Below are 144,179 nucleotides of genomic sequence, written 5' to 3' on the forward strand. Positions count from 1 at the left end.
AACAAAACTATTAACACACGTTCAGTACAACAAAAACATGTTACGTTAAAAACACAAAAGTCTTGACTAAAAACAGCTGTCCTAAAGACAATTACACTCATCTATGATATATACATCGATCAAGTGTTTAAACTCCACCAACAAGACTAGATCATCAAATTTTAAAATGTTCAGGAGACAATTCCAGGACCATGGAGCAAAGTAACTAAAGCTATTTCTACCATGACCTGTTCTAATTCTTGGTATTGTTAGAAGCAAATGAGAATGGGATCGTAATTGATATTTATTTACCGACCTGACTAAAAAAGAACAGCAATAAAATGGCATTTTACCCAATATGGCCTTGTAAATCAGTGTTTAAGCCTACGCAAGGTCAGTGACGACCAGCCAACAGCGCTGTAGAGATCACAATGATGTGTTAGACGTTTTCAGAGAGGTAGTAGTCAGTTGGAGATCATGGCAGGGAGCTACCTCAGCGGTGGTGCACAAAACTATTTTGTAATGGAAGAATCCATTAGAATCCATTAGACCGTTAGAGAAAGTCATAGGTGAATGGCTAAACTTGAAAAAAAAAATCACTAAAGTAACATTATTATTCAAATTATGTTATAATGTTCGTCGAAATGGGTAGACCAAGGCGAGGTGTGATTTGGGTTCCTCATATTTTATTTAAATGTGAATCAGCAACAAAACAATAAAGAGAAACAAACGAACAAACAAACATACAGCCTTGTAGGGCTCAAAAGCAACAATACAAAAAACAAGATCCCACATACCACAGGTAGGAAAAGGCTGCCTAAATATGATCCCCAATCAGAGACAACGATAGACAGCTGCCTCTGATTGGGAACCATACCAGGCCAACATAGAAATACAAAAACTAGACTACACATAGAAATAATAAACGAGAACACACCCCCAGTCACGCCCCGACCTACTCCACCATAGAAAATAAAAGCTTTCTATGGTCAGGACGTGACAGATGTATCAATAATCCATCCAATGCTAGTATTTCAATCTTCAAGATCCCTGTAAACACCCAGAGCAATATTATTGGTGTCTTTTTTTAGGCACTAACTCTGCCATGATTTGTTGGGCAAAGCCTATGGGCAAATGAATCCTATTTTTGTAGGGTTTTGGATAAACACCAAAAATGTGGTCCTTGTCTGGAGTCATTCATTTTCCCTATAGGAATGGCTGAACGAACCAAAGGTAACTCATTTCCTGTTTTTAGGATTACAAACTGGCGTGCTCTGTACTGAGGGATTAACATTGCCATCTTGTGGTATGAAAACAAACTTACACAGAGCCCCTCATGTAGTGGTGAATGTACACCCATTCACCACAAGAGGGAACTCTGCTAGATAGATAATAAAGGGCCACACCACACACACACACACACACACACACACACACACACGCAACCGATGTGTAATCGATGTGAAATGGCTAGAGAGGGATGGAAGGTATACTGTTACACACGCACCACACACACACCAAACTGCAGTGCAGACCTCTGCTTAATGGTCCACAGGCCCCACACATGTACCAAACACTATTCTTCCATGATCCCTTTTAAACATTTCACCATATAAATCCACCTTTAATTTTATCCGTCTTTGTGATTACTCTAATGAGCCAAATTCTAAGATTCCAAGACCCCTCTCCCCTCCCATGAAACCGTACGGGATCCTTTTTGTTAATTTTGTGTAGCAGCAGGAGATCCGTTGTGGAATAGCTCTGTCGCTCCACATTAGTGGCGTCTGCTGGGAGTTGTTTAGGAGGGTTGGACAAGGTGTCTGGGCCACCCTCCTGCGCCGTGCAGCGCGGAGTGGGCCCATCCACATCCACGGCAGCTGTAATTATTAAACAGGGGTGTGACAACAGCTGGAGAGCCAGATGTCAACAGAGAGAAACATTTGATTTCTATCAGACAGTTTAGTGTGTCACCTCTAAAGAATGGAGTAATTTAACACTACTCTAATATGGTGTTGCAGCCAGGGTTTCTGGAAATGATTTAAATGACTCAAAGCTTGTAGTCTGTATGAGTTCACTTTTTCTACTTCACAAACAACATAACACAAAAACACAAAAACAAAATGTCCACTATACAATACTTTATCTTCAAAATTCTGTCAAATGTCTCAGATTTTTATTTAACTTATAATAATAACATACAGTGCCTTCAGAAATGATTCACACCCCTTGACTTTTTCCACATTGTTGTGTTACAGTCTGCATTTAAAATGTATTAAATTGGGATTTTGTGTCACTGACCTACACACAATACCCTATAATGTCAAAGTGGAATTATGTTTTTTGACATTTTTACAAATTAATAAAAAAATGAAAAGCTGAAATGTCTTGAGTCAATAAGTATTCACCCCCTATCGTTCTGTCTAAATAAGTTCAGAAGGAAACATTTGCTTAACAGGTCACATAATTAGGGGCTCCCGAGTGGCGCAGCGGTCTAAGGCACTGCATCTCAGTACTAGAGGCATCACTGCAGACCCTGGTTTGATTCCAGGCTGTATCACAACAGGCCGTGATTGGGAATCTCATAAGGCGACTTACAATTGGCCAAGCAGCGTTAGGGTTTGGCCGGGGTAGGCCGTCATTGTAAATAAGAATGTGTTCTTAACTGACTTGCCTAGTTAAATAATAAGTTGCATGGACTCACTGTGTGCAATAATAGTGTTTAACATGATTTTTGAATGACTACCTCATCTCTGTACCCCAAACATACAATTGTCTCTAAGGTTCCTCAGTCGAGCAGTACATTTCAAACACAGATTCAACCACAAAGATGAGGCACCTGATAGATTAAAATAACAACAACAACAACAACAAAAACAGACATTGAATATCCCTTTGACCAAGGTGGAGCTATTAATTACACTTTGGATGGTGTATCAATACACCCAGTCACTACAATACACCCGGGGCGGCAGGGTAGCCTAGTGGTTAGAGCGTTGGACTAGTAAATGGAAAGTTGCAAGTTCAAATCCCTGAGCTGACAAGGTACAAATCTGTCGTTCTGCCCCTGAACAGGCAGTTAACCCACTGTTCCTAGGCTGTAATTGAAAATAAGAATTTGTTCTTAACTTACTTGCCTAGTTAAATAAAGGTAAAAAAAAAAAAAAAAAAAAAAAAAAAAAAGATACAGGCGTCCCTCAGTTGCTGGAGAGGAAGGAAACCGCTCAGGGATTTCACCATAAGGTCAATGGTGATAGGAGAAAACTGTAACATGTAACAGTAACATTGTAGTTACTCCACAATACTAACCTAAATGACAGAGTGAAAAGAAGGAATCCTGTATAGAATACAAATATTCCAAAACATGTATCCTGTTTGCAATAAGGCACTAAAGTAAAACTGAAAAATTGTGCAAATAAATTAACTTTATGTCCTGAATACAAAGCTTCTATGTTTGGGGCAAATCCAACATCACTGTACTTCTTATTTTCAAGCAGGGTGGTGGCTGCATCATGTCATCGGCAAGGGATGTTTTTTAGGATAAAAAGGATAAAAAGAAATGGAATAGAGCTAAGCACAGGCAAAATCCAGAGGAAAACCTGTCTGGAGACAAATTCACCTATCAGGACAAAAACCTAAAATACAAGGCCAAATATACACTGGAGTTGCTCACCAAGATGACATTGAATGTTCCTGAGTGGGTTAGTTACAGACGACGCTGGGCCGATTGTGCGCCCCCTCATGGGTCTCTCCGGAATAAGTCAAGGGGTATGAATACTTTCTGAAGGCACTGCATCTAAAGGGATGTAACTAGACAGCTCAGTCCTCCAGTTTGTTATAGAGGGTGAGTATGATGCTTTCCAATTCATGGCTACACATTTTTCTTGCCGAAATTAAGCCTAGATTACAAAACTTTCTCTGATATTGATCACCAATATTTACACTTTCCAACAGATATAATAGTGGAGATGGATGAATCCAAACTCCTAGACACAATGAAATGATAGTGCATAGGTTACATTATCCCAAAACGGTGTCAGTTTGTCACAGGACAACAGCATATGTAATAGGTTCCTTTGTACTTTTGCATCTCTAACAGAGATGCTACATTTCTGGGTGTGTTACATGTATTCTGGCAGGAGTGTAGTAAGACCTATGAATTATCTTAAATTGCAGTAGTTTATGTCTTAGGTTGTAGGAGCAGGTGTTAGCATTTTCACATATCTGTGACCAATGGTTCTCCTCAATTTCTTCCTTGAGATCGGTTTCCCATTTTGTCCTTACAGGTTCTGAAACATCAGGTAGAGTTTCAATCAACCGCTGATATAACTTGGCTGTCACGACTTCCGCCGAAGTTGGTCCCTCTCCTTGATCGGGCGGTGTTCGGCGGTAGACATCACCGACCTTCTAGCCATCACTGATCCAATTTTCATTTTCCATTGGTTTTGTCTGGTCTTCCATCACACCTGGTTCCAATCCCATCAATTACATGTTGTGTATTTAACCCTCTGTTTCCCCTCATGTCCTTGTCGGTGATTGTTTATTGTAAGTGTTTGTGTACGTCTATACTGGTGTGTGTCGGGTTATGTTACCCGTTGATTTGTATTATTCTGTTTTCCGGTGGGTTTTTGTTAATAAACTGAGCCGTTGGAAACACAGTTATTTCTCTCCTGCGTCTGACTTCTCTGCCACCAGTTAAACACCCTTACATGGGCAATCAACTTCTTTCGCGTAGCAGCATCTTTCAGTATTGTCTCTATGCTAGATGCATTAGGCTAATCCAGATTCTGCTGAAGCGATTTCATTGAATAAAATGAGTTGAAAGAACTTAAAGAAATCAGCCTTGGATAATTCAAATCTTTCTTGTAATTGATTGAATGACAGTAGAGATCCATTATAGTACACATGTTTAAAATTCATGTTGCTACTTCGGAACCAGGACTTTAAACATTGGAGGTCAAGTGGGATTATTCCAAACAGGGGTGCGTGATGATCCATCTCATGAATTGATTAACATTTTCCCAAATACAAATGGAATTGAGAATCATTGGATTGTCTCTTTTTTTCTTCAACGCCTTGGACCCAAAGTAGTGAATATAGTGTATTTTGGATCATAAGGTATTACTTTGGTGGCTTTGATACTTCTCCATGAGTTCATGAGTTCACTTCTTATATCTGGAAGGAATGAGTTGTGACATTCATTGCAGGCCATTGTCATTGAATGACCTAAATGAAATGATAGGGTGGCCATGACAATTTTGGGAGTGTCAGCAAGCTGTCAAGTACGGTGCTGTGAAATGGACTTCAGACTATGATCATGTCACAAACAGTATACCATAATATGAACATCAAGTGATGGGCAATGCTCTCCTTTGGTTTTCATCATTTTAATTTTGCCTGAGTTGAGAGGGATCAAGGTTTGGACACTGATCAAGTGTGTGTGGTCAAATCGTTTTGATGCCATCTCTGCTCTTAGAGAAAGAGTCCTGTTTCCTCTCAGCCCTGGGGCCGGTGAGCAGTCCGGCTCTGGCATTTCACCATCCCTCAGCAGTCAAGCCTAGTGTCTATCTATTCTACAGCCCTCTCTGCCTACTGTCCCTTTCTCCCACCATCACACACTATATTTAGGCAATTATGAATATGCAGCAGTTGTGAAAGTAATTCTGCCAGACATGCCACTGTCCAGCCAAATAATGTCTTCATTGGTAGTATAGAGGGTTTTACCCAACAACAACGTGGCCACTCCAGCTCCACTGTCTGTTTCATTCAAGGGTACGAGACAACAAGAGGAAGTGATTGAGTTCCTGGTTGACCTACTTACAGGAGATAACACCCTCCACATGCTAGTAAGCACACACACACACACACGCACACACATGCGCGCGCACATGCACACGCACATGTCTTAAATGTCCCCTCTGTTTATTGGAAAGGGTCTCACAAGATTTGACTTGTGAGATGTTGCAGCCTTCCATCTGCCCGTCCTTATCCAATCAACCGTTTGTGGAGAGGAAAAATCCCTCACTATCTTCATAATGTCCACACCATAGTACTGGTATCCATAGCAGCACGGACATCAACATAGCCATGGTTTACTGTTCTATTTTTCAAATTGCCCACATTGGCCAATTCAGATAAACTGTGAAATATCACTGCTTTGGATGACAATGGTCATCTTCCGTCTGTGTGACTCTCTGATGTCCATCGCCTGGCTACAGCTCAAATGACCTTTACCAGGGAAGCTCTCTGAAGAACACATCCTGCCTGACGCTTTGTACTGTGGGCGGCCTAGTTTATTTCTACGGAAGGAGCTGTGGAAATGTCAGATAACATGTGGCAAAGGGGGACCGGACCATTGGTTGTCTAAACGGTGTGAGGATTTGACTGGCACAAAAGCTCTTGGAAAACACTGAAATTGAACGTCCTTCATGTTTGGCGTAACAAAACACTCCAGGGCTTCAACATTTCCATAACCTAAGGGTTATGCTCACATGCATATAAACTGTTAGAGCCAAAACCCTTCACAATGCCCTCGTTGTCAGATGTGACTCTTAAGGTCATATAACAAAGCATGCTGCAGGCCTTCACATCAACTAGTAATGAAAATGCCTGAACATTGATTAGATACATGTTTGACTATAAATAAGCGACAGAATGTTAAAAATAGAATACAAATATTTTTCTGATATCCGTAATCCTGGCATGTTATTTCATAACTTTGACAAGACCAAGTGAACCAGAATACTATCTGAAACATATATGTAAATGTGTGACAAATGATTCAAAAACACAGCAGTATTTTATTAAAGAACAAATGACATGCATTGTATATATATATATATATATATATATATATATATATATATATATATATATATGAACCTCTCCTTTCAGCTATCAAAACAAAAAAGCTATTTAATATGGAGTGTGTTATCATATTGCATTTATTGGCAAACAAGCATACGTATTTCTAAATCTGGATCCGGAGCAAATGGGTTGTAGAGCTCAGGGTCCCTGTAGAGTATCAAGTAGTTGAGATTCACTTGTAGTTAATACGGGAGTTGCAGACAGTTTTATTGAGAGTTATTCAAAAATGAATAAATTATGAATACTTCTACTTTGGCACAACAAATCAATTAATTAGAGGGGACATGGCAAGTGAGCTTTTTTGAACTTGTTAGTACATTGTTTGGGAAGCTGAATTTACAATTAACAATTTGAAAATATCAGTATATTATTCTTGTTTTCTCGCTCAAATATTCAATGATAAAATGCCATTGTTTTGTCTTGATGTATTATATAGTAGTATAATAAGTTTAATGTTGAAAATGTAGAAATGATGGTTCATCAAAGAAAGTCAAGTACAATGTTCACAGAATCACATCATGAGAGAGCTAATTGACAAAAAAATGGGAACCATGAAATGCAACAGCACACTATAAAAAGTAAATAACAAAATACTAAAGAATAACTATAGTCCACACAACTTAAGGACAAGTATATCAAATGTCCAAATATCTTTGTTTGTCTGAAGGAATTTTCACATCTCTAGTTTTGCTATGGACATTACAGACCTTTTGGCACAACATTCAAAATGCTCATGAATTCTGAGGACTGATAGAAGTCAATTTAAGAAGTGAACAGCAAGGACACAGGTGACATTCTTGATACGGTGAAAGAAAGAATGCTGTCATTTACTGTAACATTTTGTAATGCAAATTCAAATGGCAAAAAAAAAAAGAAGAGAAACAGAAATCAACTCTGGGTTTCAAGAACAATATAGTTCCATTGCAGGAGAGTGCCTTGGAACAGTGGCTGAACAATGAACACTGAATCACAGGAAAACAATGGATCTTCTGAGCTATGTCATGGGGTAAAAAGCATCTCATGACCTGCGCATCACGGCTACTGTTCAGTCCTGGTGTTACCTGCATCAGCGGAGCTAGGAGTAACTGAACCATATTAACGTAACGACTTCCCTGTTTAACTACATTCTCATTCCATGTACTCAAAAACAAACTGTTACTACACAGATCCTTGACAGAGATTTTCTCCAGAAAGCGTTTCTTCTACAATGGCTTTTCAATTAGGCAGCATTGTTCAGTTGGTTTTCATTTTCCCCCAGTTAGGATTGCTGCACCAGTATTGGGACAGTTGGCAAAAGGTAAAGTGAGAAATCTAATATATAAGTATATGAGTGAATGTAGCTAGATGGGTTACGACCTCTAAAAAAAACAATAGATCAACAAATATAAGAGTTTTGGTTAACAGTAGCATTTGGCGACTAAAAAAACAGATGAATTTGAAGTGAGACAGCGAACGAGGAAATGACATTAGACAAGGACAAAATGACTTGATGTTTTCGCCACTTTGCCCATTATGTCTGCTCTTATTGGGCCCCATAGGCTCCAAAACAATCAGACACAGGAAGTGATTCCAAATGACTTTCAGATTGAGACGATGTGTTCTTTTGTTTAGTTTATTCTCACTGGAATGAATGACGTGATTCAAACTCGTCTGGGTTGTTGATGACAGGTGTTTATTTCCTTTTTTTCTCCTTTTACACATGACATAACTGTAACTTCACACGTTTACCTCTGATGAGACACTGATACTCAATGAGGTGGTTGTTAAAAAGGAAGGCTTTCCTCAGGCCCTCAGACAATCAACAGCACATACTATGTAGCTTTTTCCCAATATCCACACTAGCATACTTAGAATGAAGCATGTATTGGGTATGCATTCTAAGTGGTGCGTAGCCTGGCTGACACGCGACCCACGTGCTGTGACATCGAGAGCCTGGTGTTAGCAAGACTAAGTGGCACGCTAGTATGGATATCAGAACAGAGCCCTATGAGTGCTTGTGGGCCCACGGGTCTCCTGCGTTCTTATCAAAGGGGTCATGGGGCAGAAGTTTATAAATCAGGAAGACACACATCTACAATGTATATTCAATTGTCTACTCAATTTCCATTAAATCCTTTAGATTCGCCAATGAGCATTCTCGTACCAGCATGTTTTCCTTTTCTAATGCCTTCCACCCAGATTGAAGACCTGCTAGTCAGGGTGAAGGGTCCTCAGAGTTCACTAGGCTGACCTGCTTTCCCTAAAAGTCCTCTACGGAGAAACTAATAGAAAAACATTTAGTAAATCAAGTTCTAAATCTTCTTGGTTATTTCCCTGTGGGAGAGGGGAACGCGAACACAGTTCATCAAGCACACACTGTAAACAGGGGAGCAACATTAAAAGCCTACATGGCGTACCATCGAATAGGCCACCCACTGGGCACAGATGTTAATTCAACGTCGGTTCCACATTGGTTCAACGTCATTTCCTTGAAATGACGTGGAAACAACGTTGATTCAACCAGAATGTGCCCAGTGAGGAGGGACCGCAAAACAAAGAATGGCGAAGTGCTTCTTCCTTACAATGACAAAGTTCATGTTTTACAAAACAAATCATGTTCTTTCATATTTGTTTACTTTTTAGTCGCTGAGAGGTAGAATTAAGCATTTGAATTGAAGTATACAGGTTTGGTTGTCTAAATTTATTTTATACTTAATATCATCGATATGAGTAAACCCATCACAGGTAAGTAAGCAATCCAGCCCTCTGAATATCCTGTGAAATCTGTACAAACATTTGTATTAAGAATTTTTGTATCGTTTTGATTTTTGCTTTGAAATTCCTATTACTGTATGTATGCATCTCAAATGTCCCGTAGTACTGTAGCTGAGGAAAGGTTGCTATAGTTATGGTTTTCACAGCACCCCTGAAATCTACAGGACACTGTGTAGTATGCCGCTATGTTTAGGACTGTGATTGGCTCTGCCAGTTCATCGTTGGGTTGTGGTGATGGTGTGTGTGGAGGGTCAAATAATCAGTTGGAGGTATCCGAGTGAACACTTCCAGGTCCTTCTATGGGCGAGGTCACTGACGAGGGGGTCGGAGCATCCTGCCATCCACCATTTGTCTGTGGAGCAAAAATAAATCAATCACATTTCTAGAGATAAAATTGTGAGACAATTTGTTGTATGCCTCAGGACACATTTCCTCATAGATACAGGAATAATTTCACATACTGTGTATTATTTTAGCTATATCTGTAGCTAACATGAAACTCTTGAACTGACAAACATCCTTTTGCACTCTGCGGGATTATGCATCTTCCAAATATATTACAAGTACAATTACTCTATCAAGGCACTACAATATAAGACTCCATCTCCCATCTGTCTCAAAATGGCCTCATGTACAGACAATAAAGAGACATGTTATTGAAAACATATAGACAGCTCTTGCACACAACCTCCAAGAGGGTTGATGGGAGAATCAATTATATCAAATTATCACATCCGCTACTGGGATGAAAATATAATGGGTTTGTAAAATAGGAGGCAATTTCAATTCCCAGAAGATAGGTAGGCTAAAGAGCATTTGGGACATTAACGGCAATTTCCATGCCATCGGTGAAAGCTGTTGGAGATGGGCTTTGGCACCCTCTTATTTTCAAAACCTGTTATTTCACATAGAGCCAGTCTTTCATCACATTTGAACCGAGGGGAGAGAAAAGAAAACGTTTAAAATCTTCAGCTTTGGTGACACCCTCCGCCTATTTCACAGCCGTAATTACTGTTCAATGATAGAAGAGGAGAGGTCTGCCATGTGAACGCTGCTTCCTGCCTCAGCTCAGTCATTAGAAACCTCAGAATGAGTGGAAATTGTTTAGCTGCACAATGAAAAAGATCCATCCAGGATCGAAAGCTTCTACAGAAAAAATAATAACATGATTTCTACAATTTAAAAGAAGAAGTGTTTTAGAATGACATAATCTTTTCAGTGTTTGGATTTGGCATAGGCCTATTTATTAGGCCTATTTATTAGGCCTATTTATTAGGCCTATTTATTAGGCCTATTTATTAGGCCTATTTATTAGGCCTATTTATTAGGCCTATTTATTAGGCCTATTTATTCACTGCAAGTTGATGTTCGAATACTTTCAAAAATAATTGCATTCAGATTCGGCTCAGATTTTGAGGTATGGGGCAGAAGGTCCCAATATCTGCAGAGACAGATGTGTGTTTTAGACTGATGAGCTGCAAATGTGAATGCCCGTACTGTTTGGCCAAAGGCTGCCTCCCAGAAACCACCTTCTATGCATCCATTGACTAACATACCGCAACCGACCGTGCTCTTATCATCGGCCATTTTCATCAGCCCTCATTTAGCTTAGTTCTAACATAGTTTACTGAGGAAGCTAATGGAGGGGTTGAATGGAGAACGTCTTCCTTCCACCACTACATCATTTTTTGGCATCTTGTCTAGGATATTACAGGGCGCGCTGCTGTCGGCGTCATTGTGGTTGTTGGACGAATGATGCGACCAATGCGCTCAGACTGCTGGCCCAGACCCCCTCTCAGCCTGCTGTGACTGTCTTATTGATTCCTCTCTCTACAACACAGCCTGTCACTGTAGATCTTAACACTACACCCACCCCCTCCAGTGTTCCCAGCCCTGCCCTGCCCTGACAAAATACCCCTTTCAGAACATGCTGTTCTTAACATCAGCTTGTCGAGTTATTTTAGGGTGGTAAATAAATTGGACTGGAGCTTGTACTCCAGGGCAATTTTTTATTTTTTTATTTCGACCCCAAATGAGGTCTGTGCTTCTTTTCATTTGGTGCCATGTGAGCTGAGTGTTGGACAGGCAGGGGGACACCTGTGGCCTTGCTCCTGTCGGCTGCAGGTGCCTCGCTAACACTAATGTCACCAGACAGACGAGCTCTAAGAGCGTCCGTACGTCCAGCCGACCGGCTTCTCGCTCTGTCTGACTCCTGCCTTGTTGCCTGGCGCCCGGGGCATGACCGGCACAGGGGCCGTTGCCTGGACAACAGCCCAGCCACCAACAGGCCACTGCTAACTAAGTGGCATCCCACACCCGTTAGCTTTGAAATAATTGGGCAAAGGGACAAACTGAAACCTAATAAAGGTATTGCATCGGAAACAAAAGAAGAATAGCTACAGAAGTATAGTATAGAAATAGTTAGCTTCTTTTTCTTTCAAAGAGACCAAAGTAAGAATAGAAAGGCAATATTGTGATGAAATGACAGACGGTTGTTGTTGTTTTTTGGTGGTAGTGTTCTTACGTTGATGCCCTGTGGACTGTACATCTGGCTGGCGGCGAGACTGTCACTGTATCCTCCTGTCTGGCTGATAACATGGCGAAGAGTATCCACCTGGAACACACACACACAGAGAGAGAGAGAATTGTGTGGGTCAGACAGACAAAAGCTAGACATGACAAAGACCTTCATGCATAAGGTCAGAGAGCAAAAGGGTATCCTGGGAAAGGTTACAGCATCGGTTTAGAATGATCAGGTTCAACACAAAAGATATCACAATTGAACAAAGACAAATGACCACAAACACCATCACGAGGGATCTTCTATGAATATCTGGTTAAAATTCAAAGAGGAACAAAACTGCAACAAATTGACTATTTCCAATTGCTTCTACGACTCAAAATTCATCTTCACTCCTCAGCGTCTGGGAAGACATTTTGAAGTGCGCAGCCAAATTACCTTTTGACAAGGACATTGTTTTTCAATGAACTATCAACCCAGGAGACCTCTTATCCACCTTAGGGGGTTAATCCTACGCATATTTATGAAACACCTGAGCATTTGGAGAGTTGATTTAAAAAGAAAGGAGAGACGGATGGAGGGATAGGGCTGGGGGGCTAGAGGGGGTTGAATCAAATGAGAATGTCACCGCGGGTGGTAATCCTCCCACCCAACCTATTGTGAGTGAGACTCCCTCCCAATCCCAACACTCAGAAACTCTGTGCTGGCCATAGTTGTCCAACAGGGCAAGGTCAGAGGACTGTTGTGCACCAGTGGCTACGACAACTGTTGTCAGGAGTGTTGACGAGTCTTGTATTGTTTCCAAAACTGTCTGCAGTCGTCTATTCATTCATGAGCCTGACAATGGCCGCCATATTAGTGCTATGGCTAAAGGCCACGTATAACCTCTGTCTCACGGACTAGGTCAAGTGACTCTGCTCTGGGCTTTTGATGATTTCAATGGAACATTTCTAGGCCGGACAGTGCCTGAACAACTGAGCAGGGAAATTCAGTCTTATAATATAAGACCTTATATGGCTGTCCGCCGTGGTTGGTTGACTTTGCCTTCAACGGGCCACAAATTGGCCACTGTATGACTGCTAGCTGGGTTCCTATCTACATGACAACTAGTGTACCAATAATTCATGGGTTACGTACTAGTTTCTGCGAGGATCCTACCTGGGACTGAACGTTGGCCCCTACCCCAGCCCCCTGGTATGAGTCCCCATTCAGAGCCTGCACACTCATGAACAAGTCTCCGGAGTTTGACATGTTAAAAGAGCCAGCAGAACCTGGAAGGACAGACAGTGAAAGAGAGAACGAGAGAGAAGTGGGGAAGGACGGTGGAAAGAGAAGAGAGGAAAGAGGAGTTAACACGATCATGCAACCGAAAAAGTGCAGTCAGGTGGGTTAGTGGGAGAGGGTTGAAAGCCAAATGTGGTGTTGTGAACAGGGAACGACATCAGTGACCAATCACCATCTACACTGACTATATGTACCTATGGAAATGTACTGGCAAGGGATGTTCTAAGCATAATATACTGTACTAATACAACTATACCAACTACTACTTCTGTGGTAATTATGATGATAATCATATTATCAAGAATATTGAGGTTAAGGGTTAAAACCGGGGTGAAACAAATAGCAGAATAGATGTCTTGCAGTTTAAGTTCCTTGCTACCGGACCGGTTGGCTCATTAAGGAAGTGCTAATCGATCAGCAGGAAGTACTGAAATAATCCTATTTGTCCTTTAATGGAGCCAAACTCCCCAGATGTTAAAGGAGAACGCAGCCTAACTTGATTTCAAGGCAGAAAAAACACAAGACTAGACCATAGCCCAACACAGCTGAAGAGTCAACATGATGACAAAGGACTAGGCTGGGACACCACAGGATAGTTATTTCTCTAACCAAGACTCCAAGAGTTCAATATGTCTACTGTGTTCACCCGACAAACCCCAGAGAGAGAGGGACTAGGCCACAGGTTATTGGGCCAGTTTAGGAAGGGGGGGGGGGGGGGGGGGGGGGGTGCAGACAGTATTTTGTTATTCAAAAGGAACAGAGCCGAGACTGGATTCTTGAGTTGGGGCCCAGGGTTGGGTAAAGCCAGGTTTTCTAATCAGTGCTCTACACCTCTCTGCTCAACTGTGTCATATTTCTGAATTGAATTGTCCATACTACTGTAGTGTGGATACCTTTCAATGTAGCTTATACAGTATAATGCTTCAGCACTCTATATGATCTAGCATTGTTCAGTTGGGTATACCATGCAGCCAAACTAACATTAACAGTACTGACTTGGTACCATACTGGTCAAATCCGTTATGGCTGGTATTGATACTGACCTGCAGAGTTGGGGGTGGAGGGGGAGTTGGCCTGGCTGCCATGGGCTGATACATTGGTTGCACTGACAGCTGTCTTCGCGGCGTACATGTTGGCTTCCTCTTGGAACTTGCCAATGTTTTTCTTGTATCGGATCCTCTTGTTTCCAAACCAGTTCGATACCTGTAACATAAAGTACATATTATCATTATGTTTTACATGACAAGAAATTAAACTAAAGTTTATTACAACGATTGTTTGAGCAAGGTATTATGTAGAAAACACATCTTTCAAGAAACCAGATTGTCAAGAAACCAGATTCCCATTGAGAGTGACACGAGCTCTGGTCAAAAGCAGTGCACTATGTTGGGAATAGGGTGCCATTTTGGATGCAGTCTCTTCTAGCGGACTTCCTGTGACATAGCAGTGTGAATGCAATTGTCGAACAAAATGGCCATGCTAGCTAGATAGCTCATAGGTTTATGTGGGTCAAGAAAGAAGACTATGTGGCGGCATAGTGTACCTGTGACACTGTGATGGAGCACTTCTTGCCCAGCTCTTCCTTGGCCTCCTCACTGGGGTAGGGGTTGGACAGGTGGGAGTAGAAATACTCATTTAGGATCTCTGTTGCCTGCTTGTTGAAGTTCCTTCTCTTTCGTCTGCAGAGAGAGAGAGAGAGAGAAATATATAAAATATCACATTTACAGGTCATTTCCTTCATTACAGTATATTAGAGAGAGATAGCTGGACTACGTTGTCTCCATCATCGCACTCTACAAAAATCTGTTGTCTTTGGTGTAGAGCGACCCAGGATACACTCTGTTTTTTATTTATTTTTATCAGCAGACACACGCCGAGAGAGACACACACAGACACGTCACACACACACACACACACACAGACACGTCACACACACACACACACACACAGTCCCACACAGACCTGGCGTCGAGGAAGCGTGAGCGTAGGATCATGACGGCCTCGCAGGTGCTCTGTTTGAGCTGCATCTGAATGGAGCTGAACTTGCGGTGGATGATCCCCACCATGCGCTCGATCTCCTTGGGAGAGATGGGCCGCGTGCGACTCTGCTCCCTCAGCAGGTTCATCACATGGGTGGTGAACTCGTTACATGCCTAAAGACAGACACACTCATATGAGGCAGATAGCAATCGCACGCACTTGGACACAGTAGAGAAGTAAGACACTGCTAGCATTGTGCGTATTACCAGTATCATAAGTAGTAGTAGTAATACTATCGATGTACAGTAATGTGGCAGTAATGCATTGCGGTGCTGTGGCAGAAACAACAGCAGTGGATGGGGTAGACAAGCAGTGAGAATGTCTTTGTCTATTGAGGAGACCTTTTCTTCAATCGTGAGGAAGAAAGTGACAAGTGAAGACGTCTAAAATGACAGGAGGCTTTCATTCCTGTTCAAGTTCAGCAGGTTTGAACTGTCTTCCTGTCTCTCTCTCGCTCCACTTCCCTCTCTGTCTTTTCACTCAGTGTCTCTCTCATTCTCTTTCTCTGTCAGAATCAGTCACTGGGAAGTGTCTGCTGTGTTTGGGGACAGGGGAGTCTGTTGATTGTCAGCACCAGGGTCGTGTCAGTTGAAACGAGACTCAGTTCATAGCAAACAGCCGTTCCGCCCGTACACTCAGTTGCAGTAGTACACGTAGCGGTGACATGAGTATTCTCAGGTGCAAATGTAACACTGTGACAGGAAGTGATGACGGGCCTGCTTTGAGATGATGACAGGCGGTAATATATTTGACATCAATGGGAAGGACGGGATGCTCTCTTGGCATAGGACTTGTGTGTGACTGATAAAATGATTGCCAGCTGAAAAGGGATTTCTGAAAGCGTGGTTGTGTGCACTGACTTGTGTGCAGTCAGAGTGTAGTGAGATTGCAGTGGGGTCGTCTATTGGAAGGGAGAGAGGACAGTTACAAGGGTCCTCAATATGTAGTGAGATGGCAGAAATCAGAGCTTAGGCATAAAAGGTTTACCTATAGGAAGTGAGAGGGGTTGTGAGGGTCTTCTTAGAGCAGAGAGGGCTTATGGGAAAGGAAAGAGCGTTTACGAGGGGCGTGGTCTGTCCTCACCTGTTCATACTTCTCCAGCTCTGTGTGGTAGATCCCGCGGATCTGAGTCAGCTTGGCCCGGTAGTCTGAGTGTTCTGTTGAGTTGTCCTGGCCCACCCCTCCTCCCGCTGCTGCCGCCGCTGCTGCTGCTGCCGCAGACCCGCCCCCTTTCTCTGGTCCGGACACGCCCTCCGCCAGCAGCATGTTGTCCAATCGCATGAGCTGGGCATCTGGAGCATCGTCCTCCTGGGTGCCACGGATACTGAGCACTGTAGAGACAATAGTTAGTAAGAAACTTCTCTAGTGATGTAAAAACGGACACAACACTGATGCATTGCAAAGTCTGATGATCAGCACTGCGAAGGAAAGAGGCCCAGTTAATATGAATGAACAGTGTTTGGGTGAGAAGTGGAGTGAGTGTACCAGTCACCAACGGTGAGAATGCAGTCTACTACTGTATTTTCTTCTTACTATAGTCTTCAACCTGTTCTGTGTGAAATATGACCATATCTTTAATAGCCCATGACTGTGTCATAAAAACCTGGATGTTAGTGAGCCTGGCAGCACCCAAGATAATAAAACTATCATCTCATTGATTTTGAATATCATTTCATGTAAATAATTAACACAGACTTCCATGAGAGTTCATTTTCCTTTGCACTCCAGGAGAGCAGATTACGATATTTACTCAGTGGCTAAAACAATAACGTTGTGTCATAAAAAGATTAGAATCTTCCCGGTCAGCAAACTAATAATATCATCATTCATAACCTAACGGGTTAAAATGGTGTAATAAATTAAATGTCTAATATCAATATAGATCATCTCAGTGATAAGGGACAAAAACAATGTATCAACACTGGATTAAAATAAAAAGATAAGATGCTGCCTTAGTCTTATTTATGCATCACAGTCACATCTTGATAATTGTTTTTTAACTTAAAGATGCACTATGCAGAAATCGCTCCACCATTTTCTGGTGGCTAAAATGCTGTCCGTGTTCACACAGTTTGGGGTGTCCAGTCACAGTGATGGGTGTAGTGGCCCTAGTTTGAACCTTGGCCTCACCCCTCACACCCCCACAGACACTGAGCTCTCTGCTACCTCCCCCCTCCAGCCAGTACCACAGAGTGCAGAAGGATGTTTCATGGCACATACCCCCCAATGCACACAGATACACATTTATATACCCACCCCCACACCTACAAAAATGTTAACTTGTGACTGTTCACTTTATGTGACTGTGCTTCACTACGGTCCTGGACAAACAGGGCTGTTTCACTATGGTACTGGACCAACAGGGCTGTGTTTCACTATGGTACTGGACCAACAGGGCAGTGTTTCACTATGGTACTGGACCAACAGGGCTGTTTCACTATGATACTGGACCAACAGGGCAGTGTTTCACTATGGTACTGGACCATCAGGGCTGTGTTTCACTACAGTACTGGACACACAGGGCTGTGTTTCACTATGGTACTGGACACACAGGGCTGTGTTTCACTATGGTACTGGACACACAGGGCTGTGTTTCACTATGGTACTGGACACACAGGGCTGTGTTTCACTATGGTACTGGACCAGGATGTGTTTCACTATGGTACTGAACCAGGGCTGTGTTTCACTATGGTACTGGACCAGGCTGTGTTTCACTATGGTACTGGACCAGGGCTGTGTTTCACTATGGTACTGGACCAGGCTGTGTTTCACTATGGTACTGGACCAGGGCTGTGTTTCACTATGGTACTGGACCAACAGGGCTGATTCACTATGGTACTGGACCAACAGGGCTGTTTCACTATGGCACTGGACAAACAGCGCTGTGTTTCACTACGGTACTGGACCAGGCTGTGTTTCACTATAGTACTGGACCAACAGGGCTGTTTCACTATGGTACTGGACAAATAGGGCTGTGTTCCACTATGGTACTGGACCAACAGGGCTGTGTTTCACTATGGTACTGGACCAACAGGGCTGTGTTCCACTATGGTACTGGACCAACAGGTCTGTTTTACTATGGTACTGGAACAGGGCTGTGTTCCACTATGGTACTGGACCAAAAGGGCTGTGTTTCACTATGGTACTGGACCAGGGCTGTTTCACTATGGTACTGGACCAGGATGTGTTTCACAATGGTACTGGACCAACAGGGCTGTTTCACTATGGTACTGGACCAGGGCTGTTTCACTATGGTACTGGACCAGGATGTGTTTCACAATGGTACTGGACCAACAGGGCTGTTTCACTATGGTACTGGACCAGGATGTGTTTCACTATGGTACTGGACCAACAGGGCTGTGTTTCACTATGGTACTGGACCAGGGCTGTTTCACTATGGTACTGGACCAGGGCTGTGTTTCACTATGGTACTGGACCAACAGGGCTGTGTTTCACTATGGTACTGGACCAACAGGGCTGTTTCACTATGGTACTGGACCAGGATGTGTTTCACTATGGTACTGGACCAGGGCTGTGTTTCACTATGGTACTGGACCAGGGCTGTGTTTCACTATGGTACTGGACCAGGGCTGTGTTTCACTATGGTACTGGACCAGGGCTGTGTTTCACTATGGTACTGGACCAGGGCTGTGTTTCACTATGGTACTGGACCAACAGGGATGTGACCCACTATGGTACTGGACCAACAGGTCTGTTTCACTATGGTACTGGACCAGGGCTGTGTTCCACTATAGTACTGGACCAAAAGGGCTGTTTCACTATGGTACTGGACCAGGGCTGTTTCACTATGGTACTGGACCAACAGGGCTGTTTCACTATGGTACTGGACCAGGGCTGTTTCACTATGGTACTGGACAAACAGCGCTGTGTTTCACTACGGTACTGGACCAGGCTGTGTTTCACTATGGAACTGGACCAACAGGGCTGTGTTTCACTATGGTACTGGACCAGGGCTGTGTTTCAATATGGTACTGGACCAGGGCTATTTCACTATGGTACTGGACAGACAGGGTTGTGTTTCACTATGGTACTGGACCAACAGGGCTGTGTTTCACTATGGTACTGGACCAGGGCTGTGTTTCACTATGGTACTGGACCAGGGCTGTTTCACTATGGTACTGGACCAACAGGGCTGTTTCACTATGGTACTGGACCAACAGGGCTGTTTCACTATGGTACTGGACCAGGGCTGTTTCACTATGGTACTGGACCAGGGCTGTGTTTCACTATGGTACTGGACCAACAGGGCTGTGTTTCACTATGGTACTGGACCAACAGGGCTGTTTCACTATGGTACTGGACCAGGGCTGTGTTTCACTATGGTACTGGACCAACAGGGCTGTGTTTCACTATGGTACTGGACCAGGGCTGTGTTTCACTATGGTACTGGACCAACAGGGCTGTGTTTCACTATGGTACTGGACTAGGGCTGTGTTTCACTATGGTACTGGACCAGGGATGTGTTTCACTATGGTACTGGACCAACAGGGCTGTGTTTCACTATGGTACTGGACATGGGCTGTGTTTCACTATGGTACTGGACATGGGATGTGTTTCACTATGGTACTGGACTAGGGCTGTGTTTCACTATGGTACTGGACCAACAGGACTGTTTAACTATGGTACTGGACCAACAGGGCTGTTTCACTATGGCACTGGACAAACAGGGCTGTGTTTCACTATGGTACTGGACCAGGGCTGTTTCACTATGGCACTGGACAAACAGGGCTGTGTTTCACTATGGTACTGGACCAGGGCTGTTTCACTATGGTACTGGACCAGGGCTGTTTCACTATGGTACTGGACCAGGGCTGTGTTTCACTATGGTACTGGACCAACAGGGCTGTGTTTCACTATGGTACTGGACTAGGGCTGTGTGTCACTATGGTACTAGACCAGGGATGTGTTTCACTATGGTACTGGACCAACAGGGCTGTGTTTCACTATGGTACTGGACTAGGGCTGTGTTTCACTATGGTACTGGACCAGGGATGTGTTTCACTATGGTACTGAACCAGGGCTGTGTTTCACTATGGTACTGGACCAACAGGACTGTTTCACTATGGTACTGAACCAACAGGGCTGTGTTTCACTATGGTACTGGACCAACAGCGCTGTGTTTCACTATGGTACTGGACCAACAGGGCTGTGTTTCACTATGGTACTGGACATGGGCTGTTTCACTATGATATTGGACCAGGGCTGTGTTTCACTATGGTACTGGACCAACAGGGCTGTGTTTCACTATGGTACTGGACCAGGGATGTGTTTCACTATGGTACTGGACCAACAGGGCTGTGTTTCACTATGGTACTGGACTAGGGCTGTGTTTCACTATGGTACTGGACCAGGATGTGTTTCACTATGGTACTGGACCAACAGGGCTGTGTTTCACTATGGTACTGGACCAGGGATGTGTTTCACTATGGTACTGGACCAACAGGGCTGTGTTTCACTATGGTACTGGACTAGGGCTGTGTTTCACTATGGTACTGGACCAGGGATGTGTTTCACTATGGTACTGGACCAACAGGACTGTTTCACTATGGTACTGGACCAACAGGGCTGTTTCACTATGGTACTGGACCAGGGCTGTTTCACTATGGTACTGGACCAGGGATGTGTTTCACTATGGTACTGGACCAACAGGACTGTTTCACTATGGTACTGGACCAACAGGGCTGTGTTTCACTATGGTACTGGACCAACAGGGCTGTGTTTCACTATGGTACTGGACCAACAGGGCTGTTTCACTATGGTACTGGACCAGGGCTGTGTTTCACTATGGTACTGGATCAACAGGGCTGTGTTTCACTATGGTACTGGACCAACAGGGCTGTGTTTCACTATGGTACTGGACTAGGGCTGTGTTTCACTATGGTACTGGACCAGGGATGTGTTTCACTATGGTACTGGACCAACAGGACTGTTTCACTATGGTACTGGACCAACAGGGCTGTGTTTCACTATGGTACTGGACCAACAGGGCTGTGTTTCACTATGGTACTGGACCAGGCTGTGTTTCACTATGGTACTGGACCAACAGGGCTGTGTTTCACTATGGTACTGGACCAGGGCTGTTTCACTATGGTACTGGACCAGGCTGTGTTTCACTATGGTACTGGACCAGGCTGTGTTTCACTATGGTACTGGACCAGGCTGTGTTTCACTATGGTACTGGACCAGGCTGTGTTTCACTATGGTACTGGACCAGGCTGTGTTTCACTATGGTACTGGACCAGGGCTGTTTCACTATGGTACTGGACCAGGCTGTGTTTCACTATGGTACTGGACCAGGCTGTGTTTCACTATGGTACTGGACCAGGGCTGTTTCACTATGGTACTGGACCAGGCTGTGTTTCACTATGTACTGGACCAGGCTGTGTTTCACTATGGTACTGGACCAGGCTGTGTTTCACTATGGTACTGGACCAGGCTGTGTTTCACTATGGTACTGGACCAGGGCTGTTTCACTATGGTACTGGACCAGGCTGTGTTTCACTATGGTACTGGACCAGGCTGTGTTTCACTATGGTACTGGACCAGGCTGTGTTTCACTATGGTACTGGACCAGGGCTGTTTCACTATGGTACTGGACCAGGCTGTGTTTCACTATGGTACTGGACCAGGCTGTGTTTCACTATGGTACTGGACCAGGGCTGTGTTTCACTATGGTACTGGACCAGGGCTGTGTGTTGTGGACCACCCTGCTCTCCCTCTGTCTGCCACTAGAAGGCTCCCTAAGTAAAGGAGCAGAGCTTTCTGTCTCCTCACAGAGGTGGTGAAAACAACCAGGTGTAGCCTGTTCATTTCATCCACCATCTTTACCAACAAAGACAGGCAGCATACACTACACTATCAGGACAGAGTGTCCTGCATCGATTCATCTGTATACTAACCAACTATAAGGGCTAAATCATTCCCTGTAAACATGCAGTATTTACAATTGCTAAGAGTGACAATTTGACAGAATCTCGGTAAATGACAGTGGCTTGCTAAGAGAGAGATGTGCTGGAGTAGACTGTCTGTCTGGCACAGGTTTCAGTATGTTGCTATGCTCTGGTCTGTGGCTTTGTCCATGGGATGAGCTGCCTGCCTGCTGACCTCTCCAGTGAGAGAGACGTCAAGATGGATTCCTAGGCCGTCACGGAGAACCGGTCTCTCCCATGAACCCTCTCCCCTCCTCCTCCCCCTCCCCTCCCCCTCCCTCACCCCAATCAGCTCCACCATCCGAGCATGCAGACTCGGGAGGCAAATGTCAATGGCTATCAGACGACTGGAAAGGTCAGGGGTTCAGAAAGGAGAGTGAGTTTGTGTGTGTGTGTGTGTGTGTGTGTGTGTGTGTGTGTGTGTGTGTGTGTGTGTGTGTGTGTGTGTGTGTGTGTGTGTGTGTGCGTGCGTGTGTGTGTGCGCGTGCGTGTGTGTGTGTGTGTGTTGCGGGCGTTGACTTCTGTCAATATTTCTCCTGCCTGCATTCCTTCAAAACTTAAAAAGCCCTAAAGCTACACATCATTTCCACCTCAGTCAGTCAACTCCTAACTCATCTCTCATTCCTCAGCCGTAGAACCCTCCCAACAGACCAACTCTCAGACACTGTCTCTCCAGTCACAGTCACTATCTCTAACCTCCATGTCCCCTCTGAATTTAAAAGACTGAGACGAGATATAGAGAACAACAACATCGCCTTGCTATTCCTCACAGTCCAGTAGGACAACTTGACTAGAATACTGCGGGGTTCTTCTGACAACAACATGTAGGCTACTTCCGACTGGAGAGGAAACCTAATGGACTAAACTGATTTTTTAATTCCCCATATCTTCCAGTACAAGACTAAAAGCATGAAATGGATTAAATAAACATAATTAATAAAAAATAATCATACAATTCACTGTGCTGTGACATAATAACTCAAACCATAGCAATCAGCTTTATTTATTCCTGTTCAGTAAGGACAATGAAATCGATTAAAGGCCTTAATGCCAGTCCAGCATCAGTGAACTCTGTCACCCTAAAACTTTACATTATCATAATTATCTGGCAATAGGAGGCAGATTCATAATGCTACACCATAAATAAAATAAGAAAATGGCGCCGGAGAAGAAGGCTGATGTTTTACGTGTCACCAACCGATTGTGTTTTTGTTAGTTTATTTGCGTTGTTTGTAACTTATTTTCTACATAGTGTTGCTGCTACCGTCGCTTATGACCAAAAATAACTTCTGGACATCAGGACTGCGAATACTCACCAAGGACTGGCAGAATCCTTTTTTTCCTTTAACGAGTCCGACGAGCCCGACGTGAATGATAGACAGCTTTCTCGGGAACAGGCCCAGATCCCCGTGACTTGCATGAAGAGGAGGCAGAGAAAAGGGGGCCAGAGGGAGGGCTGCCTTCTAAGAATTTGAAGGCGATCGAATTAACCTCCACTTCCTTCCATTCTGCTAGCAAACGTGCAATCTTTGGAGAATAAAAAATATGACCTACGCGGAAGATTAAACTACCAATGGGACATTCCAAACTGTAATATCGTATGCTTCACGGAGTCGTGACGACGACACTATCAACATACAGCTTGCTGGTTATAAAAAATAACAGTGGCATCTGGTAAGACAAGGAGCGGCGGACTATGTATTTTTGTAAATAACAGCTGGAGCACGATATCTAACGAATTCACGAGCTATTGCTCGCCTGAGGTAGAGTATCTCATGATAAGCTGTAGACCACACTATCTACCTAGAGAGTTTTTTTTCGAAGCTGTTCGTAACCACCACAGACTGAGGCTGGCACTAAGACAGCATTGAATGAGCTGTATTCCGCCATAAGCAAACAAGAAAACGCTCACCCAGAGGCGGCGCTTCTAGTAGCCGGGGACTTTAATGCAGGGAAACTTAAATCCGTTTTACCAAATTTCTATCAGCATGTTAAATGTGCAACCAGAGGGGAAAAAACTCTGGACCACCTTTACTCCACACACAGAGACGCATACAAGGCTCTCCCTCACCCTCCATTTGGCAAGATGACCATAATTAAATCCTCCTGATTCCTGCTTACAAGCTAAAATTAAAGCAGGAAGCACCAGTGACTAGATCAATAATGGTCAGATGAACCATGGTCAGATGAAGCAGATGCTAAGCTACGGGACTGTTTTGCTAGCACAGACTGGAATATGTTCCGCGATTCCTCCGATGGCATTGACTTCATCAATAAGTGCATCGAAGACATCGTCCCCATAGTGACCGTACGTACATACCCCAACCAGAAGCCATGGATAACAGGCAACATCCGCACTGAGCTAAAGGCTAGAGCTGTCGGGTTCAAAGAGCGGGACTCTAACCCGGAAGCTTATAAGAAATTAGAGGTCGACCGATCATGATTTTTCAACGCAGATACTGACACCGATTGTTGGAAAACCAAAAAAAGCCAATACCAATTAATCGCCCGATTTTTATACATATATTTGTAATAATGACATTTACCGATTGTTGGAGAACCAAAAAAAGCCAATACCAATTAATCGCCCAATTTTTATACATATATTTGTAATAATGACATTTACAACAATACTGAATGAACAATGAACACTTTTATTTTAACTAAATATAATACATAAATCAAATCTATTTAGTCTAAAATAAATAATGAAACATGTTCAATTTGGTTTAAATAATGCAAAAACACAGTGTTGGAAAAGAAAGTAAAAGTGCAATATGTGCCATGTAAAAAAAGCTAACGTTTAAGTTCCTTACTTAGAACATGAGAACATATGAAAGCTGGTGGTTCAATATTCCCAGTTCTTCAATTTTCCCAGTTAAGAAGTTTTAGGTTGTAGTTATTATAGGAATTATGACGTGTCGACTATTTCTAACTATACCATTTCTATTTCATATACCTTTGACTAATGGATGTACTAATAGGCACTTTAGCATTGCCAGCCTAATCTCAGCAGTTGATAGGCTTGAAGTCATAAACAGAGCTGTGAAGCAAGCATTGCTAAGAGCTGCTGGCAAACACAGTAAAGTTTGAATGAATGCTTACGAGCCTGCTGCCGCCTACCATCGCTCAGTGAGACTGCTCTATCAAATCATAGACTTAATTATAATATAATAAACACAGAAATACAAGCCGTGGGTCATTAATATGGTCAAATCCGGAAACTATAATTTCAAAAACAAAACATTTATTCTTTCAGTGAAATACGGTATCGTTCCGTATTTTATCGAACGGGTGGCAACCCTAAGTCTAAATATTGCTGTTACATTGCACAACCTTCAATGTTATGTTATAATTATGTACAATTCTGCCAAATTAGTTCGCAATGAGCCAGACTGTTGCATATACCCTGATTCCGCGTGCAATGAACGCAAGAGAAGTAACACAATTTCCCTAGTTAAAATTGCCTACTAACATTCATTTATTTTAACTAAATACGCAGGTTTAAAAAAATATACTTCTGTGTATTGATTTCAAGAAAGGCATTGATGTTAATGGTTAGGTCCTTTTGTGCAACGATTGTGCTTTTTTCGCAAATGCGCTTTTGTTAAATCATCCCCTGTTTGGCGAAGTAGGCTGGGATTCAATGACAAATTAACAGGCACCTTATTGATTATATGCAAAGCAGGACAAGCTAGTTAACCTAGTAATATCATCAACCATATGTAGCTAACTAGTGATTATGTGAAGATTGATTGTTTCTTATAAGATAAGTTTAATGCTAGCTAGCAACTTACCTTGGCTCCTTACTGCACTCGCGTAACAGGTGGTCAGCCTGCCACGCATTTTCCTTGTGGAATGCAATGTAATAGGCCGTAATCGGCGTCCAAAAATACAGATTACCGATTGTTATGAAAACTTGAAATCAGCCCTAATTAATCGGCCATGCCGATTAAATCGGTCGACCTCTATAAGAAATCCTGTTATGCCCTCCAATGAACCATCAAACAGGCAAAGCATCAATACAGGACTAAGATCAAATCGTACTACAGCGGCACTGACGCTCGTCGGATGTGGCAGGGCTTGCAAACCATTACAGACTACAAATGGAAGCACAGCCGAGAGCTGCCCAGTGACACAAGCCTACCAGACGAGCAAAACTACTTCTATGCATGCTTCAAGGCAAATAACACTGAAACATGCATGAGAGCACCAGCTGTTCCGCAGCCGACCAGGACGTGAACTGCGATGCATGCGTTGACCAACTGGCAAGTGTCTTCACTGTCATGTTCAACCTCTCCCTGTCCGATTCTGTAATACAAACATGTTTCAAGCAGACCATCATAGTGCCTGTGCCCAAGAAAACTAAGGTAACCTGCCTAAATTACTACCGACCCGTAGCACTCACGTCTGTAGCCATGAAGTGCTTTGAAAGGCTGGTCATGGCTCACATCAACACCGTTATCCTAGAAACCCAAGCCCCACTCCAATTTGCATACCGCCCCAACAGATCCACAGATGATGCAATCTCTATTGCACTCCACACTGCCCTTTCCCATCTGGACTAAAGGAACACCTATGTGATAATGTCATTCATTGACTACAGCTCAGCGTTCAACACCATAATGCCCTCAAAGCCCTTTAATAAGCTAAGGTCCCTGGGACTAAACACCTCCCTCTACAACTTGATCCTGGACTTCCTGACGGGCCGCCCCTTATAGAGTGAGGGTAGACAACAACACATCCGCCAAGCTCACCCTCAACACAGGAGCCCCTCAGGGGTGCGTGTTCAGTCCCCTCCTGAACTCCTTGCTCACTCATGACTGCACAGACGGGCACGATTCCAACACCATCATTAAGTTTGCCGATGACACAACAGTGGTAGGCCTGATCACCGACAATGACGAGACAGACGGCCGTGTGGTGCCAGGACAACAACCTCTCCCTCAATGTGATCAAGACAACAGAGAAGATTGTGGACTACAGGAAAAAGAGGACCAAGCACACCCCCATTCTCATCGATGGGGCTGCAGTGGAGCAGGTTGAGAGCTTCAAGTTCCTTGGTGTCCACATCACCAACAAACTAGAATGGTCCAAACACACCAAGACAGTCATAAAGAGGGCAGGACAAAACCTATTCCCCTTCAGGAGACTGAAAAGATTTGGCATGGGTCCTCAGATCCTCAAAAGGTTCTACAGCTGCACTATCGAGAGCATCACTGCCTGGTATGGCAACTGCTCGGCCCAGTACATCACTGGGGCCAAGCTTCCTGCCATCCAGGACCTCTATACCAGGCGGTGTCAGAGGAAGACCCTAAAAATTGTCAAAGACTCCAGCCACCCTAGACATAGACTGTTCTCTCTGCTACCGCACGGCAAGCGGTACCGGAGCGCCAAGTCTAGGTCCAAGATGCTTCTAAACAGCTTCTACCCCCAAGCCATAAGACTCCTGAACATCTAATCAAATGGCTACCCAGACTATTTGCATTGCCCTTCTCTTACGCTGCTCTCTGTTATTATCTATGCATAGTCACTTTAATAACTCTACCTACATACTACCTCAATTACCTCAACTAACCGGTGCCCCCACACATCGACTCTGTACCGGTACCCCCTGTATATAGTCTTGCTATTGTTACTTTACTACTGCTATTTAACTACTTATTACTTTTTTTTCATATTATTATTAATATTTTTTAAACTGCATTGTTGGTTAGAGGCTCGTAAGCAAGCATTTCACTGTAAAGTCTACACCTGTTGTATTCGGCGCATGTAACTAAAACAATTTGATTTGATTTGAAATAAATGGCTGTTCCACAACATCAAATGAAAACCTTGGTATTGTTAGAATGGTGTTGTTTCCCATTGGTCCAACTCATTGATAGGTCTCTCAGGCCAGTATTCTCAGACCATCTGTGTGTGGAGGATGGTTGGTTTGCAGTGGGTCTTATTTCAGACTAACAGTGTGTTTCTATAAAAAGACTGCCATCATTTCATCTTGACCGTTACAGACAGGCTTTAATTGAACAGTGAGAGGACTCACAATCTCCCTCCCTCTGTACTCATGTTTAATTCAACCTGTTTAATATCTCTCTCTCTCTCTGAATTAAGACTATTGTTTTGTTTTCGTTCAAATGACAGCTCATAGTCCTAACTTTTCTGTCTTATTGGGTTGTAAGATGTTTGCAAAGCACAAGTCTGAACACAAACACAAACCTACCACGCAGCCACCCATACAAACACACAGAAAATACAAATCCTTAAAACAGCCCTCTCTGCATATTGGCAGACTACCTCTCTCTCAGCCCCCAGCCACGGCTCCCAGTGAGCGCTTTTAAATGAAAGCATGTTTAATTAATGATGTTGAAGTATTCTGTCACAATTAGGAAGATGTACGGCCAAACAAGGCAGCAGTGATTTCCCTGACAGCCATGATGAAGGTTTACCCTCCTCGCCTCTGACTGGCAGCTAGCAGCCAACGCTGGACCGGTTCCATTTCACGTCGATACAGTAACGCAATACACTCCTCTGCAGTTCTGTGTGTATGTGTGTGTGCGTATGTCTGTATGTGTGTGTGTATGTACTGTATGTCTGTGTGTGAGTGTGGGTGCGTGCGTGCACATATCCGTGTGTATGTGCTTCCTCTGCCTTGGTCTGGACGAAGTCACAGTGCCAGGCATATACGCAGGGTTTGTATTGATTCTGTGGGCACACGTCATCCAGGGTTTCAGCGATTCATAAATCAGCTGTGCTCCTGACACAGGATGCGCAGTGCTGTCTGTGTGGGCCTGTCTCTGTGTGTGTGTGTGTGTGTGTGTGTGTGTGTGTGTGTGTGTGTGTGTGTGTGTGTGTGTATGTGTGTGTGTATGTGTGTGTGTGTGTGTGTGTGTGTATGTGTGTGTGTGTGTGTGTGTCTGTATTTGGGCCACAGTCAGCTGGAGTGGTTGCGACAGCAACATGCTAATGGAACATCACTACCATTCATCCCTGCCACACGGCATTCTGGGACAGAAAAAAACAACAACCTGAAATCCTGAAGAAGCAGTTTGATGATTTACAATGGACATGATGAGTATCACAAACAACTAAAACAAATTATCAACAATATCCCTAGACCTTAAAGGGAAATTCACCTCTGTTTCACTGTATATGCCCATTAATATGGAATCATCGCTCAAGGCATTAAACTCATCCACTGCTCTGCATGTGTTGGTATCATGGTATGAGGAATCTGTCAGCATAGAAATAATAAATTATATTAATTTCTGAGTGGTTCATCTGATAGAAGCATAAAGCTACTGATGCTAAGCAGCGCAATATTTATTACATGTATGGGTATCTACTGGCATGGGTAGCACAGTGTCTATTAGAGTCAGTCTACAAGCATGTTATGTTCCTTATTTTAAATCATCAAGCAGTTTTGTCCTTAGAAATGTTTACTCCCCACTGTGTTCACGGGAAAGTCTCCTTGGCCCAAAATGTCCACTCCATCACCAGATAATGGGGACTAGAACAACTCCAGTACACAAGGGCAAAGCCATAAAGAACCTCTAAAACACTTGCTTTATGCTTTATCAGCCATCTCCAGAGTCATGTTTGAAAGCGGGCAGAACCCAGAGTGTTATAGCTGACAGAGGCCGGGCAGACGACAAGGACAATAAAAAAATAAGGGAACAAGAAAGAGAGAGAGAGGAGGAAGAAGGAAGGTTGGGAAAAAAAAGTGGAGAGGGATGGATTTATGGAGGGAGGGAGAGAGGAAAGTCGAAAAATAAAAATGGAATATGAAAGCGAGGAGGTGTCAATTAAAAAAATGAACCCCAGTGCATTTGGGAAGTGACAGCTGGTGGGAGACGAGCTGACAGGCGTCACATTAGGCGGATTTGGTGGCCGCTCCCTCTCCTTCCTCCCCTCCTCTCCCCCTCCTCCGCACTGGTGACTGATCGACCGACCGATGGTTCCTCATGCAGTTAGATGCAGTGAAAGAGGCCAGATGAGGCATGGCAGCGCAGAGCAAGGGGAGCAGGGCAAGACAAGGTCCACACAAGGCACCAACTTGGTGGGTGTTTTTCAGCTAAACCTTCCCCTAAATTTACTCCTAATAACGGTAATGATGGTGCCGATCATCTGAGGCTTAAGCAGGCCAGGCTGAGTCTTGAGGGGCCGGTCCCAATAACGAGGCAGCAGCAGCCAAATGCCTCCCTCCCGCCAGAGGAGGAAAGACCATTCAGACCCCCCCACCCCCCACACAGTTAAAGGCCTCTCCATTAAAATAATGTATTATTCAAAATAGGCAATACATTAGCCCCCAAGCAATCGTTTGTCCTTTCTTAAGGTGTCTTAAAATATATCGTCTTGATCTAATCAAACCCATGCTCGGGTTCATGCAGTTTTAATCGCCCCGGGGCGTCAATGGAAATCATGATGGCTGAATATCCTCTTCTTGATAAGTTGCGAGTGTTGTTGAGCAGGGAGCTGTATAGTCAGCTAACTATGAGAGAGTTAAAGGCCTCTATACGAAGTATTATAAAGTGCATTCGGAAAGTATTCAGACCCCTTCCCTTTTTCCACATTTTGTTATGTTACAGCCTTATTGTAAAATAGATTTTTTTTAAAAATCCCCATCAATCTACACACAATACCATATCATGACAAATTGAAAACAGGTTTTTAGACATTTTTGCAAATTTATAAAAAATTATAAACAGAAATACCTTATTTACATAAGTATTCAGACCCTTTGATATGAGACTTGAAATTGAGCTCAGGTGCATCCTGTTTCCATTGATCATGCTTGAGATGTTTCTACAACTTGATTGGAGTCCACCTGTGGTAAATTCAAATGATTGGACATGATTTGTAAAGGCACACACCTGTCTATATAAAGGTCCCACAGTTGATAGTGCATGTCAAATCAAAAACCAAGCCATGAGGTTGAAGGAATATTCCTTAGAGGTTCGAGAGAGGATTGTGTCGAGGCACAGATCTGGGGAAGGGTAGCAAAAACTTTATGCAGCACTGAAGGTCCCCAGGAACACAGGGGCCTCCATCATTGTTAAATGTAAGAAGTTTGGAACCACCAAGACTTTTCCTAGAGCTGGTCCCCTGGCCAAACTGAGCAATCGGGGGAGAGGGCCTTGGTCAGGGAGGTGACCAAGAACCCAATGGTCACTCTGACAGAGCTCCAGAGTTCCACTGTGGAAAAGGAAGAACCTTCCAGAAGGACGGTGAAGGTGGTAGTGCTTCACCGAAATTCTCGGGACCTCAGACTGGGAGCGAAGGCTCACCTTCTAACAGGACAACAACCCTAAGCACACATCAAAAAAACAATGCAGGAGTGGCTTCGGGACAAGTCTCTGAATGTCCTTGAGTGGCCCAACCAGAGACTGGACTTGAACCCGATCAAACATCTCTGGAGAGATGAAAACCTGCTCAAGAGCGCTCTGGACCTCAGACTGGGGGCAAAGGTTCACCTTCCAACAGGACAACAACCCTAACCACACAACCAAGACAATGCAGGAGTGGCTTCGGGACAAGTCTCTGAATGCCCTTGAGTGGCTCAGCCAGAGCCAGGACTTGAACCCGATCAAACATTTCTGGAAAGAACTGAAAATAGCTATGCAGTGACGCTCCCCATCCAACCTGACAGAGCTTGAGAGGATCTGCAGAGGAAAATGGAAGAAACTCCCCAAATAAAGGTGTGCCAAGCTTGTAGCGTCATACCCAAGAAGACTCAAGGCTGTAAATGCTGCCAAAGGTGCTTCAACTAAGTACTGAGTAAAGGGTCTGAATTCTAATGTAAATGTGATATTTCCGGGTTTTTTTAAATGTAAATTTGCTAACATTTCTAAAAACCTGTTTTTGCTTTGTCATTATGGGTTATTGTGTGTAGATTGATGAGGGAAATAAACAATTTAATCAATTTAGAATAAGGCAGTAACGTAACAAAATGTGGAAAAGTCAAGGGGTCTGAATACTTTCTGAATGCACTGTATACCCTAGGCAGGCTCACTTTTGGTGGGAACATCTTCTGATCACATACAGCACAACAAGTAATACAGTGTCTGGTAGATTGAATTCAGTTTTACCGGTCAGGAAACATAAGGCTTCATTCCCAGAACCAATGGGAAACCTAGCTGGGCTATTAGTAAAAACAAGTTAATAATGCTTAGTTTACTCATGGTCTCTCATCTCAGAGAGATGAAAACAGCTGTGCTCTTGAGTGTAGTGAGTCATGAAGCTGGTGAATTACTACAGTGATTGTTTACCTGTTATTTTTCTATGTTTTTGTGTTGACCTGTGTTGAAATGTCATATATTTGACCTGTTCTGTAACATGGTGTAGGGATGATTCATTTGGGGAAGACCATACATATTTAAATCACATTTAATTATCAACATCCCTCCCAACACTAGATCTCATCAATCAAATAACACTGACCCGAGGAGTCAATTTTATTTTAATGTTGTTAATTGTGTGTGTGTGTGTTCGTCTGTGTGACACTGATGTACCAAAGGGACCGGGTCATTGTGACTTAATCTCCATTCCTGAGGGTGGAATCAGTTGGGGGTACGTTCATTACCTTTCATTAAAAATGCTGCCTCCGGCGTTTACCATCTACCCATCCAGGCTCTAACTAATTATAACCAACACACTGACTGTCAGCATGGAAATGGGAAAATGTTTTGGGGTTCCCTCATTAGATAAAAAAAGATGGGTGGGTGTTCTAAACTAGTAACATAGTGGCAGGAGTGTTATCCTGGTGAGGTCACGAAAACCTCAAGGCCTTAAAAAAATATGCCCTGAATGGTTTCCCTAACTTTCGGCAAGGACTTGTTAGCCTGAAAGTCATGCAGCAAATGGCAGCAGCCACCAGAGACAGACGCAGTGCTCCAGGAGTTGGTGAAGAGATGGATAGTAGTTAGAACCGCATGGAGCTCAGAGGTGACTGTCCATGAGTAGCTGGAGTCCTGCCCTTTATTGTGCCCCGACTGTGGCTCTACACGGGGCCTCTCCGCAACACATTGATCCGGCATCCAACGAGAGGCCAACAACATGCTCCTTCTGGGGTCCCTGTGGTGTGTGTTCGTGTGTATGGCACGTTTCATAAGACTCCGCTCTTTGACTGGTGATGAGTTTATGCGAGGTAATTAACAGTAATTAATCCTTAATTACAGTAATTAGCCGAGTCGCAGTAAATTAAGCCACATCTGGAGGCAGGCAGGGAACTAGGCTGTACAAGCCAGGGCGGGCAGGTTTATTTTTGGCAAAGGGGAGACGCTGACTCCATCTGACAGCATTTGGTTAGGCCTACCTGGGACGTTCCACAGCTCCCTCTGTAGTTTAGGGGGTGTTTACACCCCTGTGTGGTAGATCCTGGGACAAGACAAGGATGAGTAGAGGGTTTGTTGGTGGGAAACAGATTCATTACAGAACAACATCAGCTGATCTCCGGGGGGGAAAATCTCCCTGCAGCTAGCAGGCAGAGGACATCCACCATATGGCCACTCGTAAACAACCACATTATTGCCACACTGTTCACACTCTGCCTTGCCATTAGAACACGTGAGACATGAATGTGACGTAAGGGGATGCGAGAACACAGATTTCCCACTAACCGTTGTTTCATTTTATTTCACAATGCATCTTGGTTGGTAACAAGTATTTAGCAGATCCACAGAAAGCAAAGAACAAGAGGAAAGGAAGCTTCAATGAATGCCTGAAGTTGTGATACCATGACTGTAAGTTCTCTGACTCCTGTTTAGATTCAGACTCCCTAAACCTACAGTGTATAGAGTGATAGAGTGTGATGACCATTAATATTGTAAATCTTGAGCACTATAGCTGCTCTGGGTGGAAAAATTGCCTCATTGCATTTATCAGGGAGTCTCCAATCCCATCAAGGCTGAAGTCAGTCGGGAGAAAAAGAAACGCAGCAGATTTCTGCCGAGTGTGCGATTTGTTTGCAGGCTGTCACTAGCTGCCTGAGATTCCCAGGAGGGTTACTGTTGTTGCGACTGAGTCCTGCTGTAAAAAAAACACTGCCTGTGCAGTAAAACAATGTGAGCCATCACACTGGATTACAGGAGGCTATGCTCCACACACTGAGACCGGCATTTAAACAAGGAGAAAAGAGGAAACCATATCATAATGTACAATACTCTCCTCCCTTCAGAGTGTTGTCTGTCTATCTTACACCTTAAAACTATTTTCAGTCCGTTTACATTACTTAAAGGAGAAATTTGACACAACCCAACGTGCACTACCCCCTGACCCTTCATTTATTTTTCTGCATTAGTCTACCACCATTAGCAGAATTAGCAATCTACCCAATCACAGTAATTAGCTGCATGGATCATCATCCACAGAGGGAAGAGAGAGAGGGAGAGGGTGAGAGGGGGCTCCTAAGGACTGGAGAGATCAGTGCTGTTGAAGCTGGAGATGGGGCGGTGGATACTGGATATGCCTGCAGGCCCCACATAGTGAGTGTCTCAGTCTATAGCAGACAGTGGCATGGGGCACAGGCCCCTCACACACCCCACACCCTTCCCAAAACTACCACCAACGTAGCGGACCCAGCTAGTCATTAATCGTAGCCACAGGCCTTTGGGGGGGTTGAATTGATGCAAGGATAGTGGGTCACAGGAGCCCCTGCTGTCAATCATCAGTGTGTGTGTGTGTGTGGGGGGGGGGGGGGGGGGGGGGGGGTGTCATAGGATTAGCCTCCAGCCATGGTGAGGGTATAGCCTAACGGGGGCAAAAAGTGTTCATGCAAAACAGAGATAGAAAATGCAGTGCTAGACATAATTTGCATGAGAGACAGATCAAGTCAACCGTCATTTTTGCACCAAAAGCAAATCATCCCTTTTGAGAAGAATAGTCAAAATATTTGTCTTTAACTGTCAGGGAAAGTTCAAGTCTCACACCGACAGTACAGCTAGCCCCGGAGAAATCAACAAACTGCAGTAACACCATACAGAGAAAGGCCTGTTACTTATGCACATTACACAACTAAGGAGGACCTGGCCCTGTAAAAACTCTGTTATCACGCAATAATATACACAGGTCAACACTAGCCTGGTCCCAAGTCTGTTTGTGTTGCCTTCCCAACTCGCTGTGACAATGACTACAATGACTACAGAAAGAGTACCGACTCCGGCCCTGCTTGCTATGTATTAGAATCTGAGTGAAGATGTCTTTAAGACAGTGGGATATAAGCAAGGTTGGGTAGGTTACAGTCTAAATGTAATATATTACAGTTATTAGTTACCTGTCTAAAATTGTAATCAGTAACGTAACTTTTGGATTACCCAAACTCAGTAACGTAATCTGATTACATTCAGTTACTTTGAGATTACTTTCCCCTTAAGCGGCATTAGAAGGCAAAAATGTATGTTACCAATTGGACATTTATTGCAGGATAAATCAATGTTCAAGTTTACATAGCTGGCCATATTGTCACACCCTGACCATAGAGAGACTTTTTATTCTCTATTTTGGTTAGGTCGGGGTGTGACTAGGGTGGGTGATCTAGTGCATTTATTTCTATGTTGGCCTGGTATGGTTCCATATCAGAGGCAGCTGTTTATCGTTGTCTCTGATTGGGGATCATATTTAGGCAGCCATTTCCCCACTGGGTTTTGTGGGATCTTGTTGATGCCTGTGAGCTCTACAGAACGTCACATTTTGTTGCTCTTTATTGTTTTTGTGAGTTTCAATTTATTAAACATGTGGAACGCTATGTACACTGCGCCTTGGTCCGAGTATGATTACCACGACAATCGTGACACATATATGGATGGTACATTTTACTCTATGGGTTGGTAATGTTGGCTTCTTCTAACCCTTCGCTTTCTACTACATATAATAATACGATTTAAATGATATATTTACATTAAAACCAAATTCTATAAGAAATACAGTCATTCCAATAAATGTTATACCCCTTGATCTTCAAGAATAGGACTTGGAAATATGGAAGTATAGATTAGCCAAATTGTTTTACATGAGCATAACCCCAAAACTAAGGACTTATTGGCCAGCCCTACTCGTTGTTTATTATTTTGTTGTCATGGAGGACTGATTGGGCTGATTGATTTGAGTTGAAAAATAAATGTCACGCTCATGGAATGGCATGCTTTGAGCACTACTGAAAAGTGCTATTTACATGTGGAAAATGAATTCAATATGCTGCATTTACTATAGGCCTATTGTTTACCTTTTAGTTGGTGACACTTTGATATCTTGATAATATGCAGATGTTTAAAGGGAAAATCCACAGATGAAACAATAACAACACGGTCGCCCCGCCTCTGTTTTGGTAAAAAGCTGAGGTATGGGCCTGGAGAAATGTAACCACTCTCAAATCAAATCAAAGTTTACTTGTCATGTACGCCGAATACAACAGGTGTAAACCTTACAGTGAAATGCTTACTTACAGGCTCTAACCAATGGTGGCAAAAAAAGGTATGTGTGTGTATGTGTAGCTAAGTAAAGAAATAAAACAACAGTAAAAATACATTTGAAAAAAGAGTAGCAAGGCCATATACAGACACCTGTTAGTCAGGCTTATTGAGGTAGTATGTACATGTAGGTATCGTTAAAGTGACTATGCATATATAATGAACAGAGAGTAGCAGAAGCTAAAAAGAGGGGTTGGCGGGTGGTGGGACACAATGCAGATAGCCCGGTTAGCCAATGTGTGGGAGCACTTGTTGGTCGGGCAAATTTAGGTAGCATGTACATGAATGTATAGTTAAAGTGACTAAGCATATAAGATAAACAGAGAGTAGCAGCAGCGTAAAAGATGGGTTGGGGGGGGCACACAATGCAAATAGTCCGGGTAGACATTTGATTACCTGTTCAGGAGTCTTATGACTTGGGGGTAAAAACTGTTGAGAAGCCTTTTTGTCCTAGACTTGGCACTCCGGTATCGCTTGCCATGCGGTAGTAGAGAGAACAGTCTATGACTGGCGTGGCTGGGGTCTTTGACAATTTTTAGGGCCTTCCTCTGACACCGCCTGGTGTAGAGGTCCTGGATGGCAGGCAGCTTTGCCCCAGTGATGTACTGGGCCGTACACACTACCCTCTGAAGTGCCTTGCGGTCGGAGGCCGAGCAATTGCCGTACTAGGCAGTGATGCAACTGGTCAGGATGCTCTCGATGTTGCAGCTGTAGAATCTTTTGAGGATCTCAGGACCCATGCCAAATCTTTTTCGTTTCCTGAGGGGGAATAGGCTTTGTCGTGCCCTCTTCACGACTGTCTTGGTGTGTTTGGACCAATCTAGTTTGTTGTTGATGTGGACACCAAGGAATTTGAAGCTCTCAACCTGCTCCACTACAGCCCCGTCGATGAGAATGGGGACGTGCTCGGTGCTCCTTTTCCTGTAGTCCACAATCATCTCCTTAGTCTTGGTTACGTTGAGGGATAGGTTGTTATTCTTGCACCACCCGGTCAGGTCTCTGACCTCCTCCCTATAGGCTGTCTCGTTGTTGTCGGTGATCAGGCCTACCACTGTTGTGTCGTCAGTAAACTTAATGATGGTGTTGGAGTCGTGCCTGGCCATGCAGTCGTGGGTGAACAGGGAGTACAGGAGGGGACTGAGCACACACCCCTTGGGAGCTCCAGTGTTGAGGATCAGCATGGCAGATGTGTTGCTACCTACCCTCACTACCTGGGGGCGGCATGTCAGGAAGTCCAGGATCCAGTTGCAGGGGGAGGTGTTTAGTCCCAGGATCCTTAGCTTGGTGATGAGCTTTGAGGATACTATGGTGTTGAACGCTGAGCTGTAGTCAATTCTCACATAGGTGTTCCTTTTGTCCAGGTGGTAAAGGGCAGTGTGGAGTGCAATAGAGATTGCATCATCTGTGGATCTCAGGTTAATAGACAGAGCTATGGATGCAAGGACTGACCCTCCATGTGTAACGATGTGCGCTGAGAGTCGGGAAGCAAGTTCAGGGAGTGAACACATTTAATAAAGGAATCCATAACAAGAAACAGGAACAACGCCCAGCCATGAAGCTGAAACAGAAATATTAGCGCCTGGGGAAAGAACCAAAGGGACTAACATACAGTATATAGGGAAGGTAATCAAGGAGGTGATGGAGTCCAGGTGAGTGTCATGAGGTGCGTGACGATGGTGACAGGTGTGCGGGATAATGAGCAGCCTGATGGCCTAGAGGCCGGAGAGGGAGCACACGTGACACCATGCTATCAAAATTAAAATGTCTACAGTGTTGGTTGCACAATCCATCACTGAACCACCAGTCAGTCGTACTGTGTCTTCAAAGTACAGTATCTTAAAATACTATTGTACAGAACTATTGTTAGTGCTTTTCTGCCTTGTACAATTAAAAAAACATGACTTATGTTCAAAATATCATAACAACAGATCAATTTCAATTCTCCCAGTGAAGAAAACACAATCTCAAATGAAGCTTCTCAAGACACATGGAAATCACTTTAAAATACATATACGCACACAAAACCTTGGCAACAGCAGAATTAAAAGCACGGCCCATTAAATCAAACTAAAACAATTACTATGGCAATATGGAAAAGGAACAAAAGCAGGAACACGTCAGTCAGAGAGATAGTAAGTGAAGAAAAACAGAAACATAACAGAAACATAACAAAAGACATAGTATACACTAATGGGGGAAAAACGATGTGCAAGGAAAGCTCCCAGTCAATAGCAGAAAGCAATAATGAGAGTTGTAATTGTAAACTGAACAGACGGACAGGAGAGCAGAAATACAACTGTAAGGCCACAATGACTGCCAAGTTCAGTTTAGAAAAGGAAGGGGAAAGGGTACCCTACACCTTTAAATGGTTTTTATCATGAAACAAAACATAATTGATGTCAGATAAAAACCTGGTTGCCTCTGCCAGGAGGCTGAAACTTGGCCGCAAGTGGATCTTCCAGCAAGACTATAACCCCAAGCACACATCGACGTTCACAAAGAAATGGTTCATTGACCACAAATCCACATTTTGCAATGGCCATCAGTCTCGGGACTTGAACCCCATTGAGACCCTGTGGTTGGAATTGAAGAGGGCAGTCTATAATCGCAGACGAAGAATGTCAAGGATCTGGAAAGATTATGTGTAAAGGAATGGTTCAAGATCCCTCCCAATGTGTTCTCCAATCTAATAAAACATTTTTGAAAAAAATTATCCATTATCCTCACAAGGCAAGGTGTTGAAAGGTAAACAAAACCTCTTTCTCTGAGCAATTATTAGTATAAAATAATATACATTTCTAAATGTTTGAGCATACAATATAGCTCAGCATTTTAATTATTTATTTTATAGTCTTTTTTTGTGTGTTTTTATCAAGGGTGCCAATCATTTTGGACCTGATGGACATCAGTGGAGGCTGCTGACGGGAGGACGGATTATAGTAATGGTCGGAATGGAGTGAATGGAATGGTAACATCTTTTTTGGAGGGGTTTTCATGTGTTTGATATCATTCCGTTCACTTCATTCCAGCCAACACACTCCATTTCAGCTATTACTATGAGCCGTCGTCCCCTCTGCAGCCTCCACTGCTGTCCATAAATATATGGAACATCGATTCATCTTTACAGACGGGGTGTAGAGGGTGAAGTAGCTGTGTCTATTTGGGTCAAGCCCATCTCCTCTTTGTGACAGAGTCGCCAATGTTCTTTTCTGTGAGAATTTGGGGTGCCTATGTGTGGTGCTAATGGAGAGGGATGAGGGGAGTTGGGGGGGGGGGGGTGTGCTCCTGCCAGATTAGGGCTTGGTCTGTGCCAAGGTTATAAACGGGCTGTTATCAGCCTTCCAAACAGAATAACCCTCTCTGTATCAGCACCCAAACATATGGGTGCACACAAAGACCCAGTCGCCCTGACAGACACCCCCATTTAATTACACACAAAGCAAGGCCAGTACCCCTCTCTCTCGTGCACACGCACGCGCACACGCAGACACACACAACGTGAGAGAAAGGTGGATATTTTTTAGGTAGGATATATTCTCTAATGCCTAAAATAAGTATTATACCACAACACCCTGTGTTCAGCACTCCCAATTCATGAAGGAGTTTATTAGATCTGAACAGCACACAGCCACATCAACCAACTTCACAGTCCGTTTCAGTCAGGTCTCAACTTCCTGGGACTGGGACACTCATCCCTTTCCCTCACTTGATATATATTTTAGAGTCTCGTTCAATAAAGTAGAAAATGTCACAGAGGTGCAATAACCGCAATCACATAAAATCGTGACGGCTTGGACAAGCTATGCACAAATGACAGTGTCCCCTTCCACTGGTGCAATAAAGTTTTATTTGGATAAATCTGCCATAAAAAAGGGGTTTTGAAGGTTGTCAATGGGGAATAATTGGTCTGGTTTATTGGTGTGATCATATTTCTCACCAGCTTTTTTCCCTGTCAACAGTATGACTAAGTCTTGAATAAGACGTGGAGGATCTGTAAAACAGCTGTTGTCTTTAACCCTTTAACCTCTATAACTGAGTGGATAGAAAATAAATATGAAGAGAAAAAAAACCCAGAGATGCTATGATATGACAATCAACTGCTTTAGTACTGCAGTTTTCCAAACTCCCGTAATCTTAGATATAGAGGACAATGTCACAATGTCTATCCACCTCATTGGCTGATGTTGCTATGGGCACAAAGCAAACAACGGAAGTGATGGAGTCAAGTGGTTTGCAAGTGATTTCAGTTTTTCTAATGGTTGTCAATTCCTTTTGGGTCTTCTTTTGCACTGTGCTCATCTCTCTGCCTGTCCTGTTTGCAAGGCATCAGCGCAACAATGTTATCATAACCAGCCAAAAGCGATCACACCAATGTACTTTCTCTCCTCAACTTTCCCCGACAGTTAAAGTGGCCTATGCTGTCGGCCTGTTTTACATTCAGCAATTAGCAAGAGCCTATATCTTTACCTTGCATTTCACAAGAAGAGGAAGGGCCTATTGTGGAGAGGCCTGCGTAGGCTATAGCCTATTGTGGAGAGGCGTAGGCTATAGCCTATTGTGGAGAGGCCTGCGTAGGCTATAGCCTATTGTGGAGAGGCGTAGGCTATAGCCTATTGTGGAGAGGCTTGCGTAGGCTATAGCCTATTGTGGAGAGGCTTGCGTAGGCTATAGCCTATTGTGGAGAGGCCTGCGTAGGCTATAGCCTATTGCGCACAGCTGGAAGAGCTGATGTGAAGCCAAAGTAATGATGTGATGTGAAGCCAAAGTCAGAAGGAAAATATAAGGTAGATATTAGGCCATTCATTAGCTAAATATTATGCAACCATTTGGATCAGTTTGGGCTTAAGGACAACAAAGTCAAGGTATTGGAGTGGCCATCACAAAGCCCTGACCTCAGTCCTATAGAAAATTTGTGGGCAGAATTGAAAAGGCGTGTGCGAGCAAGGAGGCCTACAAACCTGACTCAGTTACACCAGCTCTGTCGGGAGGAATGGGACAGAAACCAGAAACGTTTGATCCAAGTTAAACAATTTAAAGGCAATGCTACCAAATACTGTGTATGTAAACTTCGGACCCACTGGGAATGTGATGAAAGTAATAAAAGCTGAAATAAATAATGCTCTCTGCTATTATTCTGACATTCCACATTCTTCAAATAATGTGGTGATCTTAACTGACCTAAAACAGGGAATTTTTACTTTAAAAAAACAACTAAATGTCAGGAATTGTGAAAAACTGAGTTTAAATGTATTTGGCTGAGGTGTATGTAAACTTCCGACTTCAACTGTATTCTTGACAGTTTAGAAGGTCCAGAAAGGTACATTAGCAGGCCAGTCATATGGTTTATTTTGTCAGGATGTAGCCTATCAGTGTTAAAGATAGGCTTACTATAGGGAAGTACGGTCTTCTCCCTTCCCCGCTTGTTCTTAATGCTGTAGTAGGGATGGGCATTTTACCATTTTGGATTGTCCGAGTACTCGCTTGATTTTTTTTTTTTAGAGTACTCGAGCACTTTAATAAAAATGTACATTTAAAACACTTACAACGCCCGCACTGGGAAAAAAATATGTCCACATTTATTTATATGCCAACAGAATGCAACAATGGCTAATTTATCATAACCATTACAGATAACAAATCCTAATTGCTAAATTGCCCCATATACACTGAGTGTACAAGGCATTAGTAACACCTTCCTAATATTGAGTTGCACCCCTCTTTGGGCTCACAACAGCCTCAATTCGTCGGGGCATGGACTCTACAAGGTGTAGAAAGCGTTCCACAGGGATGCTGTCCCATGTTGACTCCAACTCTTCCCACAGATGTGTAAAGTTGGCTGGATGTCCTTAGGCTGGTGGACCATTCTTGATACACACAGAAAACTGTTGAGAATGAAAAACCCAGCAGCCTTGCAGTTTTTGACACACTCAAACCAATGCACTTCAAAGGCACTAAAATATTCTGTCCTGCCCATTCAACCTCTGAATGGCACACACACAATCCATATCTCAATTGTCTCAAGGCTTAAAAATCTTTCTTTAACCTGTCTCCTCCCCTTCATCTACACTGATTGAAGTGGATCTCACAGGTTACATCAATAAGGGATCATAGCTTTCACCTGGATTCACCTGGTCAGTCTATTTTGTTTGTATGTCATGAAGAGCAGGTGTTCCTAATGTTTTGTGCATTCAGTTAATAAAAAAGGAAGTGACATTTAAGATGAATTTATTGAAACCATAATATCAACTGGTTACATTATGTTGTGGAACACAATCTTCAAAGAGTAACCTCAGCAGTGGCGCTTGCTTGTCGAAGCCTATGGCTGTGCAATGGCATAGCCTCGTTTTTTAATTTAGCAGATAAGACGCTCTTTTTCCAGAGCCTTTATCGCAGTCAAGATACACCTATTTTATAATAAAAAACAACAACATTATGTTATATAACAGAATAAAACAGAACAGAAGATTTTGTCCAAAATAAAAAAAGTTGCCAGTGCGAAGTGACGAGCATCTTGTGCCTGGAACCGTTATTCTACAAGAGGGAACATTTGAAATGGGCCTCAATTTGGCGAGTTGAAATACATTTTTTAAGTGTTACAAACAAAATCGGTCTTCTTTTCAATATACAGACATTTGATTTACACTGAACAGAAATATATATGCAACATGTAAATGTTACGGTCCATGTTTCATGAGCTGAAATAAAAGATCCCAGAAATGTTCCATACGCAGAAAAACATTTTCTCTCTCAAATGTTGGGCACAAATTTGTTTACGTCCCTGGTAGTGAGCATTTCTCCTTTGAGAAAACAATCCATCCACCTGACAGGTGTGGCATATGAAGAAACTGATTAAACAGCATGATTATTACACAGGTGCACAGTGTGCTGGGGACAATAACAGGCCACTCTAAAATGTGCAGTTTTGTCACACAACACAAATTTCACGTGCCCATTCGGGCAGCCACAAAGCACATCCCACCAAATAGTTTTACAGTATTTGAAAAAAATGTGATCTCTGGTTCAAGATTGGGCTTTGGCGTCCGTTCGAGTAGTCGATTACTCATGCCCATTCCGATGCAGTAGCTTATTTTACATTCAGCGAGCAAGAGTGCATCTCTCCTCCAATAGGCTATTAATAATGAAAATACGTCTACAAGCTTTTATAGTCTGCCTTTTTCCTGGGACTCAATGTAAATTCAACAGCATCACGTTGCACCGTGTGTATTGCCAGTAATACGTCTATAGGGAACAGAGAATTATCCTCACTAATACCTGGTTAACATTTTTTGGGAGGAGCCAAATTAACTGTTGAATCCTACAAAAGAGAGTGCGGTGGAGTCAATAGGTATTTGTGTCTGCCTGTCTATGTGGGAGTCCTACACGCTTAGAAACACCGAACACCTAAAAGGGTTCTTCGGCTGTCCCCATAGGAGAACCCTTTGAAGAACCCTTTTGTGTACCATGAAGAACCTTTTATACCAAAAAGGGTTCTCCTATGGGGACAGCCGAAGAACCTTATTGGAACCCTTTTTTTCTAAGAGTGTACTGAAACAAAGTATGTGGGCTATCCATCCTTCTGAGGGAGCATACTACGATGAGCTACTCATCAGATCACTATCGCCTCCTTGGAGCGGCACTCTGCCAATTTGCTTCTGCTACGGTGGGCTAGCACCACAGAAACACACTGACATCGTTTGTCTCCCCCTCTCCCTGTTTCACCACACAAGCACTGTGTCTCCCACTCCCTGTCCCTCCACACAAACACTGTGTGTCTATCTCCCTGTCTCCCCACCCTGATGGGGGCCTATGGTGAGGTGAGGGGGGTAAATGGCGTCAAGGCACAGCACAGGGATGGTGACGGTGGCTAATGATCTCCCCTCTGTTCCAGTGGGCTGAGAGAAACCATTACCTCTCGCCACATTACCCTGCCATCCCTCACATCCCCCTCTCCCTCTACCTCTCTCTTTGTTATTTCTCTTCTCTACCTTGTCTCTGTTCCCTCCCTCCCTCCCTCCCTCCCTCCCTCCCTCCCTCCCTCCCTCTATTTCTCTTCTCTACCTCGTCTCTCTATGCTCTCTCTCTTCTCTACATCATCTCTCTTCCTTTCTCCATCTCTCTCTCGCTTTGCTTTCTCAGGAGCACCTTGCTGCTGCAGTCACGGCTGCCTGGCGGTGCCATTGCTCACCTCCTTACCTCCCCCTCCTCCTCATCCCCTCCACCTGCTCCTCCTCCCTCTGAACCCCCAGCTATATACATCACATTTAACACTTTGACAGTAACAGTCTATAATGTTTCTATTCTACAAAATCACTCTGCCAACTCTGGGATACCAGAGCAGAGACTGAGGAAAATAAATACCACTCTCAGCCGTTGGCAGTAAATTCTAAGGGAAAAGGAACAAAAAGATACTCTTATAGCCTCTTACAATGGCTCTGTCTGTCTCTGTCCTGGCCTTTAGCGCAAACGCAGGGTAATTCCAATCAATATATTTACCAACCTTCACTGACAACAACAACAGCATCCATCGCGAGGCTTGTGACAGGACACGTTTAAGTGTTACAATGTGTCACACACTGGAGGGCACTTACAGGTGAAGAAAGAAACAATTCACCACCTTCAATTATTCAATTCAAAACTAACATGAATAAAATACAAATAAATGTTGTAAATAAATGATGTGCCTTGATGCATGACCTCTGCACATGTCTTAACATGTCAGTAGCACCAGAGATGGAAAGGGACATGTGAACATTAAATATGTAGCATTAAAGTATGAAATGACCATAAATGCAATGAACGGCTAGGACAGGAGACAGAAACAACTGAAAACAGATTGTAAAGAAAGGGAGTGATGAAGAATGATCTACACCATGACATTCCACAAGTTAGAAAAGGAACACGATGTTGTACGACATTTAGTTTTTCCCCCTCCGTGATTTGTGTTCTGAGGCAAAATGGATTTTGGTGAAATACAATCTTTCCATTCGTTTTACGTTCCCGGAGTATTAGCTTAAATGTATCGTCAGCAGTATTGGCTTTGAGGGGGCATTCATTTCAATTCGCCGATTTAAGCACTTCAGTTTGTCGCCATCCTTCATCGCAGCCCGCCACGAAGTCAACAGACACAATGAGCCAATTTTTCAATCTAATAGCAGAGCTTACTTGCCATTAACAGAAAAAATTGCATGTGCCTTTGAATGAGCCACTCCAAATTTGACTTGTGTTTCAAAATGAATTTGAATAATTAATTACACGTTAAAACAGACATGAAACCAAGAAACGAGCTCGGGATGGGAGCAGGAAATATATTTGCCCCGGGGCCAGTTGATTTCTCTCATCCTAGCCGAGCAGCGCAGGGCAGAGCAGGCCCCAGACCAGCCAGGCTTAGTAGGTAAGGAGAGCCAGAGTGTTCAATCTCCAGTGAATCTAATGAAACCAAGTAAAAGATAATGTCACAATTCATCACGTCAAAACCAGAGTACTGAACTTCCTCTGAGTGACCCTGGAAGTGACAGAAATCCAGAACACTGGGTACATCTGCCTTTTCAAAATAGCAGGCAGTATTTCAACTATTTCAACTCCTACACCGGATTCGGGCCTGACTTGCATGGTAATTGGTTGACGAGTAAATCCCGAGTGAACTTTGGCAATTTCAAAAGGCGAAAAGGGGTTGCGCATTCATTTAAATGTTACATTTCATCATATTGCATCAGCCAGAATGACACCAGTAGTTTTACATCCATTCTAATACTTGATCATCCTTTTATCATATTAGTTTTGGGTGGATACAGTATTCACCAACACTGAAGTCCCCTTGTTTATTTTCTGCCTCATTTTACCGCATACGACTTTTGGCAAAGCTACCTCCTTCCGTGACGTGTCCTTGTCCCATTCCTTTGCAGGGAGGGAGGTTGTCTTTATTATTTAAGTCGCTACGGCCATTACATTAATAATTGAGTGTGTGAGAGGAGACCCTGAGCAGCCGCGAGCGGGCAGTAGGCTCTGCCAGGCTCCCTCTGCATTGGGCTTCCTGGTGAGGAGTGTATTAAAAATGTGTGTGTTTATGTCCCCAGGGCATCTGTCCTGGCTGCATAAAATTGAATTGGTTATATCTAATATATCATCCCCTAAGGGGGAGTAGAGAAAGGGAGAGGGAGAGGGAGGGGAGGAGGTGGGGGGGGGGGGGGGGGTTGAGATGGTTCCATCCTGCCATCAGGGGAATGAAAGCCTTGTCCGCCTGGGCTTGAGGATCCAGAGAGAGAGAGAGAGAGAGAGAGAGAGAGTGAGAGAGAGAGACAGAGAGGCAGAGAGAGACAGAGTGAGAGAGAGAGACAGAGAGGGAGAGAGACAGATAGAGAGAGAGAGAGGGAGAGAGACAGAGAGAGAGACAGAGAGAGAGAGAGAGACAGAGAAAGACACAGAGAGAGACAGAGAGAGAGATGGAGAGAAAGAGAGAGAGAGACAGAGAGGGAGAGAGACAGAGAGAGAGACAGAGAGAGAGACAGAGAGAGACAGAGACAGAGAGAGACAGAGATAGACAGAGAGAGAGATGGAGAGAGAGAGAGAGGGAGGGAGGGAGAGAGAGAGAGACAGAGAGAGAGAGAGAGAGAGAGAGAGACGCATGGGGCCTTGACATTAATGTCCCCGAATCAAATCGATGGATGTCCGAATTTTCAATGTGTATGGTCTTAAGGCTCAGAGAAGAAAACAAGCTCCAGAACCAGATTAAAGCCACTCGTTACAGCTCTCTCTCTTTGTTCAGTACCGGTATCTCTGACTGGGTGAAGTATTCTAAAGCATCACTGTATAAAATGAAGGGAAGGATTTTTCATGGAACAGATTACCTCCAACACCACCAGACAAAAAGCCTATGACAGCATTCATTTAAAACACTAAGAAGATGAATGTTTGGAACAATGTATGTGGATGTAGTAGATCATTCTAAATCCATGATCCCCCCTTTCATAGACTGAGCCACTGTTGAAAGACGCTCATACCGCTCTCCTCCTCTGTTGTCTATCCTCTGTGCTCCCACCATCCCCCACTCCTCCACCTACCTATGGCCCCAGCTAGCTCCCCAGCCTCAATTTATTCTGCGCCGCACCTTTAAGGGCCTGAGTCTCCAGACTCCAGACAGATGAGCTTTTTAACACTACCATTAAGGTCAGGGCCTAAATTATTGATCCCCTGCCTCTATCAGCATAGCGGTCACGTAGCCAGTATCACAATCTAACCCCCCCGGCCTCCCTCACCCCCGCCCGCACACCGCACCGCTGCCCGCACACCACACATCCACCCGCTCACACAATTAGAGAGGGATTCTCATTAAGGATGAGAGAGAGAGAGAGAGAGAGGGTTGAGAGAGAGTCCATCTCACAGACAGTGCGGCAGGGTTGACAGGGGCACTTTATACTCTCTCCCTTCCACCCGCTCCACCCCTCCCTTTCTCCACCCCCTCCAGACCTAAAATAACTCCCCCATCCCTCGGCAGGGCCAAAAAGGACAGGTCTTATCCACGCACAAAAAACATCTGATAAGGTGGCTGTAATTTAGTTTTTATAAAAGAATAATGCATGGAGAATAAAAGAGGAGAGGCTGAGCCACACAGGAGGAAGGAGGAGAGGAGAGGGGGAAGCATCATAAATAAAGATGTGGTGAGGTGGAGGGTGGGTGGGTGGGGTGGGGGCAGTTCCACCAGCAGCTCTCATAATGAATCCAGAGGTCCTGGATCAATAACGTCAGCACGCTGCTGACTACACATCAGAAATGCCAAAGGATCTCTCTTTCCCTTGTGTTTCTGCTCCTGCTTTGATTCTAGCCAGCACTAACATAGGACTTATTACTCCATGTCTATTCCACAACTCCTATTTGAAACAATAAACCCGCAGTTGGCTAATTTCTTCATCTAGCTATCTATGTCGTAAAATCTCTCGTAATGCAACCCTAAAAAGATATGAACATTGGCTATGAATATGAATAAGAGTTTTGCACAATTTCATGACAAATGAGTTTGTGTTTATGACAAGACTGATTTTATTCACAACAAAGAAAAGACAAAAGATCCCCACGCTTGGCCAGGTACACCAGGGCTGTAGGTTTATGTAAATGAGTCTACTGGAAAGGTATCAAGCAGCCGCAGCACTGGCATTGACTGGGTCTGTGAAAACGTGCCCTCTCTCCCCAATTGCTCATACAGAATCATGGCCTAATGGCAAGCCATTAACATAATTGCCAACACAACTAGTGTTCCGTGTCTGAGAGTCATTCCCTTTACTCTAGAAAAAAGGAACAGAGGAGATGAAATTAAGCCAATCAGGGACACCCCCAACAACACACACTACACACTAGACCCCCCCCCCCCCCCCCAAAGCTAGCATGTTGTTATGTGGAGACCCCCTGGGAAGGCCTTGGCGGCTCCAGGAGTGTGTGTGTGTGTGTGTGTGTACGTGTGTGTGTATGTGTGCAAGCGAGAGAGGGAGAGAGCGAGCAAAAGAGAGAGGTTCTTCCTTCATGTTTTGGTATAGCTTGGTTCAACAGTCAGACACTGGGCGAGACGTGCGCTTCACACCTAACATAACCTGCCAGGCGAAATGAAATTCCCATTCTATTTAATGAATCCCTAATTAAAATATATTACGCCACAGATTCCAGAAATCTCTGTTAATATGCAAATGCAGCCAATTCAAAAGGATATTTACATATCATTAATTAAGGCGGCGGATTCTCTTAGTCTAATGAGCTGTGGCCTGAGCCTGCCAAGGAAAACTAAACACAGTGCTCAGGAAGAGTGCGTAAGCGTCGGACGGTACGCTGGATCAGACACCTCTGTTGAGTCAGGAATGTCAACAGGAAATAACAACATCAGGAACATCAGGAACAGGAAATAACAACATCAGGTAGCCCATATACGGGACGGCAGGGTAGCCTAGTGGTTAGAGCGGTGGACTAGCAACCGGAAGGTGGCAAGTTCAAACCCCCGAGCTGACAAGGTACAAATCTGTTGTTCTGCCCCTGAACAGGCAGTTAACCCACTAGGCCGTCATTGAAAAAATAATAAAATATAATACTGTGATAAGTGTTGGTTAGGCTAGTCAAGGATGCTAGCTTTCTAGTTTCAGGAGATAATAGTGATACCATGACTATACTGTACCGTCGTGGCCAGAGGTTTTGAGAATGACACAAATATTAACTTTCAAAAAGTTTGCTGCCTCAGTTTGCATGATGGCAATTTGCATATCCTCCAGAATGTTATGAAAAGTGATCAGATGAATTGCAATTAATTGCCCTCTTTGCCATGCAAATGAACTGAAGCCCCAAAAAACATTTTCACTGCATTTCAGCCCTGCCACAAAAGGACCAGCTGACATCATGTCAGTGATTCTCTCGTTAACACAGGTGCGAGGAGTGTTGACGAGGACAAGATCACTCTGTCATGCTGATTGAGTTCGAATAACAGACTGGAAGCTTCAAAAGAAGGGTGGTGCTTGGAATCATTGTTCTTCCTCTGTCAACCATCTTTACCTGCAAGGAAACACATACCGTCATCATTGCTTTGCACAAAAAGGGCTTCACAGGCAAGGATATTGCTGCCAGTAAGATTGCACCTCAATCAACCATTTATCGGATCATCAAGAACTTCAAGGAGAGCGGTTCAATTGTTGTGAAGAAGGCTTCAGAGCACCCAAGAAAGTCCAGCAAGTGCCAGGACCGTCTCCTAAAGTTGATTCAGCTGCGGGATCAGGGCACCACCAGTACAGAGTTTGCTCAGGAATGGCAGCAGGCAGGTGTGAGTGCATCTGAACACACAGTGAGACGAAGACTTTTGGAGGATGGCCTGGTGTCACGAAGGGCAGCAAAGAATCCACTTCTCTCCAGGAAAAATATCAGAGACAGACTGATATTCTGCAAAAGGTACAGGGATTGGACTGGTGAGGACTGGGGTAAAGTCATTTTCTCTGATGAATCCCCTTTCCGATTGTTTGGGGCATCCGGAAAAAAGCTTGTCCGGAGAAGACAAGGTGAGCGCTACCATCAGTCTTGTGTCATGCCAACAGTAAAGCATCCTGAGACCATTCATGTGTGGGGTTGCTTCTCAGCCAAGGGAGTGGGCTCACTTACAATTTTGCCTAAGAACACAGCCATGAATAAAGAATGATACCAACACATCCTCCGAGAGCAACTTCTCCCAACCATCCAGAAACAGTTTGGTGACGAACAATGCCTTTTCCAGCATGATGGAGCACCTTGGCATAAGGCAAAAGTGATAACTAAGTGGCTCGGGGAAAAAAACATCGATATTTTGGGTCCATGGCCAGGAAACTACCCAGACCTTAATCCCATTGAGAACTTGTGGTCAATCCTCAAGAGGCGGGTGGACAAACAAAACCCCACAAATTCTGACAAACTCCAAGCATTGAATACGCAAGAATGGGCTGCCATCAGTCAGGATGTGGCCCAGAAGCTAATTAACAGCATGCCAGGGCGGATTGCAGAGGTCTTGAAAAAGAAGGGTTAACACTGCAAATATTGACTCTTTGCATCAACTTCATGTAATTGTCAATTAAAGCCTTTGACACTTATGAAATGCTTGTAATTATACTTCAGTATTCCATAGTAACATCTGACAAAAATATTTAAAGACACTGAAGCAGCAAACTTTGTGAAATTTAATATTTGTGTCATTCTCAAAACTTTTGGCCATGACTGTACTTGTACAGTAGTAGGTATACTAAACTGTGCAGCTCCCCCAGGATCTAAGGTGGGAATGATGGTCGAATCAACTTAATATTAGCCCATTTCAACCAAAACAAATCTAACTATGCAAGACTTAGTCTGTGATTTTGATTAAGCAGAGAGAATCGGAGTTGGATTTTATTGCATTGACAGGAATGAGCGCTAGTGAGTAGATGCGTTTGCTTTCAGATCTTAACTCGCATGTGCACATTTGTTAATATTCTTTGTTAGTTAGTAAGTTATTAGCCCAGTTATAGATCATTTCTGGTCAACAATGGGAGATTGATTTCTTCCTACAACAGCAAAAAGTATGTAGATTTCTAGCCATCTTTGTAAAGCGAGTCAGGTAAATAACTTTTTTAATGTCGTAAAGGGGCAGTGTTGTATTTTGAGACAGACCTGAATAACGTAAAACTCCAATTAAACGCCAAGTCTCAAATAGCTGCCTGTCCCTTTAAATAGCCTGCCAATGGCGCAGATTTCAGCAAATAAACACCTGTTTCAAATAAACGCCGGGTCGAAATGAATTACCATGAATTGATTGCAGGGTTTAATGTTTGATTTGTTACATTAAATAATTCTGTAATGACTCTAATTATGGTAATCATCAGTATTTCGACAGTAGGAACTGCTAGCCATTGCCTGCTAACAGCTGAGAACTGCTAGCCATTGGCTGCTAACAGATGAGAACTGCTAGCCATTGGCTGTTAACAGCTGAGAACTGCTAGCTAACTGGCAAGCATAAAAACAGTCAACAGCATTAGGATTACAGACGGCTAACGTCTGATGGCCAACGGAGATGGCAGCATTGCGACTAGCTCTTAAGGAACTCTGCAGTATTTTGTTGTTTATGTACTATTTTTTACGTTATTAGCTCAGGAATTGTTTTGTGTCATTACTTACAGCCGGGAAGAACTATTGGATATTATAGCGGCGGTTACTCACCAGAATTTCCAGCATTACGACCAGGATTACGACCTCCCTGGAGCAGATCCTTTGTTTGCTCTCCCCAGAGCAATTTAACATATTCCAGAGGCTGACCTAGAATAATGTCGGTGGAGGAGAGGTACTCGAGGCTGTCTTCTGGTCCAAAATAGGAAGCGTGCACACCACCCACTCCCGAGTGTTTTACTCGCTAACGTCCAATCTCTGGATAATAAAATAGATGTGCTCAAGGCGAGATTTGCTTTTCAGAGAGACACCGGGGATTGTAACATACTCTGCTTCACTGAAACATGGCTCTCTCTCTATACTGTCTGACTCTGTAAAGCCAGTTGGGTTCTCAGTACAGCATGCTGACAAGAACAAACATCTCTCCGGGTAGCAGTAGGGTGGAGGTATACGTTTTATGATTAACAACTTATGGTGTAACTGTGATAACATACAGGAACGCAAGTCTTTCTGTTCACCTGACCTAGAATATCTCACAATCAAATGCCGACCGTACTATCTCCCAAGAGAATTTTCATCAATAATAGCCACTGTCGTGGTATCCCCCAATGCGGATACCAGGACAGCCCTCAAAGAACTTCACTAGACTTTATGCAAACTGGAAACCACATATCCTGAGGCTGCATTTACTGTAGCTGGGGATTTTAACAAAGCAAATTTGAGGAAAAGGCTCCCGAAATTCTATCAACATATTGATTGTTGTACTCGCGCTGCTAAAACTCTCAATCATTGTTATACTACCTTCCAGAATGCATATAAGGCCGTCGGACCACGAATCCATCTTGCTCCTCCCCTCCTATAGGCAGAAACTCAAACAGGAAGCACTTGTGGTGAGGACTATTCAATGCTGGTCTGACCAATTGGAATCCACGCTTCAAGATTGTTTTGATCATGCGGACTGGGATATGTTCAGAGTAGCTTCAGAAAATAATATCGACACATATACCGATACGGTGAATGAGTTTATCAGGAAGTTCATATGAGATGTTGTACCCACTATGCCTATTAAAACCTTCCACCACCAGAAACCATGGATAGATGTGAGAAATCGCACATAACAGAAAAGCACAAACCACCGTATTTAACCAGGACAAGAAGACTGGGAATATGGAAGAATGCAAACAGTGTAGTTATTCCCTCTGCAAAGCAATCAAGCAGGCTAAATGTCGGTATAGGGACAAAGTTAAGTCCCAGTTCAATGCCTCAGACACAAGACGTATGCGACAGGGTCTACATCATAAAAGGAAAACCAGCTACGTCGCGGACACCGACTCTTGCTTCCGCACATGCTGAACCCCTGCTTCACTCGCTTTGAAGATAATACAGTGCCACCGACGCAGCCCGCTATCAAGGAGCAAGGGCTCTCCTTCTCTGTGGCCGAAGTAAGTAGGACATTTAAGCGTGTTAATACTCGCAAGGCTGCCGGCCCAGATGGTATCCCTAGCGCCATCCTCGGAGCATGCGCAGACCAGCTGGCTGGTGTGTTTACAGATATATTCAATCTCTCCCTATGCCAGTCTGTTGTCCCCACATGCTTCAAGATGGCCACCATTGTCCCTGTACCTAAGAAAGCAAAGGTAAATTAACTAAATGACAATCACTCACCTCTGTCATCATGAAGTGTTTTGAGAGACTAGTCAAGGATCATATCACCTCCACCTTACCTACCAACCTAGACCCACTTCAATTTGCTTACCGCCCCAATAGATCCACAGACGACGCAATCGCCATAACACTGCACACTGCCCTGTCCCATCTGGACAAGAGGCATACCTATGTAAGAAGGATGTTCATTAACTATAGCTCAGCATTCAACACCATAGTACCCTCCAAGCTCATCATCAAGCTCGAGGCCCTGGGTCTGAACCCCGCCATGTGCAACTGGGTCCTGGGCTCCCTGACGGGTCGACCCCATGTGGTGAAAGTCGGAAAACAACACCTCCTCTTCGCTGATCCTCAACACTGGGGCCCCACAAGGGTATGTGCTAAGCCCTCTCCTGTACTCCCTGTTCACCCATGACTGCGTGGCCAAGCACGCCTCCAACTCAATCATCAAGTTTGCAGATGACACAACAGTAGTAGGTTTGATTACCAACAGTGATGAAACAGCCTACAGGGAGTAGGTGATGGCTCTGGGAGTGTGGTGCCAGGAAATGTTGTGAAACTGCTAGATATTACTTGTTAGATAGTACTGTACTGTCGGAGCTAGAAGCACAAGCATTTAGCTACACCTGCAATAACATCTGCTAAACACGTGTATGTGACCAATACAATTTGATTTGATTTGATTTAGAAATCGGCTGATCACCTTTTAGTGGTGAAAGTAATAACTGCCGAAAAAGCACAAAAAATATGAGAAATTATTTTTAAGACAAAAGAAATGTGACACAGTGTGTAAATGATAACACATTAGTGCCAAAAATGAAGAAATGTATTAAAAAGCTGGAAGTGTATGCTGGGTTTAAACAATAAACTATGCAAATTAGCAAAATCGGTGTGTATTAAGGAAATAGATGCATGGCTCAAATAGAAGCCTGTCTCTAATGAGCGCCTATTGTGTTCAGAGATTTGAGGAAATAAATGCCTGGGCTACTCATTAAGTTTTAAATGCCTGGGCTACTCATTAAGTTAATAAATGCCTGGGCTACTCATGAAGTTTTACGGTAAGCAGCCACTAAGTAGGTAGAGGGTACCATCGTTTTGTGTCTGATTTTCTGTAACAATAATGGTATGGGAATAATATGTAATTAAAATTGTATAATGTGGTTTCTTACTTCCTACAACACAAAACAACAACAATTTAAGTCACCTACTTGCCTGAAGGTCAAGTGGCATTTCAAGCCCTACATGTAGGCCTACATTGAACACCACACATTGACTGCTACTGTAGGCTGTATCATAGAATGGCTATTTCAATACCTATTTCCATGTGAAGATGTTATGATGGTAGTCCACTCTGATAGTCCTACATTATGATCAAATTGCCACAGTAGCCTACTTGGCCACTGTTATAACTGGAACTTAAAGCAGGTACAGCCTCAGTGTTCACAGTAAACTCGCACCGGAAGCTGCACAGAATGTTCACAAAGTTGAAGTCTCCGCTCAGCAGTCCGAAAATTTGCTCAGTGACCCCCCCCCTAAAATGGAAGGAACATTATGACTTGGCCGCGTGAATGGTAATGAAATCAGTTTTACTGTAGCTCTGTAGGTATTCTTTATGAATTTCATGTTCCATTAGGTGATTTGAAGGTGATTCAGAGGCCTGGATGAGAGAGGAGACGCTCCATCCCCATCTCCTTGCTCTCTCCTTCCCAGGCTGTTCTAATTTGACACCCTGAGCATCGGAGAGGGTCGGGTTATCTAGGTGGGGGAATGGGAGGACACATCAGAATTCATTAAGACTAGAAGCCTCTCCCCTCATCCAATGCTAATGGCATCAGAGGTTAGCAGAGAGGAGGCGAGCAGAGAGAGAGGGAGGAGAGAGAGATAGTAAGAGAAAGAGAGGGAAGAGAGAGCGATAGTAAGAGAAAGAGAGGGAAGAGAGATAGAACGAGACAGAGTTCATGGTCTTGATACTATTCCTTACGACTACGTGATATAACAGACCACCGTTTGCTCAGTACAAATATATTTCTGAATGTCCCTTTAAAATGCTAATTCTGAGTAGGTTGCAGTGTGAAAGAAGACCACTCTGCCTTTGCCAGTCGTAATGCACTATGACAACCCAAGCACTTTCCTGCAGTAGGCTATACGATGGTGAACTGCACTGCTGAAACGCAGAATCAAGTTGCTTGTGTTGCTTGCGTTGCTTGTGTTGCTTGTGTTGCTTGTGCAATCAGACCTTTTGAGTGTTTAATTACCCTACGCGGCTCCAGTAATCTACGGCCTCCAAGACCACTGAGAGGAGTCGTGTGTCAACGGCAGCCTCACGTCACCTATCTAAAAAGGACCTGTCAGCCAGGTAAAGTGGCAGCTGGAGTGTATTGAAATAGCCTTGGTATTTTCACCACCAGGGCCTGAGCAGTTACCTGCCGCAACAACTAAGAAAATTGCGGGGGAAAAAGTGAATATTACTATTAAAATAACAGAGTTATCTAAAACATCATACACTTTCTTGTTTCCCCATTGAGCCACTGAGGAGATGGTGGAAATATTTTACAGCTTGATGACAGAAGGAAAAGGACTGAAAGAGGCATAATGATGAGAAAGCGTGTTCAATCTACACTGAGTGTACAAAACATTAGGAACTATTCGAGTTGCACCCCGCTTTGCCCTCAGAACAGCCTCAATTCGTGTAGTCCTGGACTACTAGGTGTCGAAAGGATTCCACAGGGATGCTGGTCCATGTTGACTCCAATACTTCGCACAGTTGTGTCATGTGGCTGGATGTCCTTTGTGTGGTGGACCATTCTTGACACACACAGGAAACTGTTGAGCGTGGAAAAACCCAGCAGCCTTGTGGTTTTTGACACACTCAAACCGGTGCACTCTTTTGTTTTGCCCATTCACCCTCTGAATGGCACACATACACAATCCATGTCTCAATTGTCTCAAGGCTTAAACATCCTTCTTTAACCCATCTCCTCCCATTCATCTACATTGATTGAAGTGGATTTACCAAGTAACATCAATAAGCAATCATAGTTTTCACCTGGATTCAGCTGGTCAGTCTATGTCATGGAAAGAGCAGGTGTTCCCTTCAAATCGATGTTTCAGGGGGTTAAATGCCTCTTTCCCATCCATCCACCACAACCATTAATCAAAACGTCTCTCCAGCCATCCGTCTGACTCATAAATTTAATTCCAGCCTATTACTAGTGAACTTTTAAAGCCATCCTTCATTAATGTTAATGTTTTTTTTAGTGGAGGCCAATGGTGGTTAGAACTACATGGCTGCTTTCCCAAGCTTGTTTAACAGGCTCCAGACAGAGATGGATGCTCTGTGCCACCTGATAGGCTCTGGGAGCCATCCATCACCCTGAGGACCAACCCACACAACCAGCAAGCCATAACAGGGCCAGGCGGTAGTGTGGTTGATTGACAGCTTTATATGTGTGGTGGCTGGAGTGATGGAGGCGAGACTAGATGTGTGGTTTGTGTTCCAGAACTCTCCGCTGGCCTACTTTCTGAAATGAGTTGTAAAGTGGAGAACAAAATCAAATCAAATCAAAATCAAGAGTGAGAGAGGAAATCAATCACAATGCTGCTATGTGAGCATACATGAGTGATATCAAACACACAAACAAAACACTTACACAACTTATAAGGCAGATGACACTAAAACAAACAAAACATATTAAAAGCTGGTGAGTGGCGCAGTGGTCCAAGGCACTGCATCTCAGTCACTACAGTCCCTGGTTCAAATCCAGGCTGTATCACATCCAGCTGTGATTGGGAGTCCTATAGGGCAGCGCACAATCAGTAGGCCGTCATTGTAAATAAGAATTTGTTCTTAACTAACTTGCTTAGTTAAATAGAGGTTAACTATGTAGCATTTTCATAAGACCAGGAAAAAAAAGAGAAAACCCATGTCTTTCTGTCTATTGCTTCTAATGACACTCCGAATGAATTCAACGTCAACCGAATATTTCCTCACTTCCAGTGGTTGTAACACCTAACAGTACAAGCAAATATACAGTGCCTTGCGAAAGTATTCGGCCCCCTTGAACTTTGCGACCTTTTGCCACATTTCAGGCTTCAAACATAAAGATATAAAACTGTATTTTTTTGTGAAGAATCAACAACAAGTGGGACACAATCATGAAGTGGAACGACATTTATTGGATATTTCAAACTTTTTTAACAAATCAAAAACTGAAAAATTGGGCGTGCAAAATTATTCAGCCCCCTTAAGTTAATACTTTGTAGCGCCACCTTTTGCTGCGATTACAGCTGCTTGGGGTATGTCTCTATCAGTTTTGCACATCGAGAGACTGAAATGTTTTCCCATTCCTCCTTGCAAAACAGCTCGAGCTCAGTGAGGTTGGATGGAGAGCATTTGTGAACAGCAGTTTTCAGTTCTTTCCACAGATTCTCTATTGGATTCAGGTCTGGACTTTGACTTGGCCATTCTAACACCTGGATATGTTTATTTTTGAACCATTCCATTGTAGATTTTGCTTTATGTTTTGGATCATTGTCTTGTTGGAAGACAAATCTCCGTCCCAGTCTCAGGTCTTTTGCAGACTCCATCAGGTTTTCTTCCAGAATGGTCCTGTATTTGGCTCCATCTTCCCATCAATTTTAACCATCTTCCCTGTCCCTGCTGAAGAAAAGCAGGCCCCAAACCATGATGCTGCCACCACCATGTTTGACAGTGGGGATGGTGTGTTCAGCTGTGTTGCTTTTACGCCAAACATAACGTTTTGCATTGTTGCCAAAAAGTTCAATTTTGGTTCCATCTGACCAGAGCACCTTCTTCCACATGTTTGGTGTGTCTCCCAGGTGGCTTGTGGCAAACTTTAAACTACACTTTTTATGGATATCTTTAAGAAATGGCTTTCTTCTTGCCACTCTTCCATAAAGGCCAGATTTGTGCAATATACGACTGATTGTTGTCCTATGGACAGAGTCTCGCACCTCAGCTGTAGATCTCTGCAGTTCATCCAGAGTGATCATGGTCCTCTTGGCTGCATCTCTGATCAGTCTTCTCCTTGTATGAGCTGAAGGTTTAGAGGGACGGCCAGGTCTTGGTAGATTTGCAGTGGTCTGATACTCCTTCCATTTCAATATTATCGCTTGCACAGTGCTCCTTGGGATGTTTAAAGCTTGGGAAATCTTTTTGTATCCAAATCCGGCTTTAAACTTCTTCACAACAGTATCTCGGACCTGCCTGGTGTGTTCCTTGTTCTTCATGATGCTCTCTGCGCTTTTAACGGACCTCTGAGACTATCACAGTGCAGTTGCATTTATACGGAGACTTGATTACACACAGGTGGATTCTATTTATCATCATTAGTCATTTAGGTCAACATTGGATCATTCAGAGATCCTCACTGAACTTCTGGAGAGAGTTTGCTGCACTGAAAGTAAAGGGGCTGAATAATTTTGCACGCCCAATGTTTCAGTTTTTGATTTGTTAAAAAAGTTTGAAATATCCAATAAATGTCGTTCCACTTCATGATTGTGTCCCACTTGTTGTTGATTCTTCACAAAAAAATACAGTTTTATATCTTTATGTTTGAAGCCTGAAATGTGGCAAAAGGTCGCAAAGTTCAAGGGGGCCGAATACTTTCGCAAGGCACTGTATATCAAACAACCATAAATCATTAAACATGATTGATTGGTCATATTTAGTATGTTTTATGTGTTTTTAATGGTGTCCAGAAGCTCATTGTACTGCATTTAGTTTTCAAACATCAACAGTTATTATCATAAACATTATTATTACACTCCCATACTCCCCAATTAACTGTATAAATAGACATATTCCGGAAATGGCTCAATAAAACAGACCAAACTGAACACGCACACACACACACACGTATGTACACACACACACACACACACATATTCTGTATTCTCTCACACACATAAACACAAATGTCAGCGCACAAAACATTAAAAAGCTATAACATGAACAAGTACGTGGGAAGTGTAAAATTCTTTACATGGTAGTAATGTTTTATGAGAGGCCCTATATCTACCCAGGGGCTGTATATTCTGGATGTGGAGCCGTCAAGGAATAGAAAGGGGGGGGTTCAGTTCGTTCACAGAAGACATAGTAAATTTGGACAGTAAGTAGTATCACCCCAGCGGCGCGGTACACCGCACATTCGCAACGCCCCATTTAACCGCACACGGCGCTCCCCTCTGCTGGCTTCATTTGCATACTTCAGCAGGGCCTTGTCGGATGAAGACGGATGGAAGAAAATCAGGCTCACTGAAACAACTGTTTTATCAAGGTTAAACTATCCACAGAGCTCTTAGGCCCCTTCTTTTATCCCGCAGAGGCTCTCCCAATATCAATAGGATGGAATTGGTGGAGAGGAGGGAAACGCTCTATAAAAGGAAGTCATGGGGACATAAAGGGTCTTTATGTATTTGTGGGAGGAGACTGCTAGACATGTTGTCCAAGGCCATCTCCTATAAAACTAGGGGTTAAGAGCGGGTCTGAAAAGGTCAAAAGTCAAATATCACAATAGAAGAGTTATCTTCAGATCAACAGTGACACATTATTGCCCACAATAACTTTCGGTATTAGTGTTGACATTTGAAAGGCTAGAGGTCTGGAAAATGCATTATCATTTTGTGCTGCAGGACAACTCTACTTGTATGTCAAAATCTTTATGGCTACATTTGAGCCTCCCAAATGTCCTTTGATGAGTGTTGGCTACACCCATCAAAATAAAATGGAATCTCTTTTAATGGACGGTGCTCACTTTCATATGGTTTAAATTAATGGACATTCCCTTAATGTCTAAATTTACTTCCTAGTCACCGTGGTGTGTGTGCAGGAGTTAGCAAGCCGTCAATATGATCACAACATCTATTTACGTCCCTGTGTCATAAAACAGCCGTGTTTACCACGGAGCAGCGCAGTGACGACGAGAGAGGAAAGGAAACCAAAGAGAAATGACACACGGGCAAATGAAGAACAACACGGGATGATCAATCATCGACATTGAAACGTATACGGAGAGTCAGCTAGAGAAACAGGACCTGCAAAATGTCAGCTTAACACTTGACGGGGACATAGTCATGTGAAGTCTCGTTAAATTCGCAACACATGCCTCTCGACTCACTTTCCATTTTGTTATGCAATGCAGGATCTTGCCCCCTCCTCAAATAGTACATGACATACACACACATAAACCTGCCACCTGTGCCTTTCCCAACTGTGCTCCAAGGGTAAGGGGATGTGGTCTAATACTACATGTTAGAGAAGTCTATAATTTGCTGATTATGCTCAAGCTAAAAAAGGAAAATGACAGCAATTAACATCATATCAGTGGGAGTTAACTGTCCAGAACTAACACTGCCAAAGGCAAGCTGGTAGACAGCAGGGACGGGGAAACCAACAGCTCTACATCTTTGGGGTATATGGAGTACAGCTGGGGAGAATCATAGTGAGAATAAGCTGCATGATCCAAAGTGTATTTAATCACTTTCATCCTATAGGTCGTTGTCATGGTCAACAGGTATGGCTTGGTGCATCTCACACACACCACCATTTTTAAAATTGTACCTTTATTTAACTTGGCAAGTCAGTTTAAGAACAAATTCTTATTTTCAACGACAGCCTGGGAACAGTGGGTTAACTGCCTTGTTCAGGGGCAGAATGACAGTTTTAACCTTGTCAGCTCGGGGATTCGATTGTGCAACCTTTCAGTTACTAGTCCAACGCTCTAACCACTAGGCTACCTGCCCTCCCGAAACATATCAGATTATACATTCCTATCATTCATTCTAACAACGGAACTCTGGAAATTGGTATAACACACAACACACTTAAACTACACCAAATATAATTTGTCCTCCTGATCCACCATCTGAAACGGTTTTCTTACTATAAAGTCTACGTCACAGGACACTCTTCAAATTCAGGTCATTGGGTTTCCATTCCCCTTTGAAGAACCCTCCCTGGGTATTTTAAGGGGACTTCAGAGGACCCCTACTATCTGGCACCCAGAGATGGCCTTTACTATGATCTGTAGTCAAGGAGCCAAGCCAAGTGCTGACCTGTGCTAACACTGCTGCTCTCACCCCGCAGTGCTAAACACAACCTGGGATGTCACTCTTGTCCGCCCTGGGAAGTGATCCAAAACCACAGCTCTACTTCCTCCCCCACCTCCCCCATGCCCCCACAGACTCACCAGCTAGCTAGCTATCACAAGAGACTGGGAGCTGAGCTTATTTCAATTCCACAGCTATACACACACACACACACACACACACACACACACACACACACACAAACACACACACACATAAACTGAGTACAGAGACACACACACACACCGGGGATTGTGGATGTGAGGCGGTTTGATTCTGCAGACCCCAAATGATTCAGAATGGATACTAAATATATCATCTCTCTCTCTTTTCACCTACCTTCCAGACTCTCTCCCTCTTTCTTTCTCTCTCTCACTACATTATTCTTCGTATGTTCCTATCCTCCTGCTGAAGGTGGTGGGGTGACAGAGACTCATCTGTGGGCCTTTTGTCTCTCACAGCAACGGCGAGGTTTATTAACATGAATTAGAATAGCTCACAGAGACTCCCTCGTCGTTATGCGTTACCCACGGCAACCTCTCCCCCACTCTCAATCCACCTGAACATGTGTGTGAGTGTGTGTGTGTGTGTGTGTGTTTGTGTGTGCATGCGTGCCTGTATGTGTGTGTGTGCATGTGTGTGCTAGTTGCGGTCGGTGCTGTTTAAGATTAGGAAGGACTTTTTTTTAATGAGCATGGCCTTATTTCTATTACACCATATTGGATGACTGTCATTCATATTCCATTCGCACAGCTCAATGTAACATCGATAGGTTTAGTCTACTACATGATACTTGAATTTTCCCTGTACCCATCATGAGGTTGCTATAACCTACTCTATGAATGAAAGATTATAACGTAGGTGCGCACAGGTCGAGAGACAAATTGGAATAATCAAGGTGACAGATCGTGACACGTTCAACACCACCTTACACACTCTTGCCTGCTTCTAGCTGATCTAGGGTGTAATCATTAGTCCAAACAGTTGGACTCACCTTTTCCCTTCGCTTGTGGACTTCAGTGCACAACACAACAGCTGTCGGTAACTAGGCCGAAAAAAACCTTTCCAAGCCAAACCTTCATACCTTAACCGCTAACCGCTACACAGCCTACATTGTTGTCACCATATTAGCTAACACAGAAGAACTAACGCGTTAGTAAACCCGCTTAAATCTCGCAGTACAGTGTACAGCAATCAGTTTAACAGTTACACCGGCGGGCTGCATTGCCAATAAATTAATAAAACCGAAAGCTTACCTTGACTTGGAAGAGTTCCAGTGTTGGATAGTCTTAGCCAGCTAGCTAACATAAATAGCATTCCTCTCTGTTTGAGCCAGGTGTTTGAGTGGGCTAAATTAGCTGGCTGGATTAGCTAGCTAAGTAAGTGAAAAAAATGCAACGATATATAGATAGCTCTCTCTCGCTCCACCTCTCTCTGCTGCTTCTCCTTAATTTTTAAGAAATACATTTGTTCAAAACTGTTCAACTATTGTCTTGCTCTCTCTTTGAATCAACTACTCACAACATTTTATGCACTGCAGTGCTAGCTAGCTACAGTTTATGCTTTCAGTGATCCTTTGATTGAGTGGACAATATATCAGTTCATGCTGCACGAGCTTTGATAGGTTGGAGGATATCCTCTGGAAATCATCATAATTACTGTGTAAGTCTATGGAAGGGGGTGAGAACCATGAGCCTCCTAGGTTTTGTATTGAAGTCAATGTAACCAGAGGAGGATGCAAATTAGCTGTCCTCCGGCTACACCATGGCAGTGGTGGGAAAAGTGACCAATTGTCATACTTGAGTAAAAGTAAAGATACATTAATAGAAAGTGACTCAAGTAAAAGTGAAAGTCATCCAGTAAAATACTATTTGAGTAAAAGTCTAAAAGTAGTTTTAAATATACTTAAGTATTAAAAGTATAAGTATAAATCATTTAGAAATTCCTTATATTAAGCAAACCAGATGGCACCATTTTCTTTTCTTTTTTTCAGATAGCCAGGGGCACACTCCAACACTCAGACATAATTTACAAATGAAGCATGTGTTTAGTGAGTCCTCCAGATCAGAGGCAGTAGACGACCAGGGATGTTGTCTTGATAAGTGCGTGAATTGGACCATTTTCCTTTCCTGCTAAGCATAACGAGTACTTTTGGGTGTCAGGGAAAAATGTTTGGAGAATAACGTACATAATATTCTTTAGGAATGTAGTGGAGTAAAAGTAAAAAGTACTTAAATAGTACTTTAAAGTGTTTTTACTTAAGTACTTTATATCACTGCACCATGATGCTAACCGAGAGAGTGCTGTTAAAACTGTAGACCATCATTACAAAACAGTATGTTTTAGTCAGTTATTTTGCGACATTAATATATTTAGTATAGTTGTTTATATAGAAAAACAGAAAATTCACTGAGTAGGATGGTCCTCCCCTTCCTCCTCCTCGGAGTCTCCACCAGTGTGTGCGCATGTATCTCTGTGTGTAAGTTTGTATTTGTGTGTATGTGTGTGCGTGTTCGTATGTGTAGAGGCCCTAAAAATTGCCAAAGACTCCAGCCACCCTAGTCATAGACTGTTCCTTCTACTACCAGAACCCTCCTTTACGCTGCTGCTACTCTCTGTTTATAATCTAGTCACTTTACCTCTACTTACATGTACATATTACCTCATTTACCTCGACTAACCTGTGCCTCTCCGCACATAACCTGTGCCCCCGACTCTGTACCAGTACCCCCCTCACTACTATTATTTTATTGTTGCTCTTTAATTATTCATTTTTTTTCTATTTCCTTATTTTCTTCCTTATTTTTTTCATTTGCATTTTTATATATTTATTGTTGACTTCAGTTTACTTAGTAAATACTTTCTTAAAACTGGTTAAGATCTTGTAAGTAAGCATTTCACTGTAAGGTCTGTTGAAATCGGTTCATGTGGCAAATAACATTTGATTTGATTTTTGGATTTGATGTGTGTGTGTGCATGGCACGTGCACCTTTATGTGTGAACACCTGACAGCATTTAAATGGAAAACTACTCTGCGATGAGGGAGACATATCAACACTCATCTAACCCCCCTGTCCTGATTAAAATAAATGGTGCTATCTGCACTGCATGAGTCACTACACCAAGGCATTACTATGAGTAACTGAAACATCCAATCACTGCTCTTCTCCATCTGATATGTAGCAACTGATTAATAATATAGAATACACTGCCTAGCTTTCATCTGTGGTGAACACCGCACTACAGTACATAAGAAAAATATGATGCATACGCAGACACAAACATTGATTTAACACTTTTACATCCTTCTTCATAGTATAGCTATTTCATGTTCTGTGCACTGGGATTTGTGTGTGTGTGTGAGAGAATACAGTGTGTGTGTGTGTGTGTGTGTGTGTATATATATATATGTATGTCTGTGTGTGCATTTGTGTGTGCACGCACATTTACTGCAGTCCTGTTACCATCCTAACCAGCTCCAGTGAGAGTAGAGCCGGAGAGGGAGCAGCAACATCGATTGGTGTTGATTCCGTCTGGGCAGTGAGCAGCGACTGACAGTGCTCCTAAATCGCAGCGAAAGGCAACCATTAATCTTGGTCTGGTTTAAGTAGCGTGTATTAATTTGTGTCATTTTTACTAAGTTGGGCAGGGAAGGGCCTCTCGCCATTTCATGTTTGACTGTTCACCGCAGCCGAGGGGGTTTCTTTATACAGCATGCTGCTGGCTGACGCACTCGTCAAATGTGAGCAACGGGGCGCGAGAGAACCGTGATCCAAGACCCTTGAATTAAACGATATCAAGTCCCAGGGTGTTTAAATGGCAACCAACCAAGATATTGAAGAAAAATCTGAATGATAAGTAACATTTCAAGTTGAAATGCATGGTGGTACAGTACAGAGGCCTACATTACTACATTTTAGTAGCCTACAAACTACAGAAATAAATCATAAAAACTGACTTGTTCCACAGCTGTGAATAAGAACCCTCATTCACCCTCAACAACTAATTTACTGAGCAATTATTTGAATTCCATTTCGTTCTGTTTTTTTTTTTCTGTGAGCGCAATGTGCAGTTCCTCTAGAGTTAAATCAGATCAAGCCCGAACTGTGCGATGTAGTTGGGAATTGTAGTTTCCAACAGGCCAATATTCTACATAGTTTGGAGCAGAAAATGTGGTAATTAACTACAAAGACCATAATTCACTGTGCGCCTACTTGTCTCATCGGTGCAGACACAGAGACAGAGAGAATGGACAGAATGATGCACCAATCGAGAGGGATAGAGAGCAGCTGCTTCGTGAGGTATCTCTACCTGAAAATACATGATCTAATTGAGTGATAGCTAGTATTCAGCAGTCAGAAAGGTATGCCTTATTTACTTTGAAGAACTACTAAAATAGTGGTTTTGTCAGACAGCAACTCTATAGAGATGAGAATAATAAAGTTGTAAGTGTAATATAAACATCAACTGAAATATTTTATTAAAGTAAAGAAATGTGAATAAATGATTGTTAATAAGATATAAGAAGTAATGGGCAATTACTACCATCATGGGACTTTAATGAATTGTTTTATTCTTGTTGTTACAGCATTCAACCCATATAATGCATTTAATGTCCCCCAAATCGAAAACTTGATTATTTTTGAATAATCAAACCGAAATCGAACTGACCTCAAAAAGCACTAATCGCTCACGACTATTAGTTACTGTGTAGTGACACTACACCTACTACCGATGACATTTTCATTCCACATATTAACTCCACGTTATCGCAGAAACTGAGTGTGATTTGAACCTCTTTTCATGGAGAAATAAAGCGGATGGGATTTTCAGACAAGCTTGAAGGAACATTACATCTACCCTAAGAAAACCACTACACATTGCTCCCAAAATAAGAACAATAGTCGAGGAGGCTCTCCACTGCAATTATGTCGTTATTGTTTCCTAGGACTGAAAACTGCACTCGAAACAAACATCAGATAAAACAGAAAACTCCACTGCGCTGTGGAACAAATTTCCTCTATAAAGCAATTTAGTGTCAGATAAGTGGGAAGGCATTCTTACCGTAATGGTTCTGAATATGATATATGTCAGACAAGTAAGAACAAAGCCTTTTATAAAAGCCGCGTTTGCAGAATGGCCGATACGATACTGCTGTATCAGATAACCAAATTGAGAGGAGTGCAGTAAACATAGACTGTAAATAGAAATACAATACATTCATACTTTTTGTTGAATAAGTGCAATGAAATCTCTGTCTCTCGCGCTCTCTCCCAATTGCCGCAGGAAGTAGGGGAGCTGAGGGTGCTGCAGCACCCTCTAGAAAATCTGAATTAATTAAAAATATATATATATACATATATATATATACACACGTAAATATATAATACATTTATTTATTTTATTAGTGGACTGGACCTTTATTAGTAATGTACTATTGGACCAATATATGTGTCTCTGTGTCTCTCTTTTTGCACGGGCAAAAACAATTATTCTGAACAGTAGGCTACATGTAGATGCAGAGATAATGGAGTATTTCAAGAGGCAAGATCAATCGGAACCACTTCACCTTTAGCTTTATGAAATACTCCCAATATCTAGGTGATTTATGCACACTTACATTCACCTGAGGAATCGATACTGAAAAATATTCCTCCCAAAGGGAAATTACTCGTACTGGTTGATGACCCAGAGGAGGTACAGTACACACTACCTCCCACACAATTTTACAGAGTTACAGATCATATAAGGAAATCAGTCAATTGAAATAAATAAATTAGGCCCTAATCTATGGATTTCACATGACTGGGCACAGACACAGCCATGGGTGGGCCTGGGAGCCACCCACTTGGGAGCCAGGCCCAGCCAATCAGAATATGTTTTTGCCCAACAAAAGGGCTTTATTACAGACATAAATACTCCTCAGTTTCTGGGTGGCTGGTCTCAGACGATCCCGCAGGTGAAGAAGCCAGATGTGGAGGTCCTGGGCTGGCACGGTTACACGTGGTCTGCGGTTGTGAGGCTGGTTGGACGTAAATGTCTTAAACAACATTGGAGGCGGCTTATGGTAGAGAAATTAACATGAAATTCTCTGGCAACAGCTCTGGTGGACATTCCTACAGTCAGCATGCCAATTGCGCGCTCCTTCAAAACTTGAGACATCTGTGGCATTGTGTTGTTTGACAAAACTGCACATTTTAGAGTGGCCTTATCCCCAGCACATGGTGGACCTGTGTAATGATCATGCTGTTTAATCAGCTTCTTGATATGTCACACCTGTCAGGTGGATTGATTATCTTGGCAAAGAGAAAAGCTCACTAATAGGGTTGTAAACAAATTTGTTCACAAAATTTAAGAGAAATAAGCTTTTGTGCTAATGAAAAATGTCTGTGATCATTTATTTCAGCTCACGAAATATGGGACCATAACTTTCATGTTGCGTTTATATTTTTGTTCAGTATAATTTCCATTCAAAAGTATATGTTCCCTAACCCCTAACTCTAACTCAAAGCCTAACCCTAACTCCTAACTCCTAATTCAAAATCTAACCATAATCCTAAACCTAAAACTCTCATAGGGACATTTCTCTCATGGGGATGTGTGAAATGTCCCCAAGAGGGAGACTTTTCCTTGTTTTACTATGCTTGTGGGGACATTTGGGGAACCAATGCACGCACGCACACACACACACACACACACACACGAACGAGCACGCGAACACGCACACTATTCCACCATATGACCATTCCAACAGCCAGACCTGTTATCATAGCAAATTAACAACTCCCACCTCAGATATACAGGGTGTAATTAGCCTCTTTAAACATGATTAGCATGTCTCAATTACCACACTCACCATTTGCATAATTTAGAAGCTGTCCTAATTGCAAGTGTGGGTTCATATGATGGGAAAATAGTGAACAGGAGAAACACTGGGCATGTCTTGTCGGTTCTGAACAACTGAAGTGATTCTGAAGTGTGTCTGTCTGTTTGCACTGTCAAAGTGCTAACAATGTCGATAGGAAGAGAATATTCTTCAGGAAGGACCCAGATGGGAAAGACATTGTACTCATTTTCCCACCAGTAAAGGGGTCTAGGCTATATCTGTAGAACATTTTATGAAAGTTAACGTCTTTTGTCAGGAGAATCAGCGCGGCCAATTATCGACCATTTACATTTCTAGGAAGCAGTGTCATGAGGTTTGTTAAAACTACTAATCAATTGAGAAACTTCAAAGACGTTTGGGAAACGTTGTTATTTATGAAAGAACAGAGATAGTCGCGGTCACTCGTATTTCCATGGGAACTGAAATCCTGGCTAGAATAAAATGCTGCTTCTGCACTTCCAACCGGCCAGGCTAGATATACTGTCTGCCTGCTAACACGTGGGGAAACCAAGGACATAGCCATTAGTTTCAGGACAGAACATGGCACATCGGAGACAAATGACTCCATCTGTCAAAAAAGACTGAAAACTAACCTCTGAACTCATCATGGACAACCGTGTCAATTAAATACTGAAAAACAGCAGCAGCAACAACACAACACTTGTGTCCAGTCCAGTCTCTCTCCATGGCTAAAATAAGCAGACCATCATTCACAATACTGATGTAAGTGATGTGTTTACTCGCTTACTGGGCTATAAAACCAACTGAATAGTTAGTTATCTGACATTCCATTATCACTAAATTTAAATTTAAATTTAAGTCCACCACTAAATCATTAACTAGCAAAAACATAGCCATCAAAGCAAATTTGTCAAATAAAATATGTGCAGGTTTGCTCTATTCTAATGAAAGGATACCAGTGTTCTCCAGATGTGTGCTACAGTATATAAGAACCACACCAGACTTCAACTTCGATCACAGGTACAATCTGCAATGCTGCAATATGCTCAACATCACAGCATTTCTATTATCTAGTATGTGAAAATTAGTAGCTTGATGACATGGGTCACTGAGTTCACCAGGTCCAGTGGTATAATATAGTCTACATCTGATCATATTTGACATGCAGGAGCTATCCATTTGACCTGAGTCTGGAGTAATGAGTGGCTGTCGACATACACTGGCCTGGTGAACAGTGAGAGAAAGAGAGAGAGAGAGATTGAAAGTGTTTTTGTAAGAGAGAGAGAGAGACAGAGAGAGAGAGAGAGAGAGAGAGAGCTCTGGCCTGTAATCTGACACCTAGAAACGTTGACTTGGTGTCTGGCTTTTCTTGCTCTGTCAACCTGTACGTGCCAGCTCCACTATCCGTAATGGTTCCACACAGACACACACTCTCACTCTTTCACATGCAAAAAAAAACACACACTCACACACACACAAACACACACACACACACACACACACACACACACACACACACACACACACACACACACACACACACACACACACACACACACAGGATGTATGGCAAATGAAACACAGTGCTAAGCACTTACATTAATTTTACAACTAAAGACACGCTTTCCTGAAATTGCTGGAGACACTGAGGGAAACCAGACAAACAATACTGGACAATTATATGTACTCTATACCACAAAGTATTTCTAATGAGAAAAGTTGTAGTTCATCTATGGTAATCCTCTGTAAAACAGTAAGATAGACGTGCTGGAGGCAAAAAATGAGAGCACACACAAATGTGCACACAGACACACACACGTGTGTGTGTGCGTGCGTGTGTGTCTGTGTGCGTTCGTCTGTGTGCACATTTGTGTGCGCTGTCATTTTATGCCTCCAGCACGTCTATCTTACTGTTTTACAAGTATGTGTGTGAACGCACACACACACACACACACACACACACACACACACACACACACACACACACACACACACACACACACACACACACACACACACACACACACACACACACACCAATAGGCACATGATACAGTATGCCCAGGTGATTTTACCTTTAAAACATAACTTTTCCTTTAAACATTAAATCAAATCTATAAAAGGAAAGCCAACCTACAGTGCCATATCTATGAACCTCTTAGTGCTGTCACAGAATGGGACACAACAGTCGCATAAACCAGGCTGCCTGCCGATTTAATAGTCTCTCCTTTGCAATCCTCCAGAGACTCTGGCTGCAACAATGTAAAACTGAGGAGAGGCTGAGTCTTTATAAAATAATATAAAAAAGACCTGACAAATTACGGGCTTGTTCTCTTTTTGCACACTCTGCTCTCAGCACATTTGGCTGTAAATGTCATGGTGAAGGTTTGAGTAATTTTTTGCTGTTGCTGCAGTGGATTTCTGGGCTTCTGTCTGCTCTTCACAGGGGGAAAATTATCTATGCCCACAAGATGAACAGCAACTAGATACATAGAAAGAAGGAATGGTATGATACCATGTGATTTTAGGTCTTTGTGTTCTATAAATCTCATCCAAACTACAATTTGTATACCGCCCAAACAGATCCACGACCAACGCAAACACTGTTGCACTGCACACTGCCCTATCCCACCTGGACAAGAGGAATAGCTATTTAACATAGCTGTTCACCAAATACAGCTCTGCTTTCAACACCATAGTGTCCTCTAAGCCCATCACTAAGCTCAGGGCCCTGGGTCTGAACCCCTCCTTGTGCAACTGGGTCCTGGACTTCCTGATGGGCCAACCCCAGGTGGTGAGGGTAGGCAACAGCACCTCCGCCACACTGCTCCTCAACCAGTAGGTGTGTGCTCAGCCCCCTCCTGTATCCCCTGTTCACCCATAACTGCGTGGTTATGCACGACTCCAACTCAATCACCAAGTTTCCTGACGACACGATAGTAATAGGCCTGATTACCAACAACAACTAGTAAGCCTACAGGGAGGAGGTGAGGACCCTGGCGGATTGATGCCAGGAAAATAACCTCTCCCTCAATGTAAAGAAAATAAATTTGGCATGGCCCCTAAGACCCTCACAAACTTTTACAGATGCACCATTGAGAGCCTTTTGTCGGGCTGCATCGCCGCCTTGGAAGGCAATTGCACCGCCCTTGGCTCTCCAGGCAGTTGTGCGGTCAACCCAACGCATCACAGGGGGCACGCTGCCTGCCCTCCAGCACATTTACAGCACAACATAATCAAGGACCTCAGCCACCCAAGCCACGCTCTGTTCACTCTGCTATCATCTAGCAGACAGAGACGATACAGGTGCATCAAAGCCAGGACCGAAAGATTGAAAAACAGTTTCTATCTCCAGGCTATCATACTGTTGAACAGCCATCGCACATCTCTTGTAGTAAGAGACAAAAATACTCACTCACACAAGCTCACACACACTTCTGTACTCACATATACACTCAGACACGCATACGTCCATACTCACTCACACACACACACGCCCACCCGCACGCACGCACGAACAGCCAACGCTGCTGTCCCATGTTGAGTGCATTCAGAAAGTATTCACACCCCTTGACTTTTTCCACATTTTGTTGTGTTACAGCCAGAATTGAAAATGGAGTAAATTCAGATTTTGTGTCACTGGCCTACATACAATAACCCATAATGTCAAAGTATAAAAGTTTAACAAATTAAATCAACCCCGTTGTTATGGCAAGTCTAAATAAGTTCAGGAGTAAAAATGTGCTTAACAAGTCACATAATACAGTAAATGGCATGGACTCAATCTGTGTGCAATCATAGTGTTTAACATGATTTTTGAATGACTACCTCATCTATGTACCCCACCCATACAATAATCTGTAAGGTCCTTCAGTCTAGCATTGAATTTCAAACACAGATTCAACCACAAAGACCAGGGAAGATTTCCAATGCCTCGCAAAGATTGGCACCTATTGGTAAACAGGGTTGGGGAGTAACGTATTAAACCGGTAACTGTAAACCGTTACGTTACCAGCAAAAATATTGTAATCCGATTACAGATACTTTTGAAAAACTAGATGATTACTTCGAGGATTACTTTTAAATTCAGAAAGGATGTTTGCGGAAAAAACATTATTGACACTTCTCTGTTTTCTCAATAACATTCAAATCAGCATTGAAAAAAAGGTGCAAGTTTAAGTTTGTTCCACCTGAGCGAGTCTGACCACAAGTCAGAGACCACTATTGCGGGAAAAGAGCAGGAAGAGGATTTTGTAGGCTACAGTTCAAGCTATGTCTTCCAATGGTGCGACTGTTGTCGGAATTCAAAGATTATCCAACTTGAACGCTTGGAGGTAAGGATGACAGCGGTGGTGTAGTCCACGGCAATAAGGATACCACTTATTCTTGATATCAACATAGCACATTGATGTGAATCACACTGCTGCTCTCTCATTTAGCTATTTGCGCCTTACGGATTGTGGTTGTTGAGAATGGCTGTTCACAAATCTAAACGTGTATTTGAACCCAATAATGGTTGAACTCAAGAAGTTTAAGCTGCCTATCAATCATTGTTTTTGTGTGAAAAAATGCAGTGAAAAATGCATACTTGCAACAGCTGTATAGTGTGGATCCCAGACTACAGAATAAAAGTGGGGCTTTTATTGCTCAATCTAATTCATGCTGATAAAAAAATAAATCCATAGGCCTAATGGACACAGTCTCAAACTCGCACACTTTAGATAAACTTAAAGGGGCAATCTGTAGATGCTACATCCATTTTTGGACATCTAAATTATACATACAGAAGTTTACATACACTTACATACACTTACATACACTTACATACACTTCAACAATTTCACAAATTTCTTGTTAACAGACTATAGTTTTGGCAAGTCGGTTAGGACATCTACTTTATGCATGACACAAGTAATTTTCCAACAATTGTTTACAGAGATTATTTCACTTATAATTCACTGTATCACAATTCCGGTGGGTCAGAAGTTTACATACACTAAGTTGACTGTGTCTTTAAACAGCTTGGAAAATTCCAGCAAATGATATCATGGCTTTAGAAGCTTCTGATAAGCTAAATGACATAATTTGAGTCAATTGGAGGTGTACCTGTGGATGTATTTCAAGGCCTACCTTCAAACTCAGTGCCTCTTTGCTTGACATCATGGGAAAATCAAAAGAAATCAGCAAGGACTCCAGAAAAATATTGTAGACCTCCACAAGTCTGGTTCAACTGCAAGAAGGAACCACGTTCATCTGTACAAACAATAATACACAAGTATAAACACCATGGGACCACTCAGCCGTCATACCGCTCATGAAGGAGACACATTCTGTCTCCTAGAGATGAACGTACCTTGGTGCGAATCAATCCCAGAACAACAGCAAAGGACCTTGTGAAGAAGGACACCAGTACAAAATTATCTATATCCACAGTAAAAAAGAGTCCTATATCGACATAACCTGAAAGGCCTCTCAGCGAGGAAGAAGCCACTGCTCCAAAACCGCCATAAAAAAGCCAGACTACGGTTTGCAACTGCACATGGGGACAAAGATCATACTTTTTGGAGAAATGTCCTCTGGTCTGATGAAAAAAAAATAGAACTGTTTTTGGCCATAATGACCACCATTATGTTGAGAGGAAAAAGGGGGAGGCTTGCAAGCCGAAGAACATCATCCCAACCGTGAAGAACGGGGGTGGCAGCATCATGTTGTGGGGGTGCTTTTCTGCAGGAGGGACTGGTGCACTTCACAAAATAGATGGCATCATGAAGGAGGAAAATTATGTGGATATATTGAAGCCACATCTCAAGACATCAGTCAGGAAGTTAAAGCTTGGTCGCAAATGTGTCTTCCAAATGGACAATGACCCCAAGCAAAATGGCAAAATGGCTTAAGGACAACAAAGTCAAGGTATTGGAGTGGCCATCACAAAGCCCTGACCTCAATGCAATAGAAAATGTGTGGGCAGAACTGAAAAAGTGTGTGCGAGCAAGGAGGCCTACTACAAACCTGACTCAGTTACACCAGCTCTGTTAGGAGGAATGGGACAAAATTCACCTAACTTATTGTGGGAAGCTTGTGGAAGGTTACCCGAAACGTTTGACCCAAGTTAAAGAATTTAAAGGCAATGCTACTAAATACTAATTGAGTGTATGTAAACTTCTGACCCACTGGGAATGTGATGAAAGAAATAAAAGCTGAAATAAATCATTCTCTCTACTATTATTCTGACATTTCACGTTCAGAAAATAAAGTGGTGATCCTAACTGACCTAAGACAGGGGATTTTTACTCGGATTAAATGTCAGGAATTATGAAAAACTGAGTTGAAATGTATTTGGCTAAGGTGTATGTAAACTTCTGACTTCAACTGTATACATATCCATTGATTCTTGAAGAATATAACTTATAAATGCCTCATGGGTGTAGTTCAACTGTCACACTCCATGAGAACCCAAAATATAAGCTTGTTTTCTCCTATGTTTGTAAACATTGTAATTGTAAACAAACACTGTATAGCCTCATAACATGGTTAAAACAATTATGTTGATATCATGGATGGACAGTCCTTGCATCCATAGCCCTGAATATTATTAATCTGAGTGGTTACATTTCTCCAGGCCCATACCTCAGCTTTTTACCAAAACAGAGGCGGGGCGACCGTGTTGTTATTGTTTCATCTGTGGATTTTCCCTTTAAACATCTGCATATTATCAAGATATCAAAGTGTCACCAACTAAAAGGTAAACAATAGGCCTATAGTAAATGCAGCATATTGAATTCATTTTCCACATGTAAATAGCACTTTTCAGTAGTGCTCAAAGCATGCCATTCCATGAGCGTGACATTTATTTTTCAACTCGAATCAATGAGCCCAATCAGTCCTCCATGACAACAAAATAATAAACAACGAGTAGGGCTGGCCAATAAGTCCTTAGTTTTGGGGTTATGCCCAGGTAAAACAATATGACTGATCTATACTTCCATATTTCCAAGTCCTATTCTTGAAGATCAAGGGGTATAACATTTATTGGAATGACAAGAATTATGATAGAATTAGATTTTAATGTAAATATATAATTTAATTGTATATGTATTAATTTAATTGTAATTGTATATATGTAGTAGAAAGCGATGGATTTGAAAAAGCCCACACAACCAGCCCATAGAGTAAAATGTAACATCTATATATGGCCAGCTATGTAAACTAACATTGATTTATCCTGCAATAGATATTCAATTGGTAACACTATATATTTTTTCTCATGTCTCTTAAGGGGAAGGAAATCTAAAACTGAGTTACTGAGTTTGGGTAATCAAAAAGTTACGTTAGTGATTACAATTTTGGACAGGTAACCAGTAACTGTAACAGATCACATTTAAAAAGTAGCCTACCCAACCATGTTGGTAAAAGGGTAAAAATAAAAAAGCAGACATTGAAAATCCCTTTGAGCATGGTAAAGTTAATAATTACACTTCGGATGGTGTATCAATACACCCAGTCACTACAAAGATATGTCCTTCCTAACTCAGTTGCCGGAAACCACTCTGGGATTTCATGAGGCCAATGAGGCCAATGGTGACTTTAAAACAGTTACAGTTTAATGGCTGTGGTACTGTAGTTAATCCACAATAACTAACCTAATTGACAGAGTGAAAAGAAGGAAGCCTATACAGAATAAAAAATAAAATAAGGCACAAAAGTAAAAAGGCTAAAGATTTTGCAAAGAAATTAACTTTATGTCCCTAATACAAAGCGTTATGTTGGGGCAAATCCAACACAAAACATCACTGAGTACTTCATATTTTCAAGCACGGTGGGGGCTGCATCATGTTATGAGTATGATTGTCATCTGCAATGAGTAGGGAGTTTTTTGGGGGTAAAAAGAAACAGAATAGAGCTAAGCACAGGCAAAATCCTAAAGGAAAACCTGTTTCAATCTGGGAGACAAACTCACCTTTCAGCAGGACAATAACCTAAAACACATGGCCAAATATACACTGGAGTTGCTTACCAGGTGACATTGAATTTTCCTGAGTGGCCTAGTTACAGTATTGACTTAAATTGGCTTTAAAATCTATGGCAAGGCTTGAAAATGGCTGTCTAGCAATGATCAACAACCAACTTGACAGAGCTTGAATAATGTGGAAATATTGTACAATCCAGGTGTGCAAAGCTCTTAGAGACTTACCCCGAAAGACTCACAGCTGGAATCGCTGCCAAAGGTGATTCTAACATGTATTGAGTCAAAGGTGTGGATACTTATGTAAATTAGATATGTCTGTATTTAATTTTCAACACATTTGCAAAAAATTCTAAATACAGATTTTCACTTTATCATTATGGTTTATTGTGTGTAGATGGGTGAGAAAATAATTACTTTGGATTTCTGACTGTAACACAAAGAAATGTGTAATAAGTCAAGGGGTATGAGAACTTTCTGAAGGCCCTGTATATAAGAGACATTAAACCCTGGACACTTCCTGTTTCTTTTATACAGTTTTTTACACTGTGCATTGATACACTGTATTCTCACATAGCTCATTCGAATATACCTTTTTTTACACTGTTTATACACACTGCATATTTATATACAGGACTCTTGACACAGCTCTCTGTAAAATATCTATATCTATATCCTGACATTCTTGATTTTTCGTTTTCATTTTTTTTATGATTTATTATTCGCGTACATGTTTGACATTTTACTGCACTGTTCGGAGCTTGTAATACAAGCAGTCCGCTTCACCCGCTATAACATCTGCTAAACTGGGTTCTCGACCAATAACATTTTATTTTTTGCACTAAAATACATTTGCCACATGCTTATGTTGACGCTGATAACACATCTACATTTATAGAGTGAAGCACAGCTCATAGCTTGGACTTGATGACTATAACGTGACAAAGCATCCGGATAAAATGTAACAACAGAATACTGAGAATTTAGTATGGCTTCCCCCAGCAACACAAGGCATGCAGCGCTTGAGTAACAACAACACCTCAATGGACATTGTGTGCTTGCGTGCATGGGTGAGTTTGCGTGTGCGAACCAGTAAACTCTTCAAAAGGGATTCCCCCATGGTGCTTTTATCTTGAGGGGCCAAGTACATTGAATTCAGCCCACCCAACTGAAACCCTGTCAAAGGAAGCTAATACTGGATAGAGGCCAAAACATTAGCAGAACTAAATCCACTCAAGAGATAGGAGTAGAAACCTACAAAAACAACATGGCAAATCTATGTTGAAACGTTACCTTCAACAGCATTTTTTACCTCTAAATTAAGACGGAGAGAGTAAGCAGGCAAAGAGAGCCATTATAGTCAGAATCCCCTATGTTCCTGCCAGGAACGGTGGGAAGAGAAGAAAAGAAAGGGGGGGGGCATGAAAAGGTCCAAGTTACTTTGTTCTTCTTCATTTTGGAAACGAACTCTGGTTGAACCCAGAACGACGCCAGGCAGTTTGAAAAAAAGCAGGCATAACTCTCTCCCTACTCTAAGCATACTCCTCTGAGAAGGGGGCCGGGGCCAAACCTCACTGGCTTCTCACAAACGGGACTTAATTTCTTCTCCCTCCTTTTTTCTAAAATGAAAACCACACAGGGTTTCGCTGCTAAGAACCCGTCTTTTTTTGAAGCACTGTACCAGAGTGACTCACAGTAATGAAATGTTCGTAAATGAACCTTTAGAGGCAAATTAGGAAGACGATAACATGGCCTCCTTTACTGAATCCATTTGTTTTCTTATTTCTTTGGCCGGCTACAGACAGTCATGATAGTCGCTGGAAACATTTTTTCCATTTTACAGTCAGAGTGAGTGATAACATCCTCTAACAATTTCAAAAGAGTGTCCCGTTAAAAGGCATGTTCTGAGATATGTCTTCAGAGATATGTCTTCAGAGATATGTCTTCTGAGATATGTCTTCTGAGATATGTCTTCAGAGATATGTCTTCAGAGATATGTCTTCTGAGATATGTCTTCAGAGATATGTCTTCTGAGATATGTCTTCAGAGATATGTCTTCAGAGATATGTCTTCAGAGATATGTCTTCAGAGATATGTCTTCTGAGATATGTCTTCTGAGATATGTCTTCAGAGATATGTCTTCAGAGATATGTCTTCAGAGATATGTATTAGATTGCGGATTGACTTCCATTTTCTACATATCTCTTTAGTAGGCTAGAACTTGGACTTTTCCCAAGAATAGTCACATACTTTCTTCTATAAACAGAGACAAGTGCTTCTTCTTTTTAATATGGTGTTAAGTGCCTATATTTCACAGATTCTTATACATGCCTTTGACCCTCGCTTCAAACCCAAACAGAGAAAATCCCTCTGGCCAGCATCAGCATGTAGAAACACTCACAGCGTGTCACAAACAAACAGCATCACACTTGGCAAGGAAAAATATGATGACACAGAACGAAGTGAATTAGTACAGCCCTAATACATGTCTCAGTGACACCACCTTGGTCGTACAGTAAAGACCTTTCTTCTCTGCAGTCTGGTCCGAATGTGTGTGTCTGCTTTTGGCTCACTGACTGACACACATAAGGTTGTTTAGTTGTGTGGTAATGTTTGGATGTGTGGTAATATACGTAGATACAGTAGGATGCCACAAAGCACCATGTTGCATTGTAGAACCATATTGTTACGAATATGGGTTAACTCCCTGAACACATACAGTATGTTTAGAAATATAATATAAATATTATAATGTTCAAAATATGGTTGTTATAAATAATAATGTGGGCTATAAGTCGTTTTGGCCATAATAACTTAAAAAAAAAGGTTTGAGGAAAAAAAGATTGATACAAGTCATTCTTTCAATGTGGTAGAATTTCACCTTACCTGTTTTCTCTTTTATATCACACAAGACGTTGAAGAGAGCCGGTTTCATCCTGTGACAGTTCAGTGCATGTTTCCTAGAAAAAAAAGGGGAAACACACACAGCTTTACAACCAAATTCAATAAGACGAGGAAATCGCAATAGTTGCAAAAGTGTTCTGCATGGAATTGTATCATATCTAAAATGAGGAGACTTGATCACTGTCAATTTGGACAGGAAGAATAAAGCTCATCCTTGCTGTTGATATTAACAATGCATATTATTCTGAATTTAGTCTTGAACAACCCTTCAATCACAGTGATCTAAACTAAAGAACTAATGTATAGCATAGTCTTATTCTTTAATAGAGAAAACACTTTGGCGTAAAAATGTACTTTTATAGTGTCTCCATTGTCTCAACAAACCACACTTGGAACACTTGTCGTCCCACTACACTTAATATATAACTGCTAAAATTAATTAACATGAATAGCACGGGTCATTTCAATGTTACATCACGGTGGGATATCAATAATGAATATGATCCAATCTATCCTATATAATCTATTCTTGCACAGGAACACGAATAGATGTGATCGTTGTCTCAATTTCGAGGCGCAGCACCGGTGCTGTGATAACCTTTATTGCCGTTGGCTAAAAAGAAACAAAGTAACCAAAAGGAGTGCATCCACAACATGTAACACAGCGGGGAATTACTGTGTTATCTCATATGTAACAAGATACAAGGCGATTGGAAATTGGGAAGAGGATGCACCCCACTCAGTTGTAGCTGCAGTAGTTTAATATCGTCATACATGATTTTTAAAAACATTTTGATGACACTGTTAATTTAAAAGTTAACTTTCACAAAATAAAAACTGGTCGGTTGAAGGTAGATTAACGTTACGCACTTTATCCCCTACGAGCAGTTGTTGCGTTCGGGTGGGCGTAATTGTTTTCGTTGGATAGCATGAATGCAAATCACATTATTACAACGTAGGCCTACCGTAGTTATTTCTTAATTCATAAATATGCTATTTTGGTATTACTTTGAAAATAATATAATTGTCTATGCCACCGTACCTGGCCTGCGCTTCGTCCAGGCTTTGGTCTGTGATTGTCATTATTTGCTGTAATATGTCTCCAATGTCCTGCTTTCTTCCATCTCCGTCCGTCCCTCCTGTGCCATCCTGTATATTTTGCGCCATGCCGGGGTGTCGGGCCATTCCCACGCCGTGGGAGTGCATCAACCGAGGCTGCTCGTCCATCCTTGACCGCGCTCTTCGCCTCGCCCCCAACTGACCACGGCAACAGAAGAAATATCCTTAGAAATTCCTTTGGATCCCTCTCTCTCCTCCTCTCTCACCCTCTCTCTCTCCCTCTATTTTCTCTATTTTCTCTCTCCCTAAGCTTTCCTGGATCGGAAAGGGAAAGATAATGACAGACGCTCGCTCTCTCCGCTCTCTCTCTCCCAGCTGGTTTGGTTGAAATCTGATATGAATAGCTGCTTTAGGCTCTTGCCACTCCTGCACAGCTACTGTAGAAAAAAAAGTAGATTCAACTTTAAAGGGTTTCAAATCGTGTCAAACCTGACGTGCACAGAGCACGTTATATGCCTTTCCCAATTTCCTTAAAAGCTTGATGGACGGAACATGTAACAGTCACTCTCTCAGAGGGTTAGTGAAAGTAACACCAATTGTTATTGTTTCGCTTATGTCTGTAGCAACTGACACACAACCAGAGTATGGAATAAAAGCCTCCGCCCCCTGAGCCACGATTGGAGAAGAAGGGGGCATAAGTCCCACCTCCGTCTCCTCAAGAAAAGTCAATCATCTTTTTCGGGACGCGGCAATAAACATAAAATGTGAGCGTTAACACAGGGTCTGGACCTTCTTTAACAGCTCAGTGGTCTGGACGTGGTGGCTGAATATGTAATAAATAATTGGGTTTGGCACCAAAGCTCTGTACCTGATGTCACAAGGAACAGGCACCCCATCTGAAATAAATGAATTGTCTTCTTTCAGTACAGATACACCTGGCTATTGCTTATTAAAACAAGGCAACTGTAAATATGTCTCCCCCCACAAATTATACAGCGCCCCCCATGGGCCAACCAGTGCAATTTTGTAAACAACAGATCTCTATGGCACTACATATCATTCACCCAAGTTTTGTCAAATTCGGGCAAGTGGAGTCCGAGATATCGCGTGGGTTAGCTAGACTCTTATCCATGAGCATGTGTACCAAATTTCATCACTCTGAGTCAAACAGATCGAGAGATATGAACATGTTCCCATTATAGCGCCACTGTTAGGTTGATATGAATGTTCTTGTATATGTTAAGTCTTGACAGTATTTACAACATGTGTACCAAATGTTGTTACGATAGAAATATCTTTGACTGATTTATATGAATGTATGTGCCAGACCACACCCACTTGAATGTTTATTGGTCAATCACGGTCTAGCTGTTTTAGGTAGTAGTCTGTAAAATATTGCATTGAGAGACCTTTGTCTTTAACGTAGATTTGGCTTTAACGTTGATCAGTTGTCTACAGATATTCGCTACAAAACTATTTATTTAAGTCTATACAGATATTTACTGAGCTGTTATGATGTTATTACCATGTTATAAAGACTACTGAAAGAACATGGTTATAATCTTGGAAACAGTATTTGTTTTAACACAGGTTGCTGGTGTTTTAGATGTCTTGGATACCTCACAGCAGCACAATTGATCTATGCTATCACCGTACTGGCCTCCTCTCGTGTTATGGCTGGAGTTAAATCGATCAGTCCGTTTTCTCATTAAGTCCTGAATAGAAGGTGAGGCAGTAATTGTCCCAGGGGGCAGGGGGAAGTGGTGTGTGTGTGTGTAACTGTGTGTGTATATATATATATATATATATGCGTGTGTGTGTGTGTGTGTGTGTATGTGTGTGCATGTGTGTGTGTGTGTGTGTGTGTATGTATGCGCGTGTGTGTGGGTCTGGTCTCTATACTGCAGGACCACACACCCAGTTTAGACTCATGCTCTAACCTTGCACCCTGACACTACACTACACGAGTTTGCCCTCTCTTTACACATATGCCCCTTTATGTGAACAAAACTGTGATGGATGTCAGCCATATGAACATAACGCACCTTTATAATCTCTTCCTAAAGAGCCTTGAGGTGGAGTAATAGTGTTGTATACATCTACTGTGTAATATTGTGCATAATAGCCTTTCAATTGAAATGGAATTTGATCCCATAATGGTGAACCACGTATGTCACTCAGTCACTCACAGGTTCCACTCAAATTTATACAACGGGTGGGTCTAATCCTGAATGCTGATTGGTTAAAAGCGCGTTCCAGCCGGTGTCTATTCCACAAATTACCACCGGCTAAATCTATGATGTTAAAATGCCTTTTTACTCTTTTCCATCTGATTGCAGAATCCACTGTCTCATCAGCAGAGGCAGAGAAGTTATAAACTTCATGTTCACTATAAAAAGCATCTAGACATTATCTCACATTTCTTTATACTAACATTTAGTTTTCAACAGCAGAGATTTGTATAAACCTTGCTGTCTGTCTCTCCGACATTTGCAAGATTGTTTCAATATTCAAATTCGATCTCCAACTGTCCAATAGTAATGAACGTGTAGGGGTTGGGAGTCAGGACGAGAGAGTGGCAGGCAGAATGTCTCAGCTAGTCAAAATCAAATCAAATCAAATGTTATTAGTCACATGCTGTCACACCCTGACCTGAGATATCTCTGTTTTCTTTATATTTTGGTTAGGTCAGGGTGTGACCAGGGTGGGTACGCTAGTTTTGTATTGTCTAGGGTTTTTGTATTGTCTAGGGTTTTTGTATGTCTAGGGTTTTGTAGGTCTACGGGTTTTTGTAATTCTATGTTGCCTGATATGGTTCCCAATCAGAGACAGCTGTTTATCGTTGTCTCTGATTGGGGATCATATTTAGGTAGCCATTTCCCTTTGGTGTTTGTGGGATCTTGTTCTATGTTTCATTGCCTGTCTGCACTATTCGTATAGCTTCACGTTTCGTTTTTTTGTTTTGTCTTGCTGAGTTTCAGTTTTATTAAAAACATGTGGAACTCTACTTACGCTGCGCCTTGGTCCGATCTTTATAACGAAAGTGACAGAAGATCCCACCACAAAAAGACCAAGCAGCGTGTTCAGGAGGAGTGGACATCCTGGGCTCGGGAGAAAGATGAGTGGAGGACATCCTGGACCTGGGAGGAGGTAATGGCAGGGGACAAGTCCCTGCCATGGAAGCAGGTGGAGATAGCGCAGGAGGAACGGCGATGATACGAGGGGACACGGCTAGCACAGAAGAGGCAGCTCCTTTTTGGGGGGGGGGCACATGGGGAGATTGGCAGAGTCAGGGGTTAGACCTGAGCCAACTCCCCATGCTTACCGTGGGGAGCGTGTGACTGGTCAGACACCTTGTTACGCAGTGATGCGCACGGTGTCTCCAGTTCGCATTCATAGCCCGGTGCACTCTATTCCAGCTCCTGGCATTTGCCGGGCTAGAATGGGCATCCAGCCAGGATGGATGGTGCCGGCTCAGCGCTCATGGTCTCCAGTACACATCCGTGGACCAGGATATCCTGCGCCGGCTCTGCGTACTGTGTCTCCAGTGCGTCTGCACAGCCCAGTGCGTCCTGTGCTAGCGCCCCGCACTTGCCGGGCTTAAGTGAGCATCCAGGCAGGACGCATTGTGCCAGCTCTACGCTCCAGATCTCCAGTGCGCCTCCACAGTCCAGTACGTCCTGTGCCTCCTCCCCGCACTCGCCCTGAGGTGCATTTCTTCAGCCCGGTGCCACCTGTATCGGTCCCACGCACCAGGCCTCCAGTGCGCCTCCAGAGTCCAGTATGTCCTGTGCCTGCTCCCTGCACTCGCCCTGAGATGCGTGTCTTCAGCCTGGTACCACCAGCGCCGGCACCAAGCATCAGGTCTCCAGTGCGCCTCCACAGTCCAGAGCTTCCGGCGACAGTTCCCAGTCCAGAGTTTCCGGCGACAGTTCCCAGTCTAGAGTTTCCGGCGACAGTTCCCAGTCCAGAGCTTCCGGTGACGGGCCATTGTCCGGAAACTCCAACGATGGGCCACAGTCCGGAACCTCCAACGACGGGCCATAGTCCGGAACCTCCAATGGGCGTCCACAGTCCGGAACCTCCAACGACGGCCCACAGTCCGGAACCTCCACCGACGGTCCACAGTCCGGAACCTCCAGCGACGGGACATAGTCCGGAACTTCCAACGAGGGTCCACAGTCCGGAACCTCCAACGACGGGCCATAGTTCGGAACTTCCAACGAGGGTCCACAGTCCGAACCTCCAACGACGGTCCACAGTCCGGAACCTCCAGCGACGGTCCCCCACCCGGACCCTCCCATATAGGTTCAGGTTTGCAGCCGGGAGTCCTCACCTTTAGGGGGGGGGGGGTACTGTCACGCCCTGACCTGAGATATCTCTGTTTTCTTTTTTGGTTAGGTCAGGGTGTGACTAGGGTGGGTACGCTAGTTTTGTATTGTCAAGGGTTTTTGTATTGTCTAGGGTTTTGTAGGTCTAGGGGTTTTGTAATTCTATGTTGGCCTGATATGGTTCCCAATCAGAGACAGCTGTTTATCGTTGTCTCTGATTGGGGATCATATTTCTGTAGCCATTTCCCTTTGGTGTTTGTGGGATCTTGTTCTATGTTTAGTTGCCTGTCTGCACTATTAATATAGCTTCACGTTTCATTTGTGCTTGTTTGTTTTGTTTTGCTGAGTTTCGGTTTTATTAAAAACATGTGGAACTCTACTCACGCTGCGCCTTGGTCCGATCTTTATAACGAACGTGACATGCGCTGAATACAACAGGTTCCTTACAGTGAAATGCTTACCTACAAGCTCCTAACCAACAATGCAGTTTAAAAAAAATATGAATAAGAATAAAAGTAACAAAGTCATGAAGAGCAGCAGTAAAATAATAATAGCTACAATAGCAGTCAAAATTATGAATCAGCTGGCATCATTTTTATGGATATCTACAAAGAAATGTCAATTGACAAAAAGCTAGTTTGCAGTCTTTCCAGCTTGAGTTTGAAGTTATTGTGTTCGCTGTGTTGTTGGCTAGCTCCTCTGAACAACAGTGTCCTGAGGAGTGAGCACATTTTCTATGCCAGGCGAAATTGTGCCTCATTAGCTCATTGTTATGGATGTATCCAAATAAATGTCACTAGAAAACAACTTAAACAAATGCATCTACTGTTGTTATCCTGTCTGTGCTGTTTGATGTGACTAAATTAGCTGTAGTTGGCAAGCTAGCAAGCAAGGGATAAGAATGTTGCCAGCCAGTATGGCAATGGAACATTTAGAATAAACAACTGGGTCGCATCACGTAGATACAGAACAAAAAGACTGAACGACTAGGTCACGTCTCTGGCAACCGAACCAATAGAACAAACGACCAGCCGGCTTGGGTAGCAACCCTAGATTTGTTTTGGGACTATATCTTGTGGATTAAATTAAAGGATTAAATAGTATGAATAAACTCATCAAAATAATGTTTTTAATTAAAATATGTCAATCATTATTTAAATATGTTGGTAAGTGATAATCCCCTCAAAGTTGGTGTTTGGAGGATATATTGGCACGGTTTGCCGGCCCTCCACAAACCTGTGCCAATATATCCTCCAAACCTTGGCTTTGAGGGCATTATCACTTAATCAGAATTCTCAATTGACCCAGACTTTTTGGCAACCAATCGAAGCGCTACAATTGATAGCAAATGTCTTTGAGGCCAACACCTCTGTCAAGCTCAGTTTGAAACACATGAAAGTCAGTGAGACCATGGGAAAAACTGAGTTTTCTTCAGAAAATACATTGTTTAAATGGCTAAATAATTGAATAGTGCACCAGGGGTACTTGCTACTGTGATTATTGAAATACAGAGCCTGTTGGAGTATTTTTCAAATCCGAAATTATACTTTTGTTATATTATTTGATAGCTCAGCTTTTTAGCTAGCTCCTAGTCTCATTGACCACCAAACGTTGCCAATGCTAGCTATCTAGCTAGCAACTTAATATAACTTGTTTTCTCAAAATGTATATTAGCTAGCAAAGTTATTCATGTTATTAATACAACTCCTATCTGCTGTCAACATCAGGATAGGATTTAAGGGCACTAGTTTGCTCCAAAAGTGGTTGTAGGTTTGACTGCATGCTGACAGTGAATTCAGAGCCATTCTGTGGTTAGCCACACTACAAACATAATTTTACCAGGTTACCATGAAGCAATTGTAATGAGAGTCCACCACATAGTTTCCTGATTAGGAAAGGGTTTTCTGTGTTTAATTTCATTATGTATTAAAAACACCATTTGAGATCATTGTGAGGGGATTTTGGCAGTGGTTAGAAGGGGGAATTGGGCTTCCCGGGACAATGTTGTCTGAGGTTGCAACAGTAATCTAGAGGGGTAGTGCTTATTGAAGGGTCTATTCTCAGTATTTACTAATGTACAACAGAAAATAATGCATTTCAGTTATGTGTTTCATCTCCCTCCTGTCAGGTCTCCTTCGTAAAAGAGGTCTCCTGACATCAATGGCACTTCCTGGATAAACAAAGGTTAAAATGTATGTTTTAAGTAAGTCAGTAGGATACATTTTCAAAAGATAATAACTTCAATGTTTTCAGAATAAATCAGACAGAATGACTGGAGCTATAGGCCAGTTGTAGAGTTAGTTAGCTACAATACATATCTCTCTGAAAAGCATCTTATCCACCTACAGTATACTGTAACAATGATCTTAAAACAGGAACTGAATAAACAAGACCTTGTTTGTGGCACTACCCTACTTACAAATTCAGGAAAACAGCAGTGGAGCCGTGATTATTTTTTTTACTGACATTGCGCATTCCCCGCTATTAAAACCTAATGTGCTGCTGCAGCGTTCGTAAGCTCACCAAAAATATTCAGCCGGATTTGATTAGAATTGCAAATGAAGCTCACTGAAAATAACATTCTTATAAATATTAGATATTTCCTTCCTACATAACTGGGGAGAGTTGTTTTTGTAGTACAACTTTTTTTTCTTCATATTCAAGCAGTTCTATATTCCCAACAGTAATAGGATCTAGTTTAATATACTATTAGTATACAAAATCATCTCCAGCCAAATAATGTGATTATGTTCGGAAAAAAAGACCATAAAGATTCTGATAGTTGGTTGGTATTGAATCATCCTGAACAAAATCCCTATGATTTTGAGCTACACAACCAAATGGATGCTGACTCTACATATACCCACCTAACATTACCACGGTCAAACAACTCACTGCACAGAACTGCAGGTCAGGACAGTACTAGACAAGTTATAAGCAGGATTATGTAGAAAGCCATGACTGTAAAGTACATAACAATACATCTCTCCAGGAAGTAACATTGATGAAAAAATATGTTGTTTGCAGCTTCCAGCATTCCTCAGGCATGAATAAAGTGGGGCCCATAGAGGGAGAGCGAAAGAGAGAGACCTGGGCTCAATTTGTAACTACCCACCGACCCAGCAATGAAGAACACAGCCACATCTTAATGTACACAAGACACAAATTCTAAGCTTTAATTCTAGGTTTTCAAATGGAATTACAAAAAGGTTAAATATACTAAATGACCAAAAGCATTCTCATCGAACATCTCATATCGAAATCATGTCCATTAATATGGAGTTGGTCCCCCCTTTGCTGCATCCTCCACTCATCTGCGAAGGCTTTCCACTAGATGTTGGAACATTGCTGCAGGGACTTGCTTCCATTCAGCCACAAGAGCAGTAGTGAGGTTGGGCTCTGATGTTGGCCGATTAAGCTTCGCTCGCAGTCGGCGTTCCAATTCATCCCTAAGGCGTTTGATGGAGTTGAGGTCAGGGTTTCTTGCAGGCCAGTCAAGTTCTTCCACACCGACAAACCATTTCTGTATTGACCTTGCTTTGTGCATTGGGGCACTGTCATGCTGAAACAGTAAAGGGCCTTCCCCAAACTATTGCTACAAAGTTGAAAGCACAGAATCGTTTAGAATGACATTATTCTGTAGCATTAAGATTTCCCTTCACTGGAACTAAGGGGCCTAGCCCGAACCATGAAAAACAACCACAGACCATTATTTATCCTCCACCAAACTTTACAGTTGGCACTATGCATTGGGGCAAGTAGAGATCTCCTGGCATACGCCAAACCCAGATTAGTCCGTCAGACTGCCAGATGGTGAAGCGTGATTCATCACACCAGAGAATGCGTTTCCACTGCTCCAGAGTCCAATGGCGGCGAGCTTTACACCACTCCAGCCGACGCTTGGCATTGCGCATGGTGATCTTAGGCTTGTATGTGGCTGCTTGGCCATGGAAACCCATTCCATGAAGCTCCCGACGAACAGTTCTTGTGGTGATGTTGCTTCCAGAGGCAGTTTGGAACTCAGTAATGAGTGTTGCAACCAAAGAAAGACGCGCTTCAGCACTCGGGGGTCCCATTCTGTGAGCTTGTGTGGCCTACCATCTAGGAGCCTTTGTTGCTCCTAGATGTTTCTACTTCACAATAACAGCACTTACAGTTGACCGAGGCAGCTCTAGCATGGCAGAAATTTGATGAACTGACTTGTTGGAAAGGTGGCATCCTATGATGGTGCCACGTTGAAAGTCAAAGAGCTTTTCAGTAAAGCAATTTTACTGCCAATGTCTATGGAGATGGCATTGCTGTGTGCTCGATTTTATACACCTGTCAGCAACCGGTGTGGTTGAAGTAGCTAAAACCACGAATTTGAAGGGGTGTTCACATACTTTTGTATATATAGTGTATCTAGGGGTAAACCTAACACAGGATATTTCAAAGCTATATATACATAATCCAATTATTCTACATATTCATAAAGATATACAAAGATGGTCCATTCTCCCTTTAGATTTCAGCTCTAAAATAGAGAGTGTTAAAATTAATATCCTCCCCAGATTGCTTTACCTATTCCAGTCTCTACCAGTTGAGGTCCCCCTGAAACAATTCAATCTGTTGGACAAGTCAATATCATGGTTAATTTGGAATGGCAGGAAACCAAGTATTAGATATTCAACTCTACAGTTACCTAAAGACAAACGGGGGGTGGCACTACCATCCATCGGAGTGGCACAGCGGTCTAAGGCACTGCATCTCAGTGCAAGAGGAGTCACTACAGTTCCTGGTTTGAATCCAGGCTGTATCACATCCGGTCGTGACTGGGAGTCCCATAGGGTGGTGCACAATTGGCCCAGCTTCGTCCGGGGTAGGCAGTCATTGTAAATAACAATTTGTTCTTAACCGACTTGCCTAGTTAATAAAACATCTTAGGGAATATTACTTAGCTGCACAATTTAGGCCACTAGAGTGTTGGTGTGACTCACAATCCAGTGCTACATGGAAAGATATTGAGGCTGCAGTTCAAGGTCACCCAATCCAGTCTGTACTGTAGCTGGGGATAAAGCCACATTTGGGACATTAACAGGAATACTTAACCCTATATCATTATTTACATTAGACCTCTGGTTTCAGATGGTGAAACAACACAAGAAGGAAGAAGAAATAGGAATGTTGAAATGGTTTGTGTTTGATCCAACATTTTAACCAGATATCTATGATAAAGCATATAGGGAATGGGCTAAGAGAGGCATGACAGCATTTTGTACCATTGTAGAGGAAGCAGCAGTCTTAAGTTTTCAGAATTGAAAGGATAATTATGGTATGAAAAACCAAGATTTCTTAAGATACTTAGAGTTAAGGGACTATTTTGAAAAATAGTTCAAAATTACAGAACCTTCTTCAATACCAATGACTATCCATGTGAAACGAAATGCATATTAACAGAAAGTGTCCACGACAATCTCTTCACTCTGTCATAGCCTGATAGCCTCTAGACAAGACTTAACTTTTTATATTATAATGGGGAAAAGAAACTGAATATGGAGGAAGACTGTGACAATGTATATGCAGTACTCAACATACTTCTACAAACTCTCTCTCCATGTTCTTGAGTTTTGTTGGAAAAATATGACCAGTTATTTTTTGTATGACTCCTAGAATGAAAAGTCAAAAGCTAAGCGTACAACAGCAGATCCTGGCGGCTGTGTGGCCATGTAGATGTCAAACACACCCATGTTTTTTGAAACGTCAGAAGATGTCATTGTTTTGGGATAATGTATGTTCGGTGTTAAAAGATGTCCTAGGATATGAAATCCCTACAAATGGCCCTGTAATGTGACTTGGTAATGTTCCAGAGAATGTGAGGGGCAGTGGCAGATACCTGATAAACGCTCTCCTTGCTGCAAGAACAAAAGCCATTACCAGGAACTGATATAAAGTAGATGTTCCAAAATTGGAAGAATGAAAAAGTATAATCCAATAGAACTTTAATATGGAAAGCTTGACATATGCCTAAAGACTCCAAAAACCTGAAGTTGAAAGTAACTGGAAGAAATGGATATCATTCACAAACCAGAAAGACTTTAATTAACTAATATCTTGTCAACAAAACAACATCCCCACTCTATGTATTAGTGTGTACCTATTGAATGGCAACTTCTGTTCGCTTTTATTTATTCTTTAATTTCATCGTTTCTGTTGTTGCTTTTTCCTGTTTTTGTTGTATTGTTTTGATAAAGACTAAACGCACACGGTCATTGATAATAGGTCACGGTGGGCAGGAATGACATTTTAATCAAGCCTCAGATAGATTAGAAGATTAGAGGGCAGGAGTTGCCTTGCATAGGGTCTAAACTGCATTGACCCTCTCCTCCAGTACAAGAGAAGCAAAATACAGAATGCCGGATATGGCAATGTTATATGGCTGCTAATGCCGTATACAAAGCCAGTCATGGCCCTTTACTTCCCATGTTAAAAGTAGAAAGGGATTATTATCATTTTGTGAAACAGTCCAGAGAAGCAGACACCAGTGATATATACACAGTAATTGTCAGCCAACCAGCCACCAGACTTCCATGCCTGTTTACATTAGCTATAGGCTCTTTAGCTGTAAGGCTGTAAGCACCCCAACCTCATAGAGCTCTGTGCTTTCATTTTGCCTGCTGGGGAGAGGGAGACTGATGAGCCCACTAGCTGCTCCTTGAATTTTCACAAATGAATTTGCATTCATAAAAAGACAACTCCTCTCCTTGTCACGAGATTGTTTTCCTTTTTTTCATGTCTGCCTCCCTCCAAAAAATCCCTGGGTGGGAGTGCGCTGGGAAAATCTGACTGTCAGGGACGACAAGACAAATGAACGCCGGATTCAGACGTGTGTGGCTTCAACAATGACAGATGGAGAAGATCTGTCCCTCTGTCAACAGGCATGCTTCATTTTTGAATTAATACATCTGAATCTTCCCCTTCATAACAAGTGGTGCCTTATTTGACAGATTTACTTCATGTTTTTGTGAGTGGGTGTGTGTGATGGGTGGGTGACTAGCAGGACAAGGGGTACAGCTTGTTCCAATTCCACCTGGGTGTATCTCAGCTGCTTAGCATGTGTGTGTCTGTGTGTGTGTGTATCCTTCCTCTTTATCATGCCAATACTAATCTACACAAGGTCCACCTGTGATCGTTTAACCAGTGAGGACCAGAGCACAGTAAAAAATGCTACCACAATAATGTGGTTGGTAACCCGTTGTACCCTGTCGTTGCACCCAGAAAGATCACATCAAATAAAGAATACTATAGGACGAGATACTGTAGGCAGGCCTCACATGACAGGTAGGCTGATTAAAACAGGAATAGTCAGATATATTTATTTAACCTATTTTTATCATGACATGGTCAATTACTATTATTCCATATAAAAAAATGTTTTATAAACACATGTAAACTGCTCTATGGGTCCACATTATAAAATGACAAAAAAATGAAGTCTCTTATGAATTGTTGGCGACAGCAATTTCTTTTTCTACAAAGCAAGACTACAATGAAAAGAAAAAGCGCAGGTTGTATATGAGCAGCCAGCGGGATGCTCTTAACACAGCACAACTGTCCCCTGAAACATGTAGCGCTGGAGGACCATGATAAAACAGGGGAACATCTGGTGAGCCGAGCATGGTGCCAGGACAAGACAAAGCCATGTGTCTAGGCATGGATGAGCACGTACCACCTAGCTGCACACACACACACATACACACAAACACACAAGTACGTACCATCTAGCTGCACGCACGCACACACACACACACATTCATTGTACAAAAGGGTGCACACAAAAGCACACACGCAAACAAAAACCAGCGGGACACGGTAAGAGAGTCCACTTTGGAGACATGACTAATCTGCAAGCTCAGAGGCTTATGTTAATAAGTGAATATGCAATGATCTGCCTTGGAACAGGCAACCAGTTATTTTAGGATTACTTTCCCTCCAAGCATTCTATCTGTTGGCAGTTAGCAAGCAACACGACACAAGCAGGCTGATTTCTATAGGCTGATGAGATACAGTAATGCTAAAGGAATATTAATCTGTAAAAAAACTGTTTGGCCAAAAAGTCTGTTCTAATCATGGTACAGACAGACATGCAGTACGATGCAATAGGATGGACGTCAGTCATGAGCAGTTCCTTGAAGTTCTCTTTAGAAGGATATTCTAAGTTGACCATGTACACTTTACCCAACCCACAGACAGTATTTTGTTACTGGGGCTGTTCATATAAGGTGTTGCTTTGTGCACTTAGATTGAAAATACTCAGACATAGAGGTCTTCATGGGTCCAGCCGAACCTGATTATCCAGTGCCGACCTAGGATCCGAGTGGGTGGGTTGGGTCCAAAATTCTGTAGTGTACCTTCAGATCCGGGTCAGATCTGATTTGATTGTCACGGGTCTCCGGTATGTGTTATTATAACTGTTTGGCCCAGAGAAAGAGAGAAAATTGTCTCCTTTATGCTCAGGCTTTTCACGAGATAGGCATGTCTGTGTAGCTTGTTGTTGTTGTTGGCCAATCATCAAAGCAGCGATAGGTTCTGGCTCTATGGGTGCAATGGCAAGCAAGTTAGGAGCTCAATGGAGGATGGAATTAAAATGACGGGCCAAGAGCCAACAGGTAGGCTGCTACTTCATACTCTGAATAGAGTTTTTGTTGTAATTGTGTAGGATGGGGGAAAGTGCGGCTTATTTAGCCTTAATTAGCATACCAAAACTAGCTATTCTTCTCAGTTTGAAGTCAAGGTACTACGTAATCAGATTGGATGATAAATAACCTAGCTTTAGCAGCTAAAAGTTAGCAACTAGTCCTTCCTAACTGGCAGGGATAAGACAGAAGTGTTGGGTGCTGCTGACTCATAACCATAAGGCTCCCTCATAAAGCAGAAGCTAGATTACCAAGAACAGGGGTGGTGTTACGTCACGAGCCCCATACCTTCATCCCTTCTCCACCACTGCAGTATTTTCTCTCCACTAAGCAGGGAATCACAGAGACAGAATAGAGAAACAGAACAGAGAGAGAGAGAGAGAGAGATTTGAGATGTATTTGGTGGGAAAGCAGTTAAAGCCATAAAGACATACAGTGCCTCAGCCCTGACCTCTTGGCCTCCTAGGTATCCCCTTGCACAGAATTTTTATTCCCCACCAAACTGACAAAGTGTTTTTAATCTTTTCTTTCCCTCTCTACTGGAGGTTGGGGAAACAAAAATCAATAGCTGCTGGCAGGCGATTTAGCAGCAGGGTGAATTACAGGCCTGGGCCGCGCTGCAGCCATAGCATCGGTGCATCAGAAAGGCCTTGGAACCAGGAACCTTGGGAGAGGCGTTGGAGACACGGAGGTTGCAGGGTCACATCAGGTCCGTGGTCTGAGGAGCATGGTATTTACTGCCCAGCCTCGCCGAGACAGAAAAATAACTACTGCACAACACACACAGAGAGAGAGTGGAAGACAGGGAGGGAGGGAGAGAGAGGGGAAGAGGGGGAGAAGAGGGGGGAGGGAGGGAGGTAGGAGGTGGAGGAGAGTGGCTCTTATTTCAGATATCTTTTCTCTGTGTCACAATCCATTGGTTTAGTCTTTTCTCTCTTATTCCAGAGGCTGAAAGTGAACAAGAAGGCATCTAGACTACAAAACCTGTGGAGAGAACACTACTGTAAGCAACCATTATAGTGTATACAAACCATACATGTAATGAAAATTACATTGTCATAAAATATACATATGGTACGTCAAAACTAGTCTGGCGCGAGATTTGGTTCTGGATTCCAAGAACAGTCCAAACAAACACAAACAGGAACATCAGGACTAAGTTCAGCTGTTTAGATGCTTAGTTGTCACTATGAAACATCATTGGTGTATGTACAGCCAGATATGGTGTCAAACAAAATAAAATAAAATGTAGTTCTCCCAACAGGAAAATTATTCATTAGTGTTTGGTGATTTAGAACCTGGCAGTGCTTGGCTCTGCAATCAATATGCATGCGGTCACCTTTCAATACTTGATTTCTTGTATAATTAGCTTATGTGCACCAGCGGTTCTGTTGTGAGCAGGGCCTGGTTACGGAGAGTCCTTCTATTTCTGACATCACTGTTAGACTGTTAAATTAAAAAGAAAGATTCAAACAGTAGGCAATTAAAAAAGTTATGTTACAATACATGAAAGTCCGAAATCAATATGATAGTTTCAGCATCATAGTCAAAGAATCTAGGATTGAAACATTCCCCTTTAGTGATATCATGAAGCACACAAGGCTGTTTCTCTCCCTCCACCAGCTAGACTCAAACTGAAACAGTGAATGGCAGATTTGAGTAAATGTCTTACAAACCAACTATGTGAATCACAGCTTTCTAAATTGTGCCTTTCTGTAAATAAGAGCTCACTGGTGATGGGGAGTTTGTTTCGGGAAAGCTGTTGTAAAAATGTGTCAAATCACTCAATTATCACAACTCTAGACAGCTGGCAGGCAAACAATTTGGAATGTGAGGATGATAATGAACAAAATTCTTAATTGCTTTGTTTTTAAATTCTGACTAGGGCACAGCCAGACATACCTTTGTTGACTCTTCTGATGCTCTTCTCACTCTCCTGAGTTGGTCAGAATCAGTTAGAATGTTGGGGATATTTTCCCAGACCCCCGCAACCCTTTCCTCAAACTGAACCCAGTGCAATCAATTTAAATGTCCACCACCCTTCCTTATGTTATATTTCTTCCTTTTTGATGCACCTCTGTGCTAAGCTCAATTAAACCCAAAACACAACAAATGATCTGAAACTGCTCCAAAACCCCTGCAGAAGGGCACCTATCCGTCTCTTCTCTGGTTTGTATTTGCATTTTAGAGTATTTTCTGGGGGAAAATGAGCTGTAGAAATTAATTCAGGATTAATTGGTGCCTTCATCTCATTAGGACAATCTAATTTAGGGGATGATGGAATTGTTTAGGCTCCTTTTGCATAATTGGATTGCGTTGAATGGCTTGTCATTAGCGTCTTTTTAGCGTCGTCTGAGGGCCCTCTCTCTCTTCCTGGCCCCAGACTCATAAAGAGCGATCATGTGTTACGCCACTGTTTTGCTAACCTCTGGAACACATCGCCGTGATGATGTAGCAATAGACGAGCATGTGGCAAACAGCGCAGCAGTGATTAACGCTTTTTTAACTTCATTAGCATAAAGCTAACAGCATGCCATTGAGGAGCTCTCATATAATATAAACACATTAGCATGTGGCTAACAACACAGCAATGATCGACTGTTAGGGGAAGCCATTAGCATGTAGTCAAAGCTGTATTCATGCACTCTGCTGTTTCGTAATGACAGACTGACAGTTTTATACGACTTTCATTGGATGAGATGACACCTTGTCATTCTGCCAATCCTAAATTCAACAACAAGTCAAGTGCAGTATGCTTCTTTATGAAATGATGTATTTGAATTAGTTTAAAAACACAATACAACTACACATGTGGATACAATATGTTTAAAAACCATTTAGGAAAGCGTAAAAAAAGTTTTGACATTTATTTAAATTATGGTCCTCTTGTTAACAAAAAATATCATTCTTCAATGAACAAGAAATGAAAGATGGAAAACTAATAGTGCTGAGGCAGTTTGGAAAAGTCAGTATGGTGTTAGCGGAGGGCGCATCAATGATACAGTACAGCGAGGGAGAAAGACAGCCTGCCAGACAAGCCAGGAGCTCTTCATCAGGGCCCATCGCCTTGATCGACGTTTACAGATCCTCCATAGTATCCACACCTCCATAGGTAGCGGATCCTCCATTACCGACAGTGTAGCACCCACCTGGCTGATGCTTCAGCTGCTGTAAAGCACCAGAAAATCATCAACACATCAGCAGTGGTCAGGAAAATAAAAAGAGGAAGTGACATGTAGAAGTCCATGTAACGCTCACATAACACCTATTTTAAAGTCCCTGCATTGTTTGCCTGTTAGCTTTAGAATTGATTTTAAAATCACTTTATTGATCTTTAAAGCACTACATGGCCTTGCACCCAAATACATGTCTGATATGCTTTGAAGATATGTGCTCTCAGCTGTTCCTCAGATGCTCTGGCACTGGTATTTTGGTTGTTCTAAAGGTCAGAACCAAAACGTTTGCTGAGGCTGCTTTCAGCCACAATGGTACTGGCCATTGGAACAGCCTACAGGAGGATCTGAGGGCCTCAGAAACTGTAGCCATTTTTAAGAAAAATCTTAAGACACACCTTTTTTAGCCGTGCTTTTACTTAGGGTGCTTTTAATCATACTATCTATTTGATTATTTTCTTCCATTCTATATACAGTACCAGTCAAAGTTTGGACACACCTGCTCATTCAAGGGTTTTTCTTTATTTTTACTATTTTCTACATTGTAGAATAATAGTGAAGAAATCAAAACTATGAATTAACACATATGGAATCTCATAGTAACCAAAAAAGTGTAAAACAAATCAAAATACATTTTATATTTGAGATTCTTCAAAGTAGCCACCCTTTGCCTTGATGACAGCTTTTCACACTCTTGGAAATCTCTCAACCAGCTTCATGAGGTAGTCACCTGGAATACATTTCAAGTAACAGGTGTGCCTTGTTAAAAGTTAATTTGTGGAATTTCTTTCCTTCTTAATACGTTTGAGCCAATCAGTTGTGTTGTGGCAAGGTAGGGGTGGTATACAGAAGATAGCCCTATTTGGTAAAATATCAAGTCCATATTATGCAAGAACAGCTCAAATAAGCAAAGAGAAATGACAGCCCATTATTACTTTAAGACATGAAGATGATCAATATGGAACATTTCAAGAACTTTGAAAGTTCCTTCAATTGAAGTCGCAAAAACCATCAAGCGCTATGATGAAACTGGCTCTAATGAGGACCACTACAGGAATGGAAGACCCAGACTTTCCCCTGCTGCAGAGGATAAATTCATTAGCGTTAACTACACCTTAAATTGCAGCCCAAATAAATGCTCAGAGTTCAAGTGACAGACACATCTCAACATCAACTGTTCAGAGGAGACCGCGTGAATCAGGCCTTCATGGTCGAATTGCTGCAAAGAAACCACTACGAAAGGACACCATTAAGAAGAATAGACTTGATTGGGGCAATAAACACGAGCAATGGACATTAGAGCGGTGGAAATCTGTTCTTTGGTCGGATGAGTCCAAATTTGAGAATTTTGGTTCCAACCGCTGTGTCTTTGTGAGAGACGCAGAGTAGGTGAACAGATGATATCCGCATGTGTGGTTCCCACTGTGAAGCATGAAGGAAGAGGTGTGATGGTGTGGGGGTGCTTAGTGGGACTATCATTTGATTTTCAACAGGACAATGACCCAACACACCTCCAGGCCTTGTAAGGGCTATTTGACCAAGAAGGAGAGTGATGGAGTGCTGCATCAGACGACCTGGCCTCCACAATCACCAGACCTCAACCCAATTGACATGGTTCTGGATGAGTTGCACGGCAGAGTGAAGGAAAAGCAGCCAACAAGTGCTCACCATATGTGGGAACTCCTTCAAGACTGTTGGAAAAGCATTCCAGGGGAAGCTGGTTGAGAGAATGCCAAGAGTGTGCAAAGCAGTCATCAAGGCAATCTTAAATATAAAATACATCTTGATTTATTTGACACTTTTCTGGTTACTACATGATTCCATATGTGTTACTTCATAGTTTTGATGTCTTCACGACTATTGTACAACGTTGAAAATAGTAAAAATAAAGAAAAACCCTTGAATGAGTAGATGTGTTCAAACCTTTGACTGGTACTGTATAATGTTTTATTTATTAGTCTCTCATGTCCACATTTTTTTAAATTATTGTTTTATTATTTAAATTAATCTAATTTAGAAAACGTATTGCTTTGAAATCCTTTCAGTGTAACAAATGTGCTATTTAAAAAAAGTTTGATTTGAAAAGTCCATCAGCCACATGATCTGGTTCCCACCAGTTCAAAAGCACTTATGTAACCATGGAGACAAGATCACAACTTTCCCCAGTGTACAGTAGAGGAATGTAGGTATAAACCCTACTACGACAAAAGGTTGACTTTCTACTTCTTCAAGCCCTTACATACATTATCACTTAGCCAGACGCAGGAGCAAGTCTTTTTGTGTGTGGCATTTGACAAAAATCAGACAGGCATACTTCACATACAGAAATAACATTTCCTTCAATAAACAGACTGAGCAAACTTGTACAAACAAAGAAGAAATAAAATAACATAATAATAACAAAACTTTTTATTTTAAAGCAGGAGTAGGTCTATCTTTATTGTTCTGCGCTACGATAACATCATCACTTTTCTCTAACACAAATTGTAAAGATATTATTCTACGAACCACTCTTCTCCGGTAAACAACGCACACTGAAATCTAATCTCTGATGGTAATACTCAGGCGGTGCCCAGTTAATTGAGTTGATGTAGGCTTTGTGTGTCCCTAGAGGACCTCTGCATACAGTGAAGAGAGGGAGGAGATCAGTTAAGTCATATACAGTACATATAGGCTACTGTATGGGTCACTTTTCTGGACACGTTTAAGCCTATAGACTATGTAAAAAGCATGTTCAATGCAAAACCGGGAAACAGGCCCAAGATGTTATAGATACAGTACAGGACCAGGAGTTTTTCCTCAGCACGTGACCGAACCAGAATAAAACGTTATTAATAAAAGTGGAGATAGTTCCCGGCTTGTGTTAAGACGATACTATAATGCCAATATGGGGATGACATGATGACACCAAATTCTCAGGTATGAAGAATAGGGCTCTTTGTAGAACGACCTTCTCTCCTTGCTCCTACATATTATATTTATAGAGCTTACTTATTGATCCAGTCAACAGGCCTTCTCTTGACGCAGTAAGTTCTCAACTTCTTACGGTTTCACATACATTTTCAATGCACTTGTTTTCAGTGCATTTCAAACCACCCTGCTCCACATCAAATGCCATTTCCATTATTTGCATACTTGCAGTATTAAAACATTAACTATTCATGACTTTTGGGAAGGGAGGAAGGGACAGGCTGTCCTTAAGGGTGAGTGTCAGCCAGCGTTCGCTGCAGAGAGAATGCTCCTGGGAGAAGAACATTAGGAACCATCAGGCTGACAGACAAATCATTCTCTCATGTAAACATAAATATGAGAGTATGTTTCCAACAGCCATCACGGTATCTGTTGCTAGGCTACGTTGCATTAAGCAGTGTAGCTGTCCCTGTTCATTTGGCTCCTGGGATTTCAGGCTGTACCATATAACCTGCTGACTCTTAATATGACTCCCCTGATTATATGGCTGCTGGTTATAAGTATGGTGGCACCTCTGCCTCTAACATAAAGGTACCTACAGGATAATGACCCCTAAATATGAATAATTGTTTCACAAGAAAATGGGTTTTTTAAAGGTTATTTGACTCTAATGTCTTCACACCTGGTACTGAGGAGGACTGTATTTTCCTAGGTAGGATTGTGCACGCACACGCACGCACGCACGCGCACACGCACACACACAAAACAATATGATGCACAGAGCTCCATAAAGGTCATTCATTGCTGACAGAACAGTGATCCCAAAACGGCTCAACAAAAAAGTCAATTATCTATTCTCACAAAGGAAGAAAGAAACCCATCTCGAACAAAAAAAGAGCCCCAAATGATGTCCAAAACCAACACAATTGCAACAAGCAGTCTTCCCTAGATAATTATGTGAGGCATGGATGAGGAGAGAAAGATGGTGGAAGGTGGTGGTCACTGAGAAGAAAAGAGAGAGGTAAATTAGGAGAGGGAGAGAGGAGAGCCGCCAACAGCTGGTTTCAATAGATTGCGTGTGGGATGAATTAAAAAGTTGAACCTTTCCCGGACCGTATTCAGATGTCTGCCGCTGGGTGATTAATCATGGCCGTCAGGATCTGTAATCCTTTTCAATGGGAAACAAATGCTGCGGCCAGCTAGTGACTATCTGTCTGTTCCCTCAGCACCCAGGGCCTATGGGCTGCAAGGCAAGCCAGTTACCTTTTTCACACTACTCAGCCGAACCAAGCAGAGTCTAACTGTATTGTGCCGGCCTGGTTACGCAACCACCATAGTTACTGGAACTGTGCTGGAATGGAACTGTGCTGTGAAAGGAATATAACCAAGCCTGCACAGTACAGTTTGGTCTGGCATGATAGTGTGAAAAGGGTATGTTTGCCTGCCTGGCCAGGACACAATACCTGAACCACAGAGAAGACAGAGCCAGGGGAGGAGGGGCTGTGGACAGATACACTGTAATCTGCTCCAAACATGATGGGACATACACACAATACAAACATGCTGAATATCAACAAAACTGTTTAGCTCTGTGTCAGTGGTGCAGGCAGATATTGCCGTGTGGCTGGACCTAAATAAAAGTGACTGGTCCAGCATCTTTCAGCAGAAATACAGCAGAAATACCTCAACATATTTAAGTGAAAATTTGTTTCAATCACATTGGATCATGTAACATATAACACATGATAAATGTGACCATGAAATAACACAAATTCCCCTTGGAAAACAAGCCTGTTGTTAGGCCTTATTAGGTGCTAAATAGGCAGCGCAACTACACAAGTTACAACCGCTTACAACAACACCGCTGACAAAACAGGCCGACTGTCCGAGTCCGACAGTAAACAAACAATGAAATACACAACTTCATAGGCGGCGTGTGAGGTTCATGTTTGAGGGATTAGCTCAGCTTCATCTAGAATATTTATTTTTTATGAACACATTATGTAAAGTGTCGTAGAAATGTGTCGGAGACATTATCAGACTCTTTGATAGGCTACTACAAAAATGACAGGGTGGGCTTAGGCTACTCCACTGACACTGACAAACTGAGATCAATAAAAACGACCTCGTTTTGAATGTAACCATCTAATCTAGGCCTGCACAAAGGGGAGGCGCGTTGTACCTTATGACGTCCATCTTGACTGGAGGAGGAAATTACTGTCCTAAACTTTCCAGTGGCACCGACTCACCCAATAATAAAGACATTGAATACGTGCACTCACAGAGGATATGGCCGACACTCTCTGATAGTGCCAAGAGATTAGTCCTGGTGTAGACTAGGCCTAGAAAAAAAAAATCAACTACACTACACTTCATGCTTAAATAATTATACTGCAATTGGATTTTGAAATATTGCAATAGGTCGGCTTTCCCAACTGTAGGCTATCCGCTTGCGATTTGCCATATGATTGAGATATAGCCAATTAGATCCCATGATCTTCCTACTGCATTTTCTAAATGTCTAATTAGCCAGGAGACAATACAACAAATAATTTATTTCAATTGTTTATATATTTTAAACCAGCCTGATTGGGTAGGCCGTGACTTCGATTCTGCTCTGTGTTTTGGTTTTGTGAATCCTTCGTGACTTTTATCAATAGGGCTAATCAAGCCACACACAGGACTATAAAGAGTCAAATCAATAGGGCTAATCAAGCCACACACAGGACTATAAAGAGTCAAATCAATAGGGATAATCAAGCCACACACAGGACTATAAAGAGTCAAATCAATAGGGATAATCAAGCCACACACAGGACTATAAAGAGTCAAATCAATAGAGCTAATCAAGCCACACACAGGACTATAAAGAGTCAAATCAATAGAGCTAATCAAGCCACACACAGGACTATAAAGAGTCAAATCAATAGAGCTAATCAAGCCACACACAGGACTATAAAGAGTCAAATCAATAGAGCTAATCAAGCCACACACAGGACTATAAAGAGTCAAATCAATAGAGCTAATCAAGCCACACACAGGACTATAAAGAGTCAAATCAATAGAGCTAATCAAGCCACGCACAGGACTATAAAGAGTCAAATCAATAGAGCTAATCAAGCCACACACAGGACTATAAAGAGTCAAATCAATAGAGCTAATCAAGCCACACACAGGACTATAAAGAGTCAAATCAATAGGGATAATCAAGCCACACACAGGACTATAAAGAGTCAAATCAATAGGGATAATCAAGCCACACACAGGACTATAAAGAGTCAAATCAATAGGGATAATCAAGCCTCACACAGGACTATAAAGAGTCAAATCAATAGGGCTAATCAAGCCACACACAGGACAATAAAGAGTCAAATCAATAGGGCTAATCAATCCATACACAGAACTATAAAGAGTCAAATCAATAGGGCTAATCAAGCCACACACAGGACAATAAAGAGTCAAATCAATAGGGCTAATCAAGCCTCACACATGACTATAAAGAGTCAAATCAATAGGGCTACACACAGGACAATAAAGAGTCAAATCTAAATTATATCTGTATGTGGTTTGTAGCTGTTTCTTATTTTAAAAATTCAAGCTCATGAATGAAGTCAACATGTGTGACCATACTAGATGAAAGAAAGTGCCTTTTTTTCTTCTCCATTCCCCATTTCCTCAGTTCTACTGGTATCACTCTGCACTTCTGTGTACTTTGAGTCAGTGAACTTCATGTCACGTTTCAACATTGTGGTAAAGAGCTGATCTAGTTTTAGAAAGACGGTGAGAAAGTCAAGAGCCAGCAACATCGGGAGCCCGGGAGGAGAAAGTGTGTCATCAGCATAAAAATAGAAGCCTGCTAACGAATTCCTAATCATATCTCCCATTTCCTCAAGGGGCTGCGCTAAGAAGGTTAGAACGCCGGGTCTTAGATGAGAATTTGTGGCACATTAGCCTCAGATATTATTTCTTGCTATTTTAAAGGGCTTTCAGTATTATTGATTGTTAAATCCATGCACCATCGTCCCCCTAAACTACAATACATGGCTTTTCTCAGCAAGAATTAGATTCGCATTTCTTTGCAGGAAAATGGTAAAAGCATATAATGGAGGAGAAGCATTATCCATTATTTCTGACAGAAAACGTGTAGAGCTACATGACAGGAATACTTTGATCTGGCACTGTCAATCAAACAATTGAAAATCATCTTAAACCATTACAATTACATTTATCTACATTCACAATACAGGCCTATAGTGTTTACCACTGACACAGATAAAAACAAATAGCTATTTCTTATGGGAAGTAAATTGCTTAATTAAAATGTTGACACTTTGTTGTCATTTGAAGGAAAGTGTCACAAATAATCCGATAGTATGAAATACTTATTTTTAATGGTTTTCTTTTTATTCAATGAATAACTTAATTCAGTTGTACAGATTTTGTGGACACCTGCTCTTTGAACATCTCATTCCAAAATCATAGGCGTTAATATGGAGTTGGTCCCCCATTTGCTGCTATAACAGCCTCCACTCTTCTGGTAAAGCGTTCAACTAGATGTTGGAACATTGCTGCAGGGACTTGCTTCCATTCAGCCACAAGAGCATTAGTGAGGTCGGGCACTGGTGTTGGGCAATTAGGCCTGGCTCGCAGTAGGCGTTCCAATTTATCCCAAAGGTGTTCGATGCGGTAGTGGTCAGGGCTTTGTGCAAGCCAAACAAGTTCTTCCACACTGATTTCGGCAAACTATTTCCATATAGACCTTACTTTGTGCACGGGGGCATTGTCATGCTTAAACAGTAAAAGGCCTTCTCCAAACTGTTGCCACAAAGTTGGAATCCCAGAATCGTCTAGAATGTCAATGTATGCTGCAGCGTTAAGATTCCCCTTCACTGGAACTAAGGGACCAAGCCTGAACCATGAAAAACAGCCCCAGAAACGTATTCTTCCTCCACCAAACTTTACAGTTGACACTATGCATTGGAGCAGGTAGCGTTCTCCTGGCATCTGCCAAACCCAGATTCGTCCTTGTGCTGAAGTTGCTTCCCGTGGCAGTTTGGAACTTGGTAGTGAGTGTTGCTATGTGCTTCAGCACTCAGTGGTCCCGTTCTGGGAGCTTGTGTGGCCTACCACTTCGCAACTGAGACGTTGTTGCTCCTAGACGTCTCCAGTTCACAATAAACAGCACTTACAGTTGACCGGGGCAGCTCTAGCAGGGCAGAAATTTGACGAACTGTCTATTTGGAAAGGTGGCATCCTATGACGGTGCCATTTCGAAAGTCACTGAGCTCTTCTGTCAGGCCATTCTACTGACAATATTTGTCTTTGGAGATTGCATGGCTGTATGCTCAATTTTATATACCTTTCAGCAACGGGTGTGGCTGAAAAAGCTGAATCCACTCATTTGAAGGGGTGTCCACATACTTATGTATATAGTGTATGTTTTCACACTGTTGTCATGCAGTGTAATCACCTACAAAATGTATTCCAAATGCTTTCTATTCAGCACTAGGCAAATGTCATTGTGCCCGCTGCCTGCTGAGTGAAAGGACCCTTTGATACAGTATGTGGGTAACGGTTGGGAGGGCAGTACTTTAGCTTGGGCACAGAACGTACTGTATGGCATGCTGGTAGACTGTGGGAAATGGGCAATGCAGACGCAGAGAGGTTCCCAAAGCTTTTGTGTTGCTGTGGCTTCTGTTTGACCATACGTCTCCAAAATGTTCCCAATTGGCTGTCCCACAGACAGGAATACATCGAACAGAGTCACAAAGCAAACAAGCACCGTAGGCAGGCACTGCTCTCTCCCCATCTGACCCCCACCCACCCTATATAGTGCCTTACTTTTAACCAGAGCCCTATGAATTAATGGCAAACAGTGTAATTAAAAGGCTTTAGAGGCTAAGATGGGGCCTCAAAGACAAAGCTGCGCTGGGGGTGATCAAACACGAAGGCAACACCTTAGCAGTGGACAAACTAACACCAACACAATGGCATGCACTGGTGGTTGCCTTGGAGATGGAGAAAAACTGAGCACAGCACCAGTAAGGACAAAAGAGGACAGGGTCAGAAACTGTGGGTTGCTGGCAACACAACAGGCTCTGTAAACCAGTTTACCATCTGAGCCCAGTACAAACATACTCTGCCTATACAAATGAAAATAACTGAAGACATTGGAATTCGTAGGGAGCAAATTACACCTAAAGTTATTCCCTCAAGGACATAACTACTGTCCTTCAATTACCAACAAGATAACCATGTCATCATTTAGGATGTTGAGATGTAATACACAAAAAGGCTATTTGATGCTTGATACTGATGTGTTTGATTTACAAACCTGCACTGAAGAACCCTTTAAGAAGCGCTGCTCTGTTGCCTAATTGTTTGGCACAACAGAGATCCTATAAATCGCTGTTCATTGTTCTATATGTAATTCTAGGTATAACACTGACTGAATTGATGTCTCAACTGAGTCTTTACAGTACCATCCCTTACAGTACAACACATGCTGGATACAGACGGTGTAATGCATACCAGGTTCTTATCTCATAGAAAATAAACATTGGGGCCTCCCGGGTGGCGCAGTGGTCTAGGGCAATGTGCCACCAGAGACTCTGGGTTCGCGCCCAGGCTCTGTCGCAGCCGGCCGCGACCGGGAGGTCCGTGAGGCGACGCACAATTGGCCTAGCGTCGTCCGGGTTAGGCCGGTAGGGATATCCTTGTCTCGTCGCACACCAGCGACTCCTGTGGCGGGCCGGCCACAGTGCACGCTAACCAGGACGCCAGGTGCACGGTGTTTCCTCCGACACATTGGTGCAGCTGGCTTCCGGGTTGGATGCGCGCTGTGTTAAGAAGCAGTGCGGCTTGGTTGGGTTGTGTTTCGGAGGACGCATGACCTTCGTCTCTCCCGAGCCCGTACGGGAGTTGTAGCGATGAGATAAGATAGTAACTACTAACAATTGGATACCACGAAATTGGGGAGAAAAGGGGGTAAAATTCCCCCCCAAAAATTGAGAAAATAAACATTGTTTTTATCTCAATATCAAATCATTTCTGGGTAACATATAATACCGTTAGTGTTATTGTTTTCAATTAAAATGTTCAAAAAGAAACAAAAATAGTTTCTTATCAAAGATAATTTTTTCAAGCAAGAATTTTGCTTGGACTGTCTGGGAGTGGTCTGAGTGGGGAGGGAAAACTGAAAATGAGCTGTTATTGGCAGAGAAGTTTGGAACTGTCTTTCAAATTGGTCTATTAACCAACTTACTGCCTGATGATGTCACCAGGGGGTCCAAAATTCCATCCCACCAAAACAGCCTGAAATGTCAAGCAGTCTTTTCAAACAACTCTTACACTAAAAGGGCATTATCAAAATTTTCACAACTTCTTTTTAAAACGTATACTACCGGTCAAAACCTTTAGAACACCTACTCATTCAAGGGTTTTTCTTTATTTTTTTAAATTATTTTCTACATTGTGGAATAATAGTGAAGATATCAAAACTATGAAATTACACATATGGAATCACGTAGTAACCAAAAAAGTGTTAAACAAATCCAAATATAATTTATATTTGAGATTCTTCTATGTGGCCACCTTTCCCTTGATGACAGCTTTGCTGAGAATGCCAAGAGTGTGCAAAGCTGTGAAGGCTAAGGGTGGATACTTTGAAGAATCTCCAATATGTTTGTTTAACACTTTTTTGGTTACTACATGATTCCGTATGTGTTATAGTTTTGATGTCTTCACTATTATTCTACAATGTAGAAAATAGTAAAAATAAAGAAAAACCCTTGAATGAGTAGGTGTTCAAAAACTTTTGACCGGTAGTGTATATATCAAACACAGGAAATCACGTTTTCGACTGCACCTGGCCTTTAAATGATCCAGTGGATGTATTTGAGTTAGCAATGACCAAGAGGTTAGACCAAAACCATTATGTGAAGTTCACGTCTTGCAAATCGTAAAAATCCAAGATAATTATAGTGTATCTACAAATGTATCTATTTCACATTTGTCTAACTGTCTAATTAGAGCAGAAATAGCAAGCGGGGACGTTGATAATTAGATACTGATCCATATGGATGTGTGACGTGAAGAAGGAGAATCTCTGGTGTCGTCGTCTTGAACCGTCCGTTTCTCCCCCTCAGAGAATGCTAAAACGCTGTGAACTGACAGGCTAGCGGGTGTACCAGGACCTCAAGTTCTTCTCTACTACAAAATGTCCAACAGAGCGGGGGATATGACCCTTTGAGGACAAGAAAAAGAAGCATGCAATGTGCACTGATCATAACTAACATACAGATAAGGCGCATACAGTACATTGTGTATCGTATGAGAGCAAAGCATAAGGTAATTCATTGTACATGATACTAAGCGTTATATCAATGTCAGGATCCTATTAAATTAATATGGCTTGTCACATGGCCTAATTAATTAAGCAACGAGTTACAGGGGTTCAGAATATCACATTTCATAAATTCTCTAATTATCTTAATACTAGGAGAGTACTTTATGTATTGCATTTTTAGCAATCACAAAATGTACAAGGGAAAAATGCATGGCAAGACTTGATTTGGAATTAGAATTTATCAAGGCTGTTTTTTTTCGCCTATTCTTTGTATACTTGCTGGTATAAATCATATTCAAATGTAATTGAAACTGTGGGGAATTAATTAAATTGAGTAAGCTAGCTGAGAGAGCAGAAATATTTTGGAATTTATCGGGGGTATGTGTTTGATGGGTTGGTAGCTGCATGGCCTTTTAATTTATTTTTCTCTCCCTTTCCTATTTGTGTTTTTGTTATTCAGTGGGTATACTGTAGTGCTACAATAGTCTTTCCAGACTCGTGTTCTTTTATTCACTAGCTGTCTCTTTTTCACTCTTTATTCATGATGCAATACCGAAAACACAAAGGAGGTATTGGTTTTGTTCAGTCTTGGAGAGACATCTCTCTCTCTCCCCCTCTTTCCCTCTCCCTCTCCATCTCCCTCTTTCCCTCTCCCTCTTTCCCCTCTCTTTCTCCCTCTCACTCTCTCCTGCCTGCACAGCACTCCTCTCCACCTACCCAAGCTGCTGTGGCCTTGTCTGAATGCTGCGAATTCCCAGTCCACTGCAGCGTATCCACATGGAAACACCACAGATGCCAGCATTCACAAAGGTGCAGAAACAAGGAAAGTGATAGGATGAAGATGTCAGTTGTGGCAAATAGAACTCTGCCTCTCTGTCACTTCATTGGAACATCTCTGTCTGTGATTGTTGTTAGGCGCTACTCACACTGTCTAAAAAATGGCAAGAAAAACAGATAGGGCTTATCCCAAAGAGTTCAGCTGTAGGCAAATACACAATCATAAAATTTGAAAAGACGGATGTTGAAGACATGATGCATAGGAGGTCCTAAATCCAGCATAAAAGAAAGCATATAAAGCATTACCTCGCAGCATGTGATTTGTTTTTGTCCCCCCATCGATTGTTCACTGACCTACGGCCTTGAGATATCAAATCCTCTCCACATCCAATTGAATTCCTAGCAGAGAGGAGACTGGGAGTTTGGAAGTGACTAAAGCGTTTTAGTAGTTGGAAGGTGATTAGGAGAAGGCTAGAGATGTTGATAGGCGAGCTGCTCACTGGTTGTTTTCTCTTGGTCCTCTGGGGCTGGAGAGAAGGATCAGGGGGTGAGAAGTCAAAGGGAGGACAAGGTGACTGATTGGGCCCAGGCAGCAGGTCAGCACTGGGCAGCTGAATCAAACTCAAGTCAAGGATTTTCCCCCCAACTACTATCAGACATATAATCTTGCTCTGTCAACACTTCTGTCCAGCTGGATGCAGTACACTTATTATTTACACATGTGCACATGAAGAGGGACATACACAGTCACAGAAGTACACTCTCACACACTCTCACATATGGAGGCCATATTAGTAGTCGTGGAAAATGAACAATAAACCTAGGCAATCAACGGCTCATTTGAAAATGAAAGGGTACAAATCTGTATTAGTTGAAGTACAATGCCAGTTGTATAACCCTGACAATTCTAGCAAATGAAATAATTTGCACAGGGACAAAATTATAATTGAACACCACCTCTAACATTTGAAATATGACAGGTGATTAATTTTTTTTGCTTTTAATAAACTATGCTCCTCTAACATCAACTAAGCACGGTGATAATCAAAATGAAAACCCAAGGGGAATACGAACTACCATCAATTAAAGTGGACTCCCACAAATAGACCAATTCCACTATGGACTTTACAAAAAAAATAATTATATTCCACATGATTATGTAAAATACATTAGCCAGACAATTAGGCGACTATAATTGCATCTAAATTACACATTGATTGAAGATAGAAATGAATCCACAAATCTGGAGAGGTTTGATTGGTCCCTTTCTAAGAAACCTCAGATACACGATTCTTCCTTTTAATAATCCTTTAGCCATTTTATTCACTGGATTGTCATTACAAAATTCAATTACATGGAACACCTGAACTAACAATATCTCCTAGCCAATTATGCAGTGTCTGGGAAACCGTAAGCAAACAAATTACCAACGTTAATGTGAGAGATTGACTTGATATTCTTGGCGTTGTATGCACAGTTTGCACACAAAGGCAGCCCAGCCTCACACCTCCCCTGTTATTGCCTATTGTTGACTTATGAATGAAACAGCTTGGCCTCGATTTGAGAATAAAATGGAAATCTAGTCTGTGAGGCTGTTCTGTAGAAATAGATTAGTAATTCTATAGAATAGTTTTTCCATTTCTATGGGCCGAACAAGGAAGAGACAGCCACAATTTCAGTTTAACCTTCTCTTTCTCCTCCTATACTCTCTCATCTCTCTTTACCATTTTAGCCTGACTTTAAAATATTTAACAATGAAAAGTAATCATAAGAGATCTTGGCAGTACTATAGCCCTGAGTATTGATTGGGCAGTGGCCCAACATCCCCTCACTAAAGAAAGATTAAAATAACAGACTCATCAAATACATTTATGGAGTCAGTGACCTCAGCCAATCCTGGAGTGGGGAGTCCATAAATCATAGTCCATCTCTGTTACACACAGTGAGTCTGTCTCAGGCTCAGTACAGGGAGTCCTGTAGAGGATGGGAGACACTACCGTTACAGTACATAAATCTACAGCAACCCCATGTGGCAATGTTAGGGGGAATTAAGGATCCACTAGCTACATGATGGGTGTGGGACGACGAGATGTCATTACACATTAAGACCAAATTTAAATACTGGAATACAGGTTTTTAAAAGGTATTGTGAAGCATACATGGTACACAAATCATTTGTGTCCCATCGCCTGGAAATGTGTGTTTGCATGGGTCTGTGTGTGGATATGTACTTGAATGTGTGTGTGTGTGTGCATTTGCGTGTGTGTGAAACACACAGAGAGAGATGTATGTGTTCAGTCACAGCTCTGGCTGTCCCTCTTTTTCAAACCACCTGTCAACATATTTTCATTACATTTTCCCATACTCCAAGACCTAGCCTATCCACCTGTGGTGGATGGAGCTCCGTCGCTCCCCCCATCAGATTGAGGCGCTCTCAATGCCGGGAAAGACGTTCCTATCTCTCTGATCCTGCTCTCTACGCCTGACTCCAGCCTGTGAGGCGAGGAAAGGAAAGGCGGAAGAGGCCAGGCAGAAAGGAAGGGAATCTTGGTTTGCTATCAACAGCTCAGGAGAGTAGCGTTGGCAGCAAGATTGATGACACCCTCCCCGCAAAGTAACAAAGGAACTCCTGCGCATAAGAGCCTGCTTATGGGGTCTGATAGACTTGTCATCCTCTTAATAAACATAGCAGATATGTCAGCAGCAGCAGGAGGGACTGAACCAGACCCAGCAGACCCACCCAGCCACAGGCAGGACCACCGGCTGGCCTGGCAGACCCGGCCCTGGGCAGCTCGTTCCATAAGGGGGCCCCTGGAGGAACTGGACGGACGCGCCAGAAGATAATCAAAACATAAACAGACAGGATATGAAGTATAAATCAATATTTCACAGACACTAAAACCTATACCTGTCGGTTGTCAGAATGGTTTTGCCTGGCAATTGTTCAATGCAACCAAGCCAAGGCAGTAGTTCCAGTATGCTACAGTCGGTATCTCTGCTGAGATGGGGATGTTATTAATGTTGGAACTAGGGCCAAAGCGTTTGGTGGAGAAGATTTATTTCAGGATTGGTGTGGTTGTAAGAGGTTTGGTTTGGTGATGTGCTTTGTGAAAACAGCACAAACACTCACAAGAATAAACCTTCCGTTGAGAAGTTTGATTGCTAACTTTTATTACAGTATGTCATCTCTTTAACCATGTCATGTTTGTGTGTCCAAGAGGACAACAGCTGTGTCCCTAGCCAAAGCAACTCCAAAACTCTAGCAGTCCCTTTCCAAAACTCCCTAATCACAGTCATGCTTAGAGGACATTAGTCTCGCTACTCACTAAGGCACTGGGAGATGCAGAATATGTCAGTATATCATTTGACTTTGGCCAGTGGCTGGGTTTTTATTGAAGGACTAATATCAGACAACACTAAAGGGAAATGGACACACCAGAGAGGATTAAGAAGCTGGATTTAAAATCTTAATCAAATAAATGTCTAGTTAACTGGGCATTTCTAATATTATAAATAATAAAAAGTAATCCAATCGACAAACATCACATCAGCCCTTCTGATTTTAGCTTCAGTGATTAAAAAAAAAATATTTAAAAAATAAACAAATATCACAAGCTTGAGATTCAAAAACAAACATTGTGTTTATTGGTTTCTACTGCTTTGGAGATCACCAAAATGTACAGTGTATGCTAAAATCCAACAATAACGGCAGACAAAATGAGGGGCAATGCCTTTTGAACAAGAAATATTTTATCAAGTCTTGACAACCAACAAGGATATAAGAGACTAGAACAGAAAACACCCCAAACATTATGGGGAGAAAAAAACCCATTTGATATAGTCTGCCATTTACAACATTTACTTATTTTTTCACAGGAAGAGACACGGTCTCTGTCACGATTCAATCTACAGCCCTCTCCCCAAACGCTGTATAATACCTAGCGAAAGCCAGCAGGGTGTGAAATGGTGTTTTGAAATAAATGAAACTGACTATGAAACAGTGCAGTTGGGAGATATTGCTATGTCAAGCTGACAGGCAAGGCCCGGGAATGAAGCAACAAAGTTATTATCCCAAAGAAGAGCAAAGCTGGATTAAATAAAACCCATGATGCCTATAGCACTGAGTCTCTTTCTCCGTCAGCGGCTCCATTATTGACATAGAAGAGGAGGGCAAAGCATCATGGGAAATCAATCTCAGTGTCTTCATTCAAAACTCACATCTTAAAACTCAGTTCCGAGTATGTACCATACAAATGATATGTTTTATATTGAGTGTACCACAATATAAAACAAAATGTTATGCTGAAAATCTTCTACTTTGTGATCTGAGTTACGGCACTGAATGAAGTACAATTTATAGTATTTAATGATGCCATATAAATTAATGTATGTAGTCTTTGGTTATCGATGATCCAAATAAAGTGTTTAAGGAAGCAGAATCCCAAAAGACTCCTTTAGCTTTACGGCTCTAGTGGTGACATGTCACAGGAGAAGACTTTGGGTCATTGGCATAGTGATATAATGCATAGGACATTTAAAGCTAAGAGACACATTGTAAGCCTTGTACGTTTTTAAGGTGGACTCCTATCCTGGGGTTAGACAGGTCCTGAGGACGGCGAGACAATGATATGTGAGAGACACGGGACAACGGGGGGTTGAGGTGGTAGAGGTAGAGAGAGGGGGATGGAGGGTTGATAGAAGAGAGGGGATAAGTGTTTTGAGAGGAAGGAGAGGACCTAGTCTATGCAGTTGGCGAGGTTGGGGGAAGGATGAGTGTCATGGATGAAAGACCTGTATGGAAAGTGAACCTCTCTTAATGCTTTGTCCCTACTCATCGTAGCCTCAGACAAACCTCTGGATCTCCTGGGACAAAGAGGACTGAGCTCCGTAGGGCGATTATTGTCATGGATGAGACAACACACAGTCAGCCAAAAACGTTTGACTAAAGTTTATGTATTTTCTTCCTAATGGAATGGGAGGCATTACTACCAAAAACAATTTTTAGACTTTTTCATAACATGCTACAAATCTATATGGCAAGTAATCTATGTCATCGCCATAATAGAGCTGATAGCAGTGTTCCGTATTGGTCAGTGGTTCCCCCTTCTGGTGAATGATCAGACATGTTTAAAAAAGGCTTTCCACATTCACATCTGTACTGTGGCTGTTTGTGCTGACTTGTCCTGACTATCCATTTGAAGGAAATACACTTGATGCAACTTTTACATAGAAAATATATGGTCTTTATTTGTATTATCAAAAGATAAGACTAGTCCTCCTTGATTTTTGAGAGCAAGGATCCCGAAGATGAGTGGGTAAGGTCAGAATGAGGCAGAGACGTTTGAGGACTACAACGACATAAAACAAAATGGATTTAGTTCTTAGTTCTTGCAATGCTGTAATATATATGTACCACTAAGGTCTATGAGGTGCATTAATAGGCTTACCTGAGAAAGGGACCAATGGACCTTCTGCGTTGGTTGGACACCTCCAGTTGTGGAAATCTAAGAGAATTTATTAAAGATGCACAGTAAGTACAGGTAAGTACTTCAGACAATAAAAACCCAGAGAGACAACTGAACTGTAAACAGCATGGGTCAACACTGCCTTATGACAGTTGGTTGGGAACTTAGAACTTACTCAGAGGAGGCAGGCGTAGAGACAGATCTCCGCCTAGCCATGGAGCTCTTGGCAGGGCTGAGAACACTGGCACACACTGCAGAATAAACATCACAGACAGGTCAGTGTATTGTATGACACTTAAGGCCGGCTCCAAGCATTAGCGGTCGCTTAGCGCCCCCGGCCGCTAGGGAGCGCACAACCCCAAAAATGTATAAATACATTTAAAAAAACACTATGTTTTTTGGAAATCAGTAGGGGTCTCAACTTACTGTTGAGAGTTAGAATAGTAGAATACGCAAGTTTGAAATTTAGCATGAGCAGCTTTTCTCTTATTTTGTCAGCCACTGAGAGTCACTCAATTAGCCATGTCAGCTTTAAAAAAATGGATTGGTAAGTTAGTCTAGCCAGTTATCTAAAATTGTAGTAACCATGGCTGAATACCGACAGGGCACGTACCCAGGGGCCATGACCTCCAGGGGGCTCCCATTGATTTTGTTAGTCACTCTCACTCAGATATAGTGAACATGGTATAAGTCATGGAAAAATGTGTAGAATGTATCTCTGCCTCATGGCAAAATGAATAGAATTGCAGGAAATAAACCCTCAAAAGGCTAGAACCGCCCATCACAATGCAAAAAATAACCCACAGTATTGCACAATTATGGGCTGACGAAGTTTCTTACATTCTAGTCTGGTTTGAGGCAGGACCAGATTGAGACCATCATGCACAGTAAACCTAAGGGTGGTGTAATCGTCTGTGGACAGAGATAGAGGAACATCTCATTGATACTTTGAAAAAGAAACACACACCACTGCATACTTTCTATTGCATACTTTCCACTGCTTTACATAAGCCTAGCTCTATAAGGGTTAATCATTTTATATGAAGAACTGTGTTGAAATAACATCCCTCAGGACTCACCCATCATGGACATGGTAGTTTGTACCTTCCGGTACCAGTCAGAGTTGAAGGGATGGAGGTAGTCATGAAGCTCGGTGGAGTCTTCTTTCTTAGAATTATCTCCGACTATACCTTTTTTCACCTTTTGGCTACAGAATCTGCAAGGCAAGCAGGGTCATCATCGGATAGTACAAGATCCCTTGGTAAGGAAAGACTTTTGGCTTTAGTCATAATTTATCAGTCCTCTGGGCAAAAGGTTGGGAGAGTTTTAGAAGGTGCTGGGCACACTTGGGATGAGGTGTTGCCCACGCACTCACTTTTTCCAGCAGAAGATGAGGTTAGGGAAGACAGCCATGATGGCTTCATGGAAGAGCCCTCGGTCCACCTTGCCCATGGCAAAGGCCTGCTGGATGGAATCCCTGGCAGTTTCTGCTATGTTAACCTGTAAAATAAGACAATGAGGACACACTATCAGATACCAGTAGATCAGAATCATGAGATAGATGAGATAGATAAAGTATTTAAAATGACGAAATTATAAAAAATATCCAACTGGTGTCTGTGTTCTCCTGAGTTTGGAATTTAATATCAGCCACCTTGAAGTGTAATGTAAAGAGCAAGCTTAATATCTCACACATGTTATCACTCAGCTCTAATATGTTAAGACTGTTCCCGTGGGAGGTCCGAGGTGAGATACAGTCAGTGGATGAGTTACTTAGAAACCATACCCTCAGTTTGGGAGAGATCTCTGACTTGAGAAAGAGCTTGATGATCATCTCTGCTTTCTGGTGTAGCAGAGCATTGTCATTCTCCCCATACATGCCCGCAGACGCCATCATAGTGCCCGAGTCTGCCATGTTCCTGAAACTAATACAGCACCACAGCAAACACACAAATATAGTTCCTTTGTCAGTTATTGATGATGCATTTCAGGTGAGTAGGCAAACCAGAAATACATCCCATCCAGTAACTAAATCACAAATGCTCTCAATATTCAGTTTAGGAAGTTATAATAGATGAATCAAAAGTCACCTCTCTGTCTCCAGGTAGAACGACAGATCGTTAACAAGGAACTCCACTGTTATCAGTTTGTGGTTGATGACTCGCCTCTTCAAGTGGGACGAGTCTACCTCCTCCGAGGACAGGTCAACAGATTCAATTTGCCGGCTCCCCATTGATGGCATGTACCCTGAGAAACGTAAAGTTATGAATGAATATAACTACTGTATCCTGAAGGAACCAGTACCATCGTCTAAGAACCCAATGGGGGGCAGCTGTAAACTGGGTTCTTGAGAGCTAACTGTCAACTGCAGAGTAAATAGTGGCATCCAAGCTATAAAACCTCACCAAAGTGTGGGGTAATGCCAAGCTCACCTCCGCACAGATATCACTAACAGTCAATCCCTTAAATGACGCCCACTACACCGTATACCACTAGAAAACTCCTGCTTCTTGGTGCTATATGCCTCCATACTCCTGTGGAAGAGATGTTGCTAAAAAAGCTTTCCCACAGACTGGACAGACAAAAAAGCTGGTCACACTAGCGCAGGAGCATCATGCAGCCCAATAATCTGAGGGAGTACAAAATGCGTGAGGATGGCTAGTAGGTGGTCCAGAGGGGGGCGAGTAAGTTGGAGAAGTTTGAATTTTTTAAACACCTGAAACAGCTTTTTCCTGCAATCTATAGCCATAATCATTATGCTTAATCCTATGTAAAAAAAAAAAATGTAAGTATATTTTTCTGCATATCTAACCATATCTCTTGAACTGTCTGTAACCTCCTGACCGCTGTTTGTTTTTTAAGAAACTAAATATGCTTCTCCACATATCTGCTAAAATCTGGGTAAAAGAAATGAAAGGAATGAGAGTCATTTTCAGTACATTTAGGTATTGCTTGCTTTTCTAAAGTCTACCAACCTTGCCAGCAGGCATGCCAGCTAAGATAGTTAGACAAGCTATATACTCTAACTTGATTGATAGCCTGAAATATCTTCTTGGTAGCTAGTTATGAGGTTGGGAGATTGGGAACCTACTGTATCTGGGATAGCTAAAGCAAACTTCATAAAAATGTGGCTAGTAGTATTACAGAAATAAATAAATAAAAATGAACAGGACAAATCTGAGGGGGCACGTGCCCCTGTGCCCCTTATAGGCATGATGCCACCGCACTAGCACAGTGTTTTTTTTAAATGTTTTTATTTATTTATTTAACCTTTATTTAACTAGGCATCAGGAACCCATGTGGGGTCACCTGATTTGAAAACGGAGTAGCACGAGAGAAACTCTGAAATATTTTTTTTAAAGTACTCAGGCTGATCTGTTATAGACTGCCATAGCCCCAATAAAAATTGTAACAATGGCCATTGATTACATAATTATTATTATTTTTACATGGTGGTGTCGCGGTCCAAATAAGTTTGGGAAAAAGGGAGAAGCTAGAAGGGGATAGCTAGCTGAGTACGTAAAGAGTCACGGATCATTCGTGGGAAAACGCAATGCGCTTAGCCGAAGCTAAAGCCATGAGCAGGGAAGCATCTACACTTTCAAAGTGGAGAATGAACTACCCCGAACAAAAAAGTTCCTGTGGAAACATAAAAAATGCCCACAATAGAACAACAATAGAATAGAGTTCAAATGCACACCATTTAAATGCACACAATCCTTCCATGGAGCATGTCTGGGCAGAGGAAGTATGCGCTCTAAGTAAAACGAATGGGGGCAAGAAAAGTTAACTGTTTTGTTCTCCAGAAAAGGGCACCAATGAAAGAAGTGATAACTGGGGTAGCAGTAGATATAAACGTTGACCAAACGTCGTCGTTTGAAGCGACGCAGACAGGGTGGCGAGAGTGGGGAAACAGAAGAGTCATTGTCTGTTCTTTTGAGTTTTGAAGTTGAGTGTTTGCCTGACAAAGTGAAGGATATAGGATATATAAGTTATCCCGTAGCAGTGTATGTACCGAATACATTACGGTGTTACAGGTGTCAAGCTTATGGGCATATGGCAGCAGTGTGTAGGAGGGAGGGTCCAATGTGTGAGAAATGTGCAGAAGGGCATGAGACAAAAGAAAGTGTAGTATTGGGAAAAGTAGTAGAATGTGTTAATTGTAGGTGTGCCCATGGAGCTGGGGATCAGAAATGTCCCGTGCGAGAGAGGCAGGTTGAGGTTTCCAGGGTTAGAGTAGTGCAGAAGTTGTCATATGCTGAGGCAGCGAAGAAAGTAGTGGATGATGGGTTAATGGGGAGGAGTGGTGAGAGTAGTAGAGATTTACCAGTACAGAGGGATAGGCCAAAAAGTGAATTAAGTTTCAGTAAAATTTGATTTTTATCATTTATAGCAATGGTTATCAATTGTACTGCAGGGATGGATCGGAAGTCTCAGAAAATTGAGGTTGTGGTGGCAGCTGCAGAGGTATTTGGGTGTGCGAGACTTGACAGCAGAAGAGTTACTGGATGTGTTAAGTGGTGATGTCCCATCCTTTCAGGGTGATGGCATGAGGTAGGAAAATAATAATTTAATTAGTGGAGTAGGGTGGTGTTAATTGTATTGTATATAATTTTGAATTTAGTGAGTATAGTGTTAGATGGTAGGATATTTATTTCGTAATTTTTTATTTTTCAAGTAAAGTATAAGGGAGTTGTACTCCAGTCTAGTAGATGGCGATAAAGCAAAAAATGGGATGCCAACCGCCTTTAAACCTCATAGAAGACGCCTCATGCTGAATAATAGCAATACATTTGGAGGTAAAGCTCTGGCCATCCAGACCCCTAGTTTCCAACTCTCTCAACCTGGTCTCAGGGAATTTTGTAATATTCTGTACCTAAATCCGAGAACTCCATTAAGTATGGTATGTTACATTTGGTATTGTTACTTAAGATAGATATTTACTTAAGGCAATACACGAAAGGAGGGTGGTTGGTTGGGGTGAGCATATAACGTTAACGCGAGTTTGAATCTCATCACGGACAATTTTATCTGATGTGCTACTTTTCACCTACTTTGTATCTACTCTGCGTGCTAGCTAACCCTCCTCTAACCTTACCCTTTTAGCTAACCCTCCCACTAACATTTAACACTCACCCCTAGCCTAGCTGAAGTTAGCGAGCAAGCTAACATTAGCCACCTAGCTAGAATTTGTAACATATAATACGAATTGGGTGATGGACATCCACAAATGAATACATACCATACGAAACATATACTAAATGGAGTGTCTCTGATTTACGTACAGAATAATATGACATGCCCTGAGACAACAGAACCCCCCCCCCCCAACAAGCGAATGATATCCGAGAACCATGGATTCTTGGGCCATTGGGGAACAAGAACCAACGACAAGCCCTACAGGAGGAAATGCGTAGAGTTTGTGCATGGCCACTGATGCACTCGTTTATCCACTATGAGCCAATGTTAGGAGGGAGAGAGACCCTCCTTGTCGTTAGAGTGCCAGAACACCATCACCATGTTACTAACGTTACGTGGGCGACGGATGATAAAATGCTGTTGAAAAACACCCAGATTCTAGCCCTAATAACATCAGCTACATCACAAGTAAAGTACTGGAATGGTAGAGCTAAACAGGGGAACTTACGAAGAGAGAAGTCTTGCCAGTTGTGTCTGAGGTAGCCCTCAAACTTGCTTCTGGTCAGATTGTCCTTCATGGCATGTCGGAATTTACAGATGCTTTTGATGAACCCGGAGAAGACGCTCCACACATGTTTCTATAAAAAAAGGAGGAACGAATTTTGTGATAACAGAATAGTTAACATTATAGAAATATAGACGATACGTGCCACATTAGGTATTCAGTAGTAGATTCTAAGTTTGAACATATGTCCCAGCTGACACAGGTTCATCTAACTCTCTGTCGGTATACGGCTATGGTAAAGTGGTGACCACTCACTAGTTTGTTTGTAAGGACGATGGTTCTTGTGCTGGTGTCAGTAACATTGGTACAAGGAGGAAAGGTATCTTGGTACTTTTTGAACCTGCAGAAGTATAAGGTCCACAATAAATACAACAAGAACAAAAAAATGATTCATATTTTTTTGGTGGTACATTCTAGATTAATCCATATTTGGAGTAATAGTTTAGAAAAATATTGTTGTAGAGAACATCCTACGGTTTTGCTACACTGCTGCTGCACCATACATAATAAATTATACAACATTTTTACTTTGTACAAAAGAGCACACCACAATTTTGTCCAACAAAATAACATCTGTGTCCATTAAACCTTAATGCTTTGAAGCCATGCAGTAAAACATCTGTTGGAAAATATGCATGTTTTATGGACATGTTATGATCCAACTACACATTGTAAAAGGCAGGTGTCCTGCTCACTGCAGATAGTGTCTAAAGATAGCAAACATTCCCAGACATACATGTGTTGAGTAGTATTAATAAGAAGAGGTATTTAAAATGAACTCATCATATAATAGAATAAACTGCTGTAATAAATAAGTTGGGATCACTTATCAAGGTTCAGTACCAGGTTGCCTCCAGAGATTTGATAACCAGATCCTGAGCTGCAAAAATTATGTCCGGAGAAACATATCTCATCTTGGGGATCTGAGAGATGAGGTTGGCGCTGCACTGAAGATAATCCTCTACAATGACAGACAGACAGGGGATTTAAATTATGTTTGTTAATAATATGCTGGGTTTAGTGTGTGGAAAGGCAGACGTGATTTACGGTCTCAAGCAGCCGCAAGGGCCACCAGAGGGTGTTATTAGAGGTCAAACGACGGCAGAAATAATAGCGCCCTCTGGCTGACCTTGGGACTGGGTCTCTGTAGGCAGGCAGCTGATGGCATTAAAAGGCTTTCTTCATTAGCTGTGATAGCAGTTGATAAAAGGCTGCTATTTAGCCGTAAGCAGCAGATTTGTGATATATAGGCAGTAGGGCTTACTTTCTTCATTCTTGACTAGGAGTTCATAAAAGACACCGGGGACTTCCAAGCCGAGAATTACGAAAGTACTGTCAAGTAAGGGTTAGTCGAAAATCTGCTTCTTAGGCTATGGCTAAATAGCAGCCTGTTATAAACGGTTATCATGGCTAAAGATGAAAGACGTTTGACTTTAGTCCCATCAGCTAGTAGGCAGACAGGAGGCAAAGGATAAGGTGCAAAAAGTGTGGGTTTTATTAACAAAATGGTAGAAGTGGTAGCAGAGGTAGACCTACATAATAATGTCCCCAGAAATATGCACAAGCACTTAGCCTAGAAAAACAAACAATGTGGACAGTCATATGCTTTCCCCTTACAAAATCAATATAGGCCTACTAAATTAGGATTTGGTTGGTACAGGCTATGGGCACTGTCAAGACAAAATGCAGCCTAACCACATACAGATATTCTCCCCTTCAGAGCATACAGATCACTGGTAAAGCCCGGTAGAAATACCTTGAGCCCAATCCCTGTGCAAAACCATTGCATCAACAAGCAGGGGTGCTGCACATAACAAATTAACTGGTTGAAACCTAATTTACAAGCTGAAGACGACACAAATGTGCAGAAGTAGACTATCATAACACCACATCATATTCACAGGCCTTTTCAATCTAACCTGTATACATTTTTAATATGAGAGATCTCATTAAACAAATAATAAATTGACAAAATGACAGAGCCCTTGGGAAAAAGTGTTGCGTGCTTCTGAATCAAATGAGGGTGTACGCAGAGAGGATGTGTACGAGTGGAGCTCAGTGAAGCAGCAACAACCACGTGACAAACACAAAAATAAATGCACAAACTGAAAGAAAATAATTTCACTGGAGCTACAAAGATAACTGGAAAACTTGTTGGCAATGAAGAGTATTTGGCTGTTGTTGGCTACACTTGTTTAAAAACAGTAGGTTAACTGTTGTTGGCAATGAAGAGTATTTAGCTGTTGTTGGCTACACTTGTTTAAAAACAGTAGGTTAACTGTTGTTGGCAATGAAGAGTATTTAGCTGTTGTTGGCTACACTTGTTTAAAAACAGTAGGTTAACTATTGTTGGCAATGAAGAGTATTTGGCTGTTGTTGGCTACACTTGTTTAAAAACAGTAGGTTAACTGTTGTTGGCAATGAAGAGTATTTAGCTGTTGTTGGCTACACTTGTTTAAAAACAGTAGGTTAACTGTTGTTGGCAATGAAGAGTATTTAGCTGTTGTTGGCTACACTTGTTTAAAAACAGTAGGTTAACTGTTGTTGGCAATGAAGAGTATTGAGCTGTTGTTGGCTACACTTGTTTAAAAACAGTAGGTTAACTGTTGTTGGCAATGAAGAGTATTGAGCAGGTAGGCTATGCTAACCTGGACTTTGGGGAAGGCGTAACATAGTAAACATAAATGCTGGACACTCCAATTAGTATATTTTACGAATTGCAATTCGTACAATATGTTACGAATTCGCTAAACTTGTATATACGTCACAAATTCCAATTTCCTGTGGCTAAAGTTAGCTTAGTGGCTTACGCTAGCTAGGGTTAAGGTTAGGTTAAATGGTTAAGCAAGGGTTAGCTAACATGCTAAGTTGTTGCAAAGTGGCTAAAAAGTAGTTGCAAAATTTCTAATGACCTAAAATTGTAAAATTGTCTGATGAGATTCGAACACGCAACCTTGGTTTTTGCATTAAGTCACCTTCTGTCTTATGTAACCGTACCAAACATAACCATATCATGTAACCATACCAAACATAACATATCATACTAATTTGTGTGTCACGGATTTACATTTACTTTGTTACATCTAATCTAGTAGACCAGGCTGGCTACACATGTTTAAAAAGAGTAGGCTAACTACTGCGGTATGCGCATATCATAACTAGGCTAACTCAAGCGCACATACTGTACAGGAGAGTGTTACTTTGATTTAAGTTGAGCGCAAGTGTGATGCCTATAGTGACAACATTGCCTACTGTATATCTGAAACAAAGTCAATGTGATTATTCATGAACCTATAAGGCAGGGAAATAGTTTCCTTCTTAGAGGACAAATTATTCTATTATAATCTATTCAGTGTGGTTACTAGCGTCTGCTCGTCTGAGGAAGCGGGACACGATGCTGTTGATCTTGGTCTTCTGGACGAGGCTGTCGACGTTCCGCAGTTTGTCCACCTCGTGGTAGAAGTTCAGAGCTCCGTGAGCATCATAGGCCCTCAGGTAACGCTTGAAGAAGTCCAGGTTAGTGGGACTTCTCATCACCTCCTCTAAAAACCTTGGTCTCATGGAGGGTTTTTCGGCAAAGCTGTGGTCCTTGTCCTTCATCAGGTGGAATGACTTCTTAGGACTGGATGTCACCACTGGCTTCTTTGTCTCCTCTGAAGGACACATTTTATTGTTATGTTTCATTGACTTATTAATCATTGAAGCTGATAGGAAAAGTTTGAATGTAATTTGTATCGTACCTTGTACTGGCTTCCAGTCATAGTAGAGTCTGTGAGTTTTACTGATTGCCTCCACAGCCACCTTGGGGTACTTCTCAGCCAGGGTTTCAAACGGAAGGTCATAAAGATCTGAGACATGAGGAGAAAAAGACATGCCTCTATTTTACACCAAATGGTGAGAGGAGGACAACTCTTGTCCGTAGAGTTCAGTACTTATTCTACAACCATTTAGTTCTTACTGGTCTTTCTGTAGTGCAGGTGAACAGAGCCTCCTGTCCTGACGTCCTCTAGGGGCAGCAGGGCCCAGGTCTCCTCAGTGAGAGGCTCAGCGCAGGCCTGACAGAGAGCCAGAGCCTCCCTCATCCTCCTCACTTGCTGCTCTGGCGCAGTGGGAGCACTGGAGGGCGCTGTAGCTCTACGACTCACTTTCCCCTTGACCTCATTCTGAGTGAACTGAGAGAGAAAACGATGGAGCGAGGAGTAAAACTACAGTTCCACTATCCTAATAATCAGATTAGAAATTAGTTGGTTACCAGATAGAAGAGAATGACTTTGTCTTCTTCATCCAGAAATGCATTGTAGGTGGGACCCAGAATCTGCTCAAATGGAAAGAGGGAAAACTTTGTACTGAGACACTGAATACATGACTTTGTAATCAAGGAATGAGAAGAAGTATAAATAATAAACCGACTTTCCATGTTCTCACTTTGATGTCCACCACATACTGCAGTCAAAAAAGGTTTAACACCCACCTGGCATAGTTCCTGCTTGGCCGTGTAGATCCAGGGCATCACATTGCCAGAGGGGAGGAGATTTATGAGGTGGCAGACGGTGGATTTGGTCAGGTAGGTGGTGCACCACTCACCCTCAGGGCGACTAACACACTGCCACGCATCACTCAAGTACACAGCAATGATCTTTCTAGCCAGCACCTGTCTCAGAGCCTTGGAGGGGCCATCCTCCATCTTGAGCAGGAGGTTGAGGAAGCCATCCAGCTCCTGCCACAGTCCCAGGTGGTGCAGCATGACCCTCTGGCCACTGACCCTCAGGAAATTCTCATAGGGACCCCCAGCAAGAGCATCAGCGGACAGGGCCAGGGAGAGGTGCTCATCATAGTGTGGTGTTCCCCAGACCGGTCTGGAAGGAGGATCGGGAGTAGAGGTGACAGGGGTGGTGGTGATGGAGGGAAGGTGGCAGATGGGGGTCTCCATACAGGCATGAGGGGGGATGATGGGGTCAGTGCTGCTGCTGTCCAGATTGGACAGGCTCTTGGAGGGGAGTATGGGCACGCCAGTTCTGGGCCCAAGACTAGCAGAGCTCACCTTTCTGAGGAGTGGAGTACTGGTACTTCTCTTTGAGCTCCCACTTCCTCCTCTCTTGCTTCTGCCCTCCCTTTTGCCATTGCCCCCATGTGTCTTGTCCCCACTGACCACAATCTCCTCCCCATGCCTGCTCATGAGGTGCACAATATTGGTACACTCTCCCTGGTCTCCGTCCCCGGCCATGGGCAACCACTGCTGCATGGCCGGCCCATCGGGCATCCCTGCTGCCCCAACCCTAAGTCCTGTCCCAGGCCTCTGATGGGCCCTCCACAGCAGCCTCTTCCTGACTTTGGAGCAGTAGGTCCGGGTCACTGTAGGGCCCTCTGATGGTGGCGAGCCCAGACTCCACCCCAGTGGGTCAAGCAGAGCCGGGATCTCTACCAGGGTGAGGTTAGAGGCAATGTCCTCGTACTCTTTGACGATGGAGGCACACTCTTTCAGTTTGGTGATGGAGAGCTTACAGGAGCAGAGGTACTGGGGCAGCCAGTAGGACTGAAGACGGCATAAGGCTTTGGACCTCATCTCATACAGAATCTGATCCATCCCACCAGGTTCACTCCCTGAGAAGATCTTCAACAAACCCTCTGAGGAGAACCATGGTGTCAAAAGAGGTATCATGGTGGTTAACAGTGTGTCATGGTGGTACACATGGTGACATGACATGGCATAATGGTGCTTACATAAACTATGTACAGTATAGTATCTATGTTTACTTTGTTGGTATACATTCCATAAGCCTACTATAATATCGCCATACATATGTAGCAGTGTGGTGTCAATCAATCATCAATCAATTTGTATGTATTCAGTCCATTTAACAACAATATGTCACAAAGTGCTATATACAGCTGAAGTCGGAAGTTTACATACACTTAGTTTGGAGTCATTAAAACGCGTTTTTCAACCACTCCACAAATTTCTTGTTAACAAACTATAGTTTTGGCAAGTTGGTTAGGACATCTACTTTGTGCATGACACAAGTCATTTTCCAACAATTGTTTACAGACAGATTATTTCACTTAATTCACTGTATCACAATTCCAGTGGGTCAGAAGTTTACTTACACAAAGTTGACTGTGCCTCTAAACAGCGTGGGAAATTCCAGCAAATTATGTCATGGCTTTAGAAGCTTCTGATAGGCTAATTGACATCATTTGAGTCATTTTGAATTGCAGGTGCACCTGTGGCTGTATTTAAGACCTACCTTCCAACTCAGTGTTTCTTTGCTTGACATCATGGGAAAATGAAAAGAAATCAATCAGAAAAAATTGTAGACCTCCACAAGTCTGGTTCATTCTTGGGAGCAATTTCCAAACGCCTGAAGGTACCACATTTATCTGTACAAACAATAGTATAAACACCAGGGGACCACACAGCTGTCATACCGCTCAGGAAGAAGACTCGTCTCATAGAGATGAAGTGTGAAAAGTGCGAAAAGTGCACATCAATCCCAGAACAACAGCAAAGGACCTTGTGAAGATGCTGAAGGAAACCGGTACAAAAGTATCTATATCCACAGTTAAACGAGTCCTATATCCACATAACCTGAAAGGCCGCTCAGCAAAGAAGAAGCCACTGCTCCATAACCATCATAAAAAAGCCAGACTACGGTTTGCAACTGCACATGGGGACAAAGATCGTACATTTAGGAGACATGTCCTCTGACCTGATGAAACAAAAATAGAACTGTTTGGCCATAATGACCATCTTTATGTTTGGAGGAAAAAGGGGGAGGCTTGCAAGCCGAAGAACACCATCCCAACCGTGAAGCACGGGGGATGGCAGAATCATGTTGCGGGGGTGCTTTGCTGCAGGAGGGACTGGTGCACTTCACAAAATAGATGGCATCATGAGGTAGGAAAATTGTGGATATATTGAAGCAACATCTCAAGACCTGTCAGTGGAGTGAGTTAAGGCTTGGTCGCAAATGGGTCTTCCAAATGGACAATGACCCCAAGCATACTTCCAAAGTTCTGGCAAATTGGCTTAAGGAAAACAAAGTCAAGGTATTGGAGTGGCCATCAGAAAGCCCTGACCTCAGAAAATTTGTGGGCAGAACTGAAAAATTGTGTGTGAGCAAGGAGGCCTACAAACCTTATTCAGTTACACCAGCTCTGTCAGGAGGAATGGGCCAAAATTCACCCAACTTATTGGTGGAAGCTTGTGGAAGGCTACCCAAAACGTTTGACCCAAGTGAAACAATTTAAAGGCAATGCTACCAAATACTAATTCATGTAAACTTCTGACCCACTGGGAATGTGATGAAAGAAATAAAACCTGAAATAAATAATTATATTATTCTGACATTTCACATTCTTAAAATAAAGTGTTGATCCTAACTGACTTAAGACAGGTAATTTTTACTAGGATTAAATGTCTGGAATTGTGAAAAACTGTGTTTAAATGTATTTGGCTAGGGTGCATATCAACTTCTGACTTTAACTGTACATAAACTGTAGGCTAACCCCTATGTGTCCCAAATGGCACCCTAATCCCTATAGTGTTCTACTTTTGGCAAGTGCTCATAGGGCTCTGGTCAAAAGTCATATACAGTAAAGGGAATAGGGTGATATTTTGAACAAAGGCCCTCCTGTGTTACCAGAGGGGATGCGACAGGTGGTCATGATGCTGGAGCCCTCAGTGAGGTGGACAGCTTTGATGACAGTAAGCAGGGCCTGGTAGCGGTTCCTCTGGCTCCCATCCTGCTGCCAGTGTATCTGCAGGAGACGCTCCACTTTCACAAAGAACGTCACCAACTCCTCTCCTTCAGGTACACAAGAAGCACACACACACACACACTGAGGACGGAGGAGTAACATTTTTTGAGGGCGGAGACTAATCGATTGTAGGGGGGATTTTGGGGCCAACCCAGATAACCAAGCTCGACGACGACCAGATGTCATATCCTCACACATATTTGCTTACAATAATATGAGTAACCTGATTAATTGGTCACAACTTAAAATGGTACACTCTAAAGTATACAAGTTGTTTTTCAGCTTTATCTGTGCCTCAGATCACACAGGGAACAGAATTCTCAGAGGGTTAACTCATGACAATCCAATCTTAAACTGTCTGAACATCTCTCGCTCTGTACCCAAAGTAGCAAATGTCTCACTGTTCTCATTGTTCAATTGAAAGTTGTAACAGTTTCATATCAGTCAACATATGTACTGATGCATATACATAACTCAGAATGACTATATAATCTTGAGACTCAGAAGAATAATTTTAATTTGCGCCATTTGCCTTTTAGCCATGCTTTACCATCATACTATTGGTCTTACCTGTACCCTGAAAGCTCTGTATTAAAATGTTTACTTTTATCGGATCCTGGAACTCAAGTTTCCCCTTTAACCTTTTCAAAGTCAACTTGCTACTGCAAAATGTAGTCTACAACTCACACAAAACCAAATGCCACACTTTGTGGTTGAAACAAACAAGGACCACTGATTACATAACTTACATTTCAGTAACTTTCTATCTCCGGAGTATTAGAAATTAAAATTCTCATTTTCAAAGCCATAAAATATATTTAAGTAGTTTCTTAAATCTAAATAATCTCAGAGACAATAAAAAGACATACCACGAGTGCCTTTGACAAAAGAACAGAAGCGCCTCATCCCTCTCACACTGCCCAGGCATCTCTTCAGCAGCCACTGGTCTGCAAATGTCCACTTCAGCACCTCTGCGAAGGGAATAGCACAATGGACAGATGAGAAGAATACTAGAATAGAACAGAATTACATAGCATCCTGGCCCTCCCTTCTCCCTCCCTCTCATATACACACTGGTCACAACACATGCTCTCATCAATACCTTGACTATGCCTATATATTATCTCAATGCTTCAAATGGTTTGCTAATACTTAATACAGCCTGGCCTACTATTACAGGGTGTACCATTGTCTAATGCTTTATTGACCGCTGTATAGTCTTTCTCTGGATGGAAACGAATATTAAAGAGTATTTAACTCCATCATCCCTGTATTGATTATGCCTAACATTCTCTTAACCAGAAAAAAAAGCACACTCTTGCACAACAATCAATCGATCTACCGATCTACTTCAAACACTGAAATTGCTGTTTGATGTATTTAAGTCTTGACCTTTAGCTTGGCATGACGAAAACTGCAGGAACTCTGTACACAAGGAATAGTAGTTATACAGCTCTGTCTGTTTGAAGTAAACGAACCGATGCACGCTCAGCCATACAAGGAATCCGCCTCTTCTCACATCCTACAATGTCAATGAATGACAAGCTAGTCAGTAGCAATTTGACTTATCAGCTTGAATGTGGTAATCTTGTTGAAGATTTGATTGTTTTGTGTACCAAAATTTGTGTGAATAATTCATTAACTTTTGTAATATGGCTTGGTTACCTGGATGCGTGGAATTTCAGGACAAAGGTACCACTTGTTTTCGGATAGAACACATAACGGAGTCTGACCAAACACCTAGGCCAAGATAAATATTACAGAAATTAGTGTATCCAAGATATAAAGGATCTACACAAGTGTTGATTAACAAGAAATCCGTACATACTGGCAAATTCAGAAATGTATTGAAGAAATCCACAAAAACGTCATCCTTGAAAAAGTCTGCAAGCGCTTTATCACATTGTCCTCCTAGAAATAGACCATAGACAAAAGTCTGTTTTCTTAATTAATAAAATGTTCATAAATTATGAACTTGAATTTGAAATTCAAATGTTGTTTCCGATCCAAATGAGCATGCATAGAGTAAAACCATACATCAGTCATAGCCAACTACCTGTCCTTGGTGTCATTTGAGTTGTGTACCCTCGCATCTTAAACTTCCAAAAGACATCCCTTTTGTCTGATCAATGGCGTTCTGGTAAAATTATGTAGTTGTCTATATATAGATGACAACAGGCTTATAGAGGGACACCATGACTGTTTTTTTAAAGTCTTGCATTCTTGAAGTGATGTCATAGATGTCTAAAGTTCCAAATGTATCATTGTTGGGTAAAATTGGAATGTCTTGTCTTGACACTAACTCACACTTTGTACTCACCTTCCACTCTCTCTCTTCTCATGGAAAACCAATACCTCAATGCCAAAGAATATTATGTAGCTTGTCCTGCTACTCTACAGTGAACAGGATATGATATATCATATATGATATACTGTATACCACAGGAGGCGGGTGGCCCCTTAATTAGGGAGGAGGGGCTCGTGGTAATGTTTGGAGCGGAATTAGTGGAAGGATATTAACAAAATCAAACACTTGGTTTCCATGTGTTTGATGCCATTCCATTCGCTCTGTTCCAGCCATTATTATGAGCTGTTCTCCCTTCAGCAGCTTCCTGTGATATATACCATTATATATGGTACCCTTTCTCTAATCCCCATCATTATTATTATTTATTCTAATAATTATAATCGTTTTTACTGTTATTGTTGTCATTATCTCACGTCACTTCAGCAACGGTGGCTTTGTCATTCATGCTAATAAAGCTTATCTCAATCTAAATCTGAATCTGATATGGGCTACTCCCGAACAATACTGTACATAAATGAACATCCTGTACGGATGTGCGGAACTCTGGTTTGATCAATTTTCCAGAAACGATAAATGTGTACCTACAAATATTAATGTGAATTATTTCTATAACAGACCAAGGTTCTTCATCAAGTGTATTATTTTCTACGAGGAATAACTAGTTACACAATATGTAATTGGTATTCAATTGTATGAAAATATAGGCCTTGACTTCTAGTTTATGAGTACATCAATAGACAATAGACATTTTTTTAACACGGGGCGGCGTTTGGAATATAGCTACCGCCAGCCAGCGTATCTTTTATGATGAGAGGCTTTTTGACTGCGTTTTATTTTCCCTGAGATGGAATTTAGTGCTATGTTTTTTAAATTGTACCCATTAAATCTCGATTGCCTTTAAATATGCATATATTTACAGACATTTTAGTTATTACTGTAACCTAAAGTTAAAGCTTCCTGGTCTTTGTAATGGTGTAGGAAGGGCAGTCAGTCTACTTCTAGATACATTGGGTATTAGACACAATGGGTTCCGTACTTGATACATTGTAGCGGTCTCACAAAATGTCACGCAATGCTTTTTAACTATACAAGAGGGCGTTGCGTCCCGAACCCCGTCCAATGATCGAGCCTCGTGTGCTTCAATCACCTTGGATTACACACATGTTTTTTTCTCTGACCAATCATAGACGCCGAGCTACAGCTCTCACGTTATAAATTAAACTGAAACATGAGTTAGAGCCGAGAGAATGAGAGAACAACTATCGGGAAAATTTTCAACATTACATTGGACCTGCCAGTCCTTTCGTTTTTATATCTGTTTTCTCGTTTTTACAGGTAATTAACTCCCTCTTTCCTTATGATAAACTGTCTACCCTTATTTGACCTATTGTAGCCTAGTTATTTCCGCGTTCCAGATAAGTAGAAGGCACCTTTTTGTTTTGTTTCCAATTGGGACACTTTGTCCTTTCATTGGAAATGGTTGTCTTTAGTCAGATTTAGTGAAGTTTGTGGTGTCTTTGCTGATTTATTGACTTCCTCTCTATAATGTAGTGTTCGGTTAATTGTGCTGTAAATTGATGTAGGAAGTGTCTGATGCAATAGCGTCGCCATGACTCCAGTGTGTGTGTGTGGTGTGGTGGTGGGGGGGGGGGGGGTGTATTCTGGGAATGACGCAAAGGTACGTTGTGGTGTTGTTGATAGTCGTAAAGGAGGATGATGATGATAAAATGTTGTTGGGAAATGGGATTATTAGTTAGGGTAACATGGATTCTGTTGGTCTGTAGCCTACCAATCCAGGAATGGTCATCTTATTAACACGCTGTGATCAATATGGCAGAATTTTATTTTTGTCAGATTTGCTCTACTTGAAGTGGCGAAAACCATCTGTTTTGACTCTTGCCATGGATTTCAATGAAATAAAATGCCTAAGATGTGTCTTCGCATTTATTCTTTGATTAGTTCTGGAACAATGAGCAATCTGGTCTCTGAGTTAGCTGTTATGCAACACATCTTCCAATTGTGGTCAACGAGGTGGCGGCTTTGACGTGTAAACTCATCATACCTGTTGACGTTTTTGTATCTCCCTAGGTGTTTTATAACAAATAATATGGCTACGTCCTCCAGCGCAGAACTGAGTAAGGCTGTCAAACAGCAGTACATGGACCTCCCTCAGGGAGACAAAGTCCAAATCATGTATGTCTGGATCGATGGAACCGGAGAGGGACTCCGCTGTAAGACCAGAACGCTGGATTCGGAGCCCAAGTGCATTGAAGGTAAACAATGGTTGTTGGTTGACATTTGACACAAAGTTCCAGGAGATTTATGAGTTTTGTAGCCTAGCCTGCCTAGTTTACGCAAGTCACTCAACAACTAACTCCTTCTTTGCCTTAATTCTGTAGAACTGCCTGAATGGAACTTTGATGGCTCTAGCACCTACCAGTCTGAGGGCTCAAACAGTGATATGTATTTGATTCCTTCTGCAATGTTCAGAGATCCTTTCCGCAAAGACCCCAACAAACTGGTCCTGTGTGAAGTGCTGAAGTACAACCGCAAACCTGCAGGTAACTTCTAAATCTTGGTGTGCATCTGTCTAGCTAAGCTTTTTAAATCTATTTTTACTTCAGTATATAATATAGGTACATTCTTTGCACAGAAACCAACCTTCGTTTGACGTGTAATAAAGTTATGGACATGGTTGAGAACCAGGTCCCTTGGTTTGGCATGGAGCAAGAGTACACCATTTTGGGCACGGATGGACACCCATTTGGCTGGCCCAACAACGGCTTCCCTGGCCCACAAGGTAAAGACTGTTCTTAGTGGTCTTTGACTGACTATGTAAACTTCTTCCTCGGATGCGTTTCTTTGAATGTGACGGTAACTATTCTTGAACCAACCCTGTCCTTATGTGTACAGGTCCCTATTACTGTGGAGTGGGATCTGACAAGGCCTACGGTAGAGATATTGTGGAAGCCCACTACAGAGCCTGCCTGTATGCTGGGGTCATGATCTGTGGAACCAATGCTGAAGTCATGCCTGCACAGGTAAGCACAATTTTACTTGTGTGTATGCATTTATTTTTTTTGCTCGTCTAATGGCTGATCCTATGCAATGAGACTTATGTACGTGAACACTGTTTTTGTCTTTCTAGTGGGAGTTCCAGGTTGGCCCTTGTGAAGGCATCAGCATGGGTGATCACCTTTGGGCAGCTAGGTTCATTCTCCACCGGGTGTGTGAGGACTTTGGTGTGGTGGCCTCATTTGACCCCAAGCCCATCACTGGAAACTGGAACGGCGCTGGATGCCACACCAATTTCAGCACAAAAGAGATGAGGGAAGAGGGTGGTTTGAAGTGAGTACTGGATCATGTGAAGATGTGTTCATACTAGGTTTAATCAGTAGTCGTAATTATTCAATTGCACCCATCTATGCTTTTGGATGTGGAGTAAACCCAGACTTATTAGAATGCTCTTAAGGCAAAGCAGATGGTGTTGACCACCTGTGAGCTTTTCTGTGATGAACTAATCTCGCCTTCTCACTGCTCCAGGGCCATTGAGGAGTCCATTGAAAGGCTGGGGAAGAGGCATAGCTACCACATCCGTGCCTATGACCCTAAAGGGGGACTTGACAATGCCCGTCGCCTTACCGGCCACCATGAAACCTCCAACATCCACGAGTTCTCTGCCGGTGTGGCCAACCGCGGTGCCAGCATCCGCATCCCTCGCACTGTGGGCCAGGAGAAGAAGGGCTACTTCGAGGACCGCCGCCCATCTGCCAACTGTGACCCGTACGCCGTGACTGAGGCTATAATCCGCACCTGTTTGCTTAGTGAGGAAGGAGATGAACCTGTGAACTACTAGATCTAACTAGAGCCACACCTCTGGACTGAATCCCCTTCGCCACCACCCTTCTCCATTCTCATTTTCTAAATGGCTGAAAAGTTGAACTAGTACTGTATTTGTTGTAATTTTTCACTGAAATTATTCTAACCTTCTAAATGGCTTAAAGTTGGCTGGTCAACTTAACATGGAATTAAATCTGTTTAACATAAAAACAAACATTTAATGAAAGATGGTGGCTGACAGGGCATTGTCTTCCCCTTTTGAGTCTTCTAGTGGGGAGTATAACTGTTTTTAAATCCCCATTTGATCTCGCGTTTCCTGCAGTCTGTCGAACTGAAATAAACTAAAGCACATGTGGACACTGACGACTATGGCTGGGCGGCATGTGTAATTGTCTTAATAAAACCTATTTTGCTAGTTTGTGTACTTTATGCACGTTGACCTGGATTTTTTTTTCAACTCTGTACCACTTTTTCAATGTTACTATGTAGGTAGTGTTTTTAAATGTCAACTTTCAGATTTTACACTACTGGATCATGTTGTATGGTACATTCTTCAGACGTGTGGCTCCAAATCCTGTCTTATCCATTTGTGGAGTTCCTGTGAGACTCATGAAGGAGTTTTATCCTTTCTCAACTGATTTCTTGTTCTGGCACATGATTTGGTAAAATCTGAATATGCTGAACTTTTTATTTAAACTTTAATTTTTACCACGACTGACTGTTTCTTGTCTCAACCGGTTTACTAAAGGCCAACATGGCTGCGTTTAAACAGGCAGTCAAATTCTGAAACCATCTTCCCCAACTAACTTTGTATTTTGACTAGTCACATTTAATCTGCCTGTCTAAACACAGCCCATTTGGCATGTAGAACTAATGTAATGATATTGCAGAATCAAGGCATTCCTGAAATGAAACCAAGCTGATGGAAATTAATCACGTTGTACATAATTCCCATTGAGTGCCAACCTGCAAAACTGGAAGTCCCCTAGTCAAAGGGTTTGTGTGGTGGATGGTCTCTGGATTGTATTGCAATTCACACATTCACACACGTTTTCTCTGGCATTGATGCCTAGGAACATGATCACAGTAATTGAATCTGGACTAGACTTAAAATATTTCTCACCAGCACATGCACAAGGGAGACATACATTTTCAATCAAGATTCATCTGTGATCATAAGCGTAAACTAAATGCAGGCTGTACCTTTTATAAACCTTAATTAACATGGTGTGAATAGTGTTGTGTATTGGGATACAGCTGGGCATGTTGCTCTTTCATGCAAGGGTGTTGGAATGTTTTCCAGCTGAATGTACTGTAGGAGGAGATATTTACAACTGAAAGGACTGCTGAGTTGGAAAACATCTAGCCTCTCCCACCAGGGCTTATACACTGCTCAAAAATAAAGGGAACACTAAAATAACACATTCTAGATCTGAATGAATGAAATATTCTTATTAAATACTTTTTTCTTTACATAGTTGAATGTGCTGACAAAATCACAAATTATCAATGGAAATCACATTTATCAACCCATGGAGGTCTGGATTTGGAGTCACACTCAAAATTAAAGTGGAAAACCACACTACAGGCTGATCCAACTTTTATGTAATGTCCTTAAAACAAGTCAAAATGAGGCTCAGTAGTGTGTGTGGCCTCCACGTGCCTGTATGATCTCCCTACAACGCCTGGGCATGCTCCTGATGAGGTGGCAGATGGTCTCCTGAGGGATCTCCTCCCAGACCTGGACTAAAGCATCCGCCAACTCCTGGACAGTCTGTGGTGCAATGTGGCGTTGGTGGATGGAGCGAGACATGATGTCCCAGATGTGCTCAATTGGATTCAGGTCTGGGGAACGGGCGGGCCAGTCCATAGCATCAATGCCTTCCTCTTGCAGGAACTGCTGACACACTCCAGCCACATGAGGTCTAGCATTGTCTTGCATTAGGAGGAACCCAGGGCCAACCGCAACAGCATATCGTCTCACAAGGGGTCTGAGGATCTCATCTCGGTACCTAATGGCAGTCAGGCTACCTCTGGCGAGCACATGGAGGGCTGTGCGGCCCCCCAAAGAAATACCACCCCACACCATGACTGACCCACCGCCAAACCGGTCATGCTGGAGGATGTTGCAGGCAGCAGAACGTTCTCCATGGCGTCTCCAGACTCTGTCACGTCTGTCACATATGCTCAGTGTGAACCTGCTTTCATCTGTGAAGAGCACAGGGCGCCAGTGGCGAATTTGCCAATCTTGGTGTTCTCTGGCAAATGCCAAACGTCCTGCACAGTGTTGGGCTGTAAGCACAACCCCCACCTGTGGACGTCGGGCCCTCATACCACCCTCATGGAGTCTGTTTCTGACCGTTTGATCATGCACATTCGTGGCCAGCTGGAGGTCAATTTGCAGGGCTCTGCCAGTGCTCCTCCTGCTCCTCCTTGCACAAAGACGGAGGTAGCGGTCCTGCTGCTGGGTTGTTGCTCTCCTACGGCCTCTGATGCACACGGTAACTGATGCACATTTGATTTGATCTGCCAACTCTATTTTATATGACTGTGCAACTGATTTTCTTAACATGTCATCCACTTTAAAGTTAATCAATCAATTTAAGCACCTTATGGGACTACACACAACTCTCACATGGATGCTGAGGGAAATGCCACATGATCCTAGTGATCTGAGCTTGCAGCAGCAGCCTGAAGTCCATCCTGTGTTTCTGTCGATTCATCACTGTCCCCTCCCTTGGCTAAACTGGACCCAAACCAAGAAATGTTGATATTTATGGGACATTAACAAGTCTTTTAGCCAGGGAAGATGTCAGTCACAGTATTTACCATGTAGAGTCGTCAGGTGTTAGAAAGGTTATTTCTTTACTCTGTAAGGGAACAAGGGGGTATTTTTTCCCATAAGGGGTATACTACAAATCAGGGTCAATGTGTTGGCCAGCTTACTTGCCTAAATATTATGAAATAACATGAAATGGGCATGGTCTACTTGACTCAATAACCCAAAACACATACTTAAATTGTAGCTTTCTTAACGAACCAGAAAATCAATAGTTATTTCGGGTTCTTTGTTCAAAGCTAGCTGGCTAATTCATTGATTGTGCTTTGTAGTGTACCCCTCTGGAAGTACAGCAACATCCACACTTCACAGGACATACGTAAATAACAGCGCCTCTTCAACTAGAGGAGGCTGAAGAAATGTGGCTTGTCACCTAAAACCCTCACAAACTTTTACAGATGCATAATTGAGAGCATCCTGTCGGGCTGTATCACAGCCTGGTACGGCAACTGCATCGCGCACAACTGCAGGGTTCTCCAGAGGGTGTTGCGTTTTGCACAACGCATCACTGGGGGCAAACTACCTGCCTTCCAGGACACATACAGCACCTGAAGTCACAGGAAGGCCAAAAAGATAAACAAGGACAACAACTACCTGAGCCACTGCCTGTTCACCCCGCTACCATCCAGAAGGCTGGGACTGAGAGACTGAAAAACCGCTTCTATCTCAAGGCCATCAGACTGTTAAACAGCCATCACTAACACAGAGAGGCTGCTGCCTACATACAGACTTCAAATCATTGGACACTTAAATAAATGGAACAGTAGTCACGTTAATAATGTCCCTTTAATAATGTTTACATATCTTGCATTACTCATCTCATATACTGTATTCTATACTATCTATTGCATCTTAGCCTATGCAGCTCTGACATTGCTCATCCATATATTAATACTTATATATTCCTATTCTATTCCTTACATATAATGCATACCTACAGGCTCTAACCAATAGTGCAAAGGTATTAGGTGAACAGTAGTTAATTAAGTAAAGAAATAAAACAGTAAAAAGACAGACTATATACAGTAGCGAGGCTATAAAAGTACCGAGGCTATATACAGTGTCGAGGCTATAAAAGTAGCGAGGCTACATACAGACACCGGTTAGTCAGGCTGATTATGTACAGTATGTACAGTGCCTTGCGAAAGCATTCAGCCCCCTTGAACTTTGCGACCTTTTGCCACATTTCAGGCTTCAAACATAAAGATATAAAACTGTATTTTTTTGTGAAGAATCAACAACAAGTGGGACACAATCATGAAGTGGGACGACATTTATTGGATATTTCAAACTTTTTTAACAAATCACAAACTGAAAAATTGGGTGTGCAAAATTATTCAGCCCCTTTACTTTCAGTGCAGCAAACTCTCTCCAGAAGTTCAGTGAGGATCTCTGAATGATCCAATGTTGACCTAAATTACTAATGATGATAAATACAATCCACCTGTGTGTAATCAAGTCTCCGTATAAATGCACCTGCACTGTGATAGTCTCAGAGGTCCGTTAAAAGCGCAGAGAGCATCATGAAGAACAAGGAACACACCAGGCAGGTCCGAGATACTGTTGTGAAGAAGTTTAAAGCCGGATTTGGATACAAAAAGATTTCCCAAGCTTTAAACATCCCAAGGAGCACTGTGCAAGCGATAATATTGAAATGGAAGGAGTATCAGACCACTGCAAATCTACCAAGACCTGGCCGTCCCTCTAAACTTTCAGCTCATACAAGGAGAAGACTGATCAGAGATGCAGCCAAGAGGCCCATGATCACTCTGGATGAACTGCAGGGATCTACAGCTGAGGTGGGAGACTCCATCCATAGGACAACAATAAGTAGTATTTTGCATAAATCTGGCCTTTATGGAAGAGTGGCAAGAAGAAAGCCATTTCTTAAAGATATCCATAAAAAGTGTCGTTTAAAGTTTGCCACAAGCCACCTGGGAGACACACCAAACATGTGGAAGAAGGTGCTCTGGTCAGATGAAACCAAAATTGAACTTTTTGGCAACAATGCAAAACGTTATGTTTGGCGTAAAAGCAACACAGCTGAACACACCATCCCCACTGTCAAACATGGTGGTGGCAGCATCATGGTTTGGGCCTGCTTTTCTGCTTTTCAGCAGGGACAGGGAAGATGGTTAAAATTGATGGGAAGATGGATGGAGCCAAATACAGGACCATTCTGGAAGAAAACCTGATGGAGTCTGCAAAAGACCTGAGACTGGGACTGAGATTTGTCTTCCAACAAGACAATGATCCAAAACATAAAGCAAAATCTACAATGGAATGGTTCAAAAATAAACATATCCAGGTGTTAGAATGGCCAAGTCAAAGTCCAGACCTGAATCCAATCGAGAATCTGTGGAAAGAACTGAAAACTGCTGTTCACAAATGCTCTCCATCCAACCTCACTGAGCTCGAGCTGTTTTGCAAGGAGGAATGGGAAAAAATTTCAGTCTCTCGATGTGCAAAACTAATAGAGACATACCCCAAGCGACTTACAGCTGTAATCGCAGCAAAAGGTGGCGCTACAAAGTATTAACTTAAGGGGGCTGAATAATTTTGCAAGCCCAATTTTTCAGTTTTTGATTTGTTAAAAAAGTTTGAAATATCCAACAAATGTCGTTCCACTTCATGATTGTGTCCCACTTGTTGTTGATTCTTCACAAAAAAATACAGTTTTATATCTTTATGTTTGAAGCCTGAAATGTGGCAAAAGGTCGCAAAGTTCAAGGGGGCGAATATTTTCGCAAGGCACTGTACATGTAGATATGGTTAAAGTGACTATGCATATATGATAAACAGAGAGCAGCAGTAGCTTAAAAGAGGGGTTGGGGGGTGGTGGGAGGCGGGACACAATGCAGATAGCCCGGTTAGCCAATGTGCTTGAGCACTGGTTGGTCGGACCAATTGAGGTAGTATGTACATGAATGTGTAGTTAAAATGACTATGCATATAAGATTAACAGAGAGTAGCAGCAGCATAAAATAGGGGTTGGGGGGGAACACAATGCAAATAGTCCGGGTAGCCATTTGATTACCTGTTCAGGAGTCTTATGGCTTGGGGGTAAAAACTGTTAAGAAGCCTTTTTGTCCTAGACTTGGCACTCTGGTACCGCTTGCCATGCGGTAGTAGAGAGAACAGTGTATGACTGGGGTGGCTGGGGTCTTTGACAATTTGTAGGGCCTTCCTCTGACACCGCCTGGTGTAGAGGTCCTGGATGGCAGGCAGCTTAGCACCAGTGATTTACTGGGCCGTACGCACTACCCTCTGTAGTGCCTTGCAGTCAGAGGCCGAGCAATTGCCGTACAAGGCAGTGATGCTCTCGATTTTGCAGCTGTAGAACCTTTTGAGGATCTCAGGACCCATGCCAAATCTTTTTCGTTTCCTGAGGGGGAATAGGCTTTGTCGTGCCCTCTTCACTACTGTCTTGGTGTTTTTGGACCATGATAGTTTGTTGGTGATGTGGACTACAGCCCCGTCGATGAGAATGGGGGCGTGCTCGGTTCTCCATTTCCTGTAGTCCACAATCATCTCCTTATTCTTAGTTACATTGAGGGATAGGTTGTTATTCTGGCACCACCCGGCCAGGTCTCTGACCTCCTCCTTATAGGCCGTTTCGTCGTTGTCGTTGATCAGGCCTACCACTGTTGTGTCATCTGAAAACTTAATGATGGTGTTGGAGTCGTGCCTGGCCATGCAGTCGTGGGTGAACAGGGAGTACAGGAGGGGACTGAGCACGCACCCCTGGGGAGCTCCAGTGTTGAGGATCAGCGTGGCAGATGTGTTGCTAACTACCCTCACCACCTGGGGCGGCCCGTCAGGAAGTCCAGGATCCAGTTGCAAAGTGAGGTGTTTAGTCTCAGGATCCTTAGCTTAGTGATGAGCTTTGAGGGTACTATGGTGTTGAACGCTAAGCTGTAGTCAATGAATAGTATTCTAGATATTACTTGTTGGATATTGCTGCACTGTCGGAACTAGAAGCACAAGCATTTCGCTACACTCACAATAACATCTGCTAACCATGTGTATGTGACCAATAAAAATTTATTTGATTTATTTACTCAGCCTGTCCTCCCTCTGCTGCCTATGTGCTGGGGAAGGGAGGGCTGGGAAGTTTTGTTGCGGGACCTTTTACCTACATACCATCTGTTCCTACAACAGAAAAGTTACAATGCTTACTGATTGGCTCAGTGAGAAGCAAGTCAGCCAATCATAAAGTAGAAAGAAGGTTATATCCTCACTATGGAGAAAATATGCCTGGCAAATTTCTTAGACATGTACAGAAAAGTTGCCTGGCAAATTTCTTAGACATGTACTTGAACTTTGTCATGTTTTTCTTGGCATTTTTTCCCCCAAATTCTAAAAATAAGTCCCTGCACCAAAGCAGGTCTTGTACGTTTTTATTTCAAAGTGTTACTGCTGCCTTTAGTAAACTGTCAAGTAATAAGTACCATTAGAAATGCAATGTTTTGAAGTCTTCCTTCACTTTATGAATCTTTAAAATATCATAAAAAATGTATGGGGTATGTGAGCAATTTTTTTTACATTCAGCATCACTATGTCAAGTATATTAAAGAGGAATAATAAAACGTTTTACTAAGCAAACGTTCTTATCAAGAGCAGAAATTAGGGTTAAGTGCCTTGCTCAAGGGCACATCAACAGATTTTTCACCTAGTCGGTTTGGGGATTCAAACCAGCAACCTTTACGGTTACTGGTCAAACGCTCTTAACCCCTAGGCAACCATGCATGTACATTGCAAGTATCAAGTATTACAGTTATCCGCCACCCCACTATTAGGTCTGGACCCCTAAGCATGAGAAGTGAATTTCTGTAGATGCAAGCATCAAGGCATTCAATGCAATACAGTAAAGGCTACATTTGTATCAACATTCCTTTCCTTAGTGGAACTCCTATTCAACATTGTATGATGAAATTGCATTGTGGGAGGAACAATGTGCGTTTATTGCTTGTAACACATCGTTCCATCCTTAACTCATGCATGCGTGTCTAAGGGTTTTCCAGTTTGCACTGGTTATGCTCTCTTACAGAAAGGGGGTGTGTAGGCAGGGGAGGGGGTGGAGGATGCATTAGGCATTTAAACCACATAGGATCTACATACACACTTTCTGTTTACAGTGTCACCAAGCAAGCTTTGTTTGGACAGCCGCCATTCAAATGTCCATCCCCCCACACTCCCTTCTTGGAAACTCAATTAGGGGATCCCAGCTTGCATATAAAATGCCAGTAGGCTCTTCCCTGAGAAGCTGGAGCCATGCAGAGAGGGAGTCGCTTGGACAAAGGATGGGGAGGGACGCTGCTGTTCTGTTGCTATGACGACCACCGGAATGTACAGGCTTGGTGGAGATGGTTCTTGTATAGACTGGGAATAGGAGAGGAGTGAGAGAAAAAACATCCTGGTTATGTAACATGGAGAGAAAAAACAGAATTAGGTCTTACAAATGGGACCTTGTACAATACCCGCAAGCATAGCCCGGTTCCAAGATTTTGGTCAGTCAACCATGCAATTACATGTCAATACAGATTTCCGCCGGACTTTGCCCTTTATCACCATAGTGTTAATGATGTTTAAGAGAACAATACATGGCATATACAGTCTTATTAGGCCATTTAGTGTGACACAGCATATCGTTGCAATCGATCAGCTGTGTTGAAGCTCTGCCACCCATCTCTCTGCATTGCATTGCAAAAACACTCCTCTCTCTAGCCGTTGTGTAACATAATTATGCCAGTTCAATCCAGTGCTACACTGTTTCCACTCAAATGCACAGCTAGTCAGACAAACCAAGTAAGATATAGATGGAGTGGTGTGATATAAAAATTGCAAAAGACAGACAGAAGAGAGAATGGATGGAATTCATTCTGCAGAGGACCATGTGGCAGAAGTAGACTAAGTGCCGACTAGGGGCTGTCTTGGCAAAGAATGCCTATAATCCTATTAAAGATAAAACAGTGTGAGTTTAGGGGTGTTTGAAGTATAGAGGGGGATTTGCCACATTCCCCAGTCTGTCAGAACCTCTATGTACGACTGTACACTATCTCATAGCTGTCCATTTGCCTGTGTCATGGAGGAGCTGAATTACTGCTTCTTGCCCTGTGAGAGGAGAACATCTCTATTGTGTCCTTGGATGCTTACCAGGTACCCTGTACACACTGATCCTTTGTTCGGACCTGGACATGGGATCTTATCCCAGAGGCCGACCCAAAACAACGCATGCACAGGTAAGATGAGTAATACGGCATTGACAGAGATGGTTGCTTTGCTTCAGGTCCTTAGAAAACTATGCAGAATTTAAAAAAAAATAATTGTATTTTATTTTTTGAATTTTTACCCCTTTTTCTCCCCAATTTCATAGTATCCAATTGTTGTAGTAGCTACTATCTTGTCTCATCGCTACAACTCCCGTACGGGCTCGGGAGAGACGAAGGTTGAAAGTAATGCGTCCTCCGATACACAACCAACCAAGCCGCTGCTTCTTTAACACAGCGCACATCCAACCCGGAAGCCAGTCGCACCAATGCGCCGGAGGAAACACCGTGCACCTGGCCACCTTGGCTAGCGTACACTGCGCCCAGCACGCCACAGGAGTCGCTGGTGCGCGATGAGACAAGGACACCCCTACCGACCAAGCCCTCCCTAACCCGGGCGACGCTAGGCCAATTGTGCGTCGCCCCACGGACCTCCCGGTCGCGGCTGGTTACGACAGAGCCTGGGCGCGAACCCAGGGCTCTGATGGCACAGCTGGCGCCGCAGTACAGCGCCCTTAACCACTGCGCCACCCGGGAGGCCAGAATTTTGTTTTTTTATGTATTATTTCTTACATTGTTAGCCCAGGAAATCTCAAGTGTTATTACATACAGCCGGGAATTACTATTGGATATAAGAACAACGTCAACTTACCAACATTACGACCAGGAATACGTCTTTCCCGAAGCTGATCCTTTGTTCGGACCTCCACCCTGGACATGGGATCTTATCCCAGAGGCCGACCCAAAACAACGCATCGACGCAG

At 42.5% G+C, this 144,179-nt stretch overlaps 3 protein-coding genes across 6 annotated transcripts; 1 reads left to right on the forward strand and 2 right to left on the reverse strand.

Annotated features, from left to right (window-relative positions):
• Positions 1 to 8,494: 8,494 nt before the first annotated feature.
• LOC110508658 (pre-B-cell leukemia transcription factor 1) lies at positions 8,495 to 81,695 on the reverse strand. 3 transcript variants are annotated; one of them, XM_021589348.3, is made up of 9 exons: positions 81,006 to 81,695; positions 79,946 to 80,019; positions 16,526 to 16,773; positions 15,365 to 15,555; positions 14,946 to 15,081; positions 14,446 to 14,605; positions 13,277 to 13,389; positions 12,122 to 12,211; positions 8,495 to 9,949 (listed from the first exon to the last, which is right to left on the reverse strand). In XM_021589348.3, the coding sequence occupies exons 1-9, from the start codon at positions 81,188 to 81,190 to the stop codon at positions 9,857 to 9,859; spliced, it is 1,290 nt and encodes a 429-aa protein (XP_021445023.3). In that variant the 5' UTR covers positions 81,191 to 81,695; the 3' UTR covers positions 8,495 to 9,856. The 3 variants fall into 3 exon arrangements, with proteins under 3 accessions (XP_021445023.3, XP_021445022.3, XP_021445024.3); XM_021589347.3 differs by having other exon boundaries at positions 13,256 to 13,389; positions 81,006 to 81,690; XM_021589349.3 differs by lacking the exon at positions 13,277 to 13,389.
• Positions 81,696 to 114,452: 32,757 nt separating this feature from the next.
• LOC110508659 (regulator of G protein signaling protein-like) lies at positions 114,453 to 129,197 on the reverse strand. The gene is made up of 18 exons (XM_036966071.2): positions 129,029 to 129,197; positions 128,042 to 128,206; positions 124,873 to 126,026; positions 124,654 to 124,716; positions 124,360 to 124,573; positions 124,142 to 124,249; positions 123,764 to 124,054; positions 121,245 to 121,362; positions 120,657 to 120,741; positions 120,345 to 120,474; positions 116,788 to 116,944; positions 116,484 to 116,622; positions 116,073 to 116,197; positions 115,777 to 115,913; positions 115,538 to 115,609; positions 114,873 to 114,948; positions 114,680 to 114,736; positions 114,453 to 114,580 (listed from the first exon to the last, which is right to left on the reverse strand). The coding sequence occupies exons 1-18, from the start codon at positions 129,063 to 129,065 to the stop codon at positions 114,502 to 114,504; spliced, it is 3,207 nt and encodes a 1,068-aa protein (XP_036821966.2). The 5' UTR covers positions 129,066 to 129,197; the 3' UTR covers positions 114,453 to 114,501.
• Positions 129,198 to 131,255: 2,058 nt separating this feature from the next.
• Positions 131,256 to 135,018, forward strand: gs04 (glutamine synthetase). Of its 2 annotated transcripts, XM_021588579.3 has the most exons (7): positions 131,256 to 131,802; positions 132,556 to 132,740; positions 132,867 to 133,028; positions 133,121 to 133,267; positions 133,381 to 133,508; positions 133,616 to 133,815; positions 134,011 to 135,018. In XM_021588579.3, exons 2-7 carry the CDS (start codon positions 132,575 to 132,577, stop codon positions 134,321 to 134,323), a joined length of 1,116 nt encoding a protein of 371 aa, XP_021444254.2. In that variant the 5' UTR covers positions 131,256 to 131,802; positions 132,556 to 132,574; the 3' UTR covers positions 134,324 to 135,018.
• The last annotated feature ends 9,161 nt before the right edge of the window (positions 135,019 to 144,179 follow it).

Source organism: Oncorhynchus mykiss, chromosome 28, assembly GCF_057628025.1.
Source record: "Oncorhynchus mykiss isolate SJ-2025 chromosome 28, ASM5762802v1, whole genome shotgun sequence".
Taxonomy (NCBI): Eukaryota; Metazoa; Chordata; class Actinopteri; order Salmoniformes; family Salmonidae; genus Oncorhynchus; species Oncorhynchus mykiss.

Bases quoted from the DNA above. Each gene is read 5' to 3' on its own strand.
- LOC110508658 (XM_021589347.3), bottom strand. From the start codon at position 81,190: ATGGACGAGCAGCCTCGGTTGATGCACTCCCACGGCGTGGGAATGGCC. The intron at 14,606-14,945 runs GTACACTATGCC...TTTATGTTACAG, and splicing joins GCTCCATCACAGTGTCACAG to GTATCGAACTGGTTTGGAAA. The intron at 12,212-13,255 runs GTACGTAACCCA...TGTGTGTTCCAG, and splicing joins TAGGATCCTCGCAGAAACTA to GTGGATACTCTTCGCCATGT.
- LOC110508659 (XM_036966071.2), bottom strand. From the start codon at position 129,065: ATGAGGCGCTTCTGTTCTTTTGTCAAAGGCACTCGTG. The intron at 124,055-124,141 runs GTACGATACAAA...TGTGTCCTTCAG, and splicing joins TGACTGGAAGCCAGTACAAG to AGGAGACAAAGAAGCCAGTG. The intron at 121,363-123,763 runs GTAACCACACTG...CTGTCATTGTAG, and splicing joins CCTCAGACGAGCAGACGCTA to AGGATTATCTTCAGTGCAGC.
- gs04 (XM_021588579.3), top strand. From the start codon at position 132,575: ATGGCTACGTCCTCCAGCGCAGAACTGAGTAAGGCTGTCAAACAGCAG. The intron at 133,268-133,380 runs GTAAAGACTGTT...TTATGTGTACAG, and splicing joins CGGCTTCCCTGGCCCACAAG to GTCCCTATTACTGTGGAGTG. The intron at 133,509-133,615 runs GTAAGCACAATT...TTGTCTTTCTAG, and splicing joins CTGAAGTCATGCCTGCACAG to TGGGAGTTCCAGGTTGGCCC.